This window comes from Desmodus rotundus, chromosome 11, assembly GCF_022682495.2.
Source record: "Desmodus rotundus isolate HL8 chromosome 11, HLdesRot8A.1, whole genome shotgun sequence".
Taxonomy (NCBI): Eukaryota; Metazoa; Chordata; class Mammalia; order Chiroptera; family Phyllostomidae; genus Desmodus; species Desmodus rotundus.
Window position 1 is genome coordinate 67,479,063 of NC_071397.1, and position 144,179 is coordinate 67,623,241.

A 144,179-nucleotide genomic window follows, 5' to 3' on the forward strand; every position below is an offset into this window, starting at 1 on the left:
GGGTCAATCCCACGTTTGTTTGGAGTTAGACGTCATGACTAAAATCAGATATGACAGCTGTCAGTAAGGAAGACTTCCCCAGCCCGAATCCTGACCAGTTCAAGGGAATAGTGGTCATGTTCAGCATTTCTGTGCAGACAGAAGTCCAAAAGTTTGTGTTATGTAAGATTTTGCTTTTCCTGAGGAAACATCCTTTTTGAAGCCGATAAGCACATATTTACGAATCTAAAAGAACAGTTTGATTTAAGAAAAGCAGTGAGGTCAATGAAGACTTGACGTTCAAGTGTCAAGAATAATTCCACCCTCACCCATAATTTATTTAAAGTATAAGTTTTATACATTTTATGTAGGTACTGAAGTGGATTACACATTTGTCATTACAGAATGCCATTTTCAGAACTAGGCAGAACCTAATATGGAAATGAAGACAATCTGGTTGGTTCTAATGATATTTCCAAGTATTTTCATCCAGACTAAATAATAACTTTACTGTTGGCTTTGTGTTCTGCGAATTACCCAAAGCCTCTGGTTCTCAAACTGGAGCATACACCTTACCCAAGGTAAGTGCCTCACTCTCCTCAGCCTAGTCCCTGGCCATTCAGAAAGGCATCCGGGGTCCCTGGCCTCCATCCTCAAGACCATTAGGTAGAAAGATCTGGAGGTAGAACCACGTGGAACTTGAAGGTAAGGGGGTCTTTGCATAAAAGTGCTCAGTGGACAAGCAAAGTGAAGCCATATTATTGTCAACCCCAAGCAGACAGTTAAGCTAAAGCAATTAAGGACCTGAAAACACTGGAGTGTGGGCTGCTGCTACACAACCCAAGATGTAAAAGTAGGTTCTTGGTTTTGACCACACCAGTTCAAACATCTAAATGGGATATAATCATTAAATTATGCTCCAGATTTGCTGTTAAAAATAGATTGATTCTTATGGAACTTAAGACTTTTGAAAATATGAATCAGAACATTTTTCACCTGTACTTACAGATTTTTTTTTAAAGGAAAACACAGCCTTATATTAACTTAGATGTATCTTCCGACATTTAAACTTTGTTCTTAAAATAGGAAATCCATCTCTATCTAAAGATCCTTAAGCCATTAGGACCTGTTACTAAAAATGTTTGTTTTAAAAGGTAAATATTGGTGCTGAGGCCCTTGAAAATGACATTGAGAGAGAGGCACATTCTCAAAGGTATGGATTTGATGTCTTTCCTTGCTGTTACCAACTAATCTTACAGGACTCCATACATTTGGGCTAGGAGACGTCTCTGCACGTGTATTGGTACATGGGAAGGTTGGGATTTCCGTGTCTGATACTGGTGCTCAGTTGATGATGAACTAGTACACATTGCTTGATCCTGCCCCAGGGAACTTGAGCACAAGGAGAAAAAGTGAAGACTAATATTTAATAATATTTTAGTTCACTACTGAACACATTGCTTAGTATGAAACTATAGATGGTTCTGGTAAAAAAAAAAGTGACAATTGGAATAATAAGCTGCTCTACTAACTGTGGAAGCTCACAAAATACTCAATCTCTGATCCTCAGTTTCCCCTGTAAAGTGATGATTATAATCCTAAATATGCAAAATGTATTTAAAAAGGAAAATTAATAAACATATTCAAAATTGGTCACTTACCAGCCACGTTCTTCACAGAGCTTCGTCCACAAATCTCTCACACCTTCCGCAGGTCGCTGTATTGCACCTGCCCTACACAATCAGGTTATGGTGAAGAAGTTTCATGCTGCTATGGACTAATATTTGTGGCCTCCCAAAATTCATATGTTGAAGCCCTTACCCCCAAGGCGGTGCTATTAGGCAGTGGGGCCCTCAGGAGGTGATGAGTAAGATTAGTGCCCTTATCAAAGAGGCCTTGACAGCCCACCTGCCCCTCTGCCACGTAAGGTTATGGTGAGAAGACAGCAAAGGCGGCAGGTTCTCATCAGACGTGAATCCGCTGGTGTCATAATCTTAGATGTTCCAGCCTTCAGAACGGCGAGAAAGGAATGAATGTTCATAAGCCACCCAGTCCATGGTATTTTGTCATAGCAGCCTGAACAGACTAGGACAAATACTCCATCTTCCCTCTGCCATTATTCCACCAAGTCTAATTGAAAAAACACAGGATGACAGCAGTGAAGAACACTTCCTTCGGCTACAGTTGCACCGGTGTGGCCCTGCACTTGCATCTGTAGCGGCAAACCTGCTTCATCTCAGCTCCTCAGCTCCCTATTTGATCAGCTGTGGTTTTTGTCGCACAGTCTAACTTTCCCCTGCCTGGTCATGCTTCCTTCACTCCGTCACAGGAGTTGCTCCTGAGAGCACTTCCCATGCCAGCCTACAAACCTCAGTCAGTTTCCTGGGAGAACTTAGCCTAAAATGTCTCATAAAATGATTTAAATTAAAGCAGAATGATGACCCAGTGGCAGAACAGCAGTGGTGCAGAACCAGCTGAGGGCAGACTTTGGTGGGACAGGTCTTTACTGGTGCCCCTGGCTCCCCAGATTCCAAGTGACGCTAGGGAAGTGGTTCTGGGTACTGGCTGGAAATGAGTGGGGCCATTTTTGGTTGTCACAATATATCAGGGTAAGTAGAAGCCAGAGATGCTAGGCATTTTCTGGTGTGAAAACATGAAAAACTTCTGAATTCTGCATACATTTCTAATGTTCCTCTGGACATTCATGGCTATGAAAAACCCATGTAACTACTTTAGCAAATGGAAAAAAAGAGGTGGGGTATGATAAGGTTTAGGACTGCTTTTCTAGACTCTGAAGAAATCCCATTAAGTAACAGGGGAAGTGCTCAGATCTGTTGAGAAGAGACCTAGGGTAGGGGCAAGGAGGCCCCTGAGTAGGAAGAACTTGAGACATTCGGGAAAGCAAGGCCCATGTGACCAGCAGGAGTTGCCAGTTTCATGCCACAGACCCCTGGGCTGGTGTCCCAGTGGGATGAGAGACATCTCAGTGGAGGTCTGCAAAGCTCGAGAATAGAGAACATGGGCCAGTCCAGAAGAGCCTACCTCCACCAGCACATGGACACGAAGCTTTTTCTCTGTCACATGCCCTTTGGGGAAGGAGGAAGAGGAGGGAAGATCTGTTTAAATCATTAAATTTACTCAAGTCACTGTTTAGCACTGAAAGAGATATGTGATCTCTAATCTGTAGGTTTAAATTTTTTTGTTATAGTGAGAAGGAGGATTTGAGAGTAAGATGAGATTGGTTATAGAAAATAGAAAATAATCTCCCCCCCCCCCCCCCCCGCCACAAACTGCTGAGCCAAAGAATGTAACCCTTTTCCTGGGTTGTAGGAGAATTAAGACAATATAATTAAAACCTTGGCTTGAATTTGAATCAGTGCTAGGAGGACGCTTCTAGGGAACACATTTTTTCAGCGAATAAGAATACTTTTAGCGAATGAGAATTTTTTTAGCACAGAGAATACTTGCTGAAAGACACCTGTGACGATGGGAATCATGTAGGCCCTGCAGCTGTGCTTAAGAATATTAAGTGATAGTTATGTCAAAAAAGATAGCATTGTGTTGGAGCAAGTAAGATGTTTCTTTTCTTTTTATTGTTCCATTTTTTATGATGAAAAATAAGCAAAAATAAGCACATGTCCAAGTTTGTGTTGTGGTTGTGAATAGGAGATATGAGATTTATGTGAATTTTATTCTGAATTATCATATGATACAAATACATTTCCCCATTTAATAGGAGTTATTTTTTGGTTCATACAGAGTGAGTCCCTTTTGCCGAGGACAGGGTGTATTTCTGAGGCTGCTTTTCCTAATGAATTTGCAAACAGTATTAAATGTCCATACCTCTTTGATCACGAAAAGGACACCAGTACCATCTTGAAAATACTGTGTTCACAAGTGTCATCTAGTGGTTAAAGAATTTATTGCATTTTTTAGCTGCCAGTACTGTTCTGCAGCTGAGCCCGGTTCCAGGGACAAAGGGGACAAAAAAACAAAACAAAAAAAACAGAAGAACTTACCCTCCGCCACATTTTGGCTGCTTCTTCAAGTTTTGTCTCCCCTTCACAAAATTCCTGCCTTGTTTTACTCTTGGTATCAGTTGTGGGGTTTGTTTGTGTGGGCTTATGTAATTTGGGGGTGTTTATCCACACTCTATAGCTATTTCAAAAAAGGGGCTGAAGGGGGCTTACACTGCCTGCTGGACCCAGAATCCCAGAGTGCGAGTTTGACTGGAGGGTTTTATGGGAGTGATATAATTTATGAAGTGATCCCACCAATAATTCTAGTACCCTCCAGGCACCATACAAAGTTGTTACAGTATTATTGACTACATTCCCTATGCTGTACTTTATATCCCATGACTATTTGTAACTACTGATTTGTACTTCATAATCTCTTCTTTTTTTAATTTAAAAAATGAAGAAATAGTGACATTGCAGAGTTGTGTTAAAGATTTATATTACATTTTACCAAGTTTGCCAAGCATGGTGTCTGGCATTTAGTAAAATATGTAAAAATTCTAACCTACTCATATATTTTACTTTTGTTATACATTCTCAGTAAAAGTTATACTTTAATGGTAGTTGTTGGGGAAAGTATAAGGATAGTGTACTTTGGAAGTGTTAAAGTTTGTTTCTTAGTTCATTTCTCTATAAAGAAACATGAGGTATCAAACCCTATGGAGAACTATCAGATATTTAGCTTGGCTTGAAGAGGAGATTAAAGTGGGTTGGGAGAAACTTTCACCCTGAAAGTACCACTTACTCACCCAGGTGCTGATCCTGTGCTTTTCTCTCTAGGGACCATTGGAGACTGGAAACATCACTTGACGGGAGCAAAATGAGCGATTTGACAAAGTATTCCAAAGGGAGATGCAAGATATTCCCTTGAAGTTCATCTGGGATGTAAACGAGGGGTAGAATCAGTGTAAAAAAACGATTAAATAATCTAACTAGGAAGCATATTTTAATATACACATTAATTTATACTTCTTATGCAAATATTAATTATAAACCTTTATTGATAAAAAATGAATAAACTGTGCTGAGATTAGTTGCCATGAGTTTGATAAACACTTTGAAATTTCAAAAATTAAAATGATTTAGGAGATAGCCTGCATTATATAGCCTGTATTGTAAAGTGAAAAACAGGAAGTAGGTGATGTGAATTATAAATGTTCTGAGAGAGCTTTCTGTAGTGTGTATTTTTTAATCTACAATAAATTTAGTATCAATGAAATCTTAAAATTCATTTTATTATTGCAATTAAACATTATTTTATGTAAAATCATTGTGAATGTCAAAATAAGTAGAGAACTCATAGGCAAGCACATGCCTCTATTTAATAATTTACCAGATCACTAAAATTTACACTAAAGGTCAGAGGATCAAAGATGAATTAATCATCTAGTGGCTCAATCACTTAACTATTTGGATAAAAAAATTTATTCATAACATATCACTGATTCTACATGTATTTAACAATTAAATATTTAATATAAAATCATTTTCAATTACTAGAAAAATATAGGTGAATTTGTAATTCCCAAATTACAAATGGAGAAAATGGAGAAAAAATTTTGAAGCATAAAACCAGTGGGAGAAAAATAAAAGTTTAGTAAATTTAAAATCATAAACATTTGAAGGCACCAGCATCCATGAGGGTCAACAAATGAAAAAACTCAATGTCCATGTACAGGAAAATAAATACGAAAATTGTGAGAAAAAATGCACTACCATGTAGACTGGAGCAAACCACTCACACGCATTATCGACAGTGGTAAGGCAGAGTGCTTTCAAGTATTTTAGCTGCCCCCAGTGTACTTATTGTGCATACTAATGGGAGGAGACACTGCAGTAAAACACGGTTTTGCTGCTTTCGGTTGTCAGTGATGGTATATAATAGTAATGCGTACAGGTGAGAGAAAAATAGAGAAAAGAGCAGTTGCTAGTGAACGTTACTCAGATGCTTTTGTTGAGAGCCATCAGATTTCTGAGGAAGTTTACTGCATCTCTGCCACGTTGAATTTAGGGAAGTGTGAAGTAGTTCCTGGGTCAGGTCTACAGAGTCGACTGTTCCCTTAATAACTGGCTGAAAGCCTGGACTCCCACAAAACAGCCAATTCCATGTTCAGACAATACCACTTGCAGGAAAGCTGTTATCTATAAAATGAGCTATTTTCAGTGAGTGCTGAGATTACCTCCATTTTTGTTTTTAAACTTAAAAATTGATTATGTACTTACATATAAGTAAAATGACCTAACTGCACTATTGAAGCAAACATAACACTACTCCAACTGATAGAATTAATATGCCAAAACAATATAACAATGTTCTTTGAAATAGATTTCTGAAGTGAAGTATTTACTCTCTGTACTCTAGCACGTCAGTATTGTTTTATGGCTTATGCCCTATTATGCCTTCTCCTCTTAGTGCCCAGCAGCACGATTTCAACCTCAGGCACAGGTTTCCTTTGCACCAGCAGGATCTCACTGAAAGTGGGGATTATCTCTTAAGATTGGCACTTTCGGAATAAAAATGCATTCCCCATGCTTCAGTACAACTTTCCTTTCTCAAACAGATCTCTCCCGACTGCTCTTCTCTTTCATGAGGTGAAGGCCTGGTCTCAACTCCCCATAACTGACAGCCCTGGGGTATGGTTTCTGTCATCTAGTTCACAGCACGTGTGATCATATGTGTATAACACAGTGAGTCGAAATGAAGAACAAAGTTCAACTCCGTTACAAACGTCTTGCCTCTAGCTCTTAATAGTTGGGAGATTCTCTGCATGTAACTCATTCCAAGCCTTAATATTAACTAGCTGTGTGAGCTTGGGGTCAAATATACAAATCTAACTTTGTATTTCAGAGATGTTAGGGAAAAGAGATTGGACATTTTCAAATACTGTAAAATACAAGTAACATTATAATTTAAATTTGAATACACATAGGAGAATTATCTTAAGTTGTTACATATTTGCATTTTATAGTAAATTTAACCAACAAACACTGGGTTTACAAAAAGCAACGAATGGGCTCTTTGTAGTTAAGAAAATTTTGAAGAAATACAATTATACTTCCATAGAGAAGTTTATATTCTAGTTTAGTTAATGAGGTAATACCAAAAAAGAATACATTTTAAAAACAGAACTCTCTGGTCGAACTTAAAATGCACCTCGAAATAAGGTTAAATTGAATTAAGTGGCATAGTGAGTATAGTAGGTGACAAATTTTAAGATGAATTATAATCTACTAAAAAGGCACAGATTAGTAAGAAGTAGGCAGAGAGCACAGGAAGGGGACAAATCACACATTTGTTTGGTAAAGAGCCGTGGAACAGAGGCTGCAGCTCAGGCCCAAACTCTGGTAGGAGCTGAGGGAGAACACCGGCGGCTCCAGCTCAGCCTCTCCTGAAGTGGAAACCCTCTCTGCAATAGCCTGTCAGAGACCACGTTGCTTCTGATTAAATCCTTGTATTCCAAGGAGCACACGAGGCAGCCAATTCAATGTTCAGGCAGTATAGGAAAGCTGTTATCTATAAAATGAGCCCAAATAGGAATGAAATGCCATCAGGTTTGATGGAGGGTACCTGCTCTAAGCGAGGCAGTTCGCAGACTTAATTCGGTAAGTATTCGCAGTATGGCACACAGCGCACATCCCACCGCCCCCTTTCGAGCAGGAAGTAGGCTCCTGGATACGCACTGTGGTCAGTCTCACACAGTCCACACGCAGCAGAGCCAGGATTTCACTCAGGTTTGACTCCAACAACACCCCCATCTCCTCCCCTCTCAATCGGCTGTTTGCAGCTGACCAGGCTGGCTACGGGTGCTGCACGTTAGACCAGTGGGAGAGGAGACAGGCAACAATGAGATGTGATTATGAAATTTTAGAGAAAATGGAAATCCTGGGAAATTGAATGACGTCTGATATATTCAATCGAAAAGTTTTAATGATAAAGAAATCTGGGAGTTCACTAGAAGTGGCCTAAGAATATAACAAATAGAACCAATAAACCATCAAACTAAATAACTGTAGCTTTGCATGATAAAGGGATTCCATCAAAAACAAGGCGGTCTCGCAAAAGGAGTGAATTTGGGGATGGGGGACAAGTGACTGAGAGATGCTGAAGAAACCCACCGCTCAGGTCCCTGAGCCGCTTGAGTGGGTGCGTGGAATTTGACACATCTGTCCACTGCGTGGCACCCACTGTATGAGTTATAGGGCTCACTCGCACCAACGTGACTGCTGGGGCCGCCAGGACAACATGAAATACTCGTGCTCCCCAGCACTGACGGTGGGAGCATTAACCGTCAGAAAGAAACTTCACCTGCTGAAGATAGCTTTAAATCCGATAGATGCCCAGGTGTGGCAAGAGCTCACTTAACTGAAGTTTACGAAAAGCCCTAATAAGATTCCTTATAAGGCCATTCATTGCCTGGGCCACCCTGCAGTTTGGGATCGGCGCCTTTCTCATGATCACCGGCTGCCTCCTGCTTGGCCTGGCTGCATCAGCAAAGTAGGCTCCTAAAGGGCCTTTGCCTTTCTGATTGGCAGCCTGGTGTTGCCGCCCGGGTTTTAGCACCTGCTCGTGGCCTGCAGAGCCGGTCGAGGCAGCCAGCGCTACTCCCACCCCGGACTGAGCTGACTAGCCGCCGCCGCAAGGCAGGAGGAGGCACAGATGGGGATGAGCGGAGCTTTGGGCGTTTTGGCAGAAGCTGGGGAAATCTATGCAGCTACTAGCAACACTATGGCCAGATTTTATAAATTCCTACCCAGAATGTTAATTGAGTTTATAATTAGACAAACAAGAAGCTAGGACGTGCTCTATTTTTATTTTCCTGGCTCTAGCTGAACCCCCTGACAGCTTTTTCCATGTGAATATGAATAATGGAAGACTAGCAACATGAATTGTATGGGGAAGTGAATAGTTACATTGTGGAACAAAATGCTGTCTCCACCATCCTATTTAGAGCTGAACATTTCTTTTAAATAGTCCTCATTGATAACCTCATTTTGTGGCAAAAGGAGAAATGCACTATATCTAATTTTGTGTTACTAAGTAATTTATTTAGAAAATTTTGGAGTATCTTACCCCCGACTACCCTGTTCAGTAATGCAGGCTGCGTTCCCTTCCTGCACTTCCTCTGATCACTAGTTTCCTCATTACTTTTTCACTTCCAGAGAATTTATGTCTTCCCAATATACTAAACAATTTGATTATTTACACTATTTATTGTCTAGTGCCTACTTTTTGCCACTGTTAGGTTAGCTCTAGGAAAATAGGGATTTTCTATTTTTCTTTTTATGTAAGAGAAATATACTACTACCCAACCTCTACTGTAAGGTTGGCAGCCCTGAGAACTCCCTTTGTTAAGGTAGTATGTCATGGATGTATTCCTGCCCGCAAAGCAAAGAGGAGCAGACATATTTCCACACGCAAGGAAAATAGGGACTTTTTGCCTGTTTTGTTCAGTATTTAGAAAAGAGCACAGAATGTAACAAGAACAGGACAAATTTGTGGATCAAAGAATAAATAAGTAAATTGTTGCCTAACTTGAAGGGAAACGTGAAGGCTTAAGAATAAATTGAACCTGTGCACTTTTGAAATTTCTAGTCATCTCACTCACTGATAAGTTAAAAAACAAACAAGCAAAATTTATCTAAAAAATCCGTGGGCAACTATATTTTAAAAATATCATCTCAGTCAGTCTCAAGTGGTCGTATATTATGTGATTACTTTTACTTAACATTCTTGAAATAAAATTGAAGAGATGAAGATAGATTACTGGCTGCCAGAATTATGGTGGTGATGACAGGAAGCTACTATACAGGTGACAGAATTGCATAAAACCACACACACACACACGCATGCACGCACACACACGCACACGAGTCCCACACACACATGCACGCACACACACGCACGCGAGTCCCACACACACACATGCACGCACACACACACACATGAGTCTGACTAAGCTCTGGGGGCTGCTCCCCCTTGTCAGCTTGTTTGCAGCTGGTGACCATGTGTTACGCAAGATGTTACTATGGGTAGAAGCTGGATAAAGGGTGTATGGGACTTCCCAATTGTTTTTTTGTTTTTGTTTTGCAACTTTGTGTAAATACATAATTATTTGAAAATAAAAAGTTAAAAAATGGTAAGAATTTTAAAATGTGTCATAAAATATGTTTGAATACATGTATTCTATGTCTCTGTTATGCACTAGTTTGACAAAAAATTTTGGCAGAGTCAAAACTCAAACACACAAGAAACCTTCATTTCCTCACGGGCAACAGAATAGTGCAGCCACCTCAGGAGTGTGCCAGGCTCCGATATGCTCCAATCAGGGACTGCCAACCACTGGTGAAAACAAACACCAATATCTAAATCAGAAATTCCAAAATCCAGTAAGACTGAGAGGAAAGTCAAATTCCAGGTGCCGTATCCAGGTTCTTTTACCTTTCTGGACTATGTTCAGCCAACTAATATTTTCTCAGCCTGACTTACATAACTAAATACAAGCAGCTCTCAACTGTGAGAAAAACAACAGGGGCAGGGGAGTGAGCCCCGAGTCACGCAGGCTTACAGGGTTACAGTTTAGCTGTGGTAACCCTGCCCAAGGCACTGGACTGTATGGAGCCTCATTTCCTCCTATACAAAGAGGTAGTAAGAATATTTACTTGCAGGAAGCAGAAGGGGTATAAAAGATCACAAATGTGAAAACGACCTGCCCATGCCACACGCACGCATAGTTCAGTACATATTATTTTCTTGTACTTGTTCTTGAAATAAATAGAAGTACCTTGTTATGTTACTGCCCCTAATTCTACAGACAGTGGGACTTTTGTAAGCCACTAAATGATTTTTTATGTCCACATTGCAACCTTTCATTTAGTTACTATTTTCTTTAAGGGTATCCCTTACCGTATGGGAACCTGAATATTGTCATAAATGTCAGATTTTATGTTTTCTGCTCTGTGCATGTTACCACCTGAAAACTGTGTTGCCTACAACATCAGAGTCACAAAGCAGGGTGCTTGCTATCTTTTATTTATAAATGTTAACTTTACCAGTGAAAGTTCTTTTGACGAGTTCTTCCATTGTATCTCATGTCATAAATTTTAGCATTAAAGATGTCATAACATCTTTAGGGCTTCTAAATACATACACAATCTGATGGTAAGCGGAGGTGATTTTAGATGTTTTAGACAGCTATACAATTATCTTCATTTGTATTAAGCATAGTACTTTTTATGAAAACTACTAAGAGGACTTTAATTACCCATTTGTTCAGAGTATTCATACTATATATGCTACCCTCTCATTAGTTACTTAGTAACCAACTCAGTTATCCAATTGGTTATTAGCGGCAAAAACCACATTCACATAACTTTTATTATAGTATGTTGTAACTGTTCTATTTTGTTATTGTTTTTGTTAATCTCTTACTATGCCTAATTTATAAATTAAACTTCATCATAGTTGTGTATGTATGGGAAAAACAGTGTATGTAGGGTTCGGTACTAGCTGCAATTTCAGGCCTCATTGGGGGTCTTGGAACATGTCCCCCGCAGATGAGGGGGTGCTGCTGTACACCACTTCTCAGGCAGTGCAGTGATTTTTTTAAAGAGTGTTCTCAATCGCTCTCTCTTGTCCCTTACTACATTACTGTCATTCAATTAATTTATCTACAAGCTATATTCATCCAACACATTATTTTGAACAAACTGTTACCTGTTAGATAAATTGAGAGGGACCCAGAGGAGAGGGGCTTCTTCCAAGCTTCTCCCTGTGTATTCTGAGTACTCCACAGGCTGTGCTAAATAAATGAAATATATGTTATGTTTTTTCCATCAAAACTAGAATGCACTATATATCCTTGAATTCAACTAAAAAAGTAAAAGTTTATTTTACCTTCATTTATTCTTTCTCTAATGCTTTTCCTTTCTTTGTGTAGATATGTCTTTCTGACCTATATCATTTTCCTTCTCTCTGAAGAACTTCTTTTAATATTTCTTACAAGGCAGGGCTCCTGGTAGCAAATCATCATCTGGGAAAGTCTTTATATCTCCTTCATTTGCGAAAGATAATTTTATTGGATACAGAATTGTAAGTTGGCTGAGGTTTTTTCTTTCAACAATTTAAATACTTTACTCCACTCTTTTTCTTTTGCTTCTGTGGTTTAAAAGAGAAGTTTGATACAATTCTTATCCTTGTTCCTGTAGAGACAGGTAAAATGTTATTTCCTCTGGCTTCTTTCAAGATAGCCTTCTCGTTTTGGTTTTCTGTGCTTTGAATATGCTATATCCAGATACATTTTTTAACATATATTTTTCCTGAGTGTTCTCTTAACTTCCTGGATTTGTGGTTTGGTGTCTGTCATTAGTTTTGGAAAATTGACAGCTAACATAACTTCAAATATACCTTCTGTTCCTTTCTCTCCTCTCCTTCTGGTATTTCCCTTAAGCGTATTTTACACTTTTTGTAATTATCTCACAGGTCTTGGCCATTCTGTTCCTTTTTTCCCATTGTTTTTCCCCCTTGCTTTTTCATTCTTATTGACATCTTCAACCTCACTGATTCTTTCCTCAGTCATGTCCATTGTACTTATTATTCTATTTCTTTTATAATGTTTTAAATTTCCAGCATTTCCTTCTGATTCTTAGAGTTTCCACCTCTCTGCTTAGAGTATCCATCTGTCCTTCCGTATTGTCCACTTTTTCACTGGAGCCTTTAACTCATTAAATATAGTTTATTTAATCTCAGGTCGATAATTCCAAAATCTCTGCCATGTCTGAATCTCACAAAGCTCACTTTGGTTCTGACGTCTATTTTTCTTCAGACTGTGTTCATTGTCTTTTTGCACATACTGTAATTTTTTGTTGAAAGCTGGAATGGTATATTAAGTAAAAAGAACTGAGGTAGATAGACCTTTATTTAGTGTGAACTATTGTACTCACCTCGCTAAGAATTGGGCTGTTTACTCTTTGCTGCAAATGTGTGTGGTTTTAGAGGCTAACACTGCTCTAAGGTCATTATGTGTGTGTCTGCCCTCTGTGGTCTTTGGGTTCCCTACAGACTCTTTTGAATGAGATCTCAGGTTTGAAGTTCCTCGTGTAACAATCCCATCATTACAGGAGCCCTGTTCATATGGAGATCAGGTGTGGGAGAAGGAAGTATTCCACAGCCCTTGATTAGATCTCAGTCTTTTGTGTGTCTTTATCCCTGCGGTGTTTCCTTATCCTCCCCAGTTTTAGGAATACAGGTAGGCTAGAGGGGCCTAGATTTCAGTATCTCCTCTCCAGTCCTTTGGGCTGTAGTAAAACTAAACCAACCCTAGTAAAAACTGGTTAGGCTCTGGTAAAATAGTTTCCCTTGAGGGCATGCCTTGTTAAGGAGAACAGAGAACTCTGGGAGTTTTTCAAAAAATGGTTACTTTCCCCCTGCTCCTACCAAAAGCAGGACAGGCCTTTTCTCTGATGTTCACATTGAGAGCCTAGCAGGGCTCCAGGAGGTAAAACTCACGAATCATTCATTTCAACGGCAAACTGTGGTCAATTCTAAGAATGAAAAGTACGGGGTGCTTTGACAGCACAAAGAAAATGGAAACTGAGATTGTTTGTGGGATCAGGGCAAGTTGGCTTAAGGAAAAGAACCTAGTGAAAGAACCGGGGAAAGTGTGTCAGGCAGAGGAAACATGTAATTGCTCTGAGGTGGGAAGAAACATGGAACATTTGATTAAAAGAAAAAAAAAATAAAGGAGACTAAATTGCAGAAAGAGAGGGGAGAGTGTCTTAGGACTAAGCTGGGAAGGTGAGTGGGCTGAGCTTTTGTCTGTCATATTCTAGAATCAATGAGAAGCAACTTTAGGAAGACTTCAGTCCAAGTCTAGATAGAACTTTGGGTTGAAGATGAAAACAGAAATAATAACAGACATTTTCTTAGGTTGTTCCTTTCAGCCATTCTTCTCTCCTAAAGTGAAAAGATAAGCAAGCACTAGGTCTGTTCTTTGATCTTTCTTTCTTCCACCACCCTGCTCTTGTCAGTCCAAAAAAAGGCCTCCATCATCTCATGCCAGCTGCAAGGGGGAAGAGAAAAGAACCATGAAGGAGGAAAATGTTAAGTTCTTCAACTTTTGCACAAATTAAAAAAAATTATAATTCTAGTTTATCTTCCATTTTGTTTTTGAGTGAATTCCAAGAGTTCTAGTTTGGGCAATCTGACAGCCAGGCGTCCCTGAACCAGCAGAAATTACCTGCAACATTTTGTGTGTGCGCACCCATGTGATTTGGGGGAAGAGTGAAGGTCCACAGCTTTTATCAGACCATTGAAGGGTTCTGTGCTTCTCTCACCCCGATGAGTGTGGGAGGAGGTAAGTAGCATATTCTTACATGAAGAAAGAATTTATGACCAACATACTGCTAATTGGAAACCATATTAATGTGAAGTGTCAAATACAAAGTATTAATTTGTTTATTAAAAAAGAGACAGAGTAAAATTAATGTTAAAGACTTTAATTAACTTAGAGTTTATAGTAAGGTTAGATAGAGTCCCATCCTATGTAGCTTTTTCATGTTGGAGACTGAATAATACGAGTTAATAGTCATAGTCATGACCTTAAATATTGCAAAATTATGAACTCATATTTATATTATCAAATAAAGATTATACTATGCAAATATAGCTTTAGGGTTAATTTGAACTTCAATTATTACAAAACAGGTAACCCACGAACTGTCTTATTTATGTGGGGTAACCTGCATTGCTTTTGCCTTGAAGGTAATACTCTGCTTACTCATTTGGCAGATTCTACATGAGTGGGGAGGGCAGAAGGAGGACTTCCTTGTTTATTCTCCATAAATTTCCTCTGTTTGGTTTAAACAGTGAGATATCTTTGCCCTCTAAGTGTCAGTTTTGGGATCTCCTGGTCTGTTCTCTCTCTCTCTCTCTCTCTCTCTCTCTCTCTCTCTCTCTCTCTCTCTCTCTTATCTCTTTGTCACACTGGCACACTCACACACATACGCCCTGTGAATGCGTTGTTTCTCTGCTAAGGAACAACTCCCCCCTCACCGAGCAACTGGAATCAACCTATCAGATCTTGAAAATCCTCCCGCGCTGGGTCGTGGCTCCTTCTCCTTAGAGCTCCGGTTTCCAACCCCGACTGGTCGACTGTAGGTCGGATTGGCTGAGCTAGGAAGAGGAGCAGAAGCTTCACCAAATCACAAATCTAGGATTTTCATCTTTCTTGTTCTCCTCCCTAGAATGCTAGCAACCAATGTGCTCCTATGTTTCCCTTAGAGGAACCTTGCCTGGGGTTGCTATGGAGACAGGACGCTGCAACTTGCAGAGCAACTAGGACCCAGGAATCGCTTAGCAGATCTCAGCAAAGCGACTGTCCTGTGTTGTCTCCTTGCATTTCTGCACAACGTCTTTCATCCAGAACTTTTTTTTTTTTTTGACTCTTTCTATGGAAGACTCGACCTCCCAGAAGCAAGAAAAAGAAAACCAGGGATCGGGGGAAGAAGAGAGGCCATGGGGAGAAATAACAGCAGCTTCCCAAGATCCTAAGCCTGGGTTATCTGAACCTCTGGAGTCGGAGCAGGGGCCTGAGACTGGATCCCAGTCCCGGAGCAGCCCACGTGGGAGCCCACAGTCTAGAGACAGCACACTTCTCGGTGACCTCACAGAACCAGGTGCAACATCTTCGCCTTGGCCTCCTGAGGAGCCCTCCTCCACTCCCCCTCTGGCTCTGTCCAGACAGGGCCTTGAGGCACCGTGGCAGTCACACAAGGCCACTAGTGTGATTGCCGAAGCTGAGACGCCTCACTCTGACCATTTGAAACAGTCACCTGATGAGGCAGAGCCAACTCATCAGACACGCCAGGCAACGGGGAACACCTTTCCACGGTTTCAGCAAACAAATGGTCATTTGTATGAACCAAGGGATATGAGTTGTAACAACTCTAAACAAAAAGAGCTGAGGTTTGACATTTTTCAGGAGGGAGACTCAAACAGTAACTGTGATCTGGATGAGGCTGAGCCTGAAGAGGCCCCCAGTGTGCTTGAGATTGCCACCCAGAACGCCAAGGCTTACCTCCTGAAGACCAGTAGCAAGTCGGGCTTAAATCTGTAAGTCCTGGAAAAAAAATTTTTTTTTAAAGAGCAGAGTATGACTGAAAAAAGAGGGTGTGAGTATTTCTATGTGAGAGTGTATTTGTGGGTGAATGAAAATACATTTGAAAAGTCTGTATTAGTAAGAGTTAGTGACAATAATCTTTATATCACAGGACTCAACATAGATCATTGAGGGGCATTCTTCTACTTCTTGAAAGATCCTTGACATCGAGAAACAAAACCTAGGAATTATGGAATCATGGGTTTCAAAGAAACCATAATGATAGTGAAGTCCAAGCAACTCTTCAAGATGCTCGTAAACAGTAACTTTGTACTAGCGACAGGAGTGCGTGGCTCTCCTGTAAGCTTCTGAAGCTTCTGCGGCTTGGTTTTGAGTCCTCACCCAGGCCAGTCGGGGTGACTGGATCTCTCAGTTTCTCGGGATCTCTCCTGGTTGGAGCACTAAAAGCTCTGCATCCTGAGAAACCCGTTGGTCTGGGCAAACCAGGCGAACTAGTCACTATAATTTTAAGATTTAAGAATAAAAAAAGTTAACATTTAATGTGTGAAGTCTGTCACAACACTCAAGAATGACAATTTAAAATATAATTTGTAAATTACTGTTTTCAACTTTACTTAAGCTTCAGGGAGGTGATCTGCTGCTCTGTAGCGGATTCTACTTGAATTTCTGATGTAAACGTCTTGTCACAATGCCCTAGGTTAAATAACACGCATGAATTTACAAACTTTGTTAAAAGTCAAAAAAAGCTCATTATACATTCTTGACATCTCACCATTTAAAACTGAATACAAAAAACACAAAAATGGGGAAATTTCCTTTATTGAATTGTTTAATAAGGGACATTATTTAAATACCTAAGTTTTATTTTCTTTCCAAATGCTACATCTCTGAGGTAATAAATGAATATTTTCTATAATGTTCACTATTATCTTCTAAATAGTTTAGCATTTGAAATTAAAAACTGCTTCCTAAAAACTAAAACCCTCAATTTCTTATATGCAGATCTTATCTGACAACCATAAAAATGACTTTTTGTTGTAATTGAAACAATCTTTGACTAAAATACAAGATCTGATATTGGTTTTTATACTGCTGCATATGAAGCCCTCAAAAATTGCTTTCTCCTATGCCATTAAAACAAAATATTAATCCTTTGAAATTGAAAAAAATGTTAATTTTGAATTAATATCTAATAAACATATTTCATAATTTGACAAAAAAGATATTTTGACAAAATGGTGTAGACTCCTTAAAAAACAGTATCTTACCCAAATAACTATAAACAAAGCACATACAGACATTATATTAAAACCTGAAAATAAAATAAAAATTTGGACATAGAGTCCTTCATTTGATAGTGTAATGGCCCCTGTTTGAGCAAATTAAAGACACCAGTTGCAACTCCAGCTAGTGCCTAGTAAGCAACAATATTTTTGGTCTGGAGGCATTTCCAGGAGTTTCAATACTGAACAAATATTTAGAAAGCTTGAGTAAGTTTTAAACAAATTCCGAGTCATAAGATTTCTGTTCACTTACAAGAATAACAATATTCTGGGAAATAATGGTATATTCTTTACACATAATACTTTAAAAACTGTCCTTTAAATTGGTTGTGCATATAATGTACATACTTTGCTTTGACATTCTTAAGATCCATGGGATAAACACAGATATTAAATAAAAGATAAAAAATGATACTTAGGGTCAACGAACAGAAAATAGGCAATTATTGAGCATCTATTTTGATTCACTATAGTAAGGAAGGAGATTTATTAAGATAACAACAAACAAAAACCAAAAATGTAATTTTGGCAATGTAAGAACCTAATGCAGTTGCTGAATGGGAGATATATAACGTACACACATATATAACCATGTATCTGTGGACTCAGAAAGGCCCCCTCCAAACCGAAGAATGGTTCTCAGGGATGACTTGAGGACAAGGTGGCTCCACATTTTCTCTTCAGAGAAATGATACATATGTGGACAGAGCAAGCAAAGTCTCTCAGGTAGGATTTAGCAACTATATAAGAGTGATTTTTAAGTAGATTTACCTCACTGGGAAAGTAGTTATAATTGAACTAATTGTTAGAAATGAAATTGGAGAGAAACAATGTTATCTGTCAGAGAGGAAATGTATGCAAGTTTCCGTATTGGACTGAGAAGTTTCTATTTAACCTAAGAGCACTTTGACAGACAGTTTGGCTCTGAAATAGTACCTTCACATCGTAAGTCTGACATTGGAAAAGGCACACCTTAGCCCTTATGTATAAAATGTAGTGAATTGATGAGAGGTTAGAGGATGTTTCACTTACTCAGTTATGAAATAAAAAGCTAGGGCAGTGTTTTTAATAGAACAAATATAGTGGAATGCGCTACATTTTTGATAAAGGTGAATAATATTTATGACATGTTCTCAGTTGTATGTGGGCAGGGGTTGTAATAAGAAATGTATTTCTGGCAGGTTTAAAATACACTGAAGTGGACTACTGGCCTAGCAAATGAAACAGAAGAGAACAAACCTTTTAAGAGAGTCAGTAGGATTTAGAAATCAGATTGGATTTGGCTAGGGTGGGGGAGGGGGATGGAAAAGAAATTAAGGTAAAAAAAGAAAAATGTTAATCACTTAAAAATATATAAGAGATTTCTATCTCAAATAAAATGTGAAAGTGTTCCTGGTATAAAGTGTGTATCTTTCATAATATGTTTTTCTTCAATATCTTAAATATTTATGTCATACTGGAGATTATTCCTAAGAAAACTTCTAGAATAGGTTTTTCCAGCAGTGGTAGAAGTTACTGTGTTTATTCACTTAAAATTTATGAAGGCTTTGAGCTGTGGACATTTCCTAAAAACCAGCTAACTGAGTCTGCATGAAATGCTTCTTCCAATGCTTTCGACATGTGTATTATCTGGAATATTCTCTTTTCGGGTAGATATGATCACCTTTCTAATATGCTGACCAAGATCTTAGATGAGCAACCCGAAAATGCTGTGGACATCATTGAAAATATTAGCCAGGATGTGAAGATGGCACATTTTAGTAAAAAATTAGATACACTCCACAATGAGAATGAGATGCTTCCTACATATGAAATAGCAGAGAAGCAAAAGGCTCTTTTTCTTCAGGGACATTTGGAAGGAGCTGACCAAGAACTGGAAGATGAAATAGTAAGTCACTAGTTTCCCCGGGAGGTAAATTTGGTTAGTTCAATCGCAAGGTTTTATCTGAGGTGAGTGGGTGTGGTTTTACATTCATATCAATAGTCTTTTATAGCTTTCTAAATGGTATTTTCATCCTCATTTCACACAACTCATTGCCTTGTTTAGACCTTATTTTTGCACATTGTGTTTGTATTTCACAGGCACATGTAAAAGTCAAAGTTACTCCTTGATTCATTGGCTAGAGAATGGAGGCTGTGTTAGCAGGCATGAGAACAATATAATCTCGCTGTACATTTTCATCAGGGCTCCAGCCACCAGGGGTTATTGTCAATGAGCCAGAGTATTTTGAAAGAAATATTCTTTTTCTGGGCAGTGAATCCAACAATTCATTGAAAATATCTAGTTATCTATGTTGTAAGCAGATGTGCTGTGATTCAGGCTTTGTTCTAGTTATAGAGTAGATTCAGCATAATTCTCCAGGACCCTAGGATTTTTGGAATTGTAAAAAGGGATTTGCTTCAACTTAATGTCACCAGCTGCATTAGGCCCTAATAAGAGTCAGCCTGTCTTTTGAAGCTCTGAAGCCAGTCATTGACATCTCTCTAGCTAAGAAAGTCCTAGATGGCATCTTCTTCCAAGAGGAGGCTCTTCATCCACACTGAAGATCTGTTGTTTAGTGTAGCCACCTGCATTAGTTATCTTAGCTAGGTCTCGATAACTTGTTACAGCTTCTACATTAACACTTGCTGCTTCACTTTGCACTTTGCTGTTATGGAAATGGCTCCTTTCCTTCAACTTTGTGAACCGACCTCTGTGAGCTTCAACCTTTACTTCTGCAACTTCCTCACCTCCCTCATTCTTCATAGAATCTTGAAAGAAATGTCAAAGAAGTGGTACAGAGAAAAAGTAGAGCTAATATCAAGACATTTAACAGGGAAACAGGAAGCAAGCAGTTCTTTTTACAAAGTGTTAACCACAGCATTTGTATTCCCAGGCAGAAAACTCTCTTCCAAATGTCATGGAGTCAGCATTTTATTTTGAACAAGCTGGAGTTGGTTTGGGCACAGATGAGACCTATCGCATATTTCTTGCCCTCAAGCAGCTTACTGACACTCACCCAATCCAAAGATGCCGTTTCTGGGGCAAGATCTTGGGCCTGGAAATGAATTATATCATAGCTGAAGTGGAATTCCGTGAGGGAGAAGATGAAGAGGAGGTGGAAGAGGAAGATGTAACTGAAGAGAGAGACAACGGAGAGAGTGAAGGTGAGGAAGATGATGAATTACCAAGGTCCTTCTACAAGGCCCCACAGGCTACACCAAAAGAAGAAAGCAGAACAGGTGCCAACAAATATGTTTATTTTGTTTGCAATGAGCCAGGAAGACCATGGGTGAAGTTACCATCAGTCACACCCGCACAAATTGTTATTGCAAGACAAATCAAGAAGTTTTTCACTGGGCGATTGGGAACTCCCATCATAAGCTACCCACCTTTCCCAGGAAATGAGAGTAATTACCTACGAGCACAAATTGCCAGAATTTCAGCAGGGACCCACGTCAGCCCTCTAGGTTTCTATCAGTTCAGTGAAGAGGAAGGAGAGGAAGAAGAAGAAGTAGAAAGTGGGCGAGATAGTTTTGAAGAAAACCCTGATTTTGAAGGCATCCAAGTGGTTGATCTAGTGGAATCCCTGTCCAACTGGGTTCATCACGTACAACATATTCTCCCTCAGGTAGGGGCTTTGCAATTCTCAACCTGTCAGCCAAGCAGCACATATTTATTAAATTCAGTCTACAATATATACATATATTGAGACTCTAGACAGAGAAGGCCATTAAAAAAGTCAAGTAAAAATACAGAGTACTATATAATTGCCAAGTACTATAAACCTGGGATCTTCAAGCAGACTTTTATTTTCAAACAGAAATAAGGTAATTATTTCTATGAAGTATTTGACAAGTCATATAAGAATTTCAATTTATATGTGTCATGAAATTATCTTTTTATATGTTAGTATAGATGGTGCACTAATTATGGAAACATTTCTTTTATTCTTTCTATAATAAATAGAGATTTTATGCTGAGCAATAAAACATTATCATGAAAACAAAAACAAGCAGATGGCGAGTGCTAAATAGCAGTTAGGTAGCACACATTCTGCTAGGTGCCCTTAATAGCACTTTATATGCATTACCTTATTTAATATTCATAACTGTATGAAAACTAGTATTATCCTTATTTTACGGGTGAGAAAATTGAGGCAGTTTAGGAAAAGTAAAAAGGGTAATATGGCTAATAAGCAGTATGGTAAAGTGTATTAAGTAATATGGGTCAGATATGAGTAGGCAGAATGGATCAAGAGTCCCTCTTTTTAGTCAGTCTCCTGTACTGCCTTATCTGCAGGTAGAAAACTCTTCAGTATACTTCCACCTGTATACAAGATATTCTTACACATCTTTAGATAAATTAATTAGATCAGAAATGATAACCCCAAATCTCCATACCTAATCTTATTACATTTTAATTTTTATTATTAATAACAGTATCTTATCTTTCTTATAAACTTATTACAAATTAGTAAAATGCATTATTTTATTTTACTAAGGCGCTGCTAATTTTAAAATATAAATGTTCTGTAACTTTAAGAAATTGGCAAGTTCTCGAAATAAATAGTACAATCTTTTGCTTGAAAAAAACCTAGATCATAATAGCACTTGGCAAATGTGGAATGAATGAATGAATGAAAGATTAAATCCCCACAGAGTGGAACTTTGTGCAGATAATTGCTTCAATTTAAATGAATACTCTGATATTTTAAGGTCCTCATCTTGCAATATTCATACTCAGGGTCGCTGTAATTGGTTCAACCCCATACAAAAAAGTGAAGAGGAGGAAGAAGATGATGATGAAGAAAAAGAAGAAGAAAAAGAACCTGACTACATAGAACAGGAAGTGGGGCCTCCTCTCTTGACACCTCTCTCTGAAGATTTAGGTATTTTCACAAAGTTTATATGTAATATACTATGTATATATGGTATAAGTAAACATAGTATATATAATATACTATATTTTATATAGCATATATGTATATATGGTATATATATTCAATGTATATAGCATATACTATATCTATAGATTTACACACACACACACTATAGCCTATGGTGAGGAATAAAGAATACGCCTGGCCAGACCACCAACTTTCTCTGATGTGAGTTAAAGAAGGGCCAAGCAGGGAGGAAACATGAGTTGGCTGCAGCTTTCACTGAAATGCTGATTGTTATCTTGTGGATCGTTCCTGCCTTGCATTCTGCAGACCTTAGACAGACGACCATAAACACGACATTGTGATATAGTGTGTAAATATCCAAGTTTCATTGTTCTAGAATGTTCACAAAATTCCCCAATTTTACGTTAAGCTGCTGTTTTAAAAAAAAATTTAGATTTTATTTATTTATTTTTAGAAAGAGGGCAAGGGAGAAAGATAGGAAGAGAAACATCGATGTGTGAGAGAGATATCGATCGCTACCTCTTGTATACCCCAAACTGGGGACCCTGCCCTCAACCCAGGCATGTGTCCTGACTAGGAATCAAACTGGCAACCTTTCGGTTCGCAGGCGGGCGCTCAGTCCACTGAGCCACACCAGCCAGGGCAAGCCACTGATGTTTTTTAACTTTTCTATGTCGAGTGTGTGTGTTTTATGATTTATAAAAATAGCTTCTTTTTGTTATACCACATATCCTTGTCTATTTAGGAGTTAAGCTTTTGAGTTTCTCCTTGATTTACAGAGATCCAGAGTATACCACCTTGGACAACACGACTGTGTTCAAATCTCATTCCTCAATATGCTATTGCTGTTCTCAGATCCAACCTCTGGCCTGGAGCATATGCCTTTTGCAATGGCAAGTAAGTAAATGACAGCTTTCAAAGTTATTTTTGGGAAGCATAAGTTATCACTGGAATCTTACTAGTTTTAACTCATTTTCAGCAAAATTTATCCAAACATCTGTATTATACAGTAAAGCATCAAATTTGGAATATTAGAGTAATTTAAACTTCCTCCTTTTCATCTGAATTAATGAAGCTAAAATATGGTTTTCGGTGCATAATTATTTCAATAATCGACTTATTCATTTAATGGAGGTAATTCTGAACAGTGTTTAAATTAGTTTAAATATCTCATTATTTTTCTTGGACATCTTCATAAAAGATAATTTAAAGTATGTATTATGTAGGCTATCACTGTCAAGAGAATTATGATCAAGAAGATACTGTCCTTTTATCCCTCACTCTCTTCTGTCTTATGCTTCCATTTCTTACCTAATAACCCAATGTCAAAAGATCAGCTGAGCTGAAGAGAGAGCTGAGCTGCTAAATGTCAGAATAGCCATTAAAGCAAGCCAAAAAAACAAACAAACAAAAAAAACAAAAAAAACCCCAAACCTACAAAAACCAAAACAACAGATTCCCTCCAACCTGCCCGCATTTTACTTTTCCCCATGAACTGGCATACCGGTGGAAGGTCTGGTGGATCAGCTTAGATGTGGGGGTCATCTCAATGATAAGGAAGTCCCCGACATAAGGCTCTTGCAGTTTTATGGGGGCTGGGGGGAAGGGGAAGAGAAGTGTTAGGGAAAAGTACTGGATACCGAGAGTGGGGAAAAGTGCATTTAGGGTTTCCCCCCTCCCACGAGTGCCATAAGGAGGCCTTGGCAGGGGGACCCGGAAGACCTCTCCTGAAGGTCTCAGAGACCTAGGAATGAAGGCACCTGAGCTAGGAGCAGAAATATGTGAAGAGCACGACAGGCCAGAGGGTCCAGAGTCCCTGACGCAACTCCCCTCAGAGACTGCAGGGCACTGATCCACCAAACCTGGGGTGGAGAGGGCAATTTTCCCTCTAGGCGTGCCGGGAAGAGCCTTTGCCTTGCCTTTGCCTGAAAGTTCGCACATAGGTCTTCAACCACAAGCCCACTCGTCACCCAGACAAACGTTTGCTAGTTAAACTTTTGAACTTTTTCTAACGAAGGTAGTAACTTTTTAATTTAGTTCTTTCTCCCTGGAAAATAATTCAGTGATCAAAGGTGGTGGTTTGGGTGTAGGGTACATTGTGACAGGGTCTGGCCCCATGGTTTTCTTAACCAGCTTACGCTGGTTTGGATCACAGAAATTTCCTGTGCTAGGAGAATCATTTAGGGGTATTTCATCTCTCATGCATCTTATATGCATTGTTTTAACATTATGGGACTCTGATACTTTACGCACTTTATCATTACAGAAAAGTCAACTTTTCTTACTGAAAAATAATACAATCATCATCTACATTTTTTAAAAACTTATAGGAAGTTTGAAAATCTCTACATAGGCTGGGGTCATAAATACAGTCCAGACAACTATACACCCCCAGTTTTACCACCAGTTTGTCAAGAATACCCCAGCGGACCAGACCTTACAGAAATGGATGACCCCAGTGTGGAAGAGGAGCAGGCGTTCAGGGCTGCCCAAGCAGCAGCTGTATCGCCAGCTGAGGAAAATGAAGACACTGATGAAGATGAAGATGATTATGACTAATAAAAATAAAATCGGGTGCTTACTTCAGCAGCATTTAGTAAAATAAAATTGGCCATTTTATGATACACATACATACTCATGTGGGTCTAATTATATGTATGTAGTTGGCAACCATTCGTGGGCAAAATGTCATGCTCTGAAAATAGCAAACTTGGAATTTCATATTTGGAACTATTAATGTGTGCTTATGGGAAAATGCTCAATGGATTTTCCAGAGGCTCAATGACCGGTTCCCCATCACTGTTCCGATAGCTTCAATTAGTGAAACACACGCTCCACTTTTTTTTTTTTTCAAACCTCAGGTTTAATTTCTATTGTGGCAAACACAAAACCATATAACCTACAAATTTCTTGGCGACTTCATTATTTTTTTGAGTGTCGAGGGGTATTGAGGCCAAAAATATTGATTAGGAGAGAATTTATAATTCTATCACCCGCTCAAAGACCTCAGGAACATTAAAAATGTTAAACCTTTTTACCTGTTACTGCTAAAATAACTTTCTCAAAGATGTCTTTTATCCTATAGAAATTGGTTTGCTTTGGGGAAAAAATGGTTTGCAGAGATGGCTAGCTGGGATACCCAGGCTTCAGACTAATATTTTCTACCAATGCTTCTCTAAAACTGTATTTTCATTTCACTTAAGGAAGTATTTTTAAGCCCTGTTATATGCACCGAGGCTACTGACCAGCAGTTTGCAGATCACTGATCGACAAACATTGCTTGTCACACACGTGGAAGGTCCACTTACTCAAACTCGAGCAGTTCAGGAAGCACTTCTAAGTGGTGGAGAACTAAAGGTAGAAAGGTCATAGGTGCAGCACCACCGGTATTTTGGGAAAGGACTTTGGGCTAAAAGGAGTGGAATTTTGAGAGCAGTGAGACAAACATGGAGAGGTAAGCAGGGCCCAGACTGTGTGGGATGTCTGGGTTTTATCCATGGACAAGGAAGAGGACTCAACTAGGAAGTGACAGAATAGAATTTGTAATGAATGTTTGGGCTTCAAGGTGGAAGAGGGACTGACAGATTGAGACCAGTTTTTAGGCTATCTCGTTATCTAGGTAAAGCATGATGGTGGCATGAAAGAGGATTACTGTACGGGAGCTGGAGTAGAAGCCTGCTTACTGGTCTAAAGGACAAAATATTAGAAAGGGTGATTCCCAGAATTTTCGACTTGGCCATACTGTTCATTTGGGAGTGCAACTTTCAATATTTGATAGGGCAGTTAAAACTTCATCCAAGTGCATTGTGTTCACTTTTCATGGTATAGTAGATATTTGCTGCTTTTCTTTTTTGATGTTTCATATCCATTCCCTCATCCACATGGACCCCCTTTTGAGAAACTGCCTCTGTGCATGGCATGCCTCATGGCATTCGACGTGCCCTCTGGAATCTGAGCCGTGAGCAGAGCCATTTCACCCGGCTCCTACCCCCATTCCTGCTGTAAATTAGTCCGAAGTCTAGTCTCTGCAGTTGCCTCAGTTCCTACACAGAGCCCTAGTTCCTATGGATTCTGTAAGCTTCCCTGATACTCTTTCCATGAATTCCCTTCTACTTAAATGGGCCAGAGTAGGATTCTTTCTTGCAACCTTACATGGCACACCCAACACAAATCTGAAAGTTTCTTTCCCACAGGACACATTAAATACAAGACTCTAAATCTCTGTTGTTTAGGTAAGAGTGTGAATATTTAACAAAAGCAAATCCCTCTCTTCAGAGCTATACCTGTCAAATATTAAGTGGTGAGGAGGGAATTTCTACATACGAAGAAAACAGAATGTTTTATTGGTAAGAATTTGGAAGTGAGACAGCCTGGGTTCACACTCTGGATTATGGTAATTTTTCCAGGCAAATTCTTAATTGCAGAACTTCAGTTTCCTCATATAGCTAATAAGAGTACTTGTGTCACAGAACTACTTTGAAGATTAAACTAATTAATATATGAAAAAATACTAAGAATACCTAGCACAAGTAAGGACCCAATAAATCTTACATATGACTATAATACAAAACCAGTTTATGAAACATGGATAAGAAAAGAAATATAAAACCCACAATGGAAACAAGGTATTTTTTGAAATAATTTCTAAACAGTGAATCACTAAAGATATAATACAGACATTTTGCAAATTAAAGTTGAGTTTTTAGAAAATTCAGATTCATAAGTTGTATTAAAGACTTTAATATTTTAATCTGCAAAATAAAATTCCACAATCACTGAAATGTTTAATTCTTCAAGGAATCTTCTCGGCTGTAAAGACTTGAGATGCTTGTCTCCTGGCCTTGAAAAGAAATTTAAAAAATTGTTACAAGAAATCAATTAATAGAATACATATTATCAGTCTAATATCAAAAAATAAAATCTGGAAATTCTTTCAAGATAATGAAAATTTCCTAAGTAAAATTACAATTTTAAATTTAATAAGAATAAGCATATTTAAATTCAAGCCATAAAAAAATTAAATAATATTTCATAGAAAAACAAAACAGAAAGAAGTAAGAGGAAATGTCATTTTAAAACTGGAATAATGAGTCAAAAGTGAAAATGCTGGCTCACACTCAGAGAAAGAATTAAAAACAGAGAGAAGGAGAAACAGAGAGGGCTATGAACAAAGAAACTTTAAAAAAAGCTATCTCACACATTATGGCCTTAAAAATGCCATTTAAAAAACTTAAATATTGGTGCTATTTCTACAACTTGAGTTACAACTCAAGGCACATTATAATACCCAACTAAAACAAAGTCAAACTAAGAGCAGATGGGTCACACAATGGAAGCAGTAATATAATTTGCCTAGAACATATCAAAATGTGAAAAAGAATTGAAGAATATAGCTATTAAGTAGATTTGTATTTATTATTTGATTGAATTTCATTAGGAGATACTTTTTAAAACAAGTGCTCCAACATCTGGAACAGAATTTGGAATTGCTATTACAAAATATGTTTGTGGCAAATATATGGTAATTATAAGAGAGTTGCCAGGATAAAGTTTTTTTTCTTTAAAATTCTGAGAACTATACATCTTCTAGATTTGGTATGCTACCACGTAACTTCTTTATACCAAGTGGAAGGCTTGCAATCCCTAAATTTTTTTCTATAATGCACCACTCATCACTTAACTGCACTGAGATAAAGAGGCAACTGTGTTGAAGTTAAATTCTAGAGCTATTTCTATCCAATAAGCCCAAGTGCATAACACAGCGCCTCAGAAATCACATGAATCACATTTAATACCCATTAATTGCAAGGTCAACATGAGCTAGGTTTTTTTGGATTAAATTATGTTTTCTTACCATATATTTTACATATGCTGGCATTTTCCATCACTCACCTGACATAAAAAATTAAAGTATTCATTATGAAATTAAGTATTTTATGAAGCTCTGAGAAAAGTATTTGAAAGTAATTAGGTACCATTTGAAATTTAAAGATGTCCATTAGAGAAATTAAATGACATAAAAACAAAATATCTTTGACAACTTAATAACATAGAATTAGGAGATGCAAAGGGATAATAATATTGATTTTAACTAAAAATTTTAAACTCTGAAGTTCAACTTGTTTAGGCTTCACATAATAAATACTTAGATACTTACGATTTTCTCCTCTGCAGTCAGAACACCCTCTACTGCCACTATCTGGTATTGCTTATGCTTTAAATTTCCCACAAATTTCCGAAGTTGCTTGAGATTGTTAGCCTCCACGTCTTGCTTTAGTAGTTTCTGCATGTCTCGAGAAGGACATCCAGGATCAAATATTAGTAAACATAATGTTCGGTTTTTTCTCTCTTCAATTCCGATAACTGTTCGACTATGACCTATCAAAAAATAAAGTAACAGCTATATATATGTAAGTATCTATCGCTATTCACACAGATATAAATAACTATGTATACACATACTATATGCTCTCTGTGTATACAGTGTGTGCAGAAATGTGTTTAGAAAATAAATGTAGTTAGTCCCTCTGACATGGAGGTGCCTGAGCTCTCTCACTCCTAAGATGCAAGAGTTTTAGTGCTACTTCCTGTCAGTTTTCCTTCGTTCAATGTTAGTTTTCCAAAGCCTTCATTACAAAAAATTCTCTACCATGCCATGCACTTTAGTTTTTCTTTCCTAACCCCTTGATCCTTTCTATTTAAGTACCTCAAATGAAAGGATTTAAAATTTATCTGCCATAAAACAAAACTCTAATGGTTCTAAAAGGTAAACAAAAGTAAATTTATACAGGAGGGGCAAAGTAGGTGTACAGTGTGAGTATGTGAAACGCAGAGTTTATTCTTGTATTATAATTTATTATTATATTATTTTCCATGTGAACAACTGTAAACCTACATTAGCCCCACCCTGTATATATTGGGTTGGCCGAAAAGTTTGGTTTTTTCTATACGATGGCTCTAGCAGCGCTTAGTTGTCTGTAACTTCATTCAGAACAATTTTGTTAGATTGTATTGTGACACAGTTGTTGTATCAGCATGCATTTTAAAAAAACTTATCAAAATTGGCGAATTCTTGTGTAGCCATTTTAATACTGAAGATGGGACAAAATATGTAACATTTTCAGCATATTACACTTTATTATTTCAAGAAAGGTAGAAACACAAAAAAAGATTTGTGCAGTATATGGAGAAGGTGCTATGACTGATTGTGTCAAAAGTAGTGATTCTCACTGGATGATGCTCCACGGTCAGGCAGACCAGCTGAAGTTGATAGTGATCAAGACATTAATTGAGAACAATCAATGTTCTACCACAAGGGAGACAGGCAACATACTCAAGATATCCCAATCAATAAAGTTACTGGAGAAAATGAAAAATGTGCCTTTTATTTTATGAAAAAACTAAACAAACTTCTTGGCCAACCCAAATTTTGAATTTACTTTTGTTGAAATAAAAAGCCCAGTGACAATTTTTCCCAAAACAAAGGGACATTCTACCCTCTTAGGTAAACTCAATCTTTTCCTGAGAAATATAAAATATGCTGTCAACTTTAAAACAAAAATTTCTCATAACTCCCCATGCCCAATCAGCCATCAATTTAAAAAGTACTTGGGTCCTGTTTCATATGGGGCACACTGTTATATTTAGAAAAAGATTGATGAAGTGAAGGGCATTGGTGGTACTTAATAGCAATGTATATATAGTTCTATAATAATTGGGCGTACCTCTTATGTAACGCTAGGCACAAATAATTTTAAGTGAAAAACATAACATTTAACATCCTGCAGTGAATACTATTAGTAACAATATTTTACATAATCAGTGTTGGGCACATAAAGGTTACATGACTTCCCCAGCTAGTAAGTCAGAACTGAGATTCAAAACCAGACAGCCTTGTGAAGCAATCCTCAGCTTCACACGTCTAAAAATAGAATGTCAGGGAATATAACATTAAATAGTCTGGTTCTGTAGAAAATCTACTGGAAGTCAAAAGACTTGGGCTTTAGAACTTACAAAACTAAGTTTTTACTCCTGTAGCCCATTTAACTCAAACTGTTATTCTCCTGGTAATCCCTAATTGTCAAGTAACTTTTGGCAACTGAGAAATGTTAAGATCATTTCATTCAGCATTATGGTAGACACAAAAGTGGTTTCCCAAAGATGTCCACCTTTTAATCCCCGAAACCTGTGAACACACTATTTACAGGGCAAAAGGAACCTCGCAGATAAGATTAAGACTGTGGACCAGGAGATGTGGAGATTTTCATGGATCATCCTGATGGGCCACATCTAATCACACGAATCCTTAAAAGTGGAGAACTTTTCAGGGCTGTGTCAGAAAAATGAAATGTGAGGACTCAGTTCGCCATTACTGGCTTTGACGATGGGAGAAGGGGTCATGAGACAAGGACTGTGGTGGCATCTGGCACCTGGGAACACCTATCATCTGACAGCCAGCAAGGAAGCAGGATGTCAGTCCTACAGCCACAAGGAACACACTACCGCCAACAACGCAATGGGCAGGGAAGGACTATCCCCTAGACCTTGAGAGGAAATTCCAGCCTGCTGACCTCTTAATTTTAGTCTTGTTAGGCCCAAAGCACATTTCTGACCTAAAAAACTGTAAGATAATAAATCTGTGTTATTTTAAGCCACACAGTTTGTGGTAATTTGTTATGTTAGCAATAGGAAAGTAATGTAAGCACCCAGAGCCAACATTTATAAGTGTCCACATGACTTCTTCTCCACCATTTAGGAAATCAGCTAACTCTTTCGCCGTAACTAAAGAATGTTAAAGCGCCATCACTTTATCATCCTGTTACATGTCTAAGGCAATGACACACACACCGGGCACACCTACACAGGTACTACAAGTGCTGCCAACCCAATACTCGAAGTTCAATATGGAGCGCTTAACCCTTACAGCCTGTGTTCCTAAATGATGAAATGCCCACCATTTACCATATTTTTCGGACTGTAAGACGCACTTTCCCCCCAAATTTGGGAGGCAATGGGGGTGCGGTCTTACAGTTCAAATGTAGCTTACCTGGCTCACAGGGAGTAGGGGGCAGTGGTGTGGGGGTTTTTTTCCCCTATTTTACTCCTCTAAAACCTAGGTGTGTCTTATGGTCTGGTGTGTCTTATAGTCCAAAAATACGGTACTTTTCCTTATTCCTGTCAATCCAGATCATCCATTCCAAAAAATTTATCAGATATGCACGTGCCAGGCACTACTACAGGCAGTTAGGGATCCAGGGGCAAACAAAACAAGCACTCCTGCTTAAATGGAGCTTAAATTACAGTAGGAAGAAATACTCTATAAACAAGATAAATAAGTATATTATGCTATATATATTTTTTAAAAAGCTGCGAAGTAGAATTAGTGGTGAGAGGTTAGGATAATGAGATAAGATTTTAAATAAGGTGGTTAGGGAAGGCCTCACTGAAGTGACATATGGGTAAAGACCTGGGGGAGGGGACGAATAAACAATAAAGGAAGTGAGCCAGGCAGCCCGGAAGACACAGGGATATCAACTTTCATTACCCAGGAATGAACTGTAATGAAAATGTAACTAAGAAAATCAGACAGACTATTGTCACAATACTGCCCTCCTCTTTATTATCAGAACGATAACCTGTCCTAAAGCAAAAGCCAATTTGTTGTCTTATAAAGAGATGGTCTTATAAACTATACTTACTATCTATGAGATTTACTAACCTTGATGCTGAAGATAGATAGGAGGCTTAGATGTACACACTACTTTTGGAACCCCTTCCCTCTCTGAAGAATAATAGTTCAATATCCACTCGAATAAACGGGGGTGTGTACCCAAAGGACCAGTTGACTTGTGAAAATCCACAATACGGCACCTACAGAAAATGGACACAATAGATTATTTAGAAAATATTTTTAAAATTATTTTCACCAGTGGTGTTACCAAATACAAAAAATTTTTAGTTTAGAACTAATTCTATCTTTTTTTCTTAAGAAGAAAAATATACAAATTTTATTACTTACATAGGAAACTATCATTTTATGAGGAAATAATTATTTAAATAACTTCATAAGGTTGATGACTGACCTAAAAGTTACGAAGATTTTCTGACATAAAATCTCTATGAACAGTAAATGAGGATCATACTTTATCTTTAAAAGTCGTCAACATATAACCTGAGACGCAGCTTTTATGCTAAAGTCTCTGAACTTGATAATTAATTAGAAGCAGAATTCTAATTTTAATTCTTCAACAGCCATTCATATCTATCAAAAAATATCCTGAATATTTTCCCTGTCAGCTCTCCAAAATTTTAATAATAAACGAGAAAAGAATACCCATAAAAATTATCTGTCTATCTATCTAATTATCTTCTATTTGTCACCAGACTCTGGTGGTGGTATTTTTTCCTCAAAAGGAAGTCAACCTTGAATAAACACAATTATTTTAACCAGAAACACTGTTTATATTCTTCAACAACTATTTTAAAAAGCTCAGGTATAAACAAAAGCAATTAAACCCTTTATTTTCACTTTAAAGTATAACACAGATATCCTGACCTTATCTCTCTTGATAATAAAATCTTCAAATACACCCAAACTGTAATGGTTGTTAATCTTGAACTAGTAAGTTTAACGTTGATAACTTTCAAACTGATTACTACTGAGTTTTAAATGTTGAAATGAAGTTTCGTATAATTATTAAAAGGTAGAAACAGCGCTTGGGCTAGCAGTTGACTGCATACTGATATTTAGAATGCGAACAGTAACCAATTCATGGAGTGCAAAAGGAAGACACTTAAATAATTAGTAAAGAAACTCAGGGTTTAGCAATAAAAAGGCTTTCTTAAAAGGAAGGCTAAAGTATTTCACGTACCAAGAAAAAAAGCTGGATATATCAGGTATTTCAGATGGAAATTTTCCCTTCCTTAAAACTTATTTAATAGTTGAAACATGATATAGTATACTAATATAAATGTGTAAACTTATTGGCAAAAGGAAAAAAGAAATTTAGTGGGCAAAAAAATAGTACATTCAATGTAAGTAATTCAAGAAAGTTATTATACACACATTTTTTAATTTAAAATTTTAAAAATAGTTTCATCTCTAAATCTAATCGATTAATATGGTAGAAATGGTGTGAAGCACTGGCTAAATTACCCAGGAACAAGCATAAAGAAAACATGGAGTCAGGACGCTTACGGCAAACTTTCCATTCAAGATGCTCACAGGCATCTACCTCTGCTCCCTCTTGGGAGTCCAGCAACATAATAATGAAGGAGAAAGTGATTTAAACACCCAGGGACAAGGAGAATGAGGACAGATAAGAAACTGCCACACAAGTCTGAAAAATGGAAAACTGCATTAAACTTAATGTGGAGACACAAAGACAATTGTCTTAAAACCCCAGAGAGGCTGAAAGGTTTGAGGCACAGGTATTGGGGAGAGTAGCAGTGGGAATACAAATGTGAGATTAATTGTAAATTTGCATAAAGAAGGCAAATCACTCCTTACCCCCCTCATTGCTTTTACCCCCCTACCATGCACACAAAGGCAGGAGCTGTCGCAGCAGAGTGGAGAACTCTTCTCTGAATGGCTTCTGAGAAAAGATCTCTCTCTGTATGGATATTTGAGAGTTGCCCAACCAAACAGCAAGTTTCCATCTACGACTCCTTAAACAAAGTCTGCTAATCTGCAAGCTCCATGCAACCCTACAGGACTTCCAGCAGCGTTTTAGAACCTCATTCCTCACTCTAGGAATAGACAATTAAGGATTTACGAAAGTTAGAATGCCTTCAAAATGGAATAAATAGACATGAAAACAAATTAACATGGAGGAAACAGAAAATGCAAGGAACAGAAAGATACAAAATGTTGGAAGAAAGCTTTGCAATCATAAAAAATATGATGCTATAAAACTGAGCCTTAGAATTAAACACATGATTGCTAAAGTAAACACTTCAATACAGCAGCTGGGAGATGGAGTTGAGCGAATCTAGACAGTAAAACAGAAAGCAAATACAAAAAACGGGACACGACCAATAAAATTACAACAGTGAAACTGGCAGCTGTTACTACATTCCAGTCACAGTTCCAAGCACTTCATTATCTCATTTCATTATCACTATAACTCTACGAAGCAGTTACTATTTATATGTTCTTGTATCAATGGTGGAACTAGGATAGAAATACTCTGTAAACAAGGTAAATAAGGGTTAAGTCCCAGAGCAGGTAGATTGGAAAGCCTGCAGCAATCGCAGGCAGTCTGACTCCAAAGTCCAGCTTTTAAACACTGCACTGAGATCTTATAACTCACCATTTCAGATTCGGAGGGAAAAACAAACGCTTAACACAATATATCAAAGCCCCACATTGCAGGGTGAAATGTCGTATTATCAGGGCTAAAAGAAGATGCAAAAACTTCCAAAGCAAATGAACAAGTTATATATTCAGGAATGAAAATCATGTGGCATCTTATCTTTTCAACAGTAATACTAATGGCTAGAAGTCAACAGAGTAAAAACTTAATATGATATGAAAATGATTTTGAATTTAGAATAATATAGGATCATTTAAGTAATAGGGACTAGGCACCCTTTTTTAGAAAGTTAATGAAGGAAGTGTTTAAGCAAGAGAGAGTAATCCTCAAAGAGAAAGACATGGAATTTAGGAAAAACCCAGTCTCCGATTCAAGAAAGAAGTGACCAAGTGCTGCATGACTAGCCCTGGAGAGGATCTGGACGAGACACAACCCAGACTGGAGCGAAGAGGACGGACGGCTTCACGTGGAGGGTCCAGGAATAGGCGTGCGCACGTTACATGCCAGTGGGGTGTTCAGAAAAACTTATGACCATGATGTGGTGGAACAATGAAAAGGAAAAGGAAAGGCAACTTTTAACTCAAGGGACAAATATGAAAACCTTCAGGGAAGAAAATAAAATCAGCGATGAATAATATCTACACAGTCATAATGTAAACTCTAACTTAATTAACACTGACATTCAGCTGTGTTAGAAGGAATGTGAGTGAACAAGAGGGAGATATAAGGGGAGTGCAGCAGACAATGTCTAAAACTGATAAACCAAAAAAAGAAAAGAAAAAAGCCATGAAAGCACGTTATTTAAAAACAATGGAAGCAACAGCTGCCTCTAAGAAATGGGACTTGAGAAGAGAGAGGAACATGAAATAGGGAATGAATTGCTGGTTTTCATTATAAACCTGTTAGCACTACTTAAACTTTATTTTTTAACTATCACTTTGATAGAAAAATAAGCACACAAAAAGAAACAATAAACCCTTCCAGGTATGACAATAATAGTAACCTGGCTTTTTAGGTACATACTTTACCCTTAGGGAGGTCAGAAGTGTATATATTTCACATGCTCCGATCCAGGCCTTTGTTCCCTGTAACTTGTTATTGAGTTGAGAGGCACCCTGAGGATCAAAACCTTCCCTCCATGCGTCTTCAATCATAGACTGGATTTTTGGAATACAAGGAATTGACATACCTAAAATCATACAAGCAAACACGTTACACGACAGGTACTAAAGTGCTGAATATTACCATTTAGCAGTATACCATTTATTCTAGGGGAATCAACAAAAGTTTTTAAGATGATTATTCCTGACATCTTCTTCTTCTCTTTTTTAAAAAGACTTTATTTATTCACTTTTAGAGAGAGGAGAAGGAGGGAGAGAAACATAAATGTGTGGTTGCCTCTCATGCATCCCCTACTGGGGACCAGGCCCACAACCCAGGCATGTGCCCTGACTGGGAATCGAAACAGCGACCCTTTGGTTTGCAGGTCGGCACTCAGTCCACTGAGCTACATCAGCCAGTGCTGATATCTTCTATTGTATCAGTTTCTCTTCCTCCAACCAGAATTCAGGATTTTAATGTAAATATCCATCAAAAGACTTCTTCATTAAAGCTATTAATTGTGTCCACTATATATTAGTTCATTCTATATGATTATGTACTTTATCAGATGACAAGTTTGAAGTACTGCACTTCGCATACCTTTCAAGCAATCATCATAAGCATCATTTTGTAATAGTGATGACAGGAGCATTTGGAAGTTTCTGTAGCCGCAACCCCAGCCTTTGTCACCACAAGAGGAATGGAAGTGATCCACCACTGCAGAAAGCCACACACGCCTCACGTCTGGGGCAGCGCACTGGTAATACCTATAAAGTGCTTCAGTAATTCCTAAAGCAGGGAAGAGATTCAGAGGATTTAGAAGAGTAAGTTATCTCCCTATGGCTGGCTAATATATTTCTAATATCAATCTTTTCCTCAAGCACCACATCTAAAACCGGTCAATTCCATCTCGTCTGTTTTTTTCCCCATACATTTTAGAGAGAGAGGAAGGGAGAAGGAAAGGGAAAGAAACATCAATGTGAGAGAGAAACATTGATTGGCTGCCTTCCATACGTGCCCCGACTGGGGACTGAATAAGCAACCTTTTGGTTTGCAGGACAACGCCCAACCAACTGAGCCACACTGGCTGGGTATTCTTTATCTTTTTACTGATATAACCTTAGTTCATATGCTGCTTTGCCATGAAATCAATCACTTCTAAATTTCAAAGCAGCTTAACAAAAGGACATATTATGACAGTGCCATGTTCTATAATCTTTTATATTTATATTTATTTAAATTACATATAAACTAGTGGTTCTATAGTAACTTTAAAATGTATGCACAGCCCTGGCTGGTGTGGGTCAGTGGACTGAGTGTCGGCCTGTGAACTAAAAGCTTGCTCGTTGAGTTCCCAGTCAGGGTACATGCCTGTGTTGTGGGCCAGGCCCCCAGTTGGAGCCGTGTAAGAGGCAATGGATGGATGATGTATCTCTCACACATTGATGTTTCCCTCCCTCTTTCTCCTTCCCTTCCCCTGTCTCTAAAAGTGAATAAATAAAATCTTAAAATATATGCACAAATGGAAATTAAAGAATGACACAAATTAAAAACAAATAGAAGTTCTAATATTTTCCCCCTGGGTGCCCCAATGGAATCACGTTACACATTTCCCAGGGTCTGCTTTTCCACATAGAAACTTTTCATGTGAAGACCCTTAGAGAAGTTTAAGTGGAGAAAGTGCAGATTCACACAGCTGGTGCTGAGAAAAATAAGCAATAAAACCTTTAAGTATTGTTATAAATATGGGGAAAATATTTGATCCATACCTTCTTTTTCTCTCTCACACATATGTACGAATATATTCCAAGTGGATTAAACCCAAAATATGAAAATCAAAGTATGAATATTTAAAGAAAATGAAAAGAAATATGTCTATAATCTAAAAGATGGGGGAGTTTCTTAAACAAAACACTTAGGATACAAATAAAGGGAAAGAGTGAGAAATCTTATGTTCAAATTTAAAACTCTGCGTAAGACATCATGTACAAAAAAATTAAAAATGGAACTGTCTTATGATCAGCGATTCTACTTCTGGGCATGTATCTGAAGAAATCCAAAAGAATATATGCAACCCAAGTGCCCATCACTGGATAACTGGATAAAAAAGCTGTGGCACATATATGCAATGGAGTATTACTTAGCCCTATAAAAGAATGAAATCTGACCACTTGTAACAGCATGGATGGGCCTAGAGAGCATTGTTAAGTGAAGTCAGTCAGTCAGAGAAAGACAGATACCATATGATTGCCCTTGAATGTGGAATCTAAAGAGCAAAATAAATGAACAAATAAAATCGACAGACTTGGAGATACAGAAAACAGACTGATGATAGCCAGAGAGGAGGAAGATTGGGGGACTGGGTGAAAAAGATGAAGGGATTAAGAAGTACAAATTGGTAGTTACAAAATAGTCACAGGGATATAAAGTACCTCATACGGAATATAGTCAATAATACTGTAATAACTGTGTATGGTACCAGGTGGGTACTGGAAATATCAGGGGGACCACTTCGTAAAGTATGACCGTCTAACCACTATGCTGTACACATGAAACTAATATAAGATAACACTGACTATAAACTATAATTGAAAGTTAAAAATAAAAAATACATACTATAGACAAAACTTAAAGGCAAAAAATTATAGACTTGAAGAAGATATTTACACCTCATAAAATCAACAAAGAATTAGAATCCTGAATACTAAAAGAACTCCCATAAATGAATAAGGAAATGCGTTAAGAACAATCTAACAATGGACAGGGGGGAGTGGGGAGGGGACAGTGAGGAGAGGGGATTACAGGAGCTACTATAAAGGACACATGGACAAAATCAAGGGGGAGGGTGGAGGTGGGGGAGGGAGGGGGGTTTGGGTGGGGTGGAGGGATGGGGAGAAAAGGCACACAACTGTAATTGAATTAACAATAAAAAATTAAAATTAAAATAAATAAATGAATAAGGAAATCCAATAGAGAAAGGACAAATGAATGGAATAGGTTATTTACTAAAGAAACTCCTGCCTCAGGAGTAATCAAGGAAATGCAAATTAAGACATGTATCACCTCGTGCCCTATAAATGGCCAAAGTTATAAAGAGTCACCACACAAAGTGTGAGTGAGAATATAATGATGCAAATGTAGATTATGACCACTTGCCCTTTAACTTAGTACTGTACTTCCAGTTCCGGATGTAATAGGAGGGAAACTCTTGAAGGAGACCTGTTTATAACTTGTAAGAGTGAAAGACTGACAACAACCTCAATATCAACATGAAAACAGGTAAGTAAGTTGTGTGCAATTCGTACAAGGAAATACTACATAGCGGTCAAACTACACGAAGTCCAGCTGTAAGAATCAGTATGTCTGAGCAAATCAGAGTATATATGCTGCATGCCCACCTGTATGCAGTTCGAACACATAGACTACCACGTATTGTCTATGAAAACCTGCATGTACGGTAAAGTACTAGAACGTATGTAAGACTGACAAATACTAAATTCGGTATAATGGCTGCTTTTGTGGAGAGAGGGTTACACAGGGGTTTTATTTACATGTGAAAGTTTTTACTGCTTTAAGATTCAAAAAAGGTAGATGGTAGGAACAAAGCTTTGTCCATCTATATTTTTTACTACATTAATAGATATATTAAATACGAGTTAAAGTATTGGGGAAAAAAGGCATTTTTTGGAGCAAGGCATATCTGAGTGTAAATACTAGCTGGGTCAATAACTAGCTATGTCACCTTACTTGGGGAAAGTAATTTAACCTCTCCAAGTCACAACTGCCTCATCGAGAACAATGTAACACTACACAAGAGAATGTTCATTTTGAGAGTTAAATGATACCTTATTCGAGTATTACATACAAAGGTCTTCTTAGTGTCTACAATGGTGCTGAGCAATGCGGCAGCCACTGCCTACACGGGGCTGCTGAGTGCTCGAAATGCGGCGTGCCCCCTTGGGGGTGTTACGCCCGGGACAAAACACAGGCTGGATTCCGAAGAATGCACGAAGACTGCAAAGTATCTCGTTAGTAGTTTTTAATGTTGATTACATGTTAAAATAATATTATGACCCCAATGGACTTAAAGTATTAACATTAATTTGACACGGTCCTTTTCACTTTTTCTAATGTTGACTACTGGAAAGTTAAAATTGTATCTGTGGCCCACTTATATTTCCATTAGATGGCATTGATCTAGAACATGGGAAGCACTTAATAAAAACTTTTCTAAAAGGTTAATTTTCAAATACGAGTAAATTTACACAATATAAAAGTGAATTAGTTACTATAAAACCAAAAGTTTAGAAGTTTCAAAGCAACACATCTTACAAAAATTATTTGAACACAGTCTAACCTAAAACTACATAAACTGTGGACTGTGAAAATTAGGCAAACTTCCAATAATTATTACTTCAGTAATATATAGAATATTAAAACCGTGGTTTTGGTGTTTTAGTACTCACCAGAAGTTCTTGTCCTCCCATCATCAATACCAGCAGCTAGGGACTCCATCATTTCGGCCTTCCTTCTGTGAAACTCAGAGGGAGGCATTCTTCCACCATTCACTTCCCTTTCCATTCTTTGGAGTTGCTGTTGCTTGTACCCTCCAGAACTGTCTAAACCATATTGTCGCTATTGAACATAAAAACAAGTTAACTTAATTTTTATGTCCCTTTAAGTCTACAATAAAATTGTGGAAGGAAACTTACCACAATTTTATTTATCTGAAAATGCATTTTTGAAGCATTCTGGTTTACAGACTTTTATAAAAGTCAACTTAAAGATTTTTATGAAAAATCACACACACAAAGAATCCCTGAGTTAGTAACAGCCTTTCTCTAGAAACAACCATCAAGGCAGAAGAATTGCTTTCCTTGTAGTAGGGAAAGTAGAGATTCCTGTCTTCCTACTAGACGAACTGAGAAAGGCAGATGAATTCTGAACATACCGCTGATTTTTCCAAGGAAACCTGTCAGTACTTGTTACTGGGTTCCCAGGCGAACTTACAAAGGCCTACTGAATTCATAATTCATTCAGGCGTTCATTCTTCATAGTAAGTGAACTGCTTTGGCACACTGAACAGAGAATCTCAAACATATATAAAACAGCCTTCTTTGAAAGCGTCTGAGATCTAAACAACTAACTTGCAAAGTTACATAATAAAACCCCTTTAATATTGGAAACTTTTTGTGTTTATAATATTCAAAATTACATTAGGCAAGAAGACTTGGCAAAAGCCAAATATTTTGCAAGTAAATGAATCACCGATGAGAAAAATAGCCTAAATGAGATATTCCGAAGTAAGAATTAAGCTACACTGTTCCTTAGGCCTTGATCCACTGAAACCAGCAGAGCAGAGAGACAGGCAGAACAAGGGGTGTTCAGGGCTCTTCCCCGCCTCGGTGCCTACACAGAGCTGTTCTCTGAGCCAAGCAGGAAAGAGCTGCCCCCTTTATACAGATTGGCCCCTCACAGGAAATGGACAGCTAATTCACCAGAAACCACACATTATTGGAAAGACCCTGGTACAGACCAAGTCATGTAGCTAGGGGACAGGGATACATTCCCACTATCTTCCCCGAAAACTGTCAGTGCCGCCCCCGGGGGGTGCCCCAGGGTTCCCACTCTCCCAATTTCACCAGAGGCCCCCTCTAAAGGCAGGTGGAAAAGGTACTGGCAGTCCCCTCGGGCCATTAAATGAACCATTCCTGGGCCATGGGCTGATGGAAAGCTAGCAGAACAGAACAGTGGGGGACCAGCCAAGCCTGCAGGGGACAGCCACAGACTGTGGATCACTTACAGTCTCGAACAGGCGAGGCTGCCTAGGGACAGACTAGGACATCATCTGACATTACCAGGGGCAGATCCAGAAAGAGAAGACAGTGGTAAACACTGGATTCTACAGGGATGAATTCCACTGCAGCCTTCTTCAGTATCTGTGTTATTCTCTCTCCTGCACAGCTTTTTAACATTCATTTCTTTTCCTTCAAGTTTGCGCCTATTATTTTACTATTTTTAACTTTAGTTTATTTCAAATCTCATATTTTGCTCCTCCCTTCTCTTACTCATTTTACCTTCTTTATTCCTCTTATTTTTCTTTTAAATTTTATTTCTCTGGCTACCATTTGTTTCTATTCTGTACTCTTACTATTTCTACCCCCTCCAGCCCCTCAAACCCATTTTTCCTGTCATTACTCATATCTCACATTCTTTATCATATCTTAAAATACCACTATTCTCTCTCCACCTTTATCAGTCTTTGCTTGCTGGTTGTTGATATGGTGGTTGTTGCACTTCTTCAATTTCATTCCTAGATCTTCACTATTTTTGTATTTAAAATCTCACATTTTAAAACTCAAAAAAATTCAAATACATGGAGACTGAATAACATGCTATTAAATAACAAATGGGTTAACAATGACATCAAGGAAGAAATCAACAAGTATCTGGAAACAAATGAAAATGAACACACAACAGCCTAAACCTATGGGACACAGCAAAGGCAGACCTGAGAGGGAAGTTCATAGCGATGCAGGCCTACCTAAAAAGATAGAAAAACCCGAAATAAACAACCTAACCCTACATCTATAAGAACTAGAGGAACTACAACAAACAAAGCCCAGAGCAAGAAGGAAGGAAATAATCAAGATCAGAGCAGAATTAAATGACATAAAGACTAAAAAAACAATTCAAAGGATCAATATATCCAGGAGCTGGTTCTTTGAAAAGATAAACAAAATTGACAAGCTTTTAACCAGACTCATGAAGGAAAAAAGAGAAAGGACCCAAATAAATAAAATCAGAAATGAAAGAGTAGATGTTACAACCAATACCATAGAAATACAAAGGATTGTAAGAAATTACTATGAACAACTATATGCCAAGAAATTGGACAACCAGGGCAAAATGGACAAGTTTCTAGAAACATACAATCTTGCAAAACTAAATCAAGCAGCAGTAGAAAGCCTGACTAGACCGATAACACCTGGTGAAATTGAAGCAGTAATAAAAAACTTCTGGCACACAAAAGCCCTGGACAGGATGGCTTCACTGGTGAATTTTACCAAACATTTAAAGAACACAGCAGCGTAATTTACAGCAGCCAAGTGCTAGAAACAGCCTAAGTGCCCACCAGTAAATGGGTGGATCAAAAAATTGTGGTACATTCACACAATAGAATACTATGTAGCAGAAAGAAAGACCTCCTACCCTTTGCGACAGCATGAATGGGACTGGAGAGCATCATGTGAAGTGAACTAAGCCAGGTGGTGAAAGACAAATACCATATGATCTCACCTATAAGTGGAACCTAATGAACAAAACAAACAAACTAGAACCAGAGGAATGGAAACAAGTAACAGACTGACAGTGACCAGAGGGGAGGGGGAGGAGGATAACTGTGGAAAGAAGGGGAAGGGACTAATGAAGGAACATATATGATGACCTATGGACAATAGGGTGAGGATTGACTATGGGAGAAGGGGGTGGGCTGGGCAGAGGAGAGGAAAGGGGGAAAAACTGGGACAACTATAACAGGACAACAATAAAATATTTAATAAAAAAACAAAATAATTTCTTCATGGAGCTGTTGTAAAGATTTTGGGATTTACATATGAAATGCTTACCCCAGTACATGACCAGAATGAGCACTTACAAATGGTGGCTGTTATGAAATATAAAATATTGAATATGTGTTAAAAAATATTTAGTATAACAACTTGGACAAAATACGCTGAAGTCCTGACAGTACAAGTGAAAATTAAGAATTCTACCAGTATTATAATAGTTATAATCTATGTACCTGCAGCTTCTGAAATTCTTCCCTTTCTTGTATTGATTCTTCAGATCTCCTCTTTTGGTCTTCTTCTTGTTGAAGCTGGTGAGCCAATTCCAGATCTCTAGAACATTGGACTCTCTCCATGCCTGGTAGATATTTTTAGTGTTTAGAATAACGACTGAAATCAAAGCTTATCTATTATATGCCAATATATATATTTTTTAAATGGAGTAAATGCTATCACTTTGCCATTTGTGCATGCCTGTGATGTCACAAATACAATTTGTACAAATCTAGCAGAACTTAAACTAAATCTATAAGGGTATAACCTCCATTTAAATCACTAATATTCACTGAGTGTTTAGGTTGTGACAAGGACTTTTCATTAATTACCTCGTTTGGATCCTTCTAACACCCTTAGAAAGATTGGTATCATCTTCTGAAGAAACTAAAACTTAAGAGAAATTAACTAACATCGTTCAGTGGTGTTCCTTATGACTGGTTTTTAAAAGAAATACTGGGAGGGGGAGGAAATACTAAATAGCATAAAAATATATTTACGAAATACAGGTATCAGATGATACAGGTATTAATTATCATCTCCTCCAAACAAATAATATACTTTGCAACATCTTTGCTCTATTTCCTCTCTATCCAGTGTTCCACAGGTCCATTGGCTTCTGGCCAGTATCTTATCTTCTTGACCTCCCAATTTGGTGGTTTATGTATTTGAATGTTCTTTCTTTCCTTTCAAATCCCTCAGCTTCCACTACACCTTCCTATTTGGTTCCCACATCTATTGTTGGAGATATGCAATTCACAATTGATTTTTAGTGTACTTCTGAGGCTATCTGCAGTGATATATTCAGACCGTATCTTTCTCTCATTATTCACTGTGGGCTCACAGAATAATTTATGTACCCTCAGAAAAGCTATCATAAACAAAGCAAGAATGGTAAGATAGTAAGCTTCAGAGGGTTATTCTTCTACAGTAGTTCGTAAAGATCCAACAGAGTAGAAACCTGTTCCACCCTGGCTGGTGTGGCTCAGTAGATTGAGCACTGGCCTGTGAACCAAAGGGTCACTGGTTTGATTCCCAGTCAGAGCACATGCCTGCATTGCAGGCCAGGTCCCCAGTTGGGAGGATGTGAGAGGCAACCACATGTTGATATTTCTCTCCTTTTTTATCCCTTCCTTTCTCTGAAAAATAAATAAAATCTTTTAAAAAACCCAAACTGTTCCATCTTTGCTATAGTACTCATCTTGGGATTTGTTTGAGTGAGGGTTAAGCGAGCAGGTAATGCTGTCTGCCCATAGAGATAGATGACTGGTTCTAGGATCATTGGTACTGGACACTAAAGGCCCCTGCATTAACAGGTGGTATCTATGTACCTTAAGAAACTGAAATCCGCCCTGGCTGGCGTGGCTCAGTGGATTGAGTGCCAGCCTATGAACCAAACGATAGCAGGTTTGATTCCCTGTCTAGGGCACATGCCTGGGTTGCAGGCCAGGTCCCCAGTAGGGGGTGCATGAAAGGCAACCACACACTGCTGTTTCTCTCCCTCTCTATCTCCCTCCCTCCCCATCTCTAAAAATAAATAAAATAAAATCTTAAAAAAAAACCCCTGAAATCCATTAGAACACAACTGGTTTCTCTTAGGGTCTACTTTATATTTCGTTTCAGTGGGACTCTGCAACTCACATAAGATTTTTCCACTTCAAAGGCACCGTAGTGATTACTTAAATAATACATTAAAAAAATAGGAGACAGAGAAAACTTTTTGTAGAGTCACTTATAAAACTAGTAAGTGGTAATGTAAGAAACCGGGCTAGCAGCAGGAAAGGCACTTGAAAAACCTTTTAGTCACACAGTTCACCTTCTTTTTAAAAATTATAAATGCCGTATGGCAGCTTCCTAGTTCACCAAGAATTCTGGATGACAAAATGCTAAATTCAGTTACTTCTAGCAGCTGCAAAAATGGCCTCAACTTACAAATCAAACAGATTTTTTAAACTGCACAATATTTCATTGTCTTCTGAATATTGTCGCTCTGGGGCAAAACCCAGGACGCACAATTCTATGTCATTTTTTGGTCACAATAGTTTATCCTTCACATTTCTCTGCAAAAAAACTTCTTTTAAAAAGGTGGAACTATATTCAAATTATTTAAAGGGACAGATTAATTTTTAATCAGTATGCTTTTTCCCCACTCTACATCACTAATCTAAAAATTAGATGTGTCCTAGGAAGTGGAAATTAAATAATGACATTCTTATTTTAAAACATATAAACATACCTTGTCTAAAGTTGCTTTCTTCCAAATGCAAGTCAACATGTTCCTGGAGAATATGGTAATTTGTACAGATGAGCCCACACATAGGACAGTCATACACTGGCTGGTCACAGGCTGTGTTAGAGATAATTCAGTTGGTTTTATTTTTAAGACTCCTAGATTTTCACCCCGAGTCAAAGACTGTTTTGGTTTCATGCCAGAAAATTTCTACAACTTGAAATGTTGAGTGTTTGAACGTTCCTCCTGTCTGAGGATTTGAAGCCACAGTTTAGACGACAGACATCTACGGACATGTTCCAGCACATTCTTTTCCTACTTCCACCTTCTTTATTTTTAACCAGCACATAAGAGATTCTTCTGGTTTATAAGTTTAAATTCAAATAAATAAAACATCTATTTTCCCATTAAAAAAGAAAAGAAATTTTTCTCACTTGAAAATTTATAAACAAAAAGGCAAAATTTGATGCAGCACTTGTATTCTCAATTTAGGGAAGCACTTGGAAATATTTAGTTATGTTATTTGTATGATAATAATAAGGCTGCAGAGCGTACCCAGATAAGCAAAGACACTAAAATATTCCTCTCTCAGTTCTGAGATATAGCCGACATACAGCAGTATATAGGTTTAAGGTGTACAGCATAATGACTCGACTTACACATACTGTGAAATGATTACTACAGTGTTTAGTTAGTGTCCATCATATTACATAGAAATAAAGAAAAACGATGTCTTTTTTTCCCATTGTGATGAGAACTTTTAGGGTTTACTCTCTGAGCAACTTTTAAATATACCACACAGCGGTGTTAGTTATAGTCAGCATGTTGTACATTACATCCTCAAAACTTACTTATCCTGTAACTGAAAGCTTGTCCCTCTGGCCACCTATATCCAATTTCCTCACCATTCACCCCTGCCTCTGGTAATCACAAATTGCGTCTTTTTCTCTGAATTTATGTTTTTTATTTTTTAGATTCTACATATAAGTGAGATTATATGGTATTTGTTTTTTTATGTCTAAATTATTTCACTTAGTATAATGCCATCGAGGTCCATCCACATAAACACAAATGGTAAGATTTCCTTCTTTTTATGGCTTATATTCCACTGTACGTATATATAACACCTACTATCCACTAACCTTGTTAAATAAATAAAAGTTCTTTGTAGTTGGATTTAAAGCTATCTCTCTACTTCTAGAGTCAAGATGGAAGATTGAGCATAATTACAAAACTTTCTTATCACTACAATAAAAAATAATTATCAATGACAAACATTAAGATCTGTACTAAAAACAAGCAGAAAGGAAAATTAAAATGGTAAGTAGGGGCCAGTGTAGAAAATGGACTTCAGGTACTAAATGCTCAGCATTCTCCAACTAAGCGGTGAGATACAGAATTCAAGCATTCAGCATAAAGCTAGGAATTTGGATTCTTCTACTTAGCTGGGAGCAGGAAATCAAAGAGTTGGATCCATCAACCAGCACTGAAGGCAAGTAGTATACAGTGTGTCCAGGACAGAAGCAGCGGTATCTCTGCAATACCAAGTACCAAGACTGGGCACCAAAGAGGAACCCAGATACACACAGTGAAAGCCTGAGTAATCCATACATTAAGGTTTGGTTTGGAAGTAGAATGACTACGTTCAGAAATTAGTTTAGACAGCTGCATAGCTGTTTATTTCTGTGGACAAAATCAATGTGACTGGTCTCATTTTAGCTGGATCAGCTGACTTTAAAACTGAACTAAGTCAATCTGGTATGTTTGATCAGAGGTTGCAATCAAGTCTTAAAAATTAGTTGATATACTCTACAGTGGTGAAAATGAAAACTAAGGTAGTGAGCTACCTACTGATGTCCTCTCCAAGGTGAAGTTTATTCAAAAAAAGAAATGAATTCAATAATACTTTGACAAGTACTCTGACACAGACAAGTACTGTTTCGGAGATGAAGATACACTACAAGCTTTGGAAGTAAGAGCTGTAGAGATTCTAACAGTTTATGAAAATCTGGATATAAAGAGATACGTTTCTCATTGCCAAGGCACATAAGAGGGGAAACTTCTCCATCTAACTGTAGAACAAGACAAGTATAAATTTTATTTCACAGGAAGGACAGAAATACGAGCTAACTGAGAACATGCCACTGTTGGAATGGTCTGCTAACAACTATAAAAAAAATTTGGAGCTACCCTGAAAATTCACAACAAGCATCCCAGTGTGAGAAAGGCTTTATATGAATTCAAGTCATCATGCAATACCAAGTAGGTATCTAGGGACTGGAATACCAAGGAAGAAACATAATTTTTTTACCTTGATGATACCAGGTAGTTTTCATGGGTCCTGCAAAATGTGCTTCACCCTCCAGCATCCAAGCCAGGGAGCAGACCCTTTGTGGAAGCCAAAGAGATCCCTGCCTTACAACTGGAATATTTCCAGACTTTAATACACGAGTATTGCATGCTGAAAAGAAGATAAAACCACACCTAACCCTACATTGTGGTTAGTCATGGTGTTACCATAGCAGCCTACAACGAAGTTCCTAAACAACACTTTGGACTAATTTAAAAAGAAATCCAGTTTTTGCTTTTAATTGATGGTGAAATTGGCTGCTCTTGTATTTTATGGGGAGAAAATATTTTTTAATTTTCATGCATACAACTAAAAATACATTTGGTGCTGTAAATCTTCAAAAGCTAACAGAATTAAAATCATAAGTGAAAGAAATGCTAGACACAAAACACCCACATTAGCATTTGATGGGCTCATTAGCAGGTTGGATATGGCTAAAGACAGTTTGAGCTTGAGCTTATCATTAGAGGTATTTCCCAAACTGAAAAGAGAAAAGAGACCAAAAAAAAAAAAAAAAGAAAGAAAGAACGAACAAAATATCTGAAGAACTCCTAAAAATCAACAAGAAAAACAAAAACCAGATTAAAATATGGGCCAAGGACTTCCACAGACACCTCACCAAAGACATACTGATGGCAAGTAAGCGTATGAAAAGATGTTCATCATGTATTACTAGGAAATTTCAAATTAAAACAAGATACTACTACACACCCACAAGAATGGCCAAAATCTGGAACACTGAAAACAGCAAATGCTGGCAAGAAATGAAATCATAGTGTCCTCTGATCACAACAGAATCAAAGTAGATAGAACTCAATAAACTCAGTAACAAAAAATCATAGTGCGGGACAGCCCCGCTGCCATTGGGTTAGTGTTGCATTTCTCCTCAGGAAGGTAATACAGCTACTCTCAGTGTAGCTGAAACATTTAGTACTGGCATCCAAGTTCTTTTCCATTGTTGTATTTTTATATCGCAACAACTGCAAATAAACAATATACACTGATTTTGAAACACAGTTGTAGTAACCTGATTTACAAACCAACTTTTAGGACACCACATGTTTAACTGAGACTAGTGTTACTCATTATATAAGATGAGAATACTTTACCTTCCACTGCAGAGTCTAAAAAATTGGCATGCTTTGTCTTCACATGAGTTTCCATGTCTTGAGTACAAGCTTCTGTTTTCCCACAGAATGGACACTCAGGAGGACTATACATTGTGTCATAAATTGATCCTTTTATCTGGGATAGGTCACACTGTTTTTCCTTACTTTTCAGTTGTCTAGATTCAGTCAAATTCTCTGAATAAAAGGTTTTAGGTTTTAAAGTACTGTCCTCAGGCAGGCTTCGAGCTGAAATTTTTGAATTAGACGCACAAGCGGAAGGCATACTAGAATTAACGTCCATTCTGCACTGTTGGGTGTTATCCTTTCTGTTATCGGAAGTCACATACTGTATTTTATTGGTCTTCTCAAAGTTTCTTTGTAGTTCATTTTGCTCGAAATGAGCAGTTTCAATATGAAAACACACTTCATCATAACTCACCCCTGACAACTTGCAAAATGGGCACATAACTTCATTTTCCATGTGAACAATGAGGAGATGAGACTTCATGTCCAGTTCTGAGGTTACTGTTTCACCACAAATGTCACAAGACAACATGGTATATCATTTAGCTATAAAAGAACACAGTATTATCTTAAGTTACAAAGTAAGAGTTGAAGAAAAAGGCAATACTTTATAAAATGACTTGGAACAATGAAACGTACTTAAAACTTGATTATTTAGATGAATACATTTTCAAGTACTTACTGTTCCTGAAATATACAAACTTAATAAATCTCAACCATTATTTCTCTGCTATTTTGATTTATGATTTTAATAAACCAAATGCAATTAATAATAATGAAATTAAAATAATTTTTCAAATATTTCAGAAAGTGTGATTTGAGGTAGAGAAAAGTAACATTTATAAAATCGTCCAGGGAAGATAAATAAGGCAAGAGAAAACAAAGAAGCCTCATCAACTGACATATCTAAATACAGAAACTTAAAGTTGTAAATGGGGAGGATGCATACATCTTAACGATAGCAGTTACAAGTTAAAGAGCATTAGGTATATCAAGCTAATTTAGGTATAATTATTCTACATGGAGTAAGTGCATCCTAGCTCAGGTATGTCACCACGGCTAGAACATGATTAGCCAAAGTGCGAACCCAGTCAGGCTGCAGGGTCTGTACTCTCGACCTGAAGAATAGAAGCTGAGTGCGCATAGTAGAAAAGAGCGCTGATTCCAGAGTCCAGAGAACTGGATTATACGCTCAGATTTCAGAATTTTAGGTAAAACATCTCACCTCTTTGATGTTCAGTCTATAAGATGAGTTGTAAGAAATCAGCAGTCACTTTTGAGCTTTGAGGAGTAATCAAGTACTAGCTACAGATAAAAAGTGATTTTGCTAGGAAATAATTTTTTTTGAAGCAGTCACCGTCACAACCTTCCTACTACAGACTATCATTCAGCTAAGCGTTATTTAAAAATAAACAGGAAAAGATAAGAAAACGATTCCCATCATTCAAATAAATTTAGTTTTATAAGAACTCCCTACGCTGTCTTTATTTTTCTCATTCCCCTTCAGACAAGCGAACACAGTTGATGGATTTAGAAGGAAATTCCCCCACAGCTCCAGTGGAAAGAACGTCATACCCAGAGATCCCAAAGCAGCCACAGCGCCCTGGGCTGGGCTTCCTCCTCGGTCCAGCAGCTGAAACCGTCTGGCTGCCCGCAGCGGAGGGCGCGCGCGGCCTCGATGGCCTGTCCCGGCTCGAAAGACGAAAGCAGGCGCCCTCTTCACCCAGAGATTCACAATCAACAGAGGAAAGAACCAGCGAATCCAAAAGCAAAAGACTTGTCTCTAGCACTACATTCAAAAACGCTCTTCCTCTGGTCCCCGGAAGGGAAGGGCTCCCAGAATCCACCGCTCCACGCCGGGCTGGGTTGTGGTGCATTCTGGAAGCCGTAGTCATTTTTCCATCCTCCTATCAGGACTCGGGTCCCTAAGTTTCTAGGAGAGACTAGGATCTGACGTCTTTCTGAATGAAAGGGCGGGTCCTAGAGCATCACCCGAGTCAATAGCACCCACTGTCTAGGGCCTGAGTAGCACTCTATTGTATTATCAATTAAGGCATTTTAATGCTGCTAGGTGTCTGCAAACTACGCTCTGCAGGTGGAGGGTGACTAAGACAGCTTGTTGCCTCAAGGTTACAAGATCACAAGTACCTTATTTCTATGGGTCAGCTCTTATTTCATTCAACAAATATTTAATGAGTGTCTATTAGAAAGGCATTCTTCTTGGAACTGGCGCTGCCGGTAACCAAAATACACAAAATTCAGGCCATTTGCAGCTTACACTCTGAGGTCGAGAGAAAATGAACAAATAAACTGATCATGATAAGTCTTATGAAAGAAATAAAACCGGGTTATTTATAGAAAGGACAAATGTAGTTAGCAGAAGTCTTCCTGAGGTGGTGAGTGTGCATAAGAACAAACTTTGCATCAACAGGAGGAAGAGCCTGCCAGACAGAGAAAATAAAAATAAGAACGAAGCCTTTAAGACTGGAGCAAAAAGAACACTTTATGGCCTGTGCATAACGTTCTAGAAGTGGTTACAACATGAAGTCAGAGTTGTTTTGGCCCCTGAAGACAGGGGCCAAATAATGTAGGGCCTTGTAGAAAACTATTGGAGTATTTATATAGGAGAGTATCATGATCCGATGATGTACAATATATATTTTAAAAATTATTCCAGGTGTTGAGTAAACATGGTAAATTGAACATGCACATTTATATCCCCTACCTCTCAAAATCTGCTAAAATGACAATAGAAGAATAAAAATAATAAAAATAAGTGCTAATGAGGGTGTAACAAAATTCAAAAGCTAGAAAAAGGATGGCTGAGTAGTAACTAACTTAGCAAGTAGAGAAGTCCACAAAAACAAGTCAATTCATATGCCAGAACTCTGGGGATGTTCAGAAATTTAAGATCAGATACTTCTGAGAAAGATGGTAAATTTGGGCCTGGAAAGAAGAAAATTTTGCTGAAATTCTGAATAAGGAACAGTTAGAACCTTCTTTCCACATGTCCTCCCTCCATCAAGAGATTGCCAAGTGACTCATCTGTCCCTCCCAGACAGAACACTACAGGTTTAGTTTATGAAGAAAATGAACCAGACAGGCTATGAAGTCAGAAATGCACAATTAAGAGTGAGGGCCAAGGCGTTGGACCGAAAGTGAAGAATAATGAAAGCTAAATAGTGAATGTGAGGTCCCTAGACATTTCCTTCCACCACATTCTGATGTCTGACATGTGCCTCCAAGTCAGGAGACTGGAGAATTCTCCATTGGTCCAAGATCAAAGACCTACAGATAATGACTTTTAGAAAATCCTCCAATGAAACAGTTAAGATATCATTTTATCACTCTGCGGGGAGGCCTACAATCAGTGAGTAAACAAGCCTTACCAATCCACTGGCTTCCAAAATAAGTTTCTTTAGTGCCTCACTCTTAAATATGGGTACTCAAGAATCACCAGGCATTGGAGTACGGCTCATCGCAGAAAAGATAAAAACCAAAATAATAAAGGAAAAAAATAAATTCTGAAGAAACAATGAATAAAGGAGAAAAAAATACTTCAAGAAAACTACAATCAGTATCTTCAGAGAGACAAGAAATTTAATCCCTGAATCAAAAATAGAAAGTAGCTTTTGAGATTAAAAAAAATAATACACACATATATTCAATAGAGAGATGGAAGATCACCAAAAAATTTCTCAGAAAACAGGAAAAACAAGAAATGGAAAACAGGAGCTTCTTTAGGGGTAGGAATCATGTGTTTTTTGTCTTGTGTATTCTGTCCCTAGAATTGAATCCGGAAAAGTCAGTTTTCAATACTGTTTGTTGAACTTGAGGATGGTTTACAATGCTATACGTGTGTTATAATAATTTAGAGTACTTTATCTGGAGTTTCTTATTTCATATAGCAGTGACTACTCTTTTTCTTGTTAAAAACTCGCAGATGTGATAAAATTCAAGTTTAAATAAATGGCAAGTTGAAAAGCTTGAAACAAAGGGGAGCATATAGAAAGAAGTTAATGCAGCTGAAGACGGAAAGAGCCTTTGCAAAGCTTCGAGAGGTTGGTATTTTTATCCTTTGTGAACGCTGTTGTAGCTCCTATACCTGAAACAATGCCTGGCTCCGATTTGGCCCTCCGTCAACACTATGTTGTAGGATGGATGGAGGATGAATGGAGGATGAATGAATGGATGGATGGAGGGGGATGAACGAAGAAGGAACGAGTGAACGATCGATCGAGCACTTGTCCGGAGGACCAGGGCTGTAGGACACACTCCAGCCACCTGGACCGCGCGGGTTCAAAATCTCGCAGTCGGTGCCGACACCGGCTCCTCCTTCGGTGGGTGCGGCTGGGGCGCGCCTCCTCTCCGCCCCTCTGCGGGTCTGTGCAGCACCCGCCGCCGCCGCCGCCGCCGCCGCCGCGAGCAAGGGCTTCTGGGAGCCGAGCCTCGGGGTCTCGGGGAAGGGGCGCAGGTGGCCGCCATCTTGAGCTGCGGACCGGGTCGCTACCTTCAACGCTAGGGGCGGAGTGGCGACCCCACAGTTAACCCGCGACAGACGCCGCAGCCGGGGACTGGAAGTCCGGGCACCGGGTAGTGCCACCTTAATGGGTAAGTGGGAGTGACACAGGCCAGGCTGAATGAACCTCAGGTTTGGTCCCTTTGAGAGCTACTAGTTTCTCGGGCCACAGTTTTTATTTACCCCTTTCCCTGCCAAGGGTTCACAACCAGGCCAGCCGGGGTGTTCTCGGGCTCCCCCGAGGGAAACGGCGGTGGCGGGGGTGTGGCAGCGGGACCGTTCCCTGCAGTCGCGAAGGCGCGGGGCGTCCAGATCCTCTTACATTGCCAGGCTCGCCCTCGGAAGGAGCTTCAGGCAGCCAGTCTCAGCCCCTCGCCGCTCTGCTGCATTTCTCGGTAGTTTCTCTTCTCGGTACGTGGTCTTGCGCGCGTTCGCACTCACTGCTGGGACTCAGCGTTCGCGTCCGGCAGCTGATTAGGGGCGGCGTGGTGTCCGGGGTGAGGCAGGGTCTGCCCGGGGGCCTGCACGTCGCAGGCTCCACCTCCGCCGGCGGCCGTCCTCCGCTCGGAGGCAGGTGCCTGGAAGGGCTCGGCCGCTGCGCCGCCGAGTGCGGGTTAGACGCCTGTCTCTACTGGTCCGTCAGCTCCCAGCACGAAGGTTTCAGGGTGTCTCCTCGATCACGCCGAAGAGGTGAAAGGATCTGGAAGCTGTGACACCGGATAGTGGTATTTCAAGAGAATTTGACACTGACATTTGCTCTTGAACTCTTTGAAAACCTGACTTGTCTTTTCGTTACAACTCTGAGTGACTCAGACCCTGTAGGAAAGTGAGTTACTTTCTGGGTAAACGAGCAACGGTTCTGTCCTTCAGGTCTCAGGCTTGTTCAGTGGTTGGGTCTGTAGTCGGCCCACTTTCCCCTTTGTATCGGTCCTGGAATTGTACTCCTAGGCGCCCAAGCCCATGGAGATGGAGGCTTTACTGATGCACGAAATTACGACGAGATGTTAGAAAAGTTTTAGATTCCAGTTATTTGCGCAGCCTCAGCACAGGTTTTCAAAGAGCTGAGTCAAAAATAAGCTTAGGACTGAAGAAATTCCTCTGTTCTCCAACTTTAGAGAGCCTGAATAGCGTTCTTGTATTTTTAATAACTTACACAAGACCGCGGCCTTTATAGTATAGTCTTCAAAGTTATTTTCCAGGGAACAAAACAATCCCATTGAGCGAGGAACCTGTAGAGATCGTTTTCTTTAGAATTTATGTCCTTTTTAAAGCAACTGCAGTGAGGAGGCAGGCAAGAAGTACTGTAGAAGAAAAAAGAATGATGTATTAGCTCTTGGGACTAGATTTTATTTGGTTAACATGTTTATATAAAAAGACTTTAATGTGGCCACCCAGAGCAGCGATCTCAACTGGTGTGTCACAAGAATTTTTAAAACATGACTAGTCAGGGACACTGACCTCAATCCCTTAGATTGTCAAGTGAAAAAATGGCAACAGCCAACACAACAATAGCCGTCCCGTGTGACTGAATCAAAATTATACTTTTTTTTGTCAGATGGACAGATAATATACTTTTTGGTGTGCCGTGAGACTAAGAGGTTGAAAACAGCTGACCTAGCTGAGTGGTTTTGGAGTAGTGTCTAGTGTGTGCGGTGGGGCGGCCCAAGGTGATTCGATCAGACATGCGGAGTAAATATTAGAACTTCTATTAGTTCACTTTTTAAAATTATTCCTTTAAATTTCTTTTCTATTTGTGAATTTTGTAATGGGTAGTTTATTAGGCTAGTAATACATGTATATGAATGAACATACTGAGAATTAATATGCAAATATATTTTGCATCCATAAGGATATGTGATCAAAAAAGTTTAGACCACTTAGGTGATGTCTAATGTGTAGGTGATAAATATTTTTAAGAGCATCATTGCTTTGAAGATTTTATTTTGTTAGAGTATTTTATACTTATTGAGCATACAGGGTGGGGCAATAGTATGTTTACACTTGTGAGTATGGGAAACACAAGTGTTTATTCTTGTATTATTAACTTTGTATAATTTATTAACTTTGTATAGCAAAATATTGTATTATTTTCCATATGACAACTGTGAACCTACTTTTGCCCCACCCTATAATTCAACAACTTTGGTGAAGCACAGTTTGTTGAAAATCAGTTATGAACTCTGATTTCTATTTTTCCCCTCCAAGAGACTAAGCTCTTATTGAGACAATTTGTATATATAAGGTAATGAGAGAACAGTGCTGAACATTGTAATTAATAAAGCTTGACCAGCTATTTCTAATGACAAATATTTGTTGGTACACACAGTATTGCTGAAATCAATTCATTAAATATTTAAAAGAGGGATTTGGGTGGGTTATACATATAATTTAATTGCTATAATACACGTGTTAAATTGAAAGACACAGAGTACCTTTTAAATCACTCTGAAGTCCTCAGCCCATTCTATTCTACCTTTAGCTCCACCATTTAATGAAATTTCTCTCACTATTTTTAGCAGTGACAATTATCAAATCTTATGTCTCACATGATACTTGGCTTATTGTCGACACACATGCTGGATGCATCAATGAATGCTTAAATTGAGTGGCCTGTTTTTGGTGCTACTATAAGTGAAATATTCCTTTATCTTTTGAATTCCCTTTTCTTTTGTGACTTATTTTATCCTGATTCTTTCGACCTATTACTTCTATTTTTTTATTTTGTCTTCACCCAAGGATATGTTTATTGATTTTAGAGAGACAGGAAAGGAGAAAGAGAGAGACAGAGACATTGACATTGATGTGAGAAACATCGATTGGTTGCCTCCCATATGCATCCCGGCTGGGGAAGGAAGCCACAACCTAGGTACGTGCCCTGACCAGGAATTGAACCTGCAACCTTTTGATGTACGGGATGACACTCCAAGCAACTGAGCCATTTGATGTGGGCTGACCTCTTTCTTTCTGGCTTCCTTTGCTCTTTCCTCTTATGCTAAAATATGAACATCCTCAAGATTTCTCCTTTGGTCATCTTTCTTTTATAGTTCTACCTGGTGTTGGATGATTAATCAAGACTGTTCTCTTGAGTTTTGAACCACATTTTTAATCATCTATAGGTCAGAACCTCCTATATGTGCCCTAAGTACTGTGAATTTAACATAATTAAAATGAACATCACTATACAACTATTTGAATGGCTACAATTAACGACAACAACAAAACCCTGACAATACCAACTGCAGACAGGATGCAGAGCAACAGAAACTTTTATACATCGCTGATGAGAATTCAGAGTGGTAGTTACATTTCCGTTTGGCAGTTTGTTATAAAATATGAAGCTTACACTTGCCACATCATCTATCAATCCTATTCCTATTTATTAAAGAAAAATGAAAACTTATATTTACACAAAAACCTGTACATGAATATTGATAACAGATTTATTTGTAACTGCTTTAAACTAGAAACAACTTAAATGCTCTTCAACTAGTGAATGAATTAACTGTGGTATACCCATACCTAGAAAACTACTCAAAAATAAGAAGGAATAAATTATTGATATGTGCCCACAATGTGGATGACCCACAAATACACTATGCAAATAGAAAGAAGCCAGTTTAAGACTGTTGTTATTCCATTTATGTGAAATCAGGAAAAGGCAGAACTGTGGAGGTGGACAACAAATCAGTGGTTGCCAGGTGTTAAGGGTTGGAAATGCAGCTTGAAGAACTTTTTTTGGAGGTGATAGAGCTGTTCTGTACCTTGATTGTGATGGTTATATGCAGGTGCATTTGTCAAATTCTTAGGACTGTATACCGAGTGATTTTTACTCTATGTAAATTAAAAAATAAAACAGTTGAATGCATTGTTTCAAAAAAAGTAGGCAAGCAAACAGAACCGTCACTCTGGTCCGCCATCTGTATTCCCGGTCTTGGATTATTGTGTCATTATATTAAAGTAGCTCAAGCTAAAAACCACGTGGTCATCCTCAACTCCCTTTTCTTCTTCACCACGTATTCTTTCACTTGGCTTCTAATTATTGAATCAATTTCCAAAATGTTTTTGGAATCAACCTGTATTCTGTATTTCTAGTGCAATTACTAATTTAGTTCAGGTCTTCATCATCAAGGTCTGAAACGACCTTCTCTTTAGTTTTTTAAATTCTGTTCCTTAGGATTGAGTCCAAATTTCTCTGCCAGATTACAGGAACCGTATGTGCTCTTACCTACCTTTCTGACTTTATTTCTTGCCCCTTCTCCCATGTGCTGCCTTGTTCAGGCACACTCAGTTTCTTACTGCTTTGTGTTTATGCCAGGCTTCTTCAAGAACTCTGCCTTTACATATGTTCTCTCTGCTTGATATGCTTGTTCCTTCCCTCTTCCTTTTTCATCCCATTCCCTGGGAAATTCTTGTTCATCCTTTAAGAGAGGATAACCGTGAGTACTTGCACACTCCTTAAAGCACAGTCTGTTGCTATATATTCTATATTCTCACAAGATTTAATGCATATGTTTTAATGCGCTTTACTACTTACAATATAATTTGCCAGTTCGTCAGGCTCTCCTACATCAGGGATGGCAGATAAATGTCAATCTCTTCTCTACATTTACTTCATAAGTGCTAATTGATCACAACATTTTGTCTGGTTGGAATGAGTATATTCTCAAAATTTATCAGAATAACATTTGAGGCAGTCATTAATTATCTCTCTTACTAAGTTCAAGTTAGTTGAAACCCTGCATTAGACTCATTTTGTATGTGTAAATCCAGGATAGGTTACAATATCAGTAATTTAGTGTCATTTCAGATATCAAAATACCAATATAATACTGTTTTAAAAAAGTATTTATAATTCTTTTTCTAAAAGTAAAACTATTACATATATTTCAAATGTAAAATTTCATATTTATAAAGTCAATGTTTAAATATGCTTATAATGTTTATATAAATATTAATGCTTTGAAAATACACTTATAATAAAACTGTTTCAAAATATAGTATACAAGATTTCAGCATTTAAAAAGAATAATTATACTGTAGTTATGAAATCTGGTATTATAGTCATAACTCAAGTCATGGTCTGTGTGGCCTTAGTTCTTAAGCAGTACCTACAGAAAGTGAAAGAAGCCAGACCCCAGTCAATATTTCAGGTGTGCTTATTACGTCTAATGCCGTATTCCATTGAAAGTAGGACACTTTATTGCTGGCTAGTTCTTGATTAGAAGCTGATTTAGATGTTTTTTTACCCAACTATTTCATGATTATTTCCTGTCTGACTGGTTTTAAGATGCATCCCACTTCAGAAAGGTTGAAATACCAGGGATGGGGGCATGCACCTTAGAATCAATGAACTTAGGGCAATGACTTTGTGCTTAGAATGGAATCTATTATTTGTTTGATAGGTTAGTCCTGAAATATTAGGTCATTTTGCTCCAATTTGATATGGAAGTGCGGGAATGTGTTCTTTGTACATAATTTTCAGAGTGGGTTTTGTTGGTCTATTTAACCTGTGAGCCTGAATTTAGTTGCCCTAGGGTAAACATCTCATGTTGTTTGAAAGTTATCAGTATCCATTTTTTTCTCTCCTAATCTTAAGATGCCATGGCTAGTCCAGGGAAAGATAACTATAGAATGAAAAGTTATAAGAATAAAGCCCTAAATCCCCAAGAGATGCGTAGACGAAGAGAAGAAGAAGGAATACAGCTTCGAAAACAAAAAAGAGAAGAACAGGTAGGTGTTTTAAAATAATTATGTTTAACACAAAAACATATACATATTTTAGAAGTTGTATTATTATTGCTGATTGTTAGATAATTTTAAATGAAAAAGTGTTTTAGGAAAGTGAATATAGATACATCTATTCTTTAGTTTATTGGACCTTAAAAATAATATTAGCAAATTTATGAATCAGAATCCTATGCTATTTTTAATCCTTGACAGGAATAGCTTTTCTATTTTATTGATAAATATTTTATGTTAATCATATTTGTACCCCTGGGCTAAGAAATTTTTATTCTTGAGCTTATTTAGATCACTTCTCTTTGTCATTATAAAATTTGCCTCCTAAAAAACATTAATTATATTCATTTGTCCCTTTCTGGTTTTCATAGCTGTTGCTCGTAAGTTAATTATAGTCTTCCTCCTAAGCTAATCATACTGATCCTCCTAGTCTCATTATCCAGATATTTTTTAGCCTTCTGTGTTTGAACTTTGTCTTTATGGCATAACGAATAGAAAAATCTTTTAAAAGAGTACATCTCAACATTTTTCATCCCAAGATATACTTACATTTATTTTTTTTTAATATTTTATTTATTTATTTTTAGAGAGGGGAAGGGAAGGAGAAAGAAAGGGAGAGAAACATCAATGTGTGGTTGCCTCTTGCGCACACCCACTACTGGCGACCTGACTTGGCCTGCAACCCAGGCATGTGCCCTGACTGGGAATCAAACCAATGACCCTTTGGTTCGCAGGCCAGTGCTCAATCTACTGAGCCACACCAGCCAGGGCCCCCAGATATACTTACATTTAGAAGTACTTATAAATAATAAGAAGGATGTAGGCCTCACATACATGAACTAAAACTAATGTGTGAAAAGGACTAGCAATGAAGAAAGTAGAGAGAAAGGCCTGTTTTAGAAATATGATTATGATTTTCATCTCCATGTCTATAGTATCTAGCGCAGTCCCTATTATATTATAATAGGTACTAAAAAAAAGAGAAATATGTTGAATAAATGATTAGAAATGATTGAAGAAGAGTGGTATTTATTTAGCTATAAAAAAACGTAACAGCTTTTTTTACTCTCAATTTTAGTTTGGGAAATGTGCCTCTATTTTATTTTATGTTTTTACAAGTCGTGTGGTATGTTTAATGACAGTTAATGAACCAGGATGAAAACAGTAAAGCAATGTTATTATGGCAGTTTATATCAATCATTCCGTGAACATCAAAAACATCTGTTCTATTACAATGTTCTTGTAAACGTCAGTGAAGGGTAAACCAGAAAGTGATTGCCATGTACCAAAGTGCCTTACCACACTTCCTTTGGCCTTTCAGGGCTTTGCAACAGACTATTCCTAGAGTATCATGAAGTCATAGGATTTTGTCCTAATTCAGTTTCCTCACTTTGCAGATAAGAAAATTGCAGAGAAATCAAGTGTTTTTTCCCCAGGGTCACAGAGCGCTAAAGGCAGATCTTAGACCCAGAATCCAGAATTGTCCTGCTCCAGATCCAGTGGTTTTAATGTTCAAAACTCTAACGACTTCCAAGGACTTTCATCTTTTTGGCTTCGCATTGGTCTTTGGGGGCCAAATGCACACATGGGTTGATGAGTTGCAAATTCCAGAAGGGACAGTTCTAGAGCTCTGGAGAGATGGGGACTAAATGTTTGGTGTGTTACTCAAGTGATTACATGCTTTAGTTATTTCCAAAAATAGTTTCAAATGCAAATCTTAACAGGTGTTTTATTTTAAAGAGGCATTAACAAAATAGGCAAAGAAAATGGAAGGTTCATTATTTCATGTTTAGAAAAGAAGAATGGAAATACTGTGCTTAGGACAACTTTCTGTTCAATCTTCCCCTTCCTAGCTATCCTGCCAAGACAGTAATTGCAGAGCACCAGGAATAAAGTCATTCTTGTATCATCTGTGTTGCATATGTGTACATGTGATTTTTATGCTTCATAAACAGATTACTAGTGGGTCTTATTTTGCTCTGACTTTCCCAGAATTGGGCAGGAGCAGACAGAAAACAACATTGATACTATTTGCAAGAGCTGTCATTTAAAAAAATCCATATTACTTCTCTCTTGGTGTTTTCTCATGGAAGGTGTTCCTTGCTACCTTGGCTGCCAGCCCTCTGCTCCTTAGAGGCTTGAATATTAGGACTAAGGGAGATCAACTGCTCAGTGGTAGAACCAGAAATGACTGAAGTTCCATTCCAACCCAGATATTCTACATATCTTGGTTTATAAATGTCATCCTTTCTATATACTTCTTTGAAATGGATAGCCCTACTGATTGAAACCACTAAAGCAGGTACTGTTTAATCAAGGAGGTCTTTCCTCAGCTAGCCAATGTCAGGCTAGTTACAAATTTCAAGCAGAAGAATATAAAAGAGGGCAGGAGAGGGAAGAGGAGAAATGAAAGGGAAGACAAATAATGAGACATTGAGAATGGAGTGAGGAAGAAGAGGGAGGAGCAGGAAGAGAAGGAGAGGAGAGCAGATAAAAAGGAGAGCAAAGAATAAGGCACCGTAGTATTTGGGACAGCACACCATGAAGTTGGTGTGCTGGAGTAAAAAGAGCAAAGATTCTGGAGCCTGAATAACTGCATTTTACTTTCAGCTCGACCTTTACTCTATATGTGATGTTGAACAAACTAAATAAACTTGCTGTCTGTCAACTTACCTACCTGGCAGAGAAGGATAAAACGCTGCCTGTATTATTTTGTGGGGTTCTTGTATGATGAAGTGACCCATGAAATGCACCATTAAATCTCCCTTCATTACCTCACCATGTCTCTTTACTGCTCTCTTTTTTCCTTTAGTTTTATCCATTCCTGAATTAATAAGCATAGGGCCATCTTTCCTGAGAGAAGTTCTCTATTCCTTGTTAATCTGATATACTAACTCTGTTACTATACCACTTTATCTCTCCCATGTAACAGATTTACTTTTTAATTCAGATTTTCTTGGAAAAATTCTTAGGCATATCATCATCCACTGTGGGCACATGTGCTTTTTCAGATGTTGTAAAATATGAATGTGTATTCTCATGGGACTGGCCTTTGGAAAAAGACCTGAGATAACGACCCAAAGCAATCTGCAGTACAAGAGCTAACCTAGCTCGGAAATTCTAACTTCTCATAGATAATTTAGGTCTTCATGGTAAAATGATTGTGAAGTACTAAAATATTTAGATTTTTAATGATAAAATTACTAGCTTGTTTTGTTCACTTCAGTGAAAAATATAACTTCATGAGAATTCATTGTTCTGTGGAAAACTCAATGTTTAGAGTGATTTCTCTTTATTACAGCTGTTCAAACGCAGAAATGTCTCTTTGCCCAGAAATGACGAATCGATGCTAGAAAGTCCTATTCAGGATCCGGACATCAGTTCCACTGTACCCATTCCAGAGGTGGGTATTGCAAAGATCTGTTTCAGATTATACCTCAACAGTATTCCAGAAATAGTGGACACAATAAATATTATCCATAGAAAGTACTTCAGTGATGAATTAATTACATTTTCTTTCCTGTGTTTTAGGAAGATGTTATTACCACAGATATGGTCCAGATGATTTTTTCTAATAATGTTGATCAACAGCTAACAGCAACACAGAAATTTAGAAAGCTGCTTTCTAAAGGCAAGACTTATTTTCAGTATGCTTATTTGATATTACAACATTCTGTAATAGTGTTTTATTTATGAGGTATTTTTTATTTTGATGTACTTTTCATTGCTAGAGCATCTTAATTCTTTAAAATGTTATTTATAAGTAACATCAATTTTTTAAACATTATATTGTCAAAGTAACATATTGATTATAGAATATTTACAAATATAAAAATTAAAGAAGCAAATGTAGAAATCATTATTCCTGCTGCCAAAAAACATGTTTTTAAATTTATATAGAAATATTTTTCAGGAATGATTTTTTAAATGGCAGCATAACATCAGAGTATGAATATAAAATATTTAATCGATCAATCAGACCTTAAATTTTTTCACAGTTTTTGATTGTCATAAACAAAGCTACATAAATCCTTGTACAAAATAAAAGTTCTTAGTGCAAATTCATAATGTGAAATCCTTGGTCAAAGGGAATAAAGAACATATTAATTTATACTCCCATCTTCCGATTATATAAGTTTCATTTTACTACTGGTTTATTCTTAACAGCACAACTATCTGTAGAAAAGACAAAATGCTTATGAAATGGTAGCTCATTGTGTGGCATTCATTGAGTACTTAAGTTGAATATTTTTAATTATCAACCTCTGTAATTTGTCTATGTTATTTGTCCAATTTTATATTGAGTTTATAAAAATTCCTTCTTAAATAAAAATTTAACCCTTATTCTATCTTGTCTTTCATATATGTAATTTATAGACTTAGTAATTCCAATTATACTGAGTTGTATGTATGAACTGATAAGATTTTTAAAGTGCCATTGGCTAGCTGCCTCATCTTCCTAAGAGAGGCAGAATTTAGTAATAAACGAGGAGTAAAAGAAATCTTTTGTTCAGGTCAGCATAGATTACAAGGCTTTTATTGTAGTTCTTGTTTATAAATGCATTAAACTTTTGTATTCCATTTCAGCCAAGCTAATGTAGTTTAGAAATGACTTCCTCTTCCTCAGCATACTCTACAGTTTTTGGTTTTGAAATTGGAATTATGTTTTGAATCAGGTTATTATTTAAAAGTTTTTTTACATTATCATATTCTCTTTCAAGATTTCTTTTTCTATATGCATTACATTATAATGAATTAACAGGATTCATTTAGATTTAATACTGTTTAAAAATATTAAAGTATGCCACCAGTTTTTAATACCACGACTTCCCCATTAAATTCTTTTTTTTCAAAGATTTTATGTATTTATTTTTAGACAGAGGGGAAGGGAGGGAGAAAGACAGGGAGAGAAACATCAGTGTGTGGTTACCTCTTGTGCACCCCCAACTAGGGACCTGGCCTGCAACTCAGGCATGTGCCCTGACTGAGAATTGAACTGGCGACCCTTTGGTTTGCAAGCCCGTACTTAATCCACTGAGCCACACCAGCCAGGGCAATTCTTTAGTCTTATCCTCATTTGCTGTAATACCTCATGGTATTCTCCTTTTTGGTTTTTTTTTTTAACTTTAATATCTTTTCATAGAGCCAAGATCTTTCAGGCCTAGAAAAATAGTAGATTTACTGTAATTTTACTTGATCCATCACTGTGGGAAACATGGGAGAGGAGCTAGAACTAGAACTCTGACTTAAATCATGATAGTGACATTTTGCTAGAACCTCCTGTTTACTTCCCTATCATGGCCTCTTTTGTAGATGTGAATCACAAGTTGTTGTTTTCTTAATACCAGTTTTGTAGAAATTTCTCCAAAGCATTTTTGTCATGGAGGACTCTCTGTTTTGAGTACTGAAGCAGATAACCTCTATTGTACATTTGTTTATATTGCCATGTTGGCTAAAGTCTTCTCTGTAAGAGTTGATCACTTTTGTATGATACCATAGGCTATTATTCTATCAATATAATACCAATATAAGAGTTCATACTAGCTCATGATACCTGTTAGATTAGCACATGACCCAAGTGCACTTCAATTGCTTTATTTTAGATGAAAGTAACCATGATGTAATTTTCCAGGAAGAGACCATATTGTGTTCTTAAACATCTATCTATCTATCTGTCTGTTTATCTAATAGTATATCTATATATCCATATATTTATTTATCTGCATATTTAGTTACAGTTGACAGTTTCAGTACCCACTTCTCTCACTCTCACTGTATATCCAGAAAACCCTGTGTGTTCTTTCTTCTCACAACCTCTCCTTTCTCTCCCCTCAAATAAAAAGAGCCAAACAAAATTTTTGTCCCTTTAAAAAAAATGGAAGAGTAGATTTAAAATTCTTTTTTTTGGAAGAGAAAAACAACTAGTGAGATCAAGGTGGCTAACTACAACCATATAATTTTGTTTTAATTTTTTAAAAGATTAGGGTAAAGGCATTAATTATATGTATTGTTTTATCCTGTTAGTGTTTTATAGCGATAACAACAGTTCAAGCTGGGGTCTAGAGTTTGCATTTTGAAGAATTCAGACTTTTCATTTAGATCACCCAAACAAAACTTGCTGTGTATGGCTATATTAACTTTGTACAAATAACCTAATGTTTGAACATATTAGAAGGATAGCAAATCCATGGAAAATAGAAAAGAAAGAAAGTCCATTGCTAAATAAACCTCTTAACAATTGAGAACATGATTTCTAAGATTTAAACTGATTTAAAACTTAATAATAAGGTTTTTCTATATCAAAAAGACAGAATTGATACAGATCTTTCATGGTTACCCGTCATTTATTCATTCTACTGATTACACAATATGTTCACATTTATATATGTTATTTCTGATCAATAACAGTCAAACAGAAAAATTAAGAAGAAAAGGAAGAGTGAAAAGTGAACATGAGATTTTTCATGTGTGAGTAGGTGGACAGATTACAAAATAATAGATAAATTTGGGTGGTGGGTACAGGGCAAGGGGAAGGTGTAAGCATAGGGATATTATGAGTTTGTTTTTGGTTACGCTACATTTTGAAGAAGATGTGAATAAAAAAATGTGACCAATAGCCACTTAAAATGTGGTCTAGAATCTAAGAATAATTCAGTTATAGAGGTTAGATTTGTGAATTATCACCAATGATAACCATGAGTGACAAGTGAATTAGCACAACAGGTACATTCTCTAGAAAGAGAATAAATAACAGGGAGAAAAGTAACCCAAAGGAGCATCAACAGAAGAGTTTCTGGAGAACTCCAGGAGTATACTTTTTGCTGAAACCAAAGGCAAAGAAAGAGTTCTTAGTACTTAGATCTGAGTAACTGAAATATCTTTTTAAAAAAATTTTGAATGTCTTTGTTTAAAATTTTCTTAGATTTTATGATTCTCAAAATCCCTCTGTACTTTATGAAAATGTATTAAGAATTCTAGATAGTCCAATAGCATTGCTGTAAATAATAAATAATACCCTGACAAAATGAGAGACATTAGACAATTCATGGCTGATAGTGAAGGAGACATCCCTGGAAATTGGGGTATGGTTATAAAAAAGTAGTGGGAACATTATTCTTTAGTGGTGTTTTGAGTGTTGGACTGAAATAGCTCCCATATTGTGAACGTGACCTCCTAAGTAGCCTATTACTTATAAAATTTAAATATTTGTACATGTAAAATTTAATCTATTATTTTTATTTATTTATTTTGGTCTTTTTAATTTATTGGGGTGACATCGGTTTGCAAAACCATACCAGGTTTCAAGTATACAACTGGACAAAACATCTCCCATTTCCCCAAGCAGTCTCTTTCTGTCCCTATTCCCCACCCTCCCTTTGCTCACCTCCACCTACCTTCCACCTCCCTTTTTCTAAATTTTCTTGTCATTATGGCTATTGAAAAAGAATTTGTTTTGCAATAAACATTGCGATTATGAGAACATTTGTTTTCTTCAATTACATCCAGCTAAGTTTTAAACTTGGTCAGTGTGCCTGTTATTTGACGCAGACATCAGATCATTGTCTTTTTTTGTCTATGTAGTAACTCAAATCTTTTAAATTTTTAGAACCTAATCCACCAATTGATCAAGTTATACAGAAACCAGGAGTCGTACAGAGATTTGTGAAGTTTCTTGAAAGAAATGAAAATTGTACTTTACAAGTGAGTTCTATAGTTTTCTTTCTTTATTGTTTTCCAGAAATGGCATGATTAAAGTTTCTAGTGAAAGCAACTTCTGCAATACTGAATATATTGTAAGCTTCATTGAATACTTTGGTCATGGTTGTAATGCTAGTTTCTTATAGGAACCGTTACTTTATTAATATTGGGAAAAGTTTATAAAATTATTTCTAATGTTAACAAAAAATTTTGTAGTTGTCAACCTTTAATAACTTACCTGTTTAGCGAAAGTTGAGGGAGGCTTCACAAAGGTAGTGTTACATAGCTAATCTTGAGGATAAATGAGAGGTTGGTAGGTTGAAAAGAGGAAAATTAATTTTAGGTTGTGAGAACTGCATGTGTAGAGAGCACAGAGTATTCAAGAAGAACAATGGGGACTTGAGCACTTACGAATTACTGTAATTAAAACCCAGTGAAATTCAACAGTATGGTCTTGGGACAGGTATGTGCTGGGCCGAATTACCCAAGTTGGTATGAAATACGCCGGCTCCACACAGTCTAACAGAGAGGGCTCAAATCAGGGGCCTACAGGTTAGTTTGTCCCACAAACAACTTTTGTTTTGTTTGCACATGTCTTAAAAGATGTGAATCAGATATTGGACTTTTAAAAAATTGGGAAATTTCAAAGGAAAATCTAGATTTTTGGCTTCTCTTAACAAATCGGAAGAGGTGGCTGGCATTGTTAGCACATAATGAAGATCTAGTGGACCTGAATAGATACTCTGTCTCTGTCTCTCTTTTTAAAAAGTTATTTTTTCCTTTTTAAAAAATCATAGCCATGCTCTCCAGTTTGCCACAGTTTCCCACGTGCTCGTATGACTCTTTTTATGTTACTTATCTCTTCTATAGACTTGCAAATTCATCACTCTTCACTAATGCATTTCCCCGGCTATACCTAGGAGATTTTAGTGGAGTGACCTTTTAATTGTTATTTAGTTTATTCCATTATCTCTAATTGGTTAGGACTGTTCTCCATTTTTTAAAAATATAATTTCCTTTCTTAAATTTTTTTTTACTCTCACACAAAGTAGTAACTGTACTTTTCATGCCTTTTGGTAATGCTTTTAATTGCATTTTTGTTTTATTAATCATAATGATAACTGCCTTAATGTGAAAAGTTGTCTATGCCAAATACTTTTAAAACTGTACTTCTCCTTAGTTTGCCTGTGGATTTGCAGGTCATTTAGTTTATTATTTGGGAGACACGGGTTGAATTTTTTCAGTTGCTTCTATTAGAAATCCATCACATGTAAGTATATCCAAATTCTAATTGAATTGTTATGACTAACTTCTCAGATGCTCTGCTGTTTAAAAGAATACCAACCTGTGGCTCTGCTGATTAGTGAATTCTGATCTTGAACAAATCACCTAAATCTCTGGACATCTACTTTTCTTATTTCTTGAATGAAGAAGTTCTGACTAGATGATCCCTAGGAAAACAAAACTACCTTTTATGATTCTGTTTTATAAATATACTATTTTTCTATTAAGTAGTGTGTCATTAATTTTAAACTGTTTGCTTTAGAACACTTTGCTCTCTAATAGTAGACATTAAGAGTTTTGTGAATTATAAATTCACATGTGTTCATTTATTGTTCATGAGTTTATAAATTTTTATTATATTTTTCTCAGTTGTTATTTATCTAGATTGAAGAGGGTTTTTTTTATACAATTAAGGGTTTTTATCTGTGAAATATGATTTCACATTGAATCTTATTAAATATAAAGTGTTCTTTTTCTCAGACTTGTCCACCTAAGTCTTTACTCTCCTTCTTCCCTTGTTCCTTTTTCTGACATTTACTTGGTGCTTTCATTCTACTTTTATTTTTCCTTAGTTCGAAGCTGCATGGGCATTAACTAATATAGCTTCTGGAACTTTTCTACATACCAAGGTAGTGATTGAAACTGGGGCTGTTCCAATTTTTATCAAACTTCTTAATTCAGAGCATGAAGATGTTCAAGAACAGGTAAGTTTCTGTTTGAACTGCTATATTTACTAGATTTTCATTTTCTCATGAAAGTACCAAGTGTGATTATGATTTGAAATTTATTTTACCAAATTGCCTGTATATTACATTTGTTAAAATACAGTAATTTCTATCTTGTCCAGCTGGAAGGGAGAACTAACAGTCTCAGGCATCATCCTGCATTATATATGTGTGATCTTGGTTATAAGGAAGCACTATACCCATTTATAAAAGAGCATACTGAGGCCCAGAAAAGTTCGTAATTTACCCAAAGTCCCAGTAAACGGCTGAACCAAATTTTAGACCTGGGGTGTTCTGACGCATTATTCTTTGCATATTCATATTTTGTTGTTTCTCTTAAAAATATTACATGATTTTGAAGAGAACCATTGTAAAATAAACTTTTAAAATAAACTTTATGAATACATTCTCATAGTTGTAACAAAAAATGTAAACACATATAATTTGTACCATTCAAGGAAAACCAAATGTTTTGGTATTTTGTTTTGAATCCTTTTAATGTAAATTGATCTGATACACACACATATTTATTTATATTTACCACTTAATACTAATATTGGGAGCCTTTTCTCATGGCATTAATTATATTTCAAGAAAATTTTACTGATTACTCATTATCCATTTAAGTATGTATCATAATTTATCTATTTCTATTTCTCAATTGTGTATTGGAGTTATTTCTAGTTTAGTAGTAGTATTAATATTAATATTATGATACCGTCATTACATATTAGCTTTTATGTGCCTCTTGATCATTTCATTAGGGAAAAATGACTTTGCCCTGTCAAAAGAAAAATTTTTAAAGTTCTTATTACATATTTCAAAGTTGGCCTCCAAAAAAGTTATAGCAGTTAACATCCCCATCAACAGAATATTAGACTTCACAGGGAGAAAAATGTCATTACTTTAAAAGAATTTCCTTAAATAGAAAATAAACGTAGGTCTAGAGTAGATGTTAAAACTATTAACTCATGCTTTAAAAGTTAAAGTTTTCCTAATTGAAAGAGTAACATATCTGCTTTTGTACTTATATGAAAAATTTGAAGTGAGAATATAATAAAAGCATAATTTACATTTGTGCAAATTTCTCATCTAATTGAAATTTAATAAGTAAATATTTTGATCTTTTACTACCATTTATTTAAAAACCTAATGAACCTGGACTGATTCTAAGCTTACTTATTGTATTTTTTATTTTTTAAAGATTTTATTTAGTTTTAGAGAAAGGGAAAGGGAGGGAGAAAGGGAGAAAGGGAAGCATGAATGTGTGGGTTGCCTCTCACACACCCCCTACTGGGGACCTTGCCTACAACCCAGGTATGTACCTTGACTGGGAATCGAAGTATTCCCCCCACCCCTTTAGTTTGCAGACCAGCACTCAATCCACTGAACCACACCAGCCAGAGCCTAAACTTATTTTTAAGGATCAATCCAAGCCAATTCTCATATTGGCTTTACCTAACTTTTCTATGCTTTATCTTTTTCTTCTTTTGCAAATCAGTTTCTTCCCAGTGAGTGAATTCCTTGTCATAGGAGCAAACCTCTAGATAACTGGAAAATACAGTAAATAGATATATTTTGTCTCTCCTTGGAGATCTGGTATTTCTGTATTGAACAGAATAAACATTTCAGTATATGTAAGGAAATGTTTAAAAATGTACTGTCCTTCAATTTGATTAAAAACATTATTAAATAACACTTCTAAAGTTTTCCTTATTCTGGAATTTTTTTTAACATCTTCAAAACTTTATTCATTCTGTTCTAAAATCTTATCTTAAGAAGGAGCATCTTATTTAATATTGTGATAATGGAATGTATTTTTTTCTTCCTTTTCTAAGGCTGTTTGGGCACTTGGTAATATTGCTGGTGACAATGCAGAATGTAGAGATTTTGTTTTGAATTGTGAAATACTTCCACCTCTTTTAGAGTAAGTACTTTAATTTATCACAGTTAAAGTAATACTATGCTGTACTATATTTCTATATACATAATTAAGTTCTTAAGTGATATTTTATTTTTTTAAAGAATGCTGTCTTTTTATTTTTAATCTTTGAATTTTATTATTTTTTAAATTGTTGTTCAAGTACAGTTGTCTTCATTTTTCCCCCACTACTCCCCCTTACTCCACCTATCCCCGCCTCCCACCCTCAATCCTACTCCTTTGGCTTTGTCCATGTGTCCTTTATTGATATTCCTAGATGACCCTTCCCCTATTTTTCCCTGTTATCCCCTCCTCCCTCCCCTCTGGTTACTGTCAGTTTGTTCTTTACTTCAATATCTCTGGTTATATTTTGCTTGCTTGTTTGTTTTGTTGATTAACATTTTGCTTATAGCCCTGGCTGGTGTAGCTCAGTGGATGGAATGCGGGCTGTGAACCAAAGGGTCTCTGATCTGATTCCCAGTCAGGGCACATGCCTTGGTTGTGGGCCAGGTGCCCAGTGGAGGCCACTTGAAAGTCAGCCACACACTGATGTTTCTCTCCCTCTCTTTCTCCCTCCCTTCCCCTATCTAAAAATAAATAAATAAATAAAATCTTTAAAAAAAACAAAAAGAAACATTTGGCTTATGTTTAGCCATGCCTGCAGTAGCTTGAAATTATTTGAAACATTTTTTCCTATTGTTTCATATTTGTGAAGCCATATTTCACAATGGTCATTGCTTACTTGATGCTTACTTGGTGTTAAAATAATTACTCTACAAAAAAAGGGTATGTTGCCATCTTTAACACAATAAAAATTTAAATGTTTCTAAAGCAGGGAGTCTTTAGTACATGAACAAATGGTATATTTAAGATTTCATGTTTTTATATTTGATTTTTAAATGTTGAGAGAAAAAAGCAGGTGTGAGTACTTCAGTTTTCTTTTTCTCTTTTTCAAGATTAAAGATTGCATTGAATTACTTTGGGGAGTATTGCTATCTTAACAGTATTAAGCCTTCCATCCATGCATATGAGAATACTTTTATATACAGGCATACTTCATTTTATTGCTCTAATTCTTTAGTGTCTTAAGATGAAGAATTAGGTTATTGATTTGAGATTTTCCTTTGTCATGTAGATGTGTACAGCTCTAAATCGGTCTCTGAGCATTGCTTTCACTACATCCTGTGTTTTCATTTTAATTTATCTCAAAGTATTTTGTGACTTTTTTGTCCAATTGGTTAAGAGTATGTTACTTAATTTCCACATATTTGTGAATTATCCAGTTTTTCTTCTGTTAGTGATACTTAGTTTCATTTTTTTGTGGTCAGAGAATATACTTTGTATAATTTTATTCTATAAAATGTATCAGATTTGCTTTGTTGTCTAACATATGGTGTACCTTGGACAATATTCTCCATGCACTTGAGAAGAATATAGCATACGGTGCTATTGATTATAGGGTTGTGTAGGTGTCTGTATATTTAGTTGATTTACAGTGTTACGGAAGTCCTCTATTTTCTTGCTGATCTATCTAGGTGTTCTGTCCATTATTGAAAACAGTGTAGTGAAGTCTCTAACTATACCTGTCTGTTTCTTCCTTCAGTTCTGTCAATTTTTGCCTGTATATTTTGCTGCGTTCTAAGATCTTACAAGTTTGTGCGCTGTCTTCATGATGGATTGACTTTTTATCAATACATAATGTTCTTTGTTTCTTAAAACAATTTTTGACTTACATTCAATTTATCGGATACTAGTATAGCTACCCTGGGTTTCGGTTATCATTTGCATGGCATATCTTTTTCTGTCCTTTCACTTTCAACCTATTTATGTCTTTGACTCTAAAGTGAGTGTCTTGTACAGTATATTATAGATGGCTCACGGACTGTTGTTTGTTTATTTTTGTCTATTTTAATGCATTCTGGCAGTGTGACTTTTAGTTTGAGAGTTAATCCATTTTTATTCAATGTAAATACTGATGAGGAAGGATTTCTGCCATTTTGTTGTTTTCTATATATCTTACGTATTTTTTTCTCAATTCCTTACTACCTTCTTTTGGTTTAATTGATTTTTTAAAATATACTGTGTTGATTCCCTTCTTTTTTCCTTTTATGTATATATTTTTGGTTATTTTCTTAATTGTTAACTAAGGAAGTATAATTAATGTTTTAAACTTATAACAACTTTGTTTGGATTAATATCAGTTTACTCTCAGTATTGTACAAAAAGTCCTGCGCGTCTCTGTCCTACCCCTTGTAAGTTGTTGTTGTCACAAATTACATCATTATCCATTGTGCTCCCATTAATATAAATTTATAATTATTGCTTTATGTATTTATCTTTAATTCATATAGAAGTAAAGAAAAATTATAAGCCAAAAATATGATAATACTGCCTTTCATACTTACCTACGTAGTTATTTTTGTCATTGTTATTTATTCTACTTCTGGTTTTTTCTTACTGTTTATTGCCCTTTCATTTTAACCTAAATGATTCTTGCAAAGCAGACTGCTATGACAAATGTCTTAATCCTTTGCTGTCCTGAGAATCTTTTACTTTCTACTTTATTTTTTAAAGACAGTTTTGCTGGATATAGAATTTTTGGTTGACAGTTTTTTCTTTTGGCACTTTAAATATATAATTGCATTGTCTCTAATCTCTATGGTTTTTTATGAGAAGTCAGCTGTTGGTCTTAATAAGAGAGTTCCCTGTTAGTCAAAAAAAGGCAAGCTTCTTGCATTAGTCCTTCAGGAGGCACCCAAACTGGTCAAAATAGGCAAACAATTCCTTGAAAACAAAGTCTCCTTAGCTCATTTTAGAACCCGGAACTCACAGTAGGAACTCCAGCTTTTGTGTATAGGTGTCCTGCCAGACTAGGGAGGGGATTGGGTAAGGGTAAGTTACCCTGCCAGAAAGATCTCCCACTACACTTCAACTCTTCCCTAGTTAAAAGTGTTCTTGGTTACTATAAACTTTTGACTATCTTTGAGAGTTCGGATAAAGTTGATTCTGACAGGATTTGGAAGTTTTTTCCCTGTTTCTGGGGAGGGATGGACCCCAGAGTTCCCTTCTCCACTGTTTTTGCTGATGTCATTGAGGAATAGGGACTTTTTTTAAAACCTAGATTCTCTATACGTCTAGGAGGCTAGAGAGTAAAAAATACTAAGATGGACAATTTGTTCCAAAAAACAAAACCAAAACCCAACATCTCTTTTTAACAGCTGATCTTTATTCAGTTTGACGCTACATTCCTTGCTAATGAATTCATATGATGTATTATTTTCATGGTTAAAAAAGTAAAAGAAATCTAATACTCTTTTAAAGTATATAAAGTAAGTCAGTTTCCCATGATACCATTTATTTTGAACATGTTTTATGTCATGTAAGAATCCACTCAGATTGTAGATTCAAAATTTTAAAAATAAAGTCGTGTTATATTTATTTTTGTTTCTGGAAATATAATGAATTTTAAAACTTCTTTTTCTTATTTTACCAGTTTATTTTGAAGGTCTTATAAAATACAGGGTCTGGCAGAGGTAATGCCTGCTTGAGTGTGGTTAGTAGGGTAATAATATGGGTGTAATAATTTATAGTTTTAATTTGAACATTTCACCTAAAATGTCATGTGGTGTGCTTGAGTATGTTATTGTTATGTTACAGAATTATATGCTTATGATTTTGTGATAAAAGATTTTGTAATAAAATATGGGTGTTTTTTGTGCCACACCCTGTATATTAAGAATTATGTTATGATAGAAAATAACTGAAGAGGAAAAATAAAAGTAAAGTGACAATTTCTTTTTTTTCTTGGCAGGTTATTAACAAATTCAAACAGACTTACAACAACCAGGAATGCCGTATGGGCCCTCTCAAATTTATGTAGAGGCAAAAACCCTCCTCCAAACTTTAGTAAGGTATGAGTAAAATATACAAATTAAAGAATCTGTCTACACAAACTTTTAAGTTTCCTTGTAATGACTTTTAGAGATTGAGGGGACTTTATTCTTATTTTCCTTATTGACTAGACAATATTTGTACATCAACAAAATCAAGAGATATACAGTGAAAAGGAAGTTTTCCTTTCTACTCTTTCCTCACCCAACAATTGTCTCTCCTCAGAGGCAACCACTGTCACCAGATGTTTACATATCTTAGAGTTGATTTGGAAAACTTCTAGTCTAGTTCTTATTTAGGAAACTGAAGCCCCACAAAATATTAAGGTAGTTCATCCAGGTTCACTCTTAAAAAATTAGAAAAGTAGCTAGTCCAGAGTGGCTGTGCTTTCACATTGTACTTCTTAGATTTCCCCCTATCTACTAATATTCTGCTGCTTTTCCCCTATCTACTATTCAGAGTAAAAGAAAACTGTTAAATATTTTATAAGAATTTTCATCATCTGGCTCTTCTGTTATCTCTCTTATTCATGTCCTACTATTTTTCTTCTCACTTCACTCCAGCCAGCTGGCTTGCTTGCTGTTTCTCAGAGTCATTAAGCATGCCCTTGCCTTTGCTCTAAATGTTCCCTCTACCTAGAACAAATTTTTTTAATCTCAGGACCTCTTTTTACTCTTAAAAATTATGGGGACCCAGTAGCTTTTACTTAATGTGGTTTATATGTAGCAATATTTACTATTTTAGAAATTAAAACAAAATTTTTAAATATGTATTAATTCTTTTAAAAATAACCATAACAAACCCCTTGCATGTTAAATAACATTTTTCTATGAAAAACACTTTTCAAAACAAAAATTTTATGAAAAGAGTACTATGAGTTTACATTTTTACAGATCTCTTTAATATTTGGAGATATGAAAGAGATATTCATGTTCCTTGATGGCCCTTTCCCTATTGTCCCCTATTATCCCTCTCCCCCTTCCTCTCTGGTTACTATCAGTTTGTTCTTTATTTCCATGTCTGTGGTTGTATTTTGCTTGCTTATTTGTTTTGTTGATTAGGTTCCTCTTCTACGTAAGGTCATATGGTATTTTTCTTTTACCACTTGGCTTATTTCACTTAGCATAATGCTCTCCAGTTCCATCTATGCCATTGTGAAGGGTAGTAGCTCCTTTTTTCTTTCTGCTGCTTAGTATTCCATTGTGTAAACGTACCATAGTTTTTTGATCCACTCATTTACTGATGGGCACTTAGCAAATCAACAAATAAGTGCTGGCGAGGTTGTGGACATAAGGGAACCCTAGTACATTGCTGGTGGGGATGCAGACTGGTGCAGCCACTGTGGAAAACAGTATGGAATGTCCTCAAAAAACTAAAATTGGAACTGCCTTTTGACCCGGCAATTCCACTGCTGGGATTATATCCTAAGAATCCTGAAACACTAATTCAAAAGAACCTATGTATCCCAGTGTTCATAGCAGCATAATTTACAATAGCTAAGTGCTGGAAGCAACCTAGGTGCCCATTAGTAAATGAGTGGATCAAAAAGCTATGGTATATTAAACACTTAATGGAAACATTTTTACTTTTCTCAGTTTTGGTATGCCGTTTTGGGGTGTGTGTGTATGATTTAGAAATAAAGGATCCCAAATACATGTTTCCTTATTTAAAAAAAACTTTAAATTATCACATATCTTAATCAGCGTAAGATTAATAGGGGTCATAATTACTGTCGTGTTTATATCTGATCATAGTTTTAAAACAGTATAATGTTTAATTTCTCTAGTATTTTTTGTAGCATTAAATTTTAGTTTTAAAACACGTTTCTATATTTTCCTAAAGAAATTTGGTTTTAGATAGAGGAAAATTTTAAACATTGCCTCTTTCTTCCCTTACAGGTTTCACCTTGCTTAAATGTCCTATCACGATTGTTGTTTAGCAGTGACTCAGATGTATTAGCAGATGTGTGTTGGGCCCTTTCTTATCTATCCGATGGACCGAATGATAAAATTCAAGCAGTCATCGATTCTGGAGTTTGTCGAAGATTGGTGGAACTTTTGATGTAACTATAATTTATAATTAACAATTACATAATTGTGGGTTTAGCAGTTAGAGTAATGGCCTCATAAACATCTCTAGAATCACAAGAAGGGTTGAAAAGCAACCCTTATCTATAGGAAGGGTTGAAAAGCAACTAACCTCACTTTGCAGATTAGCTATAATACTGAAAAGTTAACCCTTAAACTTGTATCTTATATCCTTTAGTTGGGACTAATCACTTTGTTAATGCATTCCATTAGTTTTAAGCTGTTGATGAACGAGAGGGACTTAATTGAATAAGTATGTATGGAATGCCTGTTACCTGTTAGACTGTTGTGCAAGATACTGTTACTGAAATACAGGACATAGTTCCTGCTCTCACAGAATGAGTAATCTAGTTAATTGTTCATTGCAATAATTAATTTGTGTAAAAGATCATGTAGTAAAAAATTATTTAGTATTTCACTTGTATTAAAGATAATGTTTCTCTGTGCTGAGCTGCTATTGCTACTTTTTTAATAAAGAACAAGATTTATTTATTTATTTATTTTTAAATTTTTATTGTTATTTAAGAACAGGTTTTTTTTAGAAGTTAAAAACTTACAAGAAAACTTATTTTAAAAAGGTATTATAATTTCTTCATCCCTTTCTTTAAAAAAATGTATTCTCTTCATTTCTTCTTTTGTCAGAAAAACCATTAGGTAAGCCCAAGCAAGGTAGATGGCACAAAAATGAGAGGTAGGATAAGGGGTTGTGATTCCAGCATGAGGACATCATCGGAGGAGGGTGGGCAGGCACGTCCCGTGGGGGAATCAGGGTCCACACTTGAGGATGGTGCCAGCTAGAGCGGAACAGATCAATAGGCTGTAGCAGGGGTGGGAGCCGGCACACTATGACATAGCAGCCCAGCTGGATCAAAGATTGGTCATTTCTAGGGAGATTTGGACAATAGAAGCCAATTTCTTACTTTCAGAGAATGAATTTATAAATATGGAAGGAGGAGAGCCAGAAAAATCTTGTGCTATTAAATTAGAGTTGGAAGTATCAGTGTGAACTCATGGCTTTCTACATGAAAGAAATATATCTGGAAACAAATATATAATGAAAATGTGTATGTTTGGTATATGTTTGTGTGTATTTATATCCTGTTAAAGGGCTTGGGAGCAGTGACACATTTGTACTAACAAGCTGAGCACACAAATGCTCAGGCCTTGATTTTGAAATACTGCTCTTCATTAACAAGAACCAGGCAGGATTCTTGGAGAAATAGCTGATTTCAGGGCTGAGACTGATAAAAAATAAGATGAACCTAGAGAGTAATGTTTGCTAAAAGCATAGATAAATGTTAAAAGAGCACAGAAGTCCCCTTGAAGGGATTTCTGCTGTTCAAACTGGGGATGATTTGAGCATTGAAATAAATTAGAGTAATATATTATAACTTATTGCATAAAATAAAATAAGACTTCATGAGTCCACACTGAAAGAAGTAGATAGATTAATAGATAGAAAAAGCATGTAGTTGGAATAATAGTATTAGAAAATCATCATTGGCAACAATACTAATAATTATTAATAATTCAGACACTAAACATCAAGAGATGCTAGAACTATTAGTGAAAGAGAGGAGATTTTACATAGTCTACAAGTATTTCCTCACAAAATATGAATTATAATGGGAAAAACAGTAATGTCAAATTGGAGAAATCTGACAGAAATAGTCTTAATTAAATGACCAGAGTTCAGTACCACGATAAAAGGACGAAACAGATACCATATGCCATCCAATTCTGTGTAATGAAAAGACTATAGCATTCGTATTATCCCAGCCAAAGTATATTACTTGGATCTTAATCATGAGGAAACATTGGTCAAGACCAAGTAACTGGCTTGTGATCTTCAAAAATGTCAAGGCCGTGAGAATCAAAGGCATGACAGCTGGGTGCAGCACATGATCCTGGATGAGATTCTTTACTGTGGAGACAATTGTGGCCTAATTAGTGAAACTTGAATGGGCTCTTTGGATAAAGAGTATACAGGATTTTTGGTATTATTTTTGCAAATTTTCTGTAAATTTTAAATTCTTACATAATGTGTAAGTTAATATTTTTATTATTTTAGGCACAATGATTATAAAGTTGTATCACCTGCATTAAGAGCAGTTGGTAATATTGTGACTGGTGATGATATTCAAACACAGGTAAGTTCAGACATTTTAGTATGATTAACTTAAAGGACTTTAAGAAGTTTATCATGTTTATACCACTTGATTGTTAACCAAGATTTTAGCATTCATATAATTATATAGGTATCTATAATGTAAGCATGTTCTTTTTTTTTCCATCCTCTCCTGAGGACAGTTTTTCGTTGCTTTTTAGAGAGGCCACAGGAAGGGAGAGAGAGAAAACCGTCAATGAGAGAGAGAAGCATCAGTTGGTTGCCCCCCGTAAGCGCCCGGACTGGGGGTCATAGGCACCTGGTCCAGGGATTGTATGCGCCTGGATTGGGGATTGTACGTGTCCGGACCTGTGATCAAAACCACAACCTAGGTATGTGCCCTGACCAGTAATCAAACCCATAGCCCTTTGGTTATGGGGCTGTGCTCCAACCAACTGAGCCACACTGGCCAGGGCATATAAGCATATTCAGATTCACATACATCTACATAAAAGCACTGTCCTACACCTAAGTCATTATGAAGTTGAACAAAATAGCAATTCGGCTCTTAAGGGATTTACAATTCAATTGGATAGAAAATATATATTAAAACAAAGTAATTACCCTGTGTAGTATATGTTTTCTGAGAGCTGTTTGGTGAGCGAATGCTATACAAGTTTAAAAAAGAAATCAGTGTGCTAAGAAATTTTTGTAGATTCCTTAAAACAGTTGGAACTAAATCTAGATCTTAAAAGTAGAGAACTTAAGTATGCTAGAAGAGATTTGTATGCCAGGCATGTGTGAGGTATGTGTAGGAGGCATTAAACTTGACTGGAACAGAAACTGTTAGTGAGAGGATGATTGATTATAACCAGGTTAGTAGTGGAGTTAGAAATTGAAGGGCCTTTAATAGTAGATTGAAGACCTAGATTATAAGAATGAAAAGAAAGATAGCAAGGAAACTTTCCCGAATTTGTAATTAACTATGTGCATGAGATCTCATTTTTCAGATGTTTTGAGATGACCTTTTTAGGTATGATGTCAGGACTGGTGTCAGATCTGGGATAGTCTCTCTAGAAACTTAGATACTGGACACATTAGATTCTCTTTGTTTGCCACCATATAGTAAAATTTTTATTCTTGTCTACAATTTTGTTCCATTTTAATCTTTACAAGTTCTATTTAGATACCTGCCTGAATTATTAAACAGTTGATCCTTAGTAATTGATAGTTCTTAAACACAGCTTTTAAAATGAAAATGCCTTCCAAAACGTACACTGTTTGCCACAGAATTTTGGTACTCTGCTTCATACAGTCTTCACCAAATATATTTAATTTAAATCATTGTGGGTATTTTGAAAATAAGTACATAATCTTGCCATGGAATAAGAAACGTAAAGGAACAAAGCAGAATATGCTTCTTTACAAAGGTGGGACAGTAATAGACTTATTTCTTCATGTTCAGATTTCTTAACAGTTATGGAATTAGGTATTTTCAAACAGTTTTGAGATATATATATATTTTTTACAAATTATATTGTATTGACTATGCTATTACAGTTATCCCAGTTTTTCCCCATTTGTTCTCCTTTCCCCAGCGCCCCCACCCCCTCAAGCAAATCCCCATACCATTGTTCATTTTTCTGGGTCATGTGTATAAGTTCTTTGGTTACTCTATTTCCTATACTGTACTTTACATCCCCATGGCTATTCTGTAACTACCTATTTGTATTTCTTAATCCCCTCACATCTTCACCTATTTCTCACATCCGTTCCATCTGGCAACCATCAAAATGCTCTCCATATCCATGGTTTTGTCTCTGTTCTTGTTTGCTTAGTTTGTTTTTTAGATTCAGTTGTTGATATATATATACATATTTTTATTCTTTTTTTATTGTTCAAGTACAGTTGTTTGCCTTTCCCCCCCACCTCTCTCTGCCACCCCAGCCATCCCCACCTCCCTCCTGATTCCACCCCGCCTTGGTTTTGTCCATGTGTCCTTTATAGTTGTTCCTGAAAACCCTTCACCCTTTTCCCCCCATCATCCCCTCCCATCTCCTCTCTGGTTACTGTCAGTTTGTTCTTAATTTCAATGTCTCTGGTTATGTTTTGCTTGCTTGTTTTTTTTTTTGTTAATTAGGTTCCACTTAAAGGTGAGAGCATATGGTGTTTATCTTTCACCGCCTGTCTTATTTCACTTAGCATAATGCTCTCCAGTTTCATCCATGCTATTGCAAAGGGTAGGAGCTCCTTTCTTTCTGCTGCATAGTATTCCATTGTGTAAATGTACCATATATTTTTTTTATTGCCATTTTATTGTTCATAGTTTTGACCTTTTTCTTAAAGAAGTTCCTTTAACATTTCATATAATAATGGCTTGATGATGAACTCCTTTAGTTTTTTTCTTGTCTTGGAAGCTCTTTATCTGCCCTTTGATTCTAAATGATAGCTTTAATGGGTTGAACAATCTTGACTGTAGGTCTCTGCTTTTCATGACTTTGAATATTTCTTGCCAATCCCCTCCAGCCTGCAAAGTTTCTTTTCAGAAATCAACTGACAGTTTTATGAGAACTGCCCTGTAGGTAACTAACTGCTTTTCTCTTGATACTTTTAAGATTCTCTCTTTATCTTTAACCTTTGTCATTTTAATTACGATGTGTCTTGGAGTAAGCCTCTTTGCATCCATCTTGTTTGGAATTCTCTGTGCTTTCTAGGCTATCATGTCTATTTCCTTCACCAAATTAGAGAAGTTTTCTTTCATTATTTTTTCAAGTAGATTTCCAATATCTTGCCCTTTGTCTTCTCCTTCTGGCACCCCAGTGGTGCGAATGTTGGAATACTTGAGGTTGTCCCAAAGGCTGTTGACACTATCCCCATTTTTTTGGATTCTTTTTTCTTATTATTATTCTGATTGTTTGTTTTGTGCCTCCTTATGTCCCAAGTCATTGGTTTAATTCTTGGCTTATCCACACTACTGTTGTTTCTCTGTAAATTGTTCTTTATGTCAATTACTTTATCCTTTGTTCCTTACTGGATCTTTTTTATGCTGTTGTGGTCCTCACCAAGTTCCTTGAGCATCCTTATAACCAGTGTTTTGACTCTGCATCTGATAGATTGCTTATCACCCTTTTGGTTAGTTCTTTTTCTGGAGTTTTGATCTGTTATTTCATTTGGGCCATGTTTCTTTGTCTCCTCATTTTGGCAGCCTCCCTGTGTTTGTTTCTATGTATTAGGTAGAGCTGCTATGGCTCCTTGTCTTGATAGTGTGGCCTAATGTATGTGTCCTGTTGGGCCCAGTGGCACAGGCTCCCCTATCACCCAAGCTGGGTACCCAAGGTACACCTTTTGTGTAGACTGAGTACACCCTCCTCTTGTAGTTGAGCCCTGATTGCTGTTGGCAGGTCAATGGGAGGGATTTACCCAGGCCAGTCAGTTGCAAGTACTAGCTGTGACCACTCTCCACCAACCTCTGCCCTCCACAGAGAATCAGCTGTGCAGGGACACAGTGATGGAGCTCTGACAAGGTCTGTAGCTGTCCACTGGGTACATAGGCTCTGGGATTTCCTGGGTGAGGAAGGCTGATGTCAGCCCCCAATTATGTTCTGCCTCGGGTCACCCTGCATGAAGTATAAAGCAATCTGAGATAGCTGCTACTTGTGCTGGGCTTAGAGATTCCCAGGCAAAGCCAAACTGAATTTAGGAAGGCTGTTCCTAGTGCCAGACCTAGGGCCACTTGGCAAGAGTTATGGGGACTGGAGGCTTACTGAGGCCAGCTCTTGCTTGTTTGATAGGATTTGGGAAGTTGTGAAGCATGAACCAAGACCAGCTACTCATATGAAAAGTCAGTGAACAGTTTGTGTGGTCCCATAAGTTGGGTGGGCAGAGTCTCGGGATCTCCGGTGTGGGCAGACAGTGTTAGCCAGGTTGATGGAGTCTCAGATACGGCACCTGCCTGCTGACTCTGTGGCTCTATAGAGGGAGGGCTGAGAAAGGTACAAATGGCCTCTGCCCACCTTTCTGACTGGAGAAAGCTGTCCCCCAGCTCTTGTCTTGATTCCAGACACTTCACTTCCTCCTTGTATGCCACTGGTGCTTTTCAAGCTGTTGCCCTGGTGCTTGAGCTCAGAGGGAGTGAGTCTGAGTAAGCACGTGCATAGGTTCTTTAAGGGGAACTGCTTGGGACTCCAGAAGTTTCTTCCACTGACTCAATACCTGCTGGTTTTTGCAGCCAGAAGTTATGGTGACTTATCTTCCTGGCTTTGGAAGCCTGCGCTGGGGGCCCAATGTGGGGCTGGCACTCCTCGTTCCCAAGATTTCCCTACCAGATTTGTATCCACCATACATAGATGTGGGACCAGCCCATTCCGCATCTCTGCCCTTCCTTTCAGTCTGGAAGGGTGTGGTTTCTTTAATTCTGTAGTTGATAGACTTCTATTCAACTTGATTTCTGATGGCTATGAGTGATGGTTCTATATTTTAGTTGTAATTTTGATATCTATGTGTATTTTTTTAATTCGTTTGTTTGGTAAAACTAGAGTATGGATCCTGACCAGTCAGTAAATCTGTTCTCAAATTGTTATTTCAGTTAAAATTTTAGTGCATTTGGAAACTTGAAGGACACATCTCTGAGTGTCCTGCTTAGTTGCATTTTAGTACATTGAGATCAGGGGACTTCACTACACCAACATTAGAAAGGTTTGGCAATGGGAGGGAGGGCAGAAGACAGCATGCCAAAGTTTTACTTTGACAGGAATTTTTTTCTTAATTTTTCAGAATGGTTCTTATATTTCTAAACAATTTACTAGTATACTTTTGTTTAGTTTTCTCTCTCTCTCTCTCTTTTTTTTTTTTTTTTGCAAATAACTGTTTCCATTTCTGACTTTTGTTTTAGGTAATTTTGAATTGCTCTGCGTTACCCTGTCTCTTACACTTACTGAGTAGCCCAAAGGAGTCAATAAGAAAAGAAGCCTGCTGGACTATATCTAATATTACTGCTGGAAATAGAGCTCAGATTCAGGTACATACCTTTCAGATCTCAGAAGTTAGTTTGGGAAAAAGTCAGCATTTTATCACTGATGTTTTTTAGTGAGTTACTGAAAAAGATTATTAAAAGATTCTTGAAAAGTATTTTAAAGACCATAGCCTTTTCTCTAAAGCAATTACTTACACATTTCTAATGAGAAATAGAAACTATATACATATATAATTGGAATAGCAAATATATATATAAAATTGTCTGTCATAGTGCTTGACACATAAACGTTTGTTAGTCTTTAAAAAGAAGTTGGTAAGGTGATGTATGGGTGCCTCTGCATCAGCTGCATCTTGCTGAGCCCTGTGGTGGATTAGTTTGGTTGACCCAAGATGGCAGAGAAGTAAGTGGAAGCTACATTAACCCCCTCCCAGGCCCAATCTGAAATAATTAAACTGTAGAGAAATCATCCAGAATAACAAACTGAACACTAGCTGGAGACAAACCTTATAACCACAGACAGATGGAAGAAGCCACATCACTACAGTGGGACTGGTAGGGAGTGTTGAGGAGGCGTGAGAAGGCTGGCTGGACTCCACAGGCAGCAGCTGAAGTGCCGGAGATATTTCAGTGACCCGGGGTTCCCCCAGAGCAGTGTGGAGTCCGGACCCCAAGCAGGGCTCACCGGCCTACATCACCAGAGCTGGAAAGGACCCAGATAACATCCAGCTGTGAAAATTAGTGGGGTTTCTGTCCACCAGGGAGAGATGGCCGGAGAAACAGAGAGTATCTTAAAGGGCCAACACACAACATTTTGTTTGCAGCTCCTTACCCTGGGCTCTCAGAGAGGGAAGGCAGGGTAGGATACGCTTGAGGAAAATCTGGGGTTGATGGCTCTGGGGAGAGAACTGAAGGAACAGCCAAGGAGGATCCCTATGCTGAGTCATCCCCCATACAGCAGAAGCCATCGTTCTCAGGCATAGCACTCCCCTCCAAGTGGCATCAGCCTGAGGGGAGGCAGTAGCCCTACCTGAAGGAATCACTCTGTGCTACCCTGTGGAGCTTAAGATGGGCTGCTGGGTACAGCTTGACACTATATAACTGATTAGTTTAACAACTATGGTAGATCTTGGGGAGCTCTGAGACTTCAGCTCATCCTCCCCAGGATCTGGTGCTGGTTAATGCTGACCTTGGTGTGCAGCCTGATTCTTTATGCACACGCCCAGGCCCAGCAGAGGAAGCCACAAGCTGTGGATAGCTGATAGTTCCATATAGATTGACCAGGGTCAGACAAAAGCAGTGTCTGACAAAGGTTTGCACCAGAGTCTTTGCAGATCTACCTAATACATAGAAACATGTACAAAGAAGCAGCCAAAAGGGGAAGACAAAGAAACAAACCCCAAATGAACGAACGATAGAGTTCTCCAGAAGAACCACATGAAATGGAGGCAAGCAATTTATCAGAGAGTTTAGAGTAATTCTTATAAAGATAAGATACTCAATGGCCTGAAAAAAGACATAGAATCCATAAAGAAAGGACCAGACAAAAATAAGGAAAGCAATATCTGAAATAAATGGTACACTGGAAAGAATGAACACTAGGTTAGATGAAGCAAAGGATTAAATCAGTGGTTTGGAAGACAAGGTAGAAAAAAGCACCCAAGCAGTGCAGCAAAAAAAAAAAAAGAAAAAAGAAAAATTTAAAAAGTGAAAGCTTAAAGAAACATTTTGGACAACATGAAGCATAACAATATAAACATCAAGTGAATACCAGGAGAGAGAGCAAGCAAGGGATTGAAAACCTATTTGAGGAAATAATGACCAAAACCTTCACTTCACTAGTCTGAAGGAAAATGACACATAAATTTAGGAAGTTCAGCGAGTCCCAAACAATTTGGACCCAAAGAAGCCTACACTGAGAAACATCATAATTGAACTGGCAAGACTTAAAGACAAGGAGAGAATCCTAAAAGCTGCTATGGAAAAAGCAGGTAGTTACATAATAAAGAGCACCAATTAGATTGTGTCATCTGATCGCTCAGCAGAAACATTTCAGGCCTGAAGGGAGTGTTGTGAAATATTCAAGGTGATGAAGAGAAAGGACCTAGAACCAAGGCTACCTTACCCAGCAAGGCTATCATTTAAGTTTGAAGGAGAAATAAGAAGCTTCTCAGGCAAGAAAAGCTAAAGGAGTTTGTTAATACCAAACCAGAAATGCAACAAATGTTAAAGGGTGTGCTTTAAGAAGAAGAAGAAGAAGAGGAAAAAAAAGAGGAAAATAGTCTAACAATAAAATGGCACTAAACATGTGTCTCTTAATAATAACCTTAAATGTAAATGGCATAAATGCTCCAAACAAAAACAATAGGGTAGCTGAATATATAAGAGAACAAGGCCCATGTAGATGATGCCTCCAAGAGACCCATCTCAGATCAAAAGATACACACAGACTAAAAGAGTGGAAAAAGATATTTCATGCAAGTGAAAAGGTAAAAAAAGCTAGGGTAGCAGCACTTATATCTGACAAAACAGACTTTAAAACCAAGGTTATAGTAAGAGACAAAGAAGGACACTACATAATGATAAAGGGAACAATCCAACAAGAGGACATAACCCTTGTAAACATTTACACACCCAACATAGGAGCACCTAAATAAGTGAAGCAAATGTTGATGGCATAAAGGTAGAGATCAACAGAAATACAGTAATAGTCTGTATTTACATAGTTTTAACATCCCATTGACTTCAATGGATAGATTTTCCAGACAGAAAATCAACAAGGAGACAGCAGACTTATACCACACTCTAGATCAAAAAGATTTAATTGGTATCTTCAGAGCATTTCACCCCAAAATAACAATATACATACTTTTCAGGTGTACATGGAGTATTTTCTAGGATAGAGCACATGTTAGGGCACAAAACAAGTCTCAGTAAATTTAAGAAGATTAAAATCATATCAGACATCTTCTCTGACCATAATGCTACAAAACTAGGAATCAATCACAGGAAGAACACTGAAAAACCTGCAGAGATGTAAGCTAAATAACATGTTATTTAAATAATGAATGGGTCAACAATGATATCAAGGAAGAAATCAAAAGATACCTTGAAAAAAGTGAAAATGAGGACACAATAATACAAAATCTGTGGGGCACTGGGAAAACATTGCTAAGAGGGGAATTCAGAGCATTACAGGACTATCTAAAAAAACAAGAAAAAGCTAATAACCCATCTAACTTTACACTTTAAAGGAACTTGAAAAAGAACACCAAACAAAGCCCAAAGTGAATATAAGGAAGGAAGTAATATCAGAGCAAAAAGAAAAGAAATAGAGTCTTTAAAAAAAAAGATACAAAAGATCAATGTATCCAGGAACTGGTTCTTTGAAAAGATAAACAAGATTGACAAACCTTTAACCAGACTTATCAATAAAAAAGAGGCTCCAAATAAATAAATCAGAAATGAAAGAGGAGAAATAACAACAGACACCAAAGAAATAGAAATGATTGTAAGAAAATATTATGAACAACTGTATGCCAACAAACTGGACATCCTGGATAAAATGGATAAATTCCTAGACACAAACAACTTCCAAAACTAAATCAGGAAGAATCAGAGAATCTGAATAGACAGATTACAACTTGGGAAATTGAAGCAGTAATCAAAAAAGTCCCCCAAAATAAACACTGGGTTGGATGGCTTTACAAGTAAACTGTACCAAGCATTTTGTGAAAAACAAGCACCTCTCCTTCTCAAATTATTTCAAAAAAACTCAAGAAGAGGAAGGCTTCCAAACTCATTTTATGAGGCCAGCATTATCCTAGTTCCCAAACCAGATAAAGACACTACAAAGAAGGAAAATTATAGGCCAATATCATTGATGAATATAGACACTAATAAATTTATCTTCAATAAGATAGTAGGAAACCAAATACAACAACGCATCAAAAAATTATACACCATGACCAAGTGGGATTTATTTGGGGAATGCATGATTGTTACATTTGCAAATCAATAAATGTGATTCACTAAGTAAATAAATGAAGGATAAAAACCACACAATCATATCAATAGATGCAGAAAAAGCATTTGATAAAAGCCAGCATCCATTTATGATAAAAACTCAGCAAAATGGGATTAGAGGGAACATACCTAACCATAATAAGGCCATGTGTGACTCAACTGACAAACTACATGTGTTCCCCTTAAGATTGGTAACAAGACAGGGATGACTACTTTCACTTCTCTTACTCAGCAGAGGACTGGAAGTCCTAGCCACAACAATCAGACAAGAAGAAGAAATAAAAGGCATCCAAATTGGAAAGGAAGAAGTAAAACTGTCTTTATTTGCAGATGGTGTGATACTGTAGAGAACTGCAAAGATTCCACCAAGAAACTTCTAGAACTGATAATTCAGCAAAGTAGCAGGATACAAAATTAATATCCAGAAATCAGTTGCATCTGTTTTTGCCAATAAGGAACTAACATAAAGTGAAATTAAGAAAACAATCCCATTCACAGTTGCTTCAAAAAGAATAAAATACCTAGGAATAAACCTAACCAAGGCTGTAAAAGACCTGTACTCAAAATTATAAGGCACTGAAGAAAAAAATAGAAGACACAAATAAGTGGAAGCAAATACCAAATAAATGGATAGGAAGAATTAACATCGTTAAAATGTCCATACTACCCAAAGCAATCTATAGAATCTATAGATACGATTCATAGAATTCCTACCAAGATTCCAATGACGTATTTCACAGAACTAGGACAAATATATCAGAAATTTATATGGAAACACAAAAGGCCAGGTATAGCAACTGCAATCCTGAGAAAGAAGAATTAAGTTGGAGGAATCGCACTACCTAATATCAACCTATACTATAAGGCCATAGTGATCAAAACAGCACGGTACTGGCATAAAAATGACACATGGATCAATGGAACAGAATAGAGAGCCCAGAAATAAAACCATGCCTTTGTAGTAATTAATATTGGGCAGAGGAAGCAAGCACATACAATGGGCTACAGATAGTTTATTCAATAAATGGTGCTGGGAAAATTGGTCAGATACATGTAGAAAAATAAAACTAGACCACCTTCTTACATCACAAGAATAAATTCAAAATGGATTAAAGGCTTAAATGTTAGGCCTGAAACATAAAAATTGTAGAAGAAAACAGGCAGCAAAATCTCGAACATTGCTCATAATAATACAGATATATTTCTCCAAGGAAAACCAAACAACAACAAAATGAATGAGACTATAATAAACTAAAAATTGTGCCCAGAAAAGGAAAACATCAACAAAATAAAAGTCAACCCACAGAATGAGAGAGCATATTCACTGATACATCTGATAAGGGTTAATATTCAAAATTTATAAAGAACTTTCAAAACAACACCAAAAAACCAAACCAAATTAAAAAATGGGCAAAGAACTTTAATTGACACTTCTCCAAAGAGGACATACAGATGGCCAATAGACATGAAAAGATGCTCAACATCACTAATCATCAGAGAAATGCATGAGATATCATCTACAATGAGATATCATCTCACACCTGTCAGAATAGCTATCATCAACAAATCAACAAATAGCAAATGTTGGTGAGGATGTAGAGAAAAGGGAACCCTTTTGCACTGTTGGTGGGAATGCAGACAGGTGCCATCACTGGAAAGCAGTAAGGAGAGAGCTCAAAAAAACTTAAAATGGATCTGCCTTTTGACCCAGCAATCTCACTTGTGGGAATATATCTGAAGGAACCCAAGACACTAATTTGAAAGAACATAAGCACCCCTATGTTCATAGCACTGTTATTTACGTAAGATACGTAAGTAACATATCACCAAGATATGGAAGCAGCCTAAGGGTACATCAGCAGATGAGTGGGTAAAACAACTATGGGACATTTACACAATGGAATACTACTCAGCTGTAGAAAAGAAAAAGAATTTACTTTTGTGACAGTATGGATTTACCTGAAAAACATTATGCTGAGTGAAATAAGCCAATCAGAAAGAAAAATACCATATGATTTCACTCATATGGAATCTAATAAACAGAGTGAACCAACAAGGAAAACAGAGACAGATTCAGAGAGCTAGATGATAGCTAAGGTAGGGAGAGGAAGGTAGAGGATGGAGGGATTGAGCAAAAAGGAAAAAGGACTCATGGACATGGATAACAGTGTGGTGATTGCTGGGGGGGGGGAGGGCAGTGTAAGAGGACTAAATGGCAAGGGGAAAAATACATAAAAACAAAAGGGATTGATTTTGTTAGTTTTTAAAAAGTTAGGCAATGATCTAAAAACTATTATATAGTGATTTATTAGGGGCCTATCAAGCTCCTTGAGTCAATAATTACTTGATCAATATTCTGCCTAACGTTTTATCATCTTTAAGATTTATATTACAGTACTAAAAGGAAAGTATGTGAATATTGAAAGATGAGAAATAATATTTCCAAAAAGCCTTATTTTTTTACAGATTTTATTTTTATTTATTTATTTTTAGAGAGAAGGGGAGGGAAGGAGAAAGAGAGGGAGCAAAACATCAATGTGTGGTTGGCTTATGCACACCCCCTACTGGGGACCTGGCCTACAACCCAGGCATGTGCCCTGACTGAGAATTGAACCGTCAACCCTTTGGTTCGCAGGCCAGCACTCAATCCACTAAGCCACACCAGCTACGGCGAGCCTGACATTTTAAAGCCATTGAGTTTCAAGATTCTTGTACGTACTAATATATTTAAATCTGATTTGCATTGATTTTGCTGTATCATTTTTCCTCTTAAGGCTGTGATAGATGCAAATATTTTTCCCATTTTGATTGAGATTCTTCAGAAAGCAGAGTTTCGTACCAGAAAAGAAGCAGCTTGGGCTATAACTAATGCAACATCAGGAGGCACTCCAGAACAAATAAGGTGTGATACAGATTTTAAAAAAATTTTACTGTAAATGGAACATTTACAAGTTTGAAATAATACACACTTTTTATTTGTTGATAACACCAAAATGTTATTTCTCTCCATTTAATAAGCATGTTTTGTGTGAAGTGATAGCATTTGTTATATCAGTTACATTATTTGTGTACAGCGCTTTATTTTTTTTTCATTTAAATATGGTTAACATCATTCTTGGCAGACTATGAAATCAGAAAGTAAAAATCTGAAAGAGAATAGTCTATGTCAATTTCAAATATATACTGTTATGGGCATTAAATATTTCTTAGGTCATAAAAATCATATACGTTTAACTTTATTGTATAGAAATGACTAATAAATTTGAATATTTACTTATAAAATAAAATTGAAACACACATTTGTTTTTATAATAATGCTCTCCTAATCACCGTTATCCTTACCTGTAGATTGACTCTTACTGTTATTTTTATGGTAACTTTTTCAATCCAGCCCTTTTATTGTTTGTCTTTTTTTTTTTTCTAACAACACAAATAGTGGGTAGATGGGCTTTGAAATCAGCCTGCCTTCTAATCCTGTTCCTTGAGTAGAAGTTGTGTGACCTTGACAAGGTCATTTAACCTCCCTTATCCACAGTTTATTCATTTTTTAAATGGATTCAATAATGGAGAGTACTTTAAAGTAACATCCTGACAACTAAATGCAGTTCATACATTTAAAGTGCTTAGCATGGTGACTAAACAACTTCTATGCTAAGATTAGCTGCTATTGTTATTTGTAGTAATCATAATTTTATCATCAGTATTGCTTTCTGAGTCTCTTTTCAACTTGTGCTTTTACTTTTTTTCCCTCCTGTGTAGCAAAGTTCCACTTTGCACTTCTATAAAAGCCTGACTTCCTACAGAATCTTCTTGTTCTGAGGACCCTTCCATGAAACTTAGGACTTTAAGCTTTTGAAGTGATTATTTAGGAAGTATTTTCTAATGAGTATTGTATTTCTTTCTTAATTTATAAAGATAAAGTCAGGCTACGATGTTATTTTACAATTCACAGGATTTTGAAATCTACCTATTGTGAGATTATTGTTTATTATTGCCTTTATTTGTACTATTGTCTTGCTCTTCAGATTCATATCTCCATATGTTAATGATATCTTTCTCTGCTTTTTATTTTCCATTTCACCTCTTTGCTTTAACCAATATTTTCATTTCATTTGTGTCATGAATACAAGCAGTAATAAAACAAGCTCTTTCCTTTGCTCTAGTGTGTGTTTTTTTATGCTAATGTTATTTTTATGTGCTTTGGGACCCCAAGGTTTGTGTGTGTTCACCTACAAACAGTTGTATTTTTTCAGTTTATTTTCATCATTATGTCTACTCCATATATTATTCCTTAAGTTTATTAGTATGAATCATGTATCTAAACTGAGATTATTATTTTTCTAACCATTTTCACCATTTCATGAAGTCTATATATATGGGACGAGGTCTGTTAATCTCAGATTAAGTTTTGCATGCGTACCACTAATATTGTTGCATGTCTAACGTTGCCAGTTGTGTTAAATCGTTTCAGTTATTGAGCACCAGTAGCGCATCAGGTGCTTTCACGTCTTTTATTTCCTTTAACTTCATAACTCCATGAGATAGTTATTCAGTTTGATGAGTTATAATATATGGCAAGTGAGTGCTCCAGTAAAGGTATGTACACTTTTTTTAAGGGATGGAAACTAACTTATTGAATGTCTGCTGTATTTTCACAGCAACCCTCTGAGTTTGGTACTGTTATTACCCCCATTTTAAGATGGGAAACAGGCACAGAGCAGTTAGTCAGGGTCACACATACGGAGTGAAAATAGGATTTGAAGCCATGCAGTCTGACTTCAGAGCACATGTTACTTTGTTTTGTTTTTTTACTTTTATGCCTAATGACTTTTTGCCAAGTGAACAAATCAGTTACTTAATTTACATTATAGAGAATGGAAAAAAAGAGCTAATAAGAATTAGAAAAGAACAAAGTATTGTGAAAATGATTAATTATAGTGAATGTTACTTATTAAAATTATTCACAACATGGCCTGTTTTGTTCCTGGAAGCCTTCTATGCTTCTGAAACAGAACATATGTTTCAGAACATTAGCTCTGATTATTTTTGTGGAAAATTTTCTGGAGCTCGATTAGGATGTCCCTCCCTCCTTTCCATTTCTACTTAACCCCCCATGTGACCCCTATGTGTATACATAGGCTCACCCTTAAAAACAAACAAACAAAAAAACTTCTAACCCACTTAGTGTTGACATGCCATGAAAAAATAGGCCCAAATACCAATTTGCTTGCATGCCTTGCATGTATATTTTTATAACTTTCGTAATACCATTTATTGCTAAATATGTTAAATGAGAACAATAGACTAAAAATGTTTTTAGGTTTCTATATAAGTGAATATTTAATTGTTTTTAATGTTTAAGTAGATAGGAATACTTTTTTAAATTATTTGTATAACATTTCACTGAAGAGTATTTTCATGTCATTGCTATAAACAATATTTAAGTCTTTTTCAATGTTATTTCTTTCTCCACTTTTTTTTAAATTACTCTGAAGGTATTTGGTGGCCTTAGGCTGCATTAAACCACTTTGTGACCTATTGACTGTTATGGACTCTAAAATAGTCCAAGTGGCTTTAAATGGACTTGAAAATATTTTACGTCTTGGAGAACAAGAATCTAAGCAGAATGGGATGGGTATTAATCCATACTGTGCTCTCATTGAAGAAGCATATGGTAAGCAGTCAGTTAAAAATGTATAATTACAGTAAATTGTCTTTGAAATTAAGGTATAATTGACATACAACATTACCCTGGCTTCAGGTGTGTACAGCATGACTCAGTGTTTGTATACAGTGTGAAATGATTGCCACAGTAAGTCTAGTTAACATCTGGCACTATACATGGTTATAAGAAATTGTTTTTCTTGTGATGGGAACTTTTAAGATTCACTCTCTTAACAACTTTAAAATGTACAGTGTTATTAACTATAGTTTCCATTCTGGACATTTTATTTTATGATTTACTCATTTATAACTGGAAGTTCGTGCCTTTTGGCCCCTTTCACCCGTTCCACTTACCCTCCACCCACTCACTGCCTCTGGCAACCACCTGTTCTCTGTATCTGTAACCTCGTTTTTTGTGTGTGGTTTTTTTTTCATATTCCACGTAGGTGAGAAAGTATTTATCTTTCTCCATCTGATTTATTTCACTTAGCATAACACTCATGGTCTTTTTTATTGCTGAATAATATCCCATGTATATATATATCACATTTTTTTCATTCATCCATTCATGGACGCTTAAGTTGCTTCCATGTCTTGGCCTTTGTAAATAATGCTGTACTGAACATGGGGATGCATATATCTTTTTGAGTTAGTATTTTTATTTTCTTCAGGTAAATTCCCTGAAGTGGAATTTCTGGGTCATATGGTGGTTGTGTTTTCAATGTTTTGAGCAAACTTTACACTGTTTGCCATAGTGGCTGCATCAGTTTGCATTCTTACCAACAGTGAACAGGTTTTCCCTTTTCTTCATGTCCTTACCAACACTTATCTCTTGTCTTTTTGATAAAGTCATTCTAAGGTGTGAGGTGGTATCTCACTGTGGTTTTTTGATTTGTATTTCCCTGATGATTGGTGATGTTGAGCACATTTTCGTGTACCTGGTGGACATGTACCTGTATGTCGTCGTTGGATAAATGCCTTCTCAGCTCATCCATCCATTTTTAAATTGTGGGTTTTTTTTTTATTGCTGTTAATTTTTATGAATTCTTCATATACTGTGGGTATTAACCCCTTCTTAGGTATATGATTAGCAAGTATTTTCTCCTATCCTGTAGATTGCCTTTTTATTTTGTTGATGGTTTCCTTTGTTGTGCAGAAGCTTTTTAGTTTGACGTAGTCCCGCTTGTTTATTTTTGCCTTTGTTGCATTTGCCTTTGCTGTCATATACAAAAATTCATTGCCAAGACCAATATCAAGCTTATCACCTATGTTTTCTTATGGTTTCGAGTCTTATGTTCAAGTCTTTAACCAATTTCGAGTTAGTTTTTCTGTATGGTAAAAGGTAATGATCCAGTTTCATTTTTTGCATGTGACTGTCCAGTATTCCCAGCACCATTTATTGAAGAGACTGTTCTCCCCACCCCCCATTGTGTATTGACTTATCTTGTTGTAAATTGATTTACCATATATGTGTGGGTTTATTTGGGCTCTCTGTCCAGTTCTATTGGTTTGTTTTTATGCTGGTACCATACTGTTTTGACTCTTACAGCTTTGTAATATAATTTGAAACCAGGGCTATGCTCTTTTTTATCAAGATTGCTTTGGTATTAAGGATCTTTTGGAGTTTCATACAAATTTTAGGATTGATTGTTCTATTTCTGTGGAAAGTACCTTTGGAATTTTTATATAGATTGCACTGAATTTGTAAATAGCTTTAGGTACTATGGCCATTTTAACAATATTCTTCCAATCCATGAGCCCAAAATATCTTTCCATTTATTTGTGTCTTTCAATTATTTTTATTATAGTTTTCAGTGAACAAGTCTTTCACTTCATTGGTTAAATTTATTGCTAGATTTTTTTGGATGCAATTATAAAAGGTATTATTTTTGTAATTCCTTTTTCTAATAGTTTATTAGTGTACAGAAACACAACAGATTTTTGCATATTGATTTTGTATCCTGAAACATTACTGAATTCATTGATTAGTTCTAACAGTATTTTGGTGGTATCTTTAGGATTTTCTATATAAAATATCAAGTTATATCTGCAAATAACGTATTTTTCAGACTATGAAGATGCACTTTCACCCCCCCCCCAAATTTGGGAGGAAAATGGGGGTGTGTCTTACAGTCTGAATGTAGCTTACCTGGCTCGCTGTGGCGGGGGGCGGTGGTGGAACAGGGTTTTTTTTTTCCTATTTTCCTCTAAAACCCAGGTACGTCTTATATTCCGGTGTGTCTTACAGCCTGAAAAATATGGTACTGACTATTTTGCTGGTTTTCTCAGTTGGATCCTTTTATTTCTCTTTAGTGCCTAATTGCTCTGGCTAGGACTTCTAATACTGTGTTGAATTAAAGTGGTAAGAATGGACACCCTTGGCTTGTTCTTGATCTTGAGGAAAAGCTTTCAGCTTTTCACTGTTGAGATGGTTAGCTGTGGGACTGTCATATATGGCCTTCATTATTTTGAGTTACATTTCCTCTGTACACTTTGTTGAGAGTTAGTTCTTAATTATCTTCCATAGGCAGTTGCCCCCTCCAGTTCCATAGAAATATTTTTGTGTAAAAGCAGTATATTATTTTTAAAAGTTTTTTTTTTACCCTCAATTTTATTACCATAGCAATTGCTTTTCATTATTTTATTTCTTTTTTGCTTTGTCCTTATGCACAAATACTTTATATTGATATAACTTCAGTGCATAATAGGTTTGTGTTCTTTTTAACATTTTGGAGAAGTTCTACATTTTTACCTAATTATAACTTTTAATAGCCACATAATGCTGAGTGAGTACTGCAGGTCGCTTTAGCTATGTGTGGAGTGCAGTTTTAACCATACTTTTGTGGTTGGTCATTGTTTGTTTCCACTTTCTTTACCACTTTACATATACTAAAAGAAGCATCTTTCTGAGTATATTTTTTCTGTTGAAATAATGTCTTGGTGTAAATTTTTAGGAATACCATTGCTGAATTTTAGGCACAGACTTCTGTTTAAACTTTTGGTGTGTTTTCTCATTTTGCTTTTCAAAGTCATGCTACTTGACAGTGTAACTGGCATTGTATGAATCTACTCTATAACCTCGTGTTGATTTTGCTGATTTAGCAAATATAATATGGTATCACCAAATTACCTTTATTTATCTCTTGTTTTATTTCATGTAGAAGGTAGTGTGTATTTTCCATGTATGAGTGTATTTCCTCATCTGAATTGCATGTTTATTATACTTAGTTCAATTTCTTACCTTACTTTGTAAAAATTTAAGCTAATTTTATTTTAGTTTTTTAATATGACTTTATACCTTTTTATTTTAATAAGGTAAATGATGCTCATTAATGTTTAATAAATGACTCAGTCTAATCTTTTATTCCTTCAAAATTTTACAAAGTCATGGCCCCTACAGAGATTTGATGAATTCTGTTTTATTGGCTAGATATTTCTGATTGGATTCTTAAAACATTTAACTTAACTCACATGAGTCTGTTTTAGGATAAGGCATGAATCTAAGTTGAGTTTTTCCTTTTAATGTATTTCTATTAAATACATTAAATAAATACATATATTTACTTCTGACTTAAGTCCCATTATATGGTTGATTCAAGCTTTTATTTGTGATTCTTAAACCAAGCCTGGGATATTACTTTGTCTTTATTTCACAATTATATGTCATTATTCTACATAAATGTCACTGTTCTTAAATAAAAATTTAAGAATACTTCCTTACTATAGTCATTATTTCAACTTCAAGTTATAGTAGAGTTTGGGCTATTCTATGATTATATATAGATATGACTACTTTGCTAATTCTTTCTATTCTGCAGTAATATAATTAAAGAGGATTATCTCTAATTAAATGAAAACTATTTTCAGCATCACCCAGACTTAGGTGTAGATTTTTTTTTCTTAGGTTCTATAAGGTTCTCCTATCAAAATGGGCTTTTTCATTTTCATTTATAAGTTGTACTTTTTGTAAATTATACAGTAGCTATATTGGACTTGCATTGAGTCCAATTGCTGGAGGTGGTGGGGGCTGCTGCTTGGAGGTGGGAAGAGTAGGAAAAACTAGGACAACTCTAACAGCAAAAACAATAAAGTGTATTTAAAAATAAAAATAAGTAAATAAAAACAAAGCAAAATATCAATAGCAGTAGAATGAAATATTAAATTAAAATAAAAATGTTCAAAAAACCCCAAAGTGCTTGGGCCAGTAGGGGCAAAAAGTAATAAAAAATAAAATTGAGAAACTGTAGAGGAACCAGACTTATTTGGGTAAAATCACACAGCTAAGCAAGAGTGGAGTCTGTGATCTTCTTACTCCCAGACCTGTGCTACTTTCTCTTACCAGACTGCCCCATAATTTCATTTTTGAAGTAAAAGACATCAGTGTTAGCTTACAGTATGTGCAAAAAGTAGATGAAAATAACAGTCCCATTGCCAGTGGACTGCTGGATGCTGTTGATTCATTATTTTGATTTAAATGTTGAAACTTGAATAACAGTTTTTATATATATGTTTTGAATAATAGGTCTAGATAAAATTGAATTTCTGCAAAGCCATGAAAATCAAGAAATTTACCAAAAGGCTTTTGATCTGATTGAACATTACTTCGGTGTGGAAGACGACGACCCCAGCGTTGTACCTCAGGTGGATGAAAACCAACAACAGTTTGTATTTCAGCAGCAGGAAGCACCCATGGAAGGGTTTCAACTTTAACTTTGTGGAGGAAAAAATGAATGGCTAATAAGGGTAGTTTTAGGTATCTCCTGTTTGTTACTATGTCAGTAGAAATGTTTGATGTGTTTTTATGTAGAACAGAGAAGAAAGAAGTTGATGCACTTTTAAAAGCAAAGCAAAAGTTTCCATTCAGCTGCAATCTTTCAGTATAGTTTTGATTTTTATTTTGATGTGCCTGTATTTATGTCTTTTATTGTTTCATCTATTTCTTAATCTATTTATGAATAATTAAATACATTGTGAAATTATTTATTAACTTAAGCTTGAAAAGGAGAACTTTGGTAAAGTATTACATATGGTTCTGAATTTTTTCTAGCATTCTTGGAAACTGCATATTAGCAGTACAGATATTTATAACTGTATTTTGGCAGTAAGTCTGATGGGCCCAATCTCTACTAAATCTACCTCTATCTTGAAGCAAAAACAGAACAAAAAAAGCTTCAGAAGCATGGAATAGTGTAAAAGCTGAATTAGAATGTGAAAATAATCTATTACCTTAAATTATAAATCACTGTGCTGTAGGTTATACTTTGCAAAAAAAATTATAACAAAAAATGCTATAAAATTTATTTATGAAACACAGAAGAAATATTGTACTGATAATCAATTAAAATGTGGCAATTGTGAAGAGAGAAGTCATTCTTCATGTTGAACACATTAAAATGATTACACAACATTAAATATTTATGTTTTTAACATATATAAATGCTATTATATTAGTATATTTTGTAATTTGACCAAATGTGCTACCATTTTTGAAATAGTGTTTTATAATTTTTCACTCTTTTTTTTAAAAAGCATCATTTTAAGGGATGCCATCGTGAATCTAAAGTAATGCTGCATAGCAAAAATAATACTGTAATTCTTTCTCTGATTTTTCAGAGCAGTAATTGAAAAGTTTCTTTTTCTGTTTAGTAATGAATTTAGGTACTTGAATGGCAAAATTGTCCCAAAGAAGTCACCTTGATATGTGCTAAAGTTTATTAAATACACTTAATGTTTGGACACTAAAAGATGATATTAGTGAAAATTGCTAAGAATTCTTTCATGTGGTTGAAAGGATTTTAGGTTTGTTTTTGTTTTTTTTTTTTGTAATACTCAGAGGGTCATTCTGCTGTTTGTTATCAATCAGTGCATTAAATTACATTTGTATCAGAGTGGTCAATATAATGTATGTGTTTTATGTATTAAAGGCAAAACCTCTTCAAATGGAAACTTTTAAAAAAAGTTTCAATAGGAAAACTACATATGTATTTATTTATGGATACATATATATGTGTGTGTGTGTTATTCTCACAGTAGTATACTTGGTAGAGTTTTCTAAGCAGAAACTACTGTTGACCTCTGTCTTTTCATTTATAGTTATATTCAGGTTATTTACATTTCCAATTATATAACAAATACTTATTAAAAATTAGTTTACAACTCTTTTAAGATGGAAACTAAAACACTTTTGATATGATTCATAGTCTATTCTGTAAAGAAAGATTTCATTTATGATAGCATTTATAATGTTTCCGCTGGAAATCAGAGGCGTGTTATAAGAAGAAAATGTATATATGAGTACTTTTAAATAGTATGACACTTTGTAAATTATATATCATGAAACCAAGCTTTTGGCAAGACACTAAAACCTACAGCTATAAAATACAGGTTTAACTGGTGTCCATAATGCTGACTGTATCTGCCAAACCTCTTTTATATTAAGTACAGGATTGTATCTGTGCCCTTTTTATTGTAGTAAAAATTATGAAGTTTAGTATAAAAGGTTCCTTTTGCATTATGTATGTTCAAAAGAACAGGGTGATTATATTAAAGATCAGCAAATTGATAGTGAATTTGTCAGATAAACACTTTTTTTGTGGTATAGATGATTCTAAGTAGAAGGTGACAGGGTATTCCACTCTTTCTATTCAATTGAACTTAATAATGCAGCATAATTCATAAACTAGCCAGCTGTGCCTGCTTTTGAGGACCCTGTAGTCGATTAACAAATCTCTAAGCCACGTCTTCTGAACAAATAGTTCTCACAGAAGAAAAAATAATACATAGGTTTGTGCACGCACACACACTGAATGATCTGTGAGGGGAGGATTTTTAAATTTTTGCCCATAAAATAAAAATTATATCGCTCAGTACAGATATAACCATATTTTAAGCAGTCAAATATAAAATTATATGTAATTTCGTGGATCTGTTACTTGGGTAATTAATTTTATTAGATTTGAATGCTAGGGACAATAATAGTAGGGATCAGCTATTGGCGTGGTGATTATTGAAACAAGACTAGCAAATATTTTGTTCTTAATATTTTTTTCCATATAACTACTTCCAAATGTAGTACTTAAAATGCTCCAAAATGTTTTTTTTTATTAATCTTCACTGACCACTGACTCTTGTGGGGGAAAAATGTTTTTAACTTGCTTTCCTAATATTCATTATATTTAAATCCGAGAGAAACTGTGCCAAAAAAATCAAAAATTAAAACACGTGTAACACTAATGCATCAAGAAAATACTTGAGAGTCCTTTACATTTATTTACATAAACATAGTGTTTTGTTTTGTGTGAATTTGAATTTTTTACTAGTTAATCTATGCAATGTGCTTACTTGTTTTATATTTGTAAGTAACTTTTTTATCTGTAAGTTTTACTTTGAAAGGTGTTCCTAGGACTTAATTCTTAGTGTCATTTTGTTCATTAGTAGTAGCACCAGAACAAGAAAGCAAAAAATAAAAAAAGGTAATAAAATTGCTGGCACAGAAATAGCATATTATTTGGAAACTGTAAAACCTATTTGCAGTTAAATCTTGATTTGTTTGATAAAGGACTAAAAGCAGTATTACCTTTGCCTTCATATTTTTCTTCTCTTAAGGAGCATTATGGAAAAAGTAACTATAATACAAAGTCTTAATGGATTTTTGTTGCTGTTCTAATTCAGCAATCTACCAGCTGCTTTGTGAAACTGAAATCTAAGTATTGTTAACCTTGTACTCATTTTAGTTCACAGCATTACTGTTTTATTTAATGTGACATAGGAAGCCAACATGATAGAGCTCTGAAAGGATAATGCATCTTTGAGTTCTGGTTGGGGAGTGGGATAGGGGGATTGTTGCCTAACTAAATAAACCAACACTTGAGCAGTATGCAATATTATGAAATGTTATAGCATTCTATTAAAAATAATAAAATACTATTTTACAGTTGCATTTATATATGTGTCTATTTCATTTGTTCTTACTTAGATAATATGTGTATTCCTAGCAGAGCAAAAACTGATGCCCGCATTGATTAAAATTCCATCCACTTTCTAACACCAGTAAGACTGTTGGTAGCATATCCGCTCGAAGCAATATATTGCTTATATTTTAGAATCTGTATATTTTGCTATAATAGGGAAAATGTCTAGTTTATCTACCTATCTCAAGCCTTGGCAGTTAGCGGACATTCACCTGTTTAATTGAGATCATATTTTTTTCCTGCTATTTAAAGCCATGCAATGCATTTATTTAAGGAAGAGTTTTAAACCTAATAAATAGAAATCAGAGGGTTTAACTTTCTTAATGTACTTTGGAACACAAGGTCACGCAGTAGCCAAGCCTAAGCCTTGCCAACCTAGTGTTTTTATCCTCTTTTGCCACCCTGTTTTTGCTTTGGCTGGCTTCATTTCCTTCAGTATGTGACACTTGCTAATCAGAGAGTAGTGAGAGTAATTGGATCAGTTATTTTCAGGGTACAGTGTACCTGGTCAGTGCAGGCAGTCTGCAGTTTTAGTGGCAAATGAATTACTAAAAACGTATGAAAAATACAACGTACAGGTCAATAAATAGACTTCAGTTTGCAATGGAGTTCAGTTTCCGAGAAATCCCAAAGTATACCCTTCAGTGTACACACAGGATGACCCTCCAACCGAGCCACCCGGCCAGGACTCGGATAAGTGGCCAGGATTGGAATTGCAGGGTCTTAGGGTGGTCATCTTTCTAACTTTTTGAGGAATCTCCACACTGTTTTCCAGAGTGACCGAGGATTCCCTTTTTTCCACATCCTCGCCAACACTTACTCGTTGACTTTTTAGTAACAGCCATTCTGAGCAGCCTCTGAGCAAACAATTTTTCAACACGTTGATATCAAATACGTCTTCACTCCTCACAATGGCATTGCCAGACAGGCGTGTTTATTACCGCCGAGCACACATTTATGGAGTGTCAGTACCCGCTCCACCAGCAACCTTTGGCATCCTGTCTTCTGTGAGTTCATGCCTTCCAAACCCAGGTTCCACTGTTGCAACCAAGGCTGTCTCGATCTGATTAGCCAATGGTGCCAAACGCTCACCTGTAGTTCCTGATTTGATGGCCAGCTCAACTTCATCTTTCTCACAACTGCCTTTAATCCAGGGGTGTCGAACTCATTTTCACCAGGGGCCACATCAGCCTCACGGTTGCCTTCAAAGGGCCAAATGTAATTTTAGGACTGTATAAATGTAACTACTCCTTCACTAGGGGCAAGGAGCTCTACGTTCGGCCCTTTGAAGGCAACCTTGAGGCTGATGTGGCCCCCCGTGAAAATGAGTTTGACACCCCTGCTTTAATCAAAGCCCTGGATTCTCACCAGCTTTGAGATTAAAGGTATATCAATTGTTTTCTGATACAGCCATCGACTTTACTCACTGGTGCAGCCTGGACACTAGTGTATGTCAAAGCCTAGCTGCTTGCGGGGCTTTCTACCCCATTGACCATAGGTGCTGCTGGGAACAAAGTGCATCCAAGTGCAGAAAGTCGGCCCTCGAGTCCAGCATCTATCGGCTCTCAGCCACTAATTTGCCAGATTGCTGTTGAGGGTGCACAGGCCAATTTTGTAGCTGGATGCCATGGTATTCGTTACCATGAGGATGATACCTTTTGATGTACTAAATCTTTTACCAATATGTTGTGATCCTCCATCTCTAGTAATACTCTTTTTTCTCTTAAAGTTGATTTCATTTGATACTAATATAGCTACTGTAGCAATATTTTGCTTAAGAATTATCTACTATATCTTCTCTCCATCATTTTACTTTCAACTCTGGTATTCTGTTTTAGTTGTGTCCTTTGTATGCAGAATATTATTACTTTTAATACATTCAAAGTATTTTTATATTTACTTACCAGAGTTTGGTTTATTATTCTGAGTACATCTGGATTCATTTTGATTATGCTGTTCTGTCCTATTTCTGTTGTTTTTTCCCTTTCTCTCTTCTTCTTTCCCTTTCAATTAGTCAAAAAGCAGGAAAGATTTTTAACAATCTATGCTTGTTTGAAAGTTCAAGTTTTTCTAAGTTACCTTAGGGATTTTAACATACGTGTTGAACTTAACAAAATCTCAAGTTGATATCTTCCTCTCAGTTAATACAAGAATCTTATTTCTCTACGACTTACATGCTACACATTTTTTTCTGACCCAGAAGTTAGATACTTTTAGCATACATTCAATGTTTATTTTCACCAATTTTACTTTTTTTTTCACTTGAATCTAATCATTCACTTTTCTCTCTCTCTCCATGTATACATATAAAATTTTCCTTTACTGGTTCTGTTTCTGTGGTAGAACCCTAACTGATAACAGGCACACCACCATCATCACAAAACCCTAGTTCAATCCTGTGACGGTCTAAGCTTTCTGGGATGCTGGCTTCATGTGGGTAGCCATCCTCTCAGCTTTTACAGGCCTCTTGTTTTTGTCTGTTCTCCCTATTGTGCAAACCCCTAGGATAGCCAGATGCCCACTTGGCAAATAGCAGCCAACCTTAGATTGGTTTAAACGCCTTGGATTTTTACTTTCTTATCTATAGCAAGGATCTTCCTTCTTTTCCCAACAGTTCAGCCAAGTGTTTTTAAAGATGCTCTAAAAATTAGAAGCTTTAGTTCAATACTAGATGACTTCTCTGGACATCTAATTCTCCATCTAACATGAAATGGAAACCGTCATATTTATCCTTACAAACATTTTCTTTGAGTTTTTCTCTAACATTTAGAATGTCCCAGGAGTCTTCCAGCAGGGTGCACAAGACGACTTTCAAGGAAGTATACAAAGTAAGATATTTTTAAGAGAAGTGATTTGCAGATCTTTAAACTCCAGTATATACCCTTTCCTAAACTGATTTGTCTGAGAAAAGACTGTAGTGTGCTGGTTCTTTCACCTCTTCTCTTAATCAACTTTGTACTATTGTGCCGAAAGAAAGGGCGGAAGGAAAGAGGGAAGGGAGGAAGGAAGGAAGGGAGGGAGGGAGGGAGGGAGGAAGGAAGCAAGGAAGAGGAAGAAAGAAAGGGTACTTATCATCTGTTCTGAATCTTACTCATGCTTTTCTCTGTGTTGCAGAAAACTTCTGGGTGACAAAAGGGATAGTTCAGCAATGGGTCCCTGCTGAGAAACGGCAAAGCAAAGCAAGCAGGTGTGTGAAGAGTCAGAGCAGTCAGTGCCTTGGTTCACCCAAGGGGTGGGCGCAGCAATGCTTCATGCCATCTCTGTCTTAGAGCCGAATGCAGAAGTGAGACTATCATCACAGAAGTGTGTGTTAACACTTTCATTTCCAAATCAAAGTCAGACTTCTTCTAACATAAAGTACAAGTTTGATCTGGCTCATTAGTTTGACAATGAGGATTGGCCTTTTCCTTAAGATTACAAAGCAGACACCCTCATTAGAATGAGGGAGCTGACTGTAGCTTCAGGGTTATGATGGAAAACATACAAGGTACATGTGATATACAATAAGCTGGAAATTATGCCATTTCAACTACTTACATTTATGACAAAAATTATACAGATGTCACACATGAAATGTATGTGGTTTTAAACCCAATAAATTTAATTAAACATAGATGCTAAATTAAAACTGTAAGAGGAGGAGATACATAATTTTAAAAGCTGTTTTAGGGCTTGCTCAAACGAGTTTGAAGACCACTGACACCATTTTTCTTTCTTTAATGTTTGTGTTCCTAGAATTGCTTGTACAAGTACTGTCTTAGTACTTTCATAATTTTAAAATAGATTTTGAAATGAAGAGTTCTTGGTTTATCAGAATTTTTAATCCTGTTCCACGTAGTTACAAACTATAAAAAATAACTAGAGGGACTATCCAGTTACCAAATACAGTAGAATGTGAGCTCGAAAATTAGTTAGATTTCAAAGACCCCTTAGTGATTTTAGTTCAACAACATTTGAATGACATGCACAGAAGGACATTTTGGCATTATCTATAATGACCAAAAAGTGGACCAACTAGCCAGATAAATTGTGACATATTCATACAATGGAATATTATAGCACTAAAAGTAAATGAATTCATGCTACACATAACTTGTGTATACATCTGACAACATAATGTTGAGCACAAGAATCTACACTCACAAGTGCATACTGTGTAATTCCATTTACGTAAGGCCCAAAACTAATGTGTGGTGGTAAAATCCACAATGATGGTTCCCTTTGGAGGGCAATGGGGAACAGGGGTTGAAGAGGAGGTTTCTGGGGTGCTGCTGGTGTGCTGCGTCTGCACCTGGGCAGTGGTTACACAGGTGTGCTCACTATGTGAAATCTATTTATCGTGTACTTGTCTGAATGTATGCTTCAGTAAAAGTTTACTAAAAGGTGAAAATACAGAAGGCTTTTGTACTTCTTGACACTAAAAAATGCCATGGCAAATATTTTGTTAAATACTCCATTTTACCTATCTTTTATTGTTGCTGATAATAGTGATGATATTCTGATCAATTCTTCATCACTCAGAGTGTCATTTAGCCTTAGCCTGCGCGGCCAATGCAGCTTCTTCACGCCACTTAGCTTTCTTTGCCAGGTTCCAACTTGTTAAAGATTCATGTCTTTGCACAGCCTGCAAAAAAAAAAAAAATAGCATTGTAACTCTTGAGAAAAAATTTGTGTTGTAGGTAGACATATATAGGAGAGATTCTGTGAAAAAGAGAAAAGTAATTTAAAACATCTATCACACATAGTATCCAAGAAAATGATTCTTTGGTATAGAAAAAAAAATTGCTTCAGTTGCTAGACTTCCAGTCAACAGGGCAGCTGGGATCAGAAATCTGCCCACCCTGTCTCAGCACACATAGATGTCATTGTTGGATAAACAGTAACAAAAATGTTCGCTCAAAATAAGTGAAGGGAAATCCTCAGGTAACAGAAATGAAAAGAACTGAAAGGGCATGAATTGATGGGGGGAATGAGAAGGACTGGATCCAGGATAGAAGGAAATGGTTTCATTCCGGGAGCACTGGGAAAAAATATTGGCTTTAACAGCAGTGGCCTGGGAGTTTAACCTCTGTACCAACAGGCATGTCCAGGATTTGGATCTTGGGCATAGAGTTGAGCTACCAATAAAAAATGGGAAGTATCAGGAAAAGGTACCCCTATGGAATTTTAAAACTCCTCTCACCAGCCACAGGAACTGGCAAAGAAAATAGGCATTTATCTGAGAAGGAAAAAAATCACCTGTGAAAAGAAAAGATAATTAGTATCTTAATTAAGAAGAACTCTAGCTAGAAAACAGATCAGAGGAAGTAATCTAAATTCAGCACAGAGATAAAGATACAAGAAAATAGAGGAGTTAAGAGATACGGAGAACAGAATTAGAAGTTGTAACACACATTCATAACATGGATGCAACATACATAATAGGTAGACAGACAATAGATACACCGGGGGGCAGGGCTGTATTTAAAGTTATGACAGCTTAGACTTTTTCAGAAGTAAGGGAAGTTATATGAGGGGGGACCCAAAAACCAGAATTTATTTATAAAAAAATGTGTACTTATTCTTAAACTTCCGTCACCTTCAAACTCTCCTTTTGATGCAGTACACCTATCAAGATGTTTTTTCTACTGCTCAAAACAGTTTTTGAACTTGTTGATTTTGACACCTTTTAGTGCTGCTGCTATTTTTGGTTTCTCCTCTTTCACACTGGCAAAATGTTTCCCTTTGAGGACTTTTTCATCCAGGGAAACAAAAAAATTTGCTTTGGGTAAGATCAGGTGAATAGGGAGGGTGGAGCAGAGGGGTCATGCCATTTTTGGTGAAAAACTGCTGAGCACTCAGTGCGGTGTGGGCAGGTGCACTCGTAGATCACCCATCATGAAATGGGCAAACACACTGAAAGAGTCTTCAAAAAAAATTCACTGAAGCCGAATGCAGCCTCTCACAACAGTGCCAGCTGGTACGCTGTTACAGATGGGTTCCTAGAACACTCACCTAGCAGGGAAGCCTGTATTACAAAGGGCCCACCCTTGAGAAGATAATTCTGATTTTTGGGGGCTCCCCCCTCATAGATTCTTAGACTAAAGTGCATATGATGTCCTTAGCAGAATAAACAAAAGTTCGACGATGGTGGCTAATATGCCCCTCACAGTTAACATATCTAAAATACAGGACTGTCATGCCTACCAGTTCTTTCTCCAGCCTTACCTCAATAATGGCATCGTCATCCATCTAGTTTTTCAAGTCAAAAACCCGGGCTTTTGGGTTTCTTTGTTCTATTTTCTTACTTCTTCTCACTTTGAATTTATCACAAAGCTCTATTCTTTGTGCCTCCCCAAATATATTTCAAATTTCTAACCTCTGCCTCCATATGCCACAATCTTAGTTAAGGTAATTGCATTAATGACTCAAAATAAAAGGAGAATTGGAGAGAGGCAAGAGGGACAGCAGTGAGACCATTTTAGAAGACACTGCAATAAACGAGGCAACAGACCAGGACACTATCAGGAGAGAGAGTGAGCATGAGCCCAGTTGCGGACATATTTTCAAATAGAGCCAACAGGATCGATGACGTGCCATGACTCACTCATGAGCAGCTGGAAGGGTGATAACATAGTCAGTAGCTGGGAGAGGCCATGATGGATGGGGTGCTTAGTGAAGCTTTCTCGAAGGAGAATGAGAGGAAGCCATCTATGGCAAGAACAAGGAAAGGAAGGAATGCCCAGCGAGGAGGAGGAGTTTGGTGTATTAAAAAATAGAAAAGAACCAGTGTGGATGGAGCGCAACGAACAAAGAGAACATGGAATGAAACGAGGAAGAGTCCAGACAGTAATAGGCTTCAGTCTGTCATTTAAGAGCCAGGCAACCATCGACTTGGTGGGCAGCCATTTTATCTAGGGTAGGTTAAAAACAAGAGACGACCAAATTGCTTCATTTCTGTTTAAGTGTTCGGCCCAACAGATATTTAAGAAACTTTCCATCTGATGAGAATAATTTCAAACTATAAGTCCTTTGCCAAGATAACATAATAAATGGACATGTACAGAGCATCAGTAAGCTTACAGGCCCTAGTTCATATGTGAATCATTGGGCTCAAATGCTCTTGAAAACCTGGGAAGTAGAGAAGAGCAGAATCATGGGAGTAGGCAAAGGTACCATTCTAAATTACCATTCTCTGGGCACTAGTCCAGGGAATTAAAATGTATGGATCCAAGCAAACTATTCTGTGTATGCAGCTGTCAAAATCTAGTTCCAACTCTTACTGCACTACTAAAACATAGTATTCATAAACAAGAAAGTTATATTCAACAGGCTTAGTTGCAGGTGCCACAATGAATAGAGTCACCAATAAACTGGAGTGTGTCCACAGGAGAGCTTCAAATAGAGGAAAGTTTTTAGGGATAGAGTAATTAAGACTGGAGAAGACTCATAAGGATGCATTAGATATCTCCCAATATGTGTTATGTATTCACGGTAAAAAGTGATAAGCAGATGGGAGGATTTGGGGAAGCAAGAAATAAAATTAGCGAATAATGAATTAGCTCTTAATTTCACTCTAGAAACCACATACTGAAGATGGCAAGAAAAGCGCTTAGATACAGGATATAGACAAACTAGTCAGCCTTTGTGATTACTTCCAACTTTTGCATTACACGATTCTACGCAATAGCTAATTGAGTTCATAATTCAAGGATGATCTAGTCTGGATAACTTTCATACAGCAAAGTTCTTTTTGAGCAGATTTTTAATCAGGTAATATGCTGTTCTGGGGTTTTTTTGTTTTTGTTTTTGATTTTGCTTATCTTACAAATGGAAACAAGCTTTTGTCCCTCCTGCTCAGGTAGTTATTAGGTTGACTCAAATTTCCATGAATGAGTTTATTTCCAGTGTAGATAGTTTATTTCCACATGTCAGTGGCTCAAGGCATCTAAGACAACATTGTTCTTCCTTTGAAAGAACAGCAAGAGTCCTCAAATTGAGAAAGCTCATAATATTTCTTAAAATTCACTTCTATTTTTTTCCTACAATCCCAAGTGAAAACATACTGTACTTCCATCTGTCTTTTATTTTTAAGTCAATCTTTATTTTAAAGAGGTACTCACCCTTTTGGCGGATGCTATCACCGCAAAGCAGGCGATAATTGTGAGTCCAATCATTATGTAACAAGCTTTCACTCGAGCTTTGTTTCTTGCAGCGTCTATCATTTCTGGCCTAAATCAAGATATGTATTCTGTTAATTATATTAAAGCAAGATGATTTTCTGACTGGCATACTAAACAATGATTTGTAATGTTAATATTCCAAAAATTTCCCTGAATGCAAATTGCAGACATGAAAGACCTCCAAATGCTAGGTCATTATCTTATCAATTTCAAATGGACAGGTGTTTATTTAGGAGTTTACTAATGTTAGCCACTGAGAAACCACAGTGTAGTGCTTAGTTTCTAACCGCTCAAAATAGAACTGCTAGGTATTACGGCCTGACTCTCCATCCTTTCCCCCATCACTGATCGGGGGTTAAAGTAAGAATTAAAGCCTCTCTACATCTATGACTCATGTTCATTTGGTCCTTGTGGCCTTTGTTTTCAGTTTTAAACAGGCTGTTTTTTAAAACTCATTTTCAGAGATACCACCTCATACCAGTCAGAATGGCCAACATAAACAAATCAACAAACAAGCGTTGGAGAGGATTCAGAGAAAAGGGAACCCTAGTGCACTGTTGGTGGGAATGCAGACTGGTGCAGCCACTGTGGAAAACAGTATGGAATTTTCTCAGAAAACTAAAAATGGAACTGCCTTTTGACCCAGCAATTCCACTGCTGGGATTATACCCTAAGAGCCCTGAAACACCACTCCAAAAGAACCTATGCACCCCAATGTTCATAGCAGCACAATTTACAATAGCCAAGTACTGGAAGCAACCTAAGTGCCCATCAGCAAATGAGTGGATCCAAAAACTATGGTATATTTACACAATGGAATTCTACGCAGCAGAGAGAAAGAAGGAGCTTATACCCTTTGCAACAGCATGGCTGGAACTGGAGAGCATTATGCTAAGTGAAATAAGGCAAGCGGTAAAGGACAAATACCATATGATCTCACCTTTAACTGGAACATAATCAACAAAAGAAAAAAGCAAACAAAATATAAACAGAGACATTGAAGTTAAGAATAATCTAACAATAGCCAGAGGGGAGGAGGGAGGGAATAGTGGGGAGAAGGGTTTTCAGGAACTACTATAAAGGACACATGGACAAAGCCAAGGGGGAGGGTGGAGGCGAGGGAGGGAGGTGAGTTTGGATGGAATGGGGGGGGAGGGGGAGGAAAAAATGCAGACAACTGTAAATGAACAACAATAAAGTAATTTAAAAAACTCCTCATTTTCATCATTTTGTATTTTACTGGCCTCCCAATCTCTTCTTGCCACCTCCCATCGCATCCAAATTAAAGAGAATATTAAACATTTTGTGAGGATGACTATTATACTGTCATAATACATTACATATTTTAATGAGAATAAGTACAAAGAAAAGGTGTTTCCTTCATGACTTTTGCATGAGGTTTTCAAAAGAAGTGAGAAGTGACTAAAATCACAACAATTCGTCAAAAAAGGAGAGAAAATATTCCTTAATTTTCTTCTTATTATTTGAACTTTTATATGCTTACTTAAAAATTGGGTAGTCTTATAAATTAATAAAGTTATATGCAAGTTGTCCAAAATTTTAGATATACTACTTACAAAGTAGTGTTACACGAGTAATTATGACTGTAAGCCTTTTATTTTGAAATCAACTTCAACAATTTGCAATAATACGAAGTGGCAGTTTACAGATAATTAAAAAGTGATCCTGGAGAATGTATTCAGCAGTACTCTTTCTTAGCTAATGTCAAGTTTAAATAAAATGCAGTTACATTAAAAAATTCCATTAGACAAGTTGCAATTTCTCTTAAAAATAAAAAACTTGCCCTGGCTAGTATTGCTCAGTGGATTGAGCATGGGCTGCGAACCAAAGGGTTGTGGGTTCCATTCCCAGTCAGGGCACATGCCTGGGTTGCAGGCAGGTCCCCAGTAGGGGGCTCACAAGAGGCAACCACACATTGATGTTTCTTTCCTTCTCTTTTACCCTCCCTTCCCCTCTATCTTAAAATAAATAAATAAAATATTTTTAAAAAATGAAAAACTTTTCTACTAGTTGAAAGAGCACGGAAAATCAATACCTAGCCTGTTTTCCTTAGATTTTAGGCAGATTAGTGTGAGTTTTAAGATGTTTGTAGCAAACAGGTAAATATGAAGACATTATTAGATTATATTTGGTTTTGGTTTTTGTTCCAGATGGAGCCTAAAAGATCTGATCTTTTTTACCGGTCCATCTGGCTTTGATCTACTATACCAAATTAGTTTAGCACTGAAAGAACAAGAAAAAGGACAGTCATTATTAAATGTCATTAGTGGCTGGTACAGCAATTATAGGTCGCTTGGTAATTATATGTCCATTAAGAGCATAAAAAGTGAAAGCTGTTTACCCTGTAAGTCTAACACTTAGCACTAGAGGCATATCCCTCCTAGGTAATAATGCTTTTAAAAATTATGCAAAATAAAAAATGGAAAATATTCAAATACTTTCACGTTTCCAAAGCAAAAACTATAGTACTTTTCATAAGCATCTTGTTTAAAGTTAAATTTCCCTGTTTGGTGTTGTGGGGTGAGGGGGGTATATGGGGACTAAATGATAATTTAAAAAAAGAAAAATAATAATGAATAAAAGATTGAAAGTTTAAAAAAATAAAAAGAAAAAAGAAAAAAAATTCCTGCTTATACTACTACTTTTAACTGTGATCCTGAGGAAATTAAATTATTTCTATAAAATGGGTCTCTTCACACATCCAGATATGTTAAAGCAATACTGGGACTAGTGTCTCTTTTTAAATTAAATTAAATAAAGTTAAATTGAAAAATTTCCCCCAACACTATTTATCCCCCCATCCCCTCTTCCACCTCCAAGGCCTAGTTTAATTTACAGTGATGCTGGTTCTTTACATTCTTGATTACTTTGCTACAGCACTAGAACTCAAACTCCCCCAAACTTGAGGGTGATGTCTTAGCTTGCTGAGGTTAATTTCTTCTTTGGGCTGTCTGCAGTTTGCAGTGTATAGATCTCAAAAAAAAAAGAAGAAAATTAAAATTTGTTTATAATATTTAAAAAATTTCATGAGTGAATAAATGCTAAAAACACATTTTATGTTCCATGTTATTTTGAAACTTTTATCTATTCTCCATTGGATAATTTCATCCAAGAAAGGAATAAATGTTTGAGAGTTCATTATTGAGTGAACATTTTGCAGCACGTTTTATTTTTTCATTTAATTAAGATTCTTTTGGTGACTTGTAAATTAATAAGCAATAAAAGTGTAGGTGATATGTACAGAACAAGATGTAGTCCCAGCTTTCATTATCTATTCTAAAAGAGTCGATTATATTATATAAATATAACATACAGACCATCTTAAGTTCTTATTTGATGTTATAGTTCTAGTATATTTTTAAAATCAATTTAAAAAGTACTGGATTGATTTTATTCTTAGTTTCCTTCCCTTTTTACCCACTACCTCGCAAAAATGCTGCGACGTGGTTTTTGCTTTGCATAAACTGAAACTGCAGAAAGAATAGTTTACTTTTCTTTAGTTCACATTTACCTTTTTTTTTTTTTTTTTGACAGGCTGCATTTAGCCCGGAGGTGAAGTTGTCAGTTTGTTTTATCATTTATAGAACCTTATTCTTGGGTTTGGGATGGTGAAGAAGCCAGCGACGCTCGGGTCCCAGCCCGACAGAAGCCAGTGCTCCGAAGGCTGTAGAATCGCCACTGCGCCAGGCGTCCGCCGCCCCAGAAAAGGAGGTCGCGCGGATGCTGCCCCTTCCCAGAGATGTTCCAGCCCACACCTGGGCCACGATCCTTCCTCGGGTGTTGCAGGGAACCTCCAGTAGCCCCCGCCCCCGCCCTCGGGCGCCGCGGTAGCCTCCTAGGGTACAGACGAGGACCGCGCCTTCGGTTCCGCCTGAGAGCTCCCTGTCCTCAAGGCGGGGAGCTCGCGGGGAGCTCGCGGGGGGGGGGGGGGCGCGTGTGTCTGAACTTTGGGGGAAGTACTTACTGAATTTCTGGGTTTTCACGCAACTTCAGCAATCTCCCTGCAAGCTTAGCTGCCCCCTGTGGAGTCGGGGAACTTGACGTTTACCCGAATAGAGGGCGTAGGTAAATTCCTTAAAACAGTAGGTGTTAGTGTAAAGCCCTGTGTACCACTAAGGCAGCCTCCGTTCCAGGGCGCGCCCAGGTCGGGTTGTGCGTGGACCTCACACCCCTCCAAGCCCATGAAACTCGGGTCGCGGCACAGAGCACACTTACGGGACTCGAGGCGGGATGTCTTCCATCGCTTTGAAACGCCCGGTCCACAGCAGGATTTTCTTGTCGAATTGGGAAGGCTTGTGCTCGGCGGGGACCCTGTGAACCTTCCCTGCTGCGAAAGCGGCGGGGATGGATGGAAGAACCGAGACAGCGACGGCACAGCAGGTCAGCGTGCGCTCACGCCTAGACCCCCAGCCCTGGCTCCTCGCCCGCCCTGCCGCAGCCCTCTTCCCACGCCCGACTCACCGGGAGCCTGGGGCCCAGAACCGCTGGGGGTCCCACTGCTGGAGTAGCGGGGGAGACCCTGGGGACGGAGAGCCGCGACCCGACTTCCTGCGGCTTCTCGAGGAGCCCGCGGGGCGCAGCGGAGGATGCGCCCAGGAAGGAGGCGCAGGAGGCTCCTGGAGGCGGCCAGCATTCTGCGTCCTGCTCCCGCACCCGCAGCCTCGGGTCGAACCAGAGCACCAGCTCCCCGCACCCCCGTCCCAGTCCGCGGCGCTCCCCGGGGAGCTGGGATGCGCAGCTGGAGCCTCTGACGCACGTACAGTCAGCTGGCGGTCCGTCCCCCTCACCCGCCCTGCAGGGGCTGGGGACCAGGGACTAGGGCGTCACGACCCTAGACGCAGATTCCCTCTGCAGGTGGGCCCAGGGAGCGGCCTGCCTCTGCTTGAGAACTGAGCGCTTAGACTCACCGTCTCTTTTTAAAGGCTCATTTAAAGGCGTGTATTGAATAGAAACGTGTTTCCATCAGGATTTCACGCTTTGGTTCCGCTTTTTGGTATACAAGAGTACACTGAACTCAAGCGCAGGACACTGCGAATGTTTACCAAGTAAGCGTAATGACAGGCACGCACTTCTGATGTTGAAGTTAGTTCCTCACCCCACCCTCTGCTCCCCTGCTGCTTCTCGTTTCCAGGCGACACCACCTCAGTCGTTACATTGTTTCCCTCCACCTCTTGTAAGACCACAGACCCTCTAAACTTGCTTCAAAACGAGCCTTTCTTTTACCTTCCACCATCTTCCTTCTGCGAAAAGCAGGGTGTATCTATCAACTGTTCTGTGGTGTCTAAATGGGAACAGGGATTCAGAAAAAGGGCTTGTAGGAAAGCCGTCTACACTGAAGGAATTTTCTTCCTCCTATTCCAGGGACAACAGACCCCAGCCGGGTGCAAGTGCTCTGGAGACCCAGACCAGGCCCAGCCTGCCCTCCTCTTGTCCACTGTCTCTGAGACTCCTCCCACACCTAGACGTTGCCTTATACTTTCACTTGGATCTCCAGATATGCTTTTCTTTTTTCTTAGGAACTATAGCAGCAGGCTCTTGAAGGCAAGATCCCTGTGCTTGTAAATGTCTTTCACATAAGGGTGTTTAACAGAAGAAGACAGAGCCATACCTCTGTAGAGAAATGTGAGCTGAGAGGAGTCATCGCGGGCTTTGCCTTCATACTGAGGCTTGAACTCCTGATCTGTGACTTAAGTGTGGCACAATCATGCACAAATCATCTACGTCATCAATCTCGGTCTCATTCGTAAAACAAGGATGATTGTCTCTTAAATTCATGCATGAAGTGACCACAAAAAACCTACTATGTGCCAGCCGTTCTCAGAGCTGGACAGAACCGTGAACAATGTCAAGTGGGGATTAAGAGAGGAAGAAAAAAAAACAGGACTAAACAAAGTAAGCAGGGGTGGGGAGGAAGCTATTTATAAAGGATGGTTAGGGATACCCCTTTGAAACGTGCGTGTCTCAAAACAGCACTTCAGAAAATGCATGGTTCCTCTCCTTTCGCATTCTCTTGTTTAACTAGTCCCAAACCCAAAGGCATTTTAACTCATGACATCTTTTGTGGGGAATTGTAGGAGACTGAGCTCCCTGGCTATAAGGATTCCTCAGGATATGGCTGAAAAATTGGCATTTAGTAGATACTTAATTTGTTAAATAAATGAATACGTGAATGCGAGTCTTCAGTAGTAAAATGGACTCTCTCTGGGCCCCTTTCAGAAAAGACGGAGACGCTTGAGGACGTGCTACACAATGAACTGAGTGAACGCCTGCCTGACAAAGAAGGCTGCCATACATAATAGTTGATTGCTCCAGGAGTGTGCTACTTGACAATTATTCAAATGTGTTATTCTTCCATTATTAAATAGAATTATTCGTCCATTATCCAAATGTGTTATTTTTTCTTATAATACTTTATTTTTCCTCATGTTACTGAGAAGAAATATCCATACCGGTAGAGGAGAACATCTCTGGGAGACAGCCAATCATTAATAGTTCACTGAGGAATATAAAACTAGCTAAATAAGTTTATTTCCCTGGAGAGATCCAAATGTCAGGCATTTACACGTGATTTTCTATCTCACGTTTTTCTAGCATTGGAGGACAGGCAAGAGAATAAGGGCTTATGTCATGAGAGAAAGGGCAATTTACATTCTAGTCTCTATTCCTGATGGGATTAAAATATCACTATTTGGCAGTGAGCTACATTCAAAAATTACTTACAGCTGCATGAGAGATGTTTTCTTTACTTCTAGAATTGGAGCAAACTCAAAAGAGATTTGAATCAATTTCTAATAAAAGAAAACTCTAATTGTATTACATTATCCCCCCCCCATTTCTCTCCCCCTTTCCCCTCCTCCTCCTTCTTTCTCTTCCACCAGGACAGCTCATTTGTTCATTGAGTGTCTCCCATGTGCTGGGCACTCTTCTAGGCTCTGAGGTTACAGCAGGTAGGCACACAATAATCTTTGCCCCTCACAAAGTTTATTAATCCATGGTGTTTTCGGTTTAACTCTTCTGTACTATATTGTTTTTCAGTCCCATGGTTCATCTGATTTGTATATAGTATTTTCAGTTTTGTTCCTTCAAGGCTTGTTTTTGATTAGTATGGTTTGTGTTTCCATTACTTAGAGTAAATTAGTTACTTCTTAAGGTATACTGTTATAACTAGGAATACATTCTAAATAAAGTCATTACGTAAATTGAGTGGAAAGTATGGATCATTTTTAAATCACTATTATTTCTTATTATTAAAAGCTACCGTGTGCGTGACATGCGCTAAGTCAGGAAATGCAAAGATTGCTGCAGAGCTGACCCTGAGAAGCTCGAGTCTGGCTGGGATATTCCCTCACTAGGAAGTGCCCTGCTCCAGAGGACGGGCTGGGAGGGGCCCTCACTAACTTGTCCAAACCCCTACTTGTCTCTCTGTAGGGGAAGTTCTAAAGTGACAGTTCGCCTGCAGACCCAGCTCACAGTCAACTCCGGGACTTGTGGCAACTTTAGCAGTGGGTGGCCTAGGCCAGGGCCAGTCACTTACTGGTACTAAGCATGGGCTTAGGACACCAGCAAAAGCTCAACATGAGATCTCCAACACTATTAGTGAGTTCCTGCACACAGATCTTCAAGTTATTCTTCTTAATTCCCATTTTCATTGTTTTCATTAGAGTTCCATCTTTATCCTCTCTTAACCATCATATCATAATGACCTTCAAAATATTTACCCACCTCTGGTCAATTCTTCCTCCAATCCTTTCTCTGCCTCGACTTCAAAGACAGTGTTCTAAAACATGAAAGTAATCATGTAAAACTTTTGTGGTGCAACTCTCTTTCTTATTCCTTCTCTATCCCTGCAGCCTTTATCCCTTTCCACAGACTACAAAAACAACTCTGAAAAAAAATCATCATGAGCCAGGGAGAACTCTTTCCAAGCCTCCTGCTTGGGTATTTCGTACAATCTGATTCAAATTTTCTGCCCTTGTCATATCCCTAGACAAGCGAAGTTCAGTGATGTGCTGTAAGGGTTTTTAAAACATGCAAGTAGTACTTGACTAGTTAGTCAGGGGCACTGACTACTTCTACCTTAGATTGTGAAATAAAAAAAATGACAACAGTCATCACAACAATAGCCATCTGATGTGAATGAATAAAAATTATGCCTGTTTTTTGTCATATTGGCAAAAATATATTTTTTGGTGTTTAGGGGAACTTTAGTAATTAGTTAATATGTGCTATGAAATGAAAAAGGTTGGAAATCACTGTCCTAGATCATTAAAATGGCACTAGCCACAGGTAGGTGGGTCACACTGAATTTCTCTGTGCTAATGGTGATGCACAGCAGCCATCAACTAACGTCACAGTTTGTTTAGTTCTGGCTCGGGCGGCTGGGTAAGCACTGCGTGTGTGACCAGTGCTCATCAGGCCCCGCCGAGTTCTGACTGGTTGAGTGACCTGCTGTCCCCTTGTTACAGACATTAGTCTGAGAAATACAAGCAGAAGAAAAGAGGTTAGGTTAACTGCTCCCTGCACTGTTCAAAGTCATTTATGTTTTCCATACTACACAGCTTTTACTTCTTCTAGAAAGAGCAAACATGAAATGCATGCATATTTATGAAGTATTGTTGATGCAAACTGCCCTCAGTACAGCGAAGGGGCATCTGCAATGGCCCCCAGTGATCAGTTGCAAACTCCAGAGTTTCTGGTAAGCCTATTGCATGAAAAAGTTAGCATTTTGTGGTCCCAAGAACTAGTAAACCGGCTACAGACTTTTCACCCTTGAGGCACAATGAGGACTTGACTTGGTTCCAATCTGCATGCTTCAGTAGAATTCTGTGAGGACTTGCGGGTCCTTCTCCAGTCCCCAGGCCCACACCACCCTTCACATACACATGTGCACTCGCATACACGTAGGAAGGGGGGCTTGCAGAATCAACCTCACCCGCTATAAATGTACAATATGACACCTTATCTGGTTACAAATTAAGAAGGCTGTTTTTTTGTAAGCATGATGTGAATGATGCCACCCCAAATTCCCTTAAAACAATGACCTCTTGTCTTACACATGTTTGTACAATTCTCCTTCGGCTTCTCTCAGCTGCTTGTCTCTCTCTTAGCTTATATGTTCATATTTTCTCAGAAATTGGGAAGAGGCCTATTTGAATGTGTTGTCTGTTCAGGGATAAAAAAAGACCTCAACTTATTAAAGAATTTCTTTTTCTCTTTCAGACCTTTTTACTTGGGATTACTCATACTGATTTCTAATTTTCAGTGTGAAATATACTTAAATTGAGACAGAGCTAAGTTAAAAAGCTGAGATTAAGTTGTTTATTGTTTGTTTTGTACATCTCCACATTTCCCATTAATCACCATTTACTAATTAAAACTTAACCATTATTTATGATAATTATAATGAAGATTTACAAGAGAATTTCTTAACTATAATTAGCAGGGCACTAGTACTACAAATCACCTAAATTATCAGAGTTCTCCAAGAAGTGGTCTGGGTTGGGTTAAAAAACCAAAATCTATGGGAATTTTTTAAGTTGAACTAGAAACCTAAGAGACAGAGTGTGAAAGAGGTGAAAAATCATTTCTTCATTCAATCAGAAAGTGTAGATTAAATATGTATTACTACATACCTAAGAGTTATTCCTACTAGGCTATCCAAAAATCAAGCATTAAAAATATGTAAAATAACTGTTTCCTTGAATGTATACTCAATTGTTATGTCTTATGTGTACTTGGACTAAATACTACCTTTAAAACAAAAGCATTTATGACATTGACACGATGACAAGTATTATTCAGTAATAAAGTTCTGTTTAGATCATGCAAAAAAAGATTAAATGGGATGGAGATGTACGTACCTAAGTGTTAATTAGTCTTTGCTTCTGTTACAACTATTATGTTCTGAGTTCGAAGTGCTTCGTAGCTTCCTCTAGTAGTCACCTGAAATCTTGACAGCTAGCTCATGAAGAGCTAGGCTCTTTGAAGAGGCCCTGAAGGAAGTGCTTGTAGCACTTGATAGTTGTGCAAGAGTTTTATGAAAAATTGAACTGTGAGGTCACCTTTTTGCATACTATCTCAATTGCCTTTATAGAATAAATTTGGTTACACATAAGTGAAAAGTATCCTGCCTCATGTAGTAATTGTCTATAATTAAGCATAAGATGAATCTCTGTCACAATGTACAAAATGTACAAAAATGTTCAAAATTGTACAAAGGAGAACAATGTGAAATTTTAGAGAAAAATTAAAATGTGAATCATATAATAAAATACAAAAAGAAAACTGTTAAAGTCAGTAACAGGTCCTTAAATACAGACTTATGGCTATTTTTCTAACTGTAGAATATTGGGGTATTTGAGGAGGCCCAGTGAATGATACTTCTGTTTCCTGCCAATTTTAAACCAATTGAGAAATAAAAGAGTTTGCTGACAGGAGACTAAAGTTTTACCTGTATTATTAATAAAATTGATTGGATCGTATGGCATCTATAAGGCAAGTGGACTTCTTAACAGAGAAGCCTCTAATTAGGTAGACTGACTCATCAACCCCTAAGCCACCTGGACTTGCCAAAGTTCCTACTGTACATCAGCGTCGACCTTGTGAGGTAAATATTCTCAACTTTTTAAAAAATTAAACTTGCCTCCCTCCCTGAGCTCAGGTCTGTTTTCAGATGAAAGCCTGCCGAAGAAGGGAGCATGCGGTCAGTCTCTTTTCTATCACCTCCCCACCTTATGCTTCTCTTGATGCTCTGACTGGCCCTAACGCCTCGCCCTTTTCACTAGTTCTCTAGGGATTCTTCAGATTTGAAAATGAGAAAGGTTGGGAGAAGAGGAAAGGCACAAGAAAGGTCTCGCTGAACAGATTCTTTTGTGATCTGATGTTGGCGCTCTCTGTCTTCGATGGGCGTCACCAGCTGACTCTTTTTCTAAGAGGGAAGTTGCTCTGTGCAGGCTCCTGGGAGTACCCTCCTTCCCCTGCCACCATGTCAGTGGAGTTAGAGCTTGCTGGATACGTCTCTGCTTTGCTGCTTTAGGCACAACCTTTTGCATTTAAATTTCACAGTCATGGGTCAAACTCCAGGGTGCGTGCATGTGTCAAGTTCTCTCCAAGTGATTCTTTCAAAATTTCACTCCTTTGGTTTGAGGTGAGAGAAAAGAACCTCTTCCCCATCCCACTCCCCTGGCCTTTCCAACATCTTAAGTATTCATAAGGTAAGTGATGATTCTGTGTCTTTTGAGTGTGACAAAATCCTTTGTAATTTGTCTAAACTGCAGATTTTATTAAGGATATTATAAAGCTCATGGTATCATGGGAATGCTGGAGGACTGGAGTCTCAGCTGAGATTTCGGTAAATACGCTTGGAACCACCCACAGAATTGACCTGGTGGGAGCTCTGCCTCTTCCCACCCTGGAGCCCCCCTGCCTCTGTTCTGATGGGGCAGCTGTTGACCCCAGAACATGTTGCCTCTTCCCAATTCTCCATATTTGTCACTGCTAAACCCAAATCTCATATGGGGGCATAACAGCAGTGAGGAAGAATGGGAACTATATGCTGTTGTTTTTTCTTTCATCTCTGAAAGGCAGCATTCACAATGGACATCCATGAGTATGTCCACATGTCCAATATAAACCACAAGGTTTTTTGGGTGATTTATTTTTCTTTTCTTCTGTTTTTATTTTTATTTTTTGATTTTAGAGAGAGGAAGGGAGACAGAGGGAAAGAGGGAGAGAGAGAGAAACATCAATTTGGTGCTCTACTCATATGTGCATTTATTGGTTGAGTCTTGTACGTGCCCTGATGGCAGATGGAGCCCACAGCTTTGCACTATCAGGACAACATTCTAACCAACTTAGCTACCTGGCCAGGGTGGTGATTTCTTTCTCATGTCTTCATAGACAGCACAGTGCCTTGCTTTGAGACATGGGGATATTTAGCACCTATTGCTTTGTGTATGTTGTGAGTTAGGGCTGTAATTTATTTATTTTTTCAATAAGGACAGCCATTTCCCCCGCCATCATTAATATTTCTGCCATCCATATTTCTGCATTGACTTTTAATGTGGCCAGAACATATCTGGTATCCGTTTCTGTTTCATTGGTCGGACCACTATCCCTTCACCAGTGCCGTGCTACCTTAAATCCCCTTACCTTGTTCTTCAAGAGTATCTTGACTCTTTGTTCTGCCGTAAGTATCTTGGCGTCTGCTTGTCAATCCTGTTGAGATGTTTGTTGAAATCAGTCTTGGAGAGTTGATGATATAGGCAGTGTTTACCATCCCTGTGATAGCAAGTCTTCTAATCCGTGATTTGAAGTCTGCATTCATCCAGGTTTTCTTTTATGTCCTTAATAAACATTTAGTAATTTCTCTGTAAAGGCATTTCTCTGTATTTCAGTTAATTTATTCTTAGGATCCTTAGAATTTTTATTACTTTGGGAAATGCCTATTTTTTAATGATTATTTTTTGATGGGTTATTACCAATAAATGGAAATGCTATTTAGTTTTCTATCCTGATCTTGTATCCATCAATCTTGTTAAACTTTCTTACAGTTCTGTTCTTTGGTTTGCACATATTCTTCAATTCTCTATTTATATAATAATATTATAAAAAACTAGGCATATCAGTTTGTTTCCTTCCCACTTTTATACCTCCTTGTAATCATTGGCTGTGGCTTGCAGAACTGTGTTTATGAGAAGATAGGATGGTGGATTTTGCCCCTGAATTTAATGGGAAACTTTTCACATTTCACCATGGAGTCTAATATTGGTGCTATGATCTGAGTATTTATGACCTCATTCCTTCACCCCCTTTCCAATTTTGGGTGTTGAAAGCCTAAAGGCCAAGATGGTACTATGATGAGGTGGGTCCTTTGGGAGGTCATTAGGTCATGATTGTGAAGCCCTTGGGAATGGGATTAGTAGTTTTATTGAAAATGACCAGGAAAGCTCCCTTGTCCCTTCTGCTGTGCGAGGTTACAGTAGAAAGATGGCTATTTAGGAAGTGGGATTTCAGCAGATGTGGACTCTGCCAGCACCTTGAGTTTGGACTTCCCAGCCTCCAAAACTATGAGAAGTAAATGTTTGCTGTTTTAAGTCACCTAGTCTATGGCATTTTTGTTATAGCAGCCTGAAGGGACTAAGACAATTGACTTGAAAGTTGGGGTGGAGTATTAGTTTCCTAAGGCTACCATAACAAATTATCACAATCTAAGTGCCTTAAAACAATATCAGTTTACTCCCTCAGTTCTGGAGGCTAGAAGTTCAAAATCACAATGTTGGCAGGGCCATGCTTCCTCCAAAGACTATAGGGAAGAATGTTTCCTTGCCTCTTCTAGCTTCAGGTGGTTTCTAGCATTGCTTGGTGTTCTTGGTTATAAGTGCATCTTTCCAATTTCTGCCTCCATCTTTATATCACCTTCTCTCCTGTCTGTTTATCTCTGTTTCCAAATTTTCTTCTTATAAGTACACCAGTCATACTGGGTTTAGGGTGCACCTTAACCCAGTATGACTATATGTTAACCAGACTACATCTACAAGGCTCTCATTTCCAAATAAGGTCACATTCCCAGGTCCCAGATAGATGTGAATTTGGAGTTGGGGAGATACTATACAACACAGTATAAGTAGCTAGATTTGATCAGATAAAGAATGTTTCTTCTATTCTGAATTTGCAAGGATGGATTATTTATTTATTTGTTTGTTTGCTTGTTTATTTATTTGTAGAGAGGGGAAGGGAAGGAGAAAGAGAGGGAGAGAAACATTAATGTATGATTGCCTCTCAAGCACCCCCTACTGGAGACCTAGCCTGCATCCCAGACATGTACGCTGCCTGGGAATTGAACCAGCAACCCTTTGGTTTGCAGGCCAGCACTCAATCCACTGAGCCACACCAGCCAGGGCTTAATTTGTAAGGTTATTTTAAAAAGAATAAAAGAGTATAACTTATTAAAAGAGATTCTATACTTTTTCAGGTGAAATGGGGTTATTACATTAGCAAACTTTGGATGCTTAGATTAAAAGCTGATTATGAAGTTGTATTATTTTTGATATATTAATGAATTTCAATTAACCAATAGATTTCTTTAAAAGACCCTCAGTCTTCTTTTACTTATTTAAAAAATTTATTTTATATTTTTCCATCACCATTTATCCCCTGAATATCCTCTTCCACTTCCACCCACCCTCCCTTCCCTCTGCAATCACTGGAGAAGCCTCATTCTTAATTAGAAGTTTGCTAGGCATAGAATTTTAAGATAGAAAAAAATCCTTTGCTTTTAAGAATTTATCTTTGCATTTCTATTTGTTAGTTTTCTTATGTTGGTAAACTAGTAAAATATATATTTTACTAGTCAGTATTGGACTAGTAAATTTGTCAGTATTGGACTAAATGAAAACATTGATATTAGTGTTTATCATGAAATTGCTCTACAAGTATTCCATGAGGGTCTTCGTTCCAGTTACACAGGGGCAGGCAAAATTAGGTTTACAGTTATAATAGAAAAGCATTGTAAAATAATTAATAAATGATAATACTTTCACATACTCACAACTGCAAACCTACTTTTGCCCGTGCCAGTACTGTCTGTAAGTAAAAAGTAAAAATGGAATTTCCCACCAGGTGGCAGTACTATTTCAAATTGTTCTACAAACGCCCAGAGTCGGGGCCCTTCACTCAACTCAAGGCCTGTGACGAGGACCCGTTCTGTCCTTGCCCTCAACTAACTCACAGTCTGAATTCTGAATTTCAAATACATGCACTTTTTGTCTTTTTTTTCTTTTGGCAGTTAAAAATTCTAAGTAGAGACTATTCTCATTGTCAGAAGAAAGTGTAAGTATACTATTGCCATTTAGCCTGAATGACCAGTGGGTTATGTGACATGCCTGGAATCAAATTATGAGCTTAGTGTCATACCCCCACCCCCTCAAAAGTAAATCTATTCGATAGTCTGTAATAATCTTTCCACTAAAAACAGATGTGGTTTCAGACATTGCATTTTTTCAAGTTTTTTTTCCTCCGCCTCCAGACAATTGAAACTGGCATTTATTCATTAGAAAACAATTGTGCTTTATGGCATGCTGTTCACATTTATTGCATTCACTTTATAGAGGGTTCTTTCACCCTAAGTAGTAGCGACAGAGTTGCAAGTTGATGGGAGCAATCTCACTCGTATCATCTGTAAATTTCAATATACTCCATTAGGTTACTTAACTACGTATTATTAAAATAACATTAAAATAACAAAATTATCCCATATTCATATATCCTGAACAAAAATATTTTCTATTTTTCTATATTTATAGAGTTCTAATTAGAGTACCCAAAACATTTAAAAACTTTTAATTATGACTTCATAAGCAATTTCTATTTTGCAGCCTAATCTTTATCTTTTTAAGTAGTGTCATAATATTTAGTTATAAAAATAGAGTTATATTTTATTTTATTTCTACGGTGGACACAGATTATTTCTAATTTTATCTTTATCATTATCATTCTGTTTTAGAATATTCTTTATCATTTATTTTTTCTATTTTTATTGTATACAACATGATTTTCATTGAGATACCAACAAATCAGCAAATGGACTGGTTAAGAAGTTATTTTTATTTAATTTTCATTCTGAAATAAAATATGCTCATTGTCATGAAAATTCAAACAATCACGAAACATAGACAGTGAGTCTACTCGACTGTGTGCTCTTGAGGGGAAACTAATGTTATCAGATACTTCTTTCCAGTCTTATATACGCATAATATGTGCAAAAATTAGACTTTCTGCCATTGGTTTCTATCATACACAGTGAATGGCAGGCTCTTTTAGAATCTGTTTATATAAACTTACCTCGCCTTTTCAAATGGTTGGACAATATTTTGTTGAACAAATGTCCCATTGTATAGTGGATTCTTTGTAGACATTTAAGGTGTTTCAAATTTTTAACTTTTAAAATTATTATAAAGATTGTTACAAAGAATATACTGTAAAAAAATCTCTGAGTAGTTCAGATTATATTTCTGAAGATTAAATTCCTAGCAGAGGAATTACTAAATCAGAGACTCTTTCTTTGGTTGTGATGAATATTGGCAAATCCATCCCCCAAAAGTTGTTCTGTAAAAGTTACAAATTTTGAAGTCTGAGAATACAGTACCTGTTTTTTTCCATATCTGGTTTTGATTTCTTCACTGGAAAAACAGGTTTATGATTTTAACCTGATAGTTTGACTTGGACGTCTGTAAGATTATTAATAATTTTTTTTTAAAGTTTAAACATTTTAGGTCAAATGAATTAAAAACTGTTCATATACAACTCTGGAAATCTATTCTTTGTTTGATTTTCAGTGTACACAAATTTGTATAGTGTACTAGCAGGTAAGCATGTCTGAATTCATAACAACTTGGCCACCCAATAGCTGTTTGACTTCAGGCAAAACATGTAATCTTACTGTTCCTTAGTTTCCTCCTTACTAGTCACCAACCTCACCAGATTGTTGTGAAAACAAATAATAACAGTGATGAGGACGGTAATAATATTTTGAATAGTGATTTATAGCTTTCAAAGCACTTTAGCGTATATTATCTCTTTTGATCTTTATGAGAGCCTTATGTGGTGGACAGGGCAAGTATATTTATCGTCATTTTCTCACATAAGAAAACTAAGGCACAGTTAAGACTTGGTAACAATATCAAGAAATGTTTTTGAGACATTCAAGTTACTACGTAAATGCAATACCAAGGACAAGGCCACACTTGCATGGTGTTCCTGGCAAGGTGCTTCAAGGGAATAGTGTGTGCGTACGGCATTTCTTCTTCCAACATTTCTAAGGACCCCTTTCTCTCTGCTTTCCCCACCCAAACTCCTTGTGTATGGTTATAGAGAAAAGTTTAAGTACCAGAAGACAGATATGTGTGTGATTTATAAATGTATACATTCTATGAGTACCGGGAATTATGGAACATTGTTTTTATATAGAAATTCTTGACACCCACGCCCAGTGAAAATAGGATAGTTGTTTTCTTCTCTCTGTCACCACTGGAAGCCTTGGTTGTCCATCTGACTAATAACTTATATTTTCTCAGCTTCCAGTAGAGCTTCATTACAGGCAGTGATTTAGGGATAAAGTCATTCTGGTGGGTTGCACATCAGGTTCTTAGAGTTAGCCCCAGCACACCGTGAGTACTGTCTTAGAGGAGAACGAGAACTCTCATGTGTTCAGCAAAGTGATTTGTTATTTTCTCCCGCTACCTGGAGGGCCAATTAAGGTATATGTATTTTTTTGGGGGGGGCAGGGAAGATACGAAAAAGGAAGTGTAGACATTAACAGAAGCATGAGCTAAAGTTCTAAAAGTTGGCTTATCCTTTTAAAAAATCTACTGATCCAATAAATTCTTTCACATTTTTTTGTTTTCTATGGACAGAAAGCAAGAAATATTAAATCTTAAAGTTTATGATGATAGAATGATTATATAATTAATAATTTATTATCATATCACAATGTACATAAATTATAATAATTTCCCCTCTAACTTGGGCTATGTCAATAATACATAACTTTTGGAGTATTGTATTTCCCATGGAATCAAATTTACTGTACAATGCATATTTCTCAGTTGGTGATTAAACACATTCAGAGATTTAACTACATTATTTAGCTTCCTTCCCAGAAAAGGGAAGCTCATATCTGACATTGCTTCATCAAATATGAGCTCATATCTGACATTGCTTCTTTAGGGATACAGATAGGAAATAAGCAAACAAAAATGACAAAAGTAAATGCTTTATAAAAGGATATGTTTGAGAATGGCCAGCCTGTTTTTTTTTAAATTGACTAAAAGAAATAGTTATTGAAAGCCTACTAATTGCCAGGAATTTGGGGAACCAAAATAGGTCAGATAATACCCCTGTCCAGAAGTTCACACAATTAATCTAGGGAAAACTATGGAACTTTAGACTTGAAAGGAAAATCTGAAATAAATTTATTTCATTCCTTTTCACTTTACAGATGGAAAAATGTAACCAATGTTGTGAAGCACGAATGTTTTAATCATGATTTTTTTATTTTAAATAAGAGAAATCTGAGAAAATATGCTGAAGAAAAAAGCACAGGCTCTCATAGTAGTTTAAGGATAGTCCGGCTTTAAGCACAGCTGACTCAACATGCTCAAATCACTCCCTTCCTCTCCTTTTTCTTCCCCTTCCCTTCCTCCCCCCTTTCCTTTTCCTCTCTTCCTCCTTTCCTTTACTTGGATCTACTTCACTTTTCATTCTGAACTCACTTTCTTCTGCTTCAAACAGGGGTCCTCATGTAACAAGAAAGATGATGACTGGAACCTTATTCACAAATTAAAGTCTGGGAGAGTGTTTCTCTCTCCCTCCAAGGACAGAAAGGACTCAGGTGGACTCTTTGGCTCAGTCAGAGTCACCTTTCCACCACTGTGGTCCTCCAGGACTGACATTCCCTCCAGTAGCACATAGAGTGGACAGTTCTTCAAAGAATTGTGAGGAGGGATGGGGACTTGTAAGGTTACACAGCAAATATAGAAGGAGCCAAGACCAGACAACAAGCCTCCTAGACTATCACTTTTTCAACATTTCTGACGGTTGTGCCCGTTGAGGGTGGTGGTGTCCACTTCTTTTGACTAACTGCCCAGAACTGAATTTAGTACAAGAGCAGCCACTATTCCTAGACTTTATTTCAGTTATCTGCCTTGTTCCACTGTATATTTGTTTTTAAAATATTTATTTTAAGAATTTTATTAAATATATATTTTAAATAAAATTCATATAATATCTTTTTAATATATAATTTATTGATTATTCTATTATAGTTGTCCCAATTTTTCCCCCTGGCCCCCTTATACTCAACAACCCCCCCACTCTCTCAGGCAATCCCCACACCTTTCTTCATATCTGTGGGTTATGCATATAAGTTCTTTGGCTACTCCCTTTCCTATATTGTACTTTACATCCCCATGGCTATTCTGTAACTACCTATTTGTACTTCTTAATCCCCTTACCTCTTCACCCATTCCGCAAAAGCCCCCTCCTATCTGGCAACCATCAAAATGCTCTCCATATCCATGATTCTGTCTCTGTTCCTTTTGTTTGCTTAGTTTGTTTTTTAGATTCAATTGTTGATAGATATGTATTTATTACCATTTCATTGTTCATAGTTTTGATCTTTTTCTTAAAGAAGTCCCTATAACATTTCATATAATAATGGTTTGGTGTTGATGAACTCCTTTAGTTTCTTCTTGTCTTGGAAGCTCTTTATCTGCCCTTGAATTCTAAATGATCGCTTTGCTAAATGAGAGCCATCTTGGCTGTAGGTCCTTGCTTTTCATGGCTTTGAATATTTCTTGCCAATCACTTTTAGTCTGCAGTTTCTTTTGAGAAATCAGCTGACAATCTTATGGGAACTTCCCCATAGGTAACTAACTTCTTTTCTCTTGCTGCTTTTAAGATTCTCTTTTTATCTTTAACCTTTAGCATTTTAATTATGATGTGTCTTGGAGTGGGCCTCTTTGCATCCATGTTGTTTGGGACTCTCTGTGCTTCCTGGAATTGAATGTCTATTTCTTTCACCAAATTAGGGAAGCATTCTTTCATTATTTTTTCAAGTAGATTTCCAATTTCTTGCTCTTTCTCTTCTCCTTCTGGCACCCTTATGATGCAAATGTTAGAATGCTTGATGTTATCCCAGAGGCTGCTTACACCATCCTCATTTTTTTGTATTCTGCTTTCTTCTTATTGTTCTGGTTGGCTGTTTTTGCTCCTTTATGTTCCAAATTATTGATTTGATTCTTGGCTTATCCACTCTACTGTTGTTTACCTGTAAATTGTTCTTTATTTCAATTATGTATCCTTTGTTTCTGACTGGATATTTTTTATGCTGTTGAAGTCCTCCCTAAGTTCCTTGAGAATCCGTATAACCAGTGTTTTGAACTCTGCATCTGATAGATCACTTATCTCCCTTTTGTTTAGCTCTTTTTCTGGAGTTTTGATCTGTTCTTTCCTCTGGGCCATGTTTCTTTGTCTCCTCATTTAGGCAGCCTCCCTGTGTTTGTTTCTATGTGTTAGGTAGAGCTGCTATGGCTGCCTATCTTGGTGGTGTAGCCTAATGTGGTAGGTGTCCTGTAAGATCCAGTGGCACAGCCTCCCCTATCACCCAATCTGGGTACTCAAGGCATGCCCTTCATGTGGGCTGAGTACGCCCTCCTCTTGCAGTTGAGCCTTGCTTGCTGTTGGCAGGTCAATGGGAGGGATTTATCCAGTCCAGTCAGCCACAAGGGCATACTCCTTTCCTTTTAACGACACAATCATTTCCATGTTTAACTGTGCATATGCTTAGTCTCCATCTTTTTTTTTTTACTTTAAATATTTTAAAATTTTTCTACTGCAGTCGACATATTATATTAGTTTCAGGTGTATGACCCAGTGACTAGACATCTTTTTGGTTTTTAACCCTAGTTTTGAGTTAATTTTTTGCTACTTTAACTTGGTGTGTATCTTATTTTGCTGGCAATGGCAGTGAGGTCCTACCTGAAGTTTTGGTTTAAAGATAGCCCAAGAGCTGTGGACACTCAATTATTAGGGGGGAAGGTTGTAAAAAAAATCACTGAATTACTGTGCTGACTAAAGTATCAAGAATTTTTGTGAGAAATTAAACTTACTCATTCAACATTATTTTAAATACCAATTTGGGGGATGGGCTTTGAATTTTTAAAAATTTTTTAAATTCACACACAAGGGCATTTTTTCCCCATTGCTTTTAGAGAGAAAGGAAGAGAGAGGGGAACATCAATGCAGGAGAGAAACATCCATCGGCTGCCTTTTCATTCGTGGCTCTGACCAGGATTGAACTGGAAGCCGGGGATTGAACTGTGCCCTGACCATGACCTCTTGGTCTATGGGACCATGCTCCAACTAGCTGAGCCACACCTGCCAGGACATGGGGGTGGACTTTTTAAAACCCGGAGTGCACAGATAACTATTTCACTTGGACCTTGCTCTGAGATCCTCACAACTTGGACCAAGTGGCTTCTGATTTCATTCTGCCAATAAAGGCGGTGGTACAATGTGCAGTCCTCCCTGACTCTGCATTTGAACAATAAAATAGTTTTGTGTGTGTGTTTCTGCAAGCAGGGTAAGGGGGTAGCTGTATGAGTCAGTCTGTCATAGAACTCCAGATGCTCCCCTGTCCTCCCAGCTCCATTTGTCTAGAGCAATGGGAAAGTTTCTGTCTGAATAATGGTTTGGACTTGATTAAGACCACCTGTAAAGAATTGACTGCTAATATAATCGAGGATTGTGGATTGGTTATACAGTTTGGGTCTTTTTATGTGTGTTCTTTTTGGTATGTTTTATTTTCTTATTTCCTTAAAATATTAAGGTATTGCCTTTGTAATAAAAAGAGGAAACCTTTTATTCCAAAAAGAGTAAGAAAATCATTTAACTGAAATCCAATTGATTTTAAGAGCCTCAAAAGTTAACAGAAAAATTAAAAGCACAATAGCCATTTTCTTAGCTGTGTGATTCACATGCTGGCATGGATGTAGTTTTTGCTTGATGGAATTCAAGAACTTAATTTCTTGTGTTGAGTAGCATTTTTTTCTTCTGGAATAATTGTTGATAGCTATGTAATTGTACTAAAACTCACAACTCTTATGAAACAATATTTCTTTTGTTGTGCTATTGGCACAACACCGCTGGGATTTCTGTTTTGCGTGGTCACACTCAAGTGTCCAGAAGCTCTCCTACAGCTTTGCTCTCATGCCAATGGGAGAAACTGTTTTCATGTCAGCAGAGCAATGAGCCCGTGAAATCACAGACAGACTACTCATTTCTTACCATGTACATGCACATCAGAATGTTTTATACCCTTAATCATTGAATGAGAGATTATCACCGTATTGTACGTGAATACATTTAGACTAAGCAGTAAATTAGGCCTTATTGCAGATCTTAAAACAACTGAGTAACGCAAAGAGGTGTTTAAGTTATATTGATATATCAAGTGGAAATGAGTGGAAGGTTTAGTGAAACCTTCTGTAGTTCGGGATGAAACACTGGGAGAGCAGAGTCAAATTAGAAGGCTACCACACAATCTGTGAAGGAGGCGATGCAGGCCTGGGTTAAGGAAGCAATGAAAGGGATAAGGATCATGGCGAGGTTTCAGGAAAATGCAGGAGTTAGAAAATAAAAAACAGCTGATGTACAAGGGTGAAGCATAGAGTGGTATCAAGGATGGATAGGGTGAGTCCCAGGGTTCCACTTAGTCCAAAGGTGATACAGCTTGCTGAGAAATGGAAAACAGGAGGAGGAAGAGTTGGGAGAAGAAAATAATGAATTGAATTTTAGACATACTGCCTTTGAAGTGTTAGAGGGACAAGCAGGTGGGATGGATAGAGAGTGACCTGGACCATGCGGTTTTGGGAGGTCTGAGTCATAGTTAAGACATGAAGTTGGATAATAATGTAGCAAGAGAGTGTCTAGACAGAAAAGATATTTGGATTGAGGCTGGAGCTCTGTGGAATACCCACATTTAAGAGTCAAGTGAAGGAGGACATACCAGCAGCACAGGCCAGGACTAAATGGTCAGGGATGTCAGGGTAGGACCAAAAGAACCTTTACATCAGATTGAAGAGTACTGATAACTGAAAACTTTCAAGTATAATGAGAATGAAGAAAAAAAATTAAGGAGGAATTATACTACAAATGTCATTAATGACATTGAATTCGACAGTAAAAAGTCATAGGTAATTTTTCTGTGAAAATTTCATCAGAGTGATGTAACTAGGAGCCAGATTTCAGTGGCTTCAGAACTAATGGGTCACAAGTCAACAATGACACTGTCCTTTCACTCAGTTTTATTCCATGTCACCCTTTAATAACCCACACTGGAAGCCTACACTTTATCCTTCACCAGCTACTTCAAATAAATTATCACCTTCTATATAGTTTGATTAGAAATACATTTTTTTCCTTTCTAATCCTGGTACAGACCCTAGTCTTCCCTCAGCTAGGCTCCATCCTCTACCCTGTATCAGAGTGATCTTCCTAAAGTAAACTTTGAACTTGTCATCTTTCTGCCAGAAACTTTGATGGCTACCTTCTAACCACAAGATGAAGACCTAAGCTCCTTATAAGAGAACTCCAGTCTTTGGCATTCATTCATGACCCGGCCTCTACAGGTGAAAGAGGACTCCTCTCTAGTAATACCAAAATAACTGCACTTCCCTCAACATACTTTCGGTGGCTGCTCTTGCTTTCCCCCTTTATCTGAAATAGCTTTCTGTACTTTCTTTGATTAGCTAACTCTTATTCATCTTTAAGAATTTCACCTAAACATCATATCCTTTATGTGGCCTTCTATATCTCCTTCCCATCATCTCCCAGGGTGGCTAAGTGCCACTTCACTGTACTGTTAGAATGTCCCACACAGATTACAATCATAGAATTCACATACTGAGTTGCAGATGTCTGCATGTGACTGTCTCCCTCTGGATTTTGAGCTCCTGGAAGTCAACAATGATGCCTTGATCCTCCTGTTGCTTTGTATTTGGTATATGCCCTGGCATGAGGTGGCTGCTCGAAGGCTCCTTCAGCTGGACTGAGCAGGGAGATGGGAAAGTAAGGGTGCTCAAGAGACACGGAGAGAACCCTCCAAAGAGGTTGGAAAGGACTGGTGGAGGACAGAATAAGGATGCTACATCATGGGCTAGTTTTGACTAGGAGCCATACCTTTCACTATGTGCCTGTGAGGCAGGAGGTCAAGGTGGAGGCACATGGAAGTCGTAAGGAATGAAATGACTTTCAGGTTGAGGAATCTACCTTCTTTGTTAAACGGATTGTTGGGCCGAGGGGGAGTGTTCAACCAAATTTTGATGAAAATACTGGCACTGAAGAAACACATAGAATATGCTTGCTTGGAAAGTAAATGTACATCTTAAATGCAGAGACCCTAGAAACATTTTATGCTGGAATGTGCCATCTCTTAAGGACACATTCATACACTTGAAGTTCTTTTTCGAGGCCAAGTTTTAGATGCACTTGTAGCATTTTCCTTGTGTGTGTGTGCACACACTGGTGTCTGAAGATCTTTGCTTTTCTGCCAGGCTGCAGGCTGGCCACCAGCACTGGGAGCAGCCGTGGTGATGTTGCTGTTAGTGGAACCCAGTGAAACACAACTCATGGCAAGACTTTCCGCACTGTGGGAAGAGTAACTATAAATCATCTTGAGGAAGGCAGATTTTGTGTTAGTATCTTGCTTACAAAGAATAACATAACATTTGGGGAAGAACGTGCAACACAGGATCCCATAGTTAGATATTAAAATGACGATAATCTCCACAGCTGGCAAATACTTGCCAAATGTGGTAGCGTGTACGGGGATGAATGGGATCCAAGCTATGAAGTAAATGAGCATGCCAAAGGTTATGAATTTGGCTTCATTGTAATTCCCAGGTAATTTCCTGCCTTTGTAGGCAAATATGAAGCAAATGAAGGCCAGGATGGCGATATAGCCCAGCATGGTGCCAAAGGCAAGGGTGGACCCCTCCCCACATTCCAGGATAATGACTCTGGGCAAGGACACATTTTCTTCCACGGCAGGGGCTGCAAAGATTAGCCAGAGTGTGCAAATGACAACCTGGATTCCTGTGCAAGTGAGGATGATGGGGACCGGTTTATAGATGCACTTCAGGAAGTTCTGTAACTTGGGATTGAAGCTGAAGGCTAGCAGAATTTTCAGGGACTTTGTCAAAATGCAGGAGATGCAGAGAGTAAAGCTCACACCAAATAGTGTATGCCGGGTTTTACACATGAAGTCTTGTGGTTCTCCAATAAAGAAGCCTGTACTGGCAAAGTTGAGGAAATGACAGAGAAGGATCACGTAGCAGACCATTAATCCCCCGGATGATTTCACAACAGGTGTATTCAGGTTTCTTGTAAATATTATGCCAACAACCAGAACAAACATGATTCCAAGTAGGGAGAGGGCCAGGAGCAGGATAGCCAAGGAGTCATTCCAGCTGAGATATTCTACTTCCTTCTCAAAGCACGTTGTGCTCTTTACAGGGGCCCAATGAGTTTCGTTGTTGCATGAAAGGCAGTGATCCATGTCTAAAAGACAGAGGAGATTCAGTTACATCGCAAACATTTAAACTAGGCAATTGTCCAGAATGCTACAAATAGAATCCTCCTCAGCAATAGTTCTGACTTGAAAATGGCTATGGATAATTGTCACAATGGTTGCTTATTAAAGTAAAGCATGCACGGGACCCAAAGAAAGTGAGAAAGGTGAAGGTGAGGTGAAAGGAAGGGGGGGAGAGTAAAAAAGGGAAAGAAAAAAAAAGTCAGCTAGGCTGTGAGTCTTTAGGAAATTAATATCCTCAAGTTAGACGTTAGTGTGCTGTGAACTTGCCGTGATAGGTGGCGGTTCAGGGGCTCTGTTAAGAATAAAGGCCTCAGAATCAGACATATCTGGAGTCCTCTCTATCACTTATAATTTCTGTGATCTCAAATAAGTTAATTGAATTTCCTGAGCCTATTTCCAATTCTTTTTTTAAAAAAAAGACTCTGACTCATTGGGGTGCTGCTTTCGCGGAGATGATAACTGTAAAATGCTTTGCATGGTGCATGTCGTAGAGCAGACACTGCAGCGGGAGTTGCTGTTATAAATAAGGCTGCAGTTCTTTGAAAGCAGAGACGGTATGGCTGGGTCCCCCTAAAGCCTTCTAAAAGAGAGAGAACACAAGGCTGTAATCAATGACAGCTGATAAGACTTAAAGTTTATTTTCCCTCCGGGAGGTAAGGAACCTTGAGCCTCTCCCACAGGCAGCGATAAGGTTGGAAATGATTTATGCCCAGTCTGACTGCAGGTGCCGCACTGATAGTGGGTATCGGAGTGATTGCATTTGCTCTCCACTTCCACCCCCTAGTGACGGGGTCCCAGCTACTTCCAAAAAGCATTGTACAGTGCCTACGTCTCTTCCTCCTTTACCTCAAAGTCAGGTTGTGTTTCTATTTATAAACTTCACTACCTTCCCAGCCTCCTCCTCTTCCAAATAACGTTTCCCTGCAAATATCCATTCTTCCCTGTCTTTCCTTAACCACTGCGGCTAGAGTCTGCCGTTTTATTCATTCAGAGAACATTTATTGGCCTTGTCTGCGTACAAGGGCTGTGCACTGGAGACATCGAGAGGAATAGATGATACACCCTAGATGAGCTTGGATCCTTGCTTTTCCTCCACATTTGTACTCAGTCTTTTGTACTTGTTCTTGGGAGTAATTTACCCCAGTTATCAAAAGACAACCCAAACTGTATCTTGAATAACTCTTGTACGTCTTTATGGGAAATAAATGCTACATGCTCTTGGTATTTTTATTTATCCCACTTGGCAGAGAGTTTCCAGAACTCTCTGTTCATATTGCCTGGATTCCCTCCCACCCCCCGATCTCATTACCTAATTATTTACGCAGCAAGGCCCATTTCAGTTTGGGGTAAATGGCATTTTTGTAAAACAGTGACAGAACATGGGCATTGGAATGTTTGCATTGGGCTACTCTTTCCCTTGGAGCCAATAAGAAAAAAGAATAAGCATTTGGGAGCTATTCTGGCTCTGGGGTTCTCAGTGTTATGGGGTGAATAGCAATGCTACCATAACAAGGGAATATGATGTTTTTAAAGTAGGCTTAACTCCAGGGAAAGTGCTGATAGCCCCGTTTAGGGTTCTGAAGGCCGCGGACCTCACTCCATTCTCAAATTTGTGTATTTTGCTCTGATTTGTCAAATTGTTAACAGGTTCAGCAAACAATCAATTAGTAGCATTTCATATCTGTCAACAGTTCATCCCCTTGACTCACAGAAAGTTCTTTTTGGGCTTCACTGTTGCCTCTTGGTAGGAATAATGAGATCTCCAGGCTATGCAAACCTCTGTGCATGCAGGGGTTTCTAGCATGCTCAGTGTAGTTAGCTCAGCATGTATGCATTTATAGTTATTGTGCCCCAAGTGCAAGTCATGTGTGTGTGTGTGTGTGTGTGTGTGTGTGTGAGAGAGAGAGAGAGAGAGAGAGAGAGAGAGAGAGAGAGAGAGAGATACATGACTAACAACTGACAGAGTACAGCCACTGTTTTAAGAACCGCTGGAGAGGAATCCAGTTAAGGGAATGACAATTTCCCTTGGAAGTGAAGTGACTTTCATATCTCTATTATATATTGGTTGCATGTCTGCTAATATAATAGAAAAAATTCCAAGATAAAAAGAAATTTCACTGGAATTTAATCTAGCGGTAGCATGAGATGCTTCCCCCCATCCCCGAATGAAAAAATAATCCAAAATAGGATTCACGTAAACAAAAAAATCAGCCTGAGAGTGGTGGTTCAAGTGTGTCACTGTACACATTGTAGGGATGGTAATTACCTGTCTGATTAGTGTAGTGGTTCTCGGGACAGTTCACACATTCATAGCAGCAGGTATGTTGACTTTTTGTGGTTTTCTTCATTTGCCCAGGACTGCATTCCTTGGAACATTTGGATTGAATTTGCTGCAAAGTGAAAAGAAATTCAAATACATTTTGAAAAGATTCATTCTAACTAACTTTGACTTAATTTAAAGACACATTGACTACATAGATTTTGGTATTTTAAAAAAATAATGTAATAACATTTTTTGTCATCTGAAGAAATGTGAACAAGTCTAAAAAAACAGAAAATACTGCAGACAGTAAAACTGCCTTGTGGGTTCTCCAGGGCCAACTTTGAACCAGAAATACCCACACTCCTGGAGGACGCTCCGAGAGGACCAAAGGGTTTAACACTGAGACAAGCTGGATGGCATTACAGGGACAAAACTGAAACCCTTCTTCCCAGCAACACAGTCACTTGTACACCTCTACATAGGGGATAGCAAAGACATTCTAAAGTATTGATAACTTTGGGAAGTCAATAGATTCAGGATTATCTGATCTGTTGGACTACGAGTTTTGAGGACTCACCAGAAATGCTGATAGTCCAACAAGCCTGCATATTGACGAAGGGATCTTGAAATCTGACCTAACTGATCTCAGGTATTATTAGTTTCTACTGCCTCCCTGAAATGTTTATGATGTTTCCATCAGAAAGCAAACTTGTCTCTCTTTTTATGGTGGTCATCCCCTTCCACTCAGTCACTAAAGGCACCGATCAGTTATTTGTCATCATGTCCTCTCCCCTCATTGAGTATCTCTCCTAAAAAGCCTGAAGACAAGTCTTGGTAACAGAAAGACATCTGTGTTTCTATCTTTCAAGGAAAGAGGTCTTTGTTTTACAGAAACATCAGAAGGGAAATCAGAACAAGGATAGTGGCTTGAAGCATTACTACATTTATTCTCTCTCCCACACATATTTTTTGAGTGCCTGTTGTATACCAGACACCATTGTAATTGCTGAAACCACAGCAGGATTTAAAACACAAAAATCCATGTTCTCATAGACCTTCAGTTCTAGATGACAAAATTGACAATGAATGTGACAAAAATAAGCAAAATGTATAGAATGCTAGACAGTGATAAGTGATAAAGAGAAAAATAAAAACAGGAGGGTGTTTAAGAAGTATTAGGCTGACATTGCAATTTTAAATAAGATGACCAATGGTGGACTCCCTTAGACGGTGACACTTTAGGAAAGGAAGTAAGAAAGCAAACCATATAGACAGGCAAAGGGAACAGTGGGTGAAAAGCCTGGAGCTAGAAGGGAAGGCAAGTGTGCAAAGAGAGAAAGCCTGTGGGGTTGTAGGAAGGGATGAGAGCATGGGGAAGGTAGTAGGAGATGAGGTGGGGAGGTATGGTGGCAGGCCATGTAAGGCATTTTAAAGGCATTGACTTTTACTCTGAGAGAAATAGGGTGTATGGGGGTTCGGAGCAGAATATTATGCTTTACAGGGTTACTCTGGCTGCTATTTTAAGAACACTCTGAAGGGAGTAAGAGTGGAAGCAGAGAGCAGTTAGAAACCTCTTGTCTTTATCTGGGTGACTGGTGATAGTAGCTTGGAGTTGGAGTGGTGGCAAGTGAATAGAGGACGAAAAGCGTCAGATACTGGAACCATTTGAAAATAAAACTTAGATTAGATTTGAAATATAACAGAAAGAGAAGTGACAAGGATTGCACCAGATTTTTTCATGAGCAACGAGAAGGAAGTGGTCATTATTGAGATGGGGTACTTTTGGGAGCTCAGTTTTAGAGGAAATCTGTGTATGTGACTATTAGATACCCGGGTAGGGGCTCTATCCATTAGGCAGTTGTGCATTTATTTGAGTTGAAATTCAGAAGATAAAAATCTGGGAGTCATTTGTCTTCTATATAATGACATCGTTTAAATCCATGAGCCTGGATGAGATCACTAAGAAAAAGTGGGGACAAAAAAGGAACATTTGGAGCTCTGGGCACCCCAATACTTACAGGCAGTGGGAATGAGGAGGAACCAGCAAATGAGACCGAGAAGCAGTGGCCGGAGACAGGAAGGAAATCAAAGGGTGGTGTCATGGAAGCAACTGAAGCATCACAAAGAGGGGAGCATGATTAGCCGGTAAATAAGATGAGTTTTGGATTTATTAACATTGCTGACCTAGCCATGAAGGATTTCGATGGATTGGAAGAAGTAAAAAATTATGAGAGGAGAGAAACTGGGACCAGTGAATATACTGGACTTTTTCGAGGAGTTTTGTCTAAAAGGGAAATAGAGGAATGGGCAGTATGTGGAGGTGAAAGTAGGATACCAACGAGGAGAAAAGGACTTTCTTCTCTTTTTTTAAGAAGAGAGGAGTAAGAGCATATTTATATCATCATGTAGACAGCACAGAAGAGCAAATATCTGAGGATGTAGGAGAGAGTGGAAAATTGCCAGGGCAATATCCTTGAGTGAGTGAAAGGGGTTGGGATCCAGAGGTCAATGGGAGGAGGTGACCTTGGCTAGGAGCGCAGATAATCTATCCACAGTGCCAGGTGGAAGGCAGGGATACAGGCACAGGTGTGGTGGCAGGAGAGCACTGGAGGTCTTCTCTGATTGTTTCAGTTTTGCTAGTGAAATAGGAAGCAAGGTCAACTGAAAGTGAGGATGGCGAAGATGTGTTGGGGTTAGAGAACAGAAGAGAAAGTGTAAAATAGCCATGTATGTAGGTGGGCAAATTAATGGATTGGGGTAATAGTCTGGTTGTCCAGCAGCATTGAAGCCTGCTAGAGGTTAGAGATCATGAATTTAAAGTGAGAATGGTCAGCAAGATGTTCCCTGCCCAAGTTCAGCGACGCGGGAGGGAGCTACATTGATTATATAGAGACTTTAACGAGGATTTTGCTTTGGCCAGATGAGAGTGACTAAGAGAGAGAGAAGGGGACAAGGGAACTGAGGGCGTGTGCAAGGGAGAAAACACACAAGTGGACTGTGGAATTTAATGAAAGAAGTGGAGGACAGTGAGCAGGCAATAGGATTATTAGAAGTCCTGTTGGGGTGCAGGACTTTTGCAGCTGAGATACCAATTAATTTGAATGCTACAAAGCAACTTACAACATAATTACCTTAAGATTCCTGAACTCGTTTTTTGTTTCCTGGTTTGTGAGAGTAAAGACATCGTGCTTCGGGTCATATTGTGCCATCCTGGTGATAGCCATGTGGCCATGGGTCTCCTTCCAGACCACAACATCATATCCAGTGTTTATATCCCCTTGGGCATCAAAATGAAATCGTTTCCCTTCATCCGTGAATGTCACATTTTTCAGTACATCAAGTAACTATAAAAATATCAAAAAAATAAACACTAATAGAAATATTGTAAGGGTATCCATTATATTGATTATAACACTGCCTTACAAGGAATATCACTTAAAAATGAGAAAAAAAAACCATCTTGAATCAGTGAGTGTGGTAATTACTTGTGAAGGTTCTTCAGTACCCAGCAACAATTTGAGAATGCTAGCCTAAGTCTTGCTCTGTGAATTTGAGAAAGCAAGTTAATATTTATGGGAGGTAGCTGTTCTCGCCCCTGCAATTGAAACCTGGGCGTCTTCATTTTCCCACACTGCAGAATTGCAGAATGAGTCCTTTGGAGCGATGCCTAGGCTCTGATTCTGGTTCCATAGCTCATGAGTGCTGTGACTGACAATTATAATTTGTCCACAGAGCTCAGCTTCTCCATTTGCAAAACAAAGTCAATGAAATCTACCTGATAGGGTTATTGGGAGGATTAAATATAATTCTGAATGTAAAGAATGTAGGCCAGTACCTGGCACAGATTAAGTGTTAATAAAGGCTATCTTCATACCTGTTAATACTCGTTATTAGTGAATGGGAATATTGTGCAAATAAATAAATATACTTTGAGTCTGTCAACTAATAATGCCACCTGATATTCATACATTACTTGCTAATACTCAAATCTGTGATATCCTTTTATTCCATAACAACTTGAAGGAGCTTGTTGAACGGGGATCATCTTCCTGTTTTCTTATATGAGGACCCCCAGCCAAAGGGTGAAATCGGAGGACACACATCTTGACTTTCATTTTGTGGTCTTTCCATTGCACCTAACAATATATTAATTCAAAGTCTTCTCACTATTTTTCTTTCTGACTCAAAAGTAATAACCTATGTGCCATTGGAGCTATGGAAGGCAGGAAAATGCATCTTTTTTAATAGTTCATTTTTATTATATTTTTGTCCCATTATCATTTGCATCTTTTCCTTCTAGAATCACAGTTGGCCTGGGTCATTGGCCCAGTCTCAATGGGTAACCCAAGTCAGTCATTGTCCTGCTCGCCTTCCCCCAAATGAAGGCTGAGGGGACAGAGATACAAATCTGGGAGATAGTCCAGTAACAACAGCAGCCTGCTCTTGGGCATGTACTGAGTAGCATTCCCATCAGAGAAGTTTGGTTGATGGGTGTACATAATAATGTCCACCCTAAGTCCATACTCTGTTACTCCTGTGGGAGGTCTGGATCTTATTACCTCCAGTGGTTTTCGCTTCTGCTTCAGTGATTGAATGCATAGCACAGTGACTTCTGAACTGTATTTATAATTTAATTCATCAAATGTCTTTTTTTAAATTGAGAGGATAGGAACACAATGAAAAATTACTTGTCTCATGACCCAGTTTGTTCAGTGAGCTCTTGTATGCAATACAGCTAAAATGGGAACTGTTTTATTGACAAATGAGGATCCATGCTCAGCTAGTGCTGCAGAGGAAGAACCCTGAGCGAGGAGAGAGGGAGGCAGGTTGCCAGTCTGGCTCCACCATTAACTTGATATATAATCCTGGCTAAGTAAATACCCTCTGCGAACACGCCAGACCCACTCATTATGTCGGTCTATGACACCTTGTGGCTTTTGTTGGGTGCAAAATCTATGAAATGAGGCAAAAATTGTTCTGTTTTAATGGAATTATTCTTATTTTATTCCTTTTCAGCTAATCTTTTATGAACGTTTCTTCCCTCCATATCTTTTTAGTCAATAGAAGAAAATCAAGTTATATTTTAAGGTAAATATATTAGCTACGACAGTCATGTCAATGACCAAATGTCACTTTAGGAAACTCTCTAAGCATATTGATTTTATTATGCATCCTCGTAGACTTCATAGTTCTTGTAATGAATGTAAATTAGTGTAATGAATGTAAATTAATTATCGTTACATTGAAGAAGCAGGATATTAGATCTAATCTGGTGAAATTAACCAAAACCAAATCTTATTCCAGCAAATTCATGGAAGAAGAAAATGGAGGGAATAAAAACAAAAGGATAAGCGAGGGCCTGCTGTCGGTGTTCCCCCCTCTACCTGCGCATTGATTTTTCTCCGGTTCCTGGCTAAGCAATTCGCACACATAAGCCCCGGTAACTCAGTTCTTAGGGAGCATGTTCTTTTCCACCCTTGTGTTTGAACTATAACTGCCACCTGTTTTTTTCCAGCATTTAATCAGGCTTTACAGGGTAAAGTTCTGACACATATACGTTCTGTAAATAATGATAACATTGGAGGATGTAAATAAACTAGTGCAATTCTATGCTTGTTCTTACAGGAAAGAGGGTGGAGGCAAATAAAACAGTGCATTCATTACTAGTTAAATATGATAGAACATTTGCTCTGCTTGAGGCAGAATTTAAGCATTAAGGCTCCAGCTATTAAGCTATTAAATGCCTTTCCCACCAATTATTTATTTATTTTTCATAGAGACTCTGAAATTCCCTATAAACTGGCACTGCAAAGTTTAGAGAGTAGGATTTGCATTTCCATGATTAGCTAATTCACCTCTGTGTGGTGATGACCTGTTTTTGAGAACAAAGCCCCAGGAGGCCACGCCAGCTAAGCCGGTGCAGTTGATGTTTCCCACTGCTCTAACTGCTCTGATGTTCCCTCCATCCCCACAAGCCTGCTGTGCTTATGAAACGGGGTATCTCTGTGAGTAGGTTACAGAATAGCAGGGGAAACAGCCTTGCATCTCTGATATCCAACCTATGTTTTATTTTTCTTGTGTGAAGTTGTGTGTGGTACAGTGTAAAGCCTCCTGGACAAAGCCTGGGACAGTTTCACTCCTAGCTCTGTGGGTGACCGTGGTCCAGACCCTTATTGCTGAGGTTCCCTCCATCTTTAAATTACTGCAAGTCCCAGTCACCAATAACACTTCCTCTTATCACGTCTTTCAGATGGACAGTAAAGCATATGAGTCCTAATATAAAAATTAGACACGATGTATGTCGGTGCCTAGCACAGGTGGCCCTAAGTTTTTTCAGTTACCATTTGCCTTATCACTCCAAAATCATTCTCTTCTTTGAACATGTCTCTTCTGACTTCTGGACTAATATCCTACCACCATTGCTACACTAGGACGTCTCATAAGTTTTTCATTTTCAAAATGGAATGCTTACTATTTCCTGTTCCACCTAAACCTCCCCTTTTCACTGTGTTTTCATCTCAACAAATGGCACCTGTTGCCCAAATTTTCAAATGATTTGCAGCATCTTTGCTTCTGTCTATCATCCTTTACGTACAGTTTCTCTTCAAATGCCCTCTTCATTCTTCCTTTTAAATATATGGATGTCCCAAGTACAGGGTGGTAGGTTTACAGTTGTGAGTACATGAGACATAGAGTTGATTCTTGTGTTATTATTTATTAATTCT

At 37.4% G+C, this 144,179-nt stretch overlaps 5 protein-coding genes, 1 non-coding gene and 1 pseudogene across 16 annotated transcripts in view; 3 read left to right on the forward strand and 4 right to left on the reverse strand.

The window, feature by feature from the left end:
- Positions 1-9,279: 9,279 nt before the first annotated feature.
- LOC112297438 (small nucleolar RNA U109) lies at positions 9,280-9,417 on the reverse strand. Its single transcript, XR_002974020.2, has one exon. It is a non-coding gene; the product is annotated as a small nucleolar RNA U109 (small nucleolar RNA).
- A 5,914-nt stretch (positions 9,418-15,331) lies between these two features.
- Positions 15,332-38,989, forward strand: RSPH4A (radial spoke head component 4A). 4 transcript variants are annotated; one of them, XM_045188700.2, is made up of 6 exons: positions 15,332-16,107; positions 19,051-19,285; positions 20,274-21,008; positions 22,124-22,268; positions 23,066-23,183; positions 38,884-38,989. In XM_045188700.2, exons 1-6 carry the CDS (start codon positions 15,446-15,448, stop codon positions 38,972-38,974), a joined length of 1,986 nt encoding a protein of 661 aa, XP_045044635.2. In that variant the 5' UTR covers positions 15,332-15,445; the 3' UTR covers positions 38,975-38,989. The 4 variants fall into 4 exon arrangements, with proteins under 4 accessions (XP_045044635.2, XP_024407984.2, XP_045044638.2 ...); XM_024552216.4 differs by lacking the exon at positions 38,884-38,989 and adding an exon at positions 24,617-27,036; XM_045188703.2 differs by lacking the exon at positions 38,884-38,989 and adding an exon at positions 24,553-24,642.
- ZUP1 (zinc finger containing ubiquitin peptidase 1) lies at positions 26,992-51,075 on the reverse strand. Of its 6 annotated transcripts, none has more exons than XM_045188705.2 (10): positions 50,831-51,075; positions 49,232-49,801; positions 45,779-45,889; positions 43,506-43,627; positions 40,168-40,336; positions 36,302-36,490; positions 35,624-35,789; positions 32,005-32,156; positions 28,444-28,577; positions 26,992-27,126 (listed from the first exon to the last, which is right to left on the reverse strand). In XM_045188705.2, exons 2-10 carry the CDS (start codon positions 49,785-49,787, stop codon positions 27,079-27,081), a joined length of 1,647 nt encoding a protein of 548 aa, XP_045044640.2. In that variant the 5' UTR covers positions 49,788-49,801; positions 50,831-51,075; the 3' UTR covers positions 26,992-27,078. The 6 variants fall into 6 exon arrangements, with proteins under 6 accessions (XP_045044640.2, XP_024407600.2, XP_045044644.2 ...); XM_024551832.3 differs by having other exon boundaries at positions 28,444-28,664; XM_045188709.2 differs by lacking the exon at positions 26,992-27,126 and having other exon boundaries at positions 28,466-28,577; positions 35,629-35,789.
- LOC112297183 (eukaryotic peptide chain release factor subunit 1 pseudogene) lies at positions 46,595-48,101 on the forward strand (annotated as a pseudogene).
- Positions 51,076-53,575: 2,500 nt separating the features above from the next.
- Positions 53,576-101,820, forward strand: KPNA5 (karyopherin subunit alpha 5). 2 transcript variants are annotated; one of them, XM_053914207.2, is made up of 15 exons: positions 53,577-53,866; positions 56,531-56,640; positions 59,371-59,504; positions 62,815-62,916; positions 63,045-63,144; positions 67,120-67,214; positions 69,068-69,199; positions 71,059-71,147; positions 74,953-75,052; positions 76,931-77,094; positions 79,191-79,269; positions 84,118-84,243; positions 90,999-91,126; positions 93,720-93,898; positions 98,411-101,820. In XM_053914207.2, exons 3-15 carry the CDS (start codon positions 59,376-59,378, stop codon positions 98,596-98,598), a joined length of 1,611 nt encoding a protein of 536 aa, XP_053770182.1. In that variant the 5' UTR covers positions 53,577-53,866; positions 56,531-56,640; positions 59,371-59,375; the 3' UTR covers positions 98,599-101,820. The 2 variants fall into 2 exon arrangements, with proteins under 2 accessions (XP_024407918.1, XP_053770182.1); XM_024552150.4 differs by lacking the exon at positions 56,531-56,640 and having other exon boundaries at positions 53,576-53,866.
- A 3,121-nt stretch (positions 101,821-104,941) lies between these two features.
- On the reverse strand, positions 104,942-115,105 carry FAM162B (family with sequence similarity 162 member B). Of its 2 annotated transcripts, none has more exons than XM_024552247.4 (4): positions 114,503-115,105; positions 114,257-114,365; positions 109,961-110,069; positions 104,942-106,482 (listed from the first exon to the last, which is right to left on the reverse strand). In XM_024552247.4, the coding sequence occupies exons 1-4, from the start codon at positions 114,672-114,674 to the stop codon at positions 106,384-106,386; spliced, it is 489 nt and encodes a 162-aa protein (XP_024408015.2). In that variant the 5' UTR covers positions 114,675-115,105; the 3' UTR covers positions 104,942-106,383. The 2 variants fall into 2 exon arrangements, with proteins under 2 accessions (XP_024408015.2, XP_053769455.1); XM_053913480.2 differs by having other exon boundaries at positions 104,944-106,482; positions 114,257-114,368; positions 114,503-115,100.
- Positions 115,106-131,130: 16,025 nt separating this feature from the next.
- The window catches only part of GPRC6A (G protein-coupled receptor class C group 6 member A), a 22,423-nt gene continuing 9,374 nt past the window's right edge, over positions 131,131-144,179 (reverse strand). The window contains exons 4-6 of the mRNA XM_024552152.3: positions 140,586-140,798; positions 137,458-137,581; positions 131,131-135,157 (exon numbers count right to left, since the gene is read on the reverse strand). Coding sequence (XP_024407920.2) covers positions 134,043-135,157; positions 137,458-137,581; positions 140,586-140,798 — 1,452 coding nt within the window. The 3' untranslated portion in view covers positions 131,131-134,042. The remainder of the gene's footprint in view (positions 135,158-137,457; positions 137,582-140,585; positions 140,799-144,179) is intronic.

Bases quoted from the DNA above. Each gene is read 5' to 3' on its own strand.
- RSPH4A (XM_024552216.4), top strand. From the start codon at position 15,446: ATGGAAGACTCGACCTCCCAGAAGCAAGAAAAAGAAAACCAGGGATCG. The intron at 21,009-22,123 runs GTAGGGGCTTTG...ATTCATACTCAG, and splicing joins TACAACATATTCTCCCTCAG to GGTCGCTGTAATTGGTTCAA. The intron at 22,269-23,065 runs GTATTTTCACAA...CTTGATTTACAG, and splicing joins ACCTCTCTCTGAAGATTTAG to AGATCCAGAGTATACCACCT.
- ZUP1 (XM_024551832.3), bottom strand. From the start codon at position 49,787: ATGTTGTCTTGTGACATTTGTGGTGAAACAGTAACCTCAGAACTGGAC. The intron at 40,337-43,505 runs GTACATAGATTA...TATGTTCAATAG, and splicing joins AAGAATTTCAGAAGCTGCAG to CGACAATATGGTTTAGACAG. The intron at 35,790-36,301 runs GTATGCGAAGTG...GTATGATTTTAG, and splicing joins TTATGATGATTGCTTGAAAG to GTATGTCAATTCCTTGTATT.
- KPNA5 (XM_024552150.4), top strand. The intron at 91,127-93,719 runs GTGTGATACAGA...ATTACTCTGAAG, and splicing joins GGCACTCCAGAACAAATAAG to GTATTTGGTGGCCTTAGGCT. The intron at 93,899-98,410 runs GTAAGCAGTCAG...TTTGAATAATAG, and splicing joins TCTCATTGAAGAAGCATATG to GTCTAGATAAAATTGAATTT.
- FAM162B (XM_053913480.2), bottom strand. From the start codon at position 114,674: ATGCTGGCCGCCTCCAGGAGCCTCCTGCGCCTCCTTCCTGGGCGCATC. The intron at 110,070-114,256 runs GTAAGTGTGCTC...ATCTTGATTTAG, and splicing joins GACATCCCGCCTCGAGTCCC to GCCAGAAATGATAGACGCTG. The intron at 106,483-109,960 runs GTGAGTACCTCT...TTTTTTTTGCAG, and splicing joins TGATAGCATCCGCCAAAAGG to GCTGTGCAAAGACATGAATC.